General features: G+C 44.4%; 1 protein-coding gene across 3 annotated transcripts; it reads left to right on the forward strand.

Moving 5' to 3' along the window:
* Positions 1–8,368: 8,368 nt before the first annotated feature.
* On the forward strand, positions 8,369–95,646 carry MST1R (macrophage stimulating 1 receptor). 3 transcript variants are annotated; one of them, XM_053303152.1, is made up of 21 exons: positions 8,369–8,626; positions 13,425–14,729; positions 38,048–38,236; positions 39,253–39,378; positions 43,431–43,601; positions 54,981–55,156; positions 58,588–58,771; positions 63,186–63,331; positions 64,748–64,909; positions 65,269–65,362; positions 69,453–69,674; positions 72,813–72,959; positions 75,306–75,462; positions 75,731–75,823; positions 76,315–76,515; positions 81,396–81,476; positions 83,601–83,782; positions 88,080–88,189; positions 89,672–89,837; positions 93,681–93,817; positions 94,704–95,646. In XM_053303152.1, the coding sequence occupies exons 2-21, from the start codon at positions 13,524–13,526 to the stop codon at positions 94,936–94,938; spliced, it is 4,185 nt and encodes a 1,394-aa protein (XP_053159127.1). In that variant the 5' UTR covers positions 8,369–8,626; positions 13,425–13,523; the 3' UTR covers positions 94,939–95,646. The 3 variants fall into 3 exon arrangements, 2 of the variants coding, with proteins under 2 accessions (XP_053159127.1, XP_053159128.1); XM_053303153.1 differs by having other exon boundaries at positions 8,369–8,581; XR_008317792.1 differs by lacking the exons at positions 93,681–93,817; positions 94,704–95,646 and having other exon boundaries at positions 83,601–83,832; positions 89,672–89,810.
* Positions 95,647–129,981: the final 34,335 nt, after the last annotated feature.

Consider the following 129,981-nt stretch of genomic DNA (forward strand, 5'->3'; position numbering starts at 1 on the left):
TTTAATTTGTTAATATGCTGTCATTTGATTGTAATTACCTGTCTTTTAGTGTTAACCATCTGCTCATAAATGCAATCATGTTGCATTAATGTTATATATTTAGATACCTAGTGCCACAGAGATTTATACAGAAAAGTGCTAAAATCTCCTGTTTGAAACTTCTAGGTTTTTTTTCTTTCACTACTCTGCCACTTAAATCAGGAGTTCTGGGTAGACATAGATGGAATTGCAGACAGGGCACCTCCAGTGACTGTTGCTGGTGTCTATCTTATTTTTCTTTTTAGATTGTGAGCCCTTTGGGAACAGGGATCCATCTTGTTTATTTATTATTTCTCTGTGTAAACTGCCCTGAGCCATTTTTGGAAGGGCAGTATAGAAATCGAATGAATGAAGGAAGAAAAAGCAGGGCTTTTTGAGTGAAGGAAGGAAAAGCAGGGTTATTTTTCAGGAACACTCACATTTCTGGCCAACCTACTTGTTCTACACACTATCTATTGTTGTTGTTATTATTTTTACATTTATATCCCGCTCTTCCTCCAAGGAGCCCAGAGCAGTGCACTACATACTTGAATTTCTCTTTCACAACAACCCTGTGAAGTAGGTTAGGCTGAGAGAGAAGTGACTGGCACAGAGTCACCCAGCTAGTTTCATGGCTGAATGGGGATTTGAACTCTGATCTCCCCGGTCCTAGTCCAGCACTCTAACCACTACACCATGCTGGTATACAGAAGATCTACGGGGGCTGAAACGGCAAGGTAGGCAACTGGAGCGCAAGTGGAGGAAGACTCGACTCGAATCTGATAGACTGCGACATAGAGCATATCTAAAGATCTATGCTCAGGCAATACGTGCGGAAAAGAGGCAGATCTTTTCTGCCCATATTGCCTCTGTGAATTCATGTCCAGCGGAGTTGTTCAGGGTTGTGAGGGGGTTAGTATCTGCCCTGCTTCCCTTGAACCACAATTTGGAGTCATCAGTTACCCGCTGTGATGTGTTTAAAGAGTTTTTTGCAGATATAATCTCTCAGATTCGGGCTGCCCTAGATGGAGACTCCACAATTAATTTGATGTCTGAGCTGGAGGTGTCCAGCAACTCCTCTTATGTGATTCGACTGGATCGGTTTCAGTTTGTCACTCCTGAGGATGTGGACAAGCTGCTTGGATCAGTGAGGCCTACCACTTGTTCTCTTGACCCTTGTCCAACATGGCTTGTTCGATCTAGCAGGGAGGCTGTTGTAAACAGCCTGGTGGAAATCATAAATGCTTCTCTGAGGGAGGACAGGATGCCTCCTTGTCTTAAGGAGGCAATCATTAGACCTCTTCTAAATAAGCCTGCATTAGATCCCTCAGAGTTGAGCAATTATAGGCCTGTTTCCAACCTCCCATGGTTGGGCAAGGTAATTGAGAGGGTGGTGGCCTCTCAGCTCCAGGCAGTCTTGGAGGAAACTGATTATCTATTCTAGACCCATTTCAAACTGGTTTTCGGGCGGGCTATGGGGTGGAGACTGCCTTGGTCAGCTTGATGGATGATCTCCAATTGGCAGTTGACAGAGGAAGTGTGACTCTGTTGGTCCTTTTGGATCTCTCAGTGGCTTTCGATACTATCGACCATAGTATCCTTCTGGAACGTCTGAGGATGTTGGGGGTGGGAGGCACTGTTTTACAATGGTTCCGCTCCTACCTCTCGGATAGATTCCAGATGGTGTTGATTGGAGACTGTTGCTCTTCAAAATCTGAGCTTAAGTATAGTGTCCCTCAAGGCTCTGTACTCTCTCCAATGCTTTTTAACATCTACATGAAACTGCTGGGAGGGATCATCAGGGGATTTGGAGCTGGGTGTTACCAGTATGCTGATGACACCCAGATCTGCTTCTCCATGTCAACTTCTTCAGGAGCTGGCATATCCTCCCTAAATGCCTGTCTGGAAGCAGTAATGGGCTGGATGAGGGAGAATAAACTGCAGCTGAATCCAGATAAGACAGAGTTACTTATTGTGCGGGGTCAGAACTCTAGAGACAATTTTGACCTGCCTGTTCTAGATGGGGTCACACTTCCCCAAAAGGAACTGGTTTGCAGTCTGGGAGTACTTCTAGATGCACACCTCTCCCTGGTTTCTCAGGCTGAGGCAATGGCCATGGGTGCTTTCTATCAGCTTTGGCTGATATTCCAGCTGCGCCCGTTTTTTGAAATCAGTGACCTCAAAACTGTGGTACATCTGCTGGTAACCTCCAGACTGGACTTCTGTAATGCGCTCTATGTGGGTCTGCCTTTGTACATAGTCCAGAAACTTCAGTTGGTACAGAACCCGGCAGCCAGGTTGGTCTCTGGGTCATCTCGGAGAGACCATGTTACTCCTTTACTGATGGAGTTACACTGGCTGCCAATAGGTTTCCGGACAAAATACAAAGAGCTAGTTTTAACTTACAAAGCCCTAAACGGCTTAGGCCCTGGGTACCTAAGAGAACGTCTTCTTCGTTATGAGCCCCACCGCCCATTGAGGTCATCTGAGGAGGTCTGTCTCCAGTCACCGCCAACTCGTTTGGTGGCTACACAGAGACGGGCCTTCTCGGTCGCTACCCTGAGATTGTGGAATGTGCTCCCTGCTGAGATACGATCCTTCCCATCTCTGGCAATTTTCAAAAAACACCTGATAACCCTTCTTTTCACCCAAGCTTTCTCAGCTTCCTAAATTGTGGGGGTTTTAATTTCTAGTTTATTTTAAAATTCAAAACCCGATTTTGGAGTTTTTAATCACTGTAATTGTTTAATTGTTGTTTTAAAATGTTTTAAAATTGTTAATTGTTATATTGTTTTTTAATTTGTTTTAGCTCTTTACTGTTTTAGTGGTGTGTTTTAATTATAAACCACCCTGAGCCATTTTGTAAGGGCAGTATACAAATCAATCAATCAATCAATCAATCAATCAAATAAATAAATAAAATATATGCACGCCAAAGGCCAAATTCCTATGTTGGAAGTAGTTTTGTGGTACAGGTGACCCTTGTTATCCAAAGTTTCAGCACTTGCAGTTTCCTGTATCGTGTTGTCAATCCCTGCAGCCTCCTTGCAGTGTCAGCATGCATATGACTGGCACGCACAGCCATGTGTATGCCAGTGCCACATGGAGGCTGCAAGGAACAGCACTGCAGCCCCGACTGGCCGGTTGGAGACTGGGCAGCATACCTGGAAAAGCGATGGGGTGGGGAGGAGCAGGTAAGGAGCTCCTTACCAGCTCCTTAAGGGAATCACTCCCTGCCCCATTGAGCCAGCTCAAACGCTGGCACCCAAGCTGGTTTGGTGCTTCCCAGAGGAGGCGCTGAACCGACTCATGCACATCCCTAGAATTTATCCAAGAGCAGGCATTTAAATCTTTCTATCTTCCCCAGGGGCACACCAAAGTAATTTGGGCTCCTGGACGGCCCAGCTGCAAGGCTCCCCACCCCGACACGAGCCCCTCCCCCTCCTGGGAGGGGCTGCCCACCAAAACTCCTTTAAAAAAAAAAGTCTTATAGTGGCGGGAGGGGGAGCGGAGCAGTCCCTTTCCCTTCTTCCCCCTCCTCTGGCGGTGGTGGTGGGGGGAACAGGAGAGACATTGGCCCCATCCATTTGGGCCAGCGTCTTTAATCAACTTTGAGGTGCACCTGTGCAGTTTGGAGATCATTGCAAGCCTGTGCAGGTTTGCGACTATCACAACTGCGCAGTCGCGCCTCACAGTTGATTAAAGACACTGGCCTGAATGGATGGGGCCAGCGTCTCTCCTGCTCCCACCCCACCACTGCCGGGGGAGGGGGGAAGGGGAAAGGACTGCTCCGCTCCCCCCACCACAGCCAACCCTGGCCGTGGTGAGACTTTTTTTTAAAAAAAAGCGGAGTTTTGGCAGGGTGGGTACAGGGTGGCTTAGCTGCCGGAGGACCCCGGCCGTTTAGAAGCTCCCCCAGACCTTGCAGGACCAGACCGGGTTCCCAAGGTCCAGGCGTTAGTGCACCTTGGATCTTCCCTCATGTTGAAATCACTTTGCACACCTCATCTGGCCCTGCACTGAAATATGAAATGGTGTGTCCATCTGAAAGCACAATTAGGAAGCAAGGATTTATTGAAACTTGATCTTGAATTATATACTCTATGGTAAAGATAATTTTTGTGCATTTGTAAGGGGTACGTAATTGTGATTAATAATGAAAATAATACATGTTTATAACATTTGAAATTAAACTGATATGACAAGGGTTGTGTAACAAACAATATTAGTACAGATTTTGGGTTATTAACACATAAAATATGGTAATAGAAATGCAACCAGTATTCAGATTCCTCACTGAGAGGATTAGTAACAGAAACCAATATTTTATTTTAATTAAAAAACAAAATTGAACAAAACATCCCTTCTGTTATAATTTGCAGCACAAAAGTGCTGTTAGACAACCATTAACATGGGACCCCCAATAGTCTCCTAATGGGATACAATGGCAACACTAATGGCTACTAGTTGTCTCTCCTTGTCAGGCCCTCTCAGAGGTCCAGGGAGGTCCTGAGACACTTCCAGCTTTTGAGGCTCCCACCTATATCCATAATAAAAATTAAAAACGATGATGCATGGAAACAAAATAAGGCACCAAAAAATTAACACATCTAAATCTGAGGTCCCCTTTTTGCTTGAGGCCTAGGCCAAATGCCGCCACTGCCTCCCCCACCACAATTGGCCCTGTTCCTTGCTATTGTTTTCATGTCTGCTGCTGCTAACATTGAGACGCCAGGTAAACTTCAGCACAAATTCAGTTTTGCTGTAATTCCCATCTAGATGTCTGCAGATCAATGACTACAGATGAAAACCCCCTGCTAACTGGGCAAAAAGGCAGCTGCTAAAGTAGTGACTGTCTTATATGTAGCAGGGGGAGAGGAATGGTCCTTTTGTAGACAGCTTAGCATCTCTCCAGCAGCTGTAGGTGGTGTCTCATGTCCATGTCCATGTCTGTCTGTGTAGATTGTGAGCTCTTAGGGGACAGGGAACCATTTTCTCATACTTTCCCTATGTAACCACCTTAAGAGCATTTTTATTGAAAAGCAGAATAATAATTATAATTTATATTAATTAATAATGGTAGTAGGAAAGGATTTAACAGCCTTTATCCACTACCCTACTTCCATTCAGATTCAGGCAGCTTGCTCCAGGTTGCTGATTCCACATAAGGGTCGCATTCGCACCTAATGTGAAACCAGAGGTTGCTAGAACCACAGTTAATCTTTTAAACCATGAATCGCATTGCAGACATTTGTCTAACTACAGTCTGGCAGTCCATGGAGACCAAACCACACTCTTGCCCTGTCGTAGCTTTCCACCAGGGAACTAGCACTTTCATGAGAGGGTTGGTCTACTGAGGAGGACCATAGGCTCGCTGAGACCTTTGGTCTTCTACTGGACTGCACTCATACCAAAGGGCACTCTCTCTGTTTAGTGATAGAACTTTTGCAATGCTACCTCCTCCATACCAGGGAAGCCTTTCACACACCCAAAGGAGATTTTGACACTCTGTGTCTGTGACTGGAGAAATACCGGGACTGGGTACAGATCTTTAGTCTCATTCAAAATTCCTGGGTTCAGACTGGTGTTGTGCCATATGCAGATCTACTACCATGGGGAATTGCAGGAGAGGGGAGCCCCGATTTCCAGTGAGATCAGGAGAGTGGAGCCACCATTCCAGGCAAAAAGAAAGACAGACATGTTCAAGTGTGTGGACAGGCTGGCAGAGGACACATTTTGACAGCTTCTTTGCAGCAGACACCAAGACAGGGAGAGCTGTTCCCGGGGTACCCACCCCCGTAGCCAGCCTGCATACAGCAACCTGGCTGGGTGAAATCTGCCATCTGGCTCCCATGGCCTAACACTCTTGTGGGAGAGCAGTCTATGGGAGAAGGGGATTGTTGTTGCACATTATTCTGCCCCATATCCCTATCCTCACAAACATTTCTTCTCATAAATTGTCAGACTGAGACAGACCATTGGTCCATCCAGCTTGGTATTGCCTACACAGATCGGTAGCGGCTTCTCTTGCAGGCAGGAGTCTCTCTGGGCTGTATCTTGGAAATGCCAGGGAGGGAACTTGGAACCTTCTGCTCTTCCCAGTGCGACCCCATCCCAGGCTGAGCTCCTCTTCCCTAACATCATTATACAAAAAATAGACCTTAGCCATTCAATAATTCCTGGTTGGGGCTGCCTCTTAAGTGGGTATTGCTGCACTGACATATATTTCCGTCCCAATGCTCAAATGGGGTTGCCTTGCCTGTGTTGCCATCTCAAAAGAAGGTGCTTTTGAACATACATCTCTGTCACTTCATTTTCAGAGAACAAAGCACTTTGGGCCTGCTTGCCATCCTGTCCCATTACTCCCCTGATTGCTAGCGGGGGGAGCATGGAGCAGAGTGGGAGGAGACAGGGGTGTTCTGACATAATGCTGCTGCGGAAAAACCTCAGGTCACAGTAGCAAAACTCACTACAAACTATATGTTCAAACTGTAGTTTGGGGAGGCAAACTGCAGGATGCTTTTGCCATGAAACTGTGGTTGCACATATTCAGACATAATGGAATTCTAACCTCTGCTCCATTTACCTCTGGTTTCACGTGATGTTCAAATGCCCAACAAGGTTGTCAGGGGGTCTTTGCTCCACATGCCAACATTGAGAGAGGTCAAATTGTTGTGCACATGGGACCAGAGATGCACCTAAGTAATTTTGCAGCCTGGACCTAAAGGCCTTTTGGGGACCCCCCACCACTAACCCTGATGACATCTGCTAAGGTCTTGTGAACAGCACAGGACCAGCTCTATTTTTCTGTCGAACTCTTTAGCCAACTCAGCCTGTCATATGAAACTACCACCATGACAAATGAGTGGTCTCAATGCAACCATGAAGAATTTACAGACAATTCTACACTATATCCAGAGAGAGCTGGCTTCTCTTTTTTAAGGCCCTCCTTTGCTATCCCCTGCTAACTTGGCAAAGAGGCACCTTTTAACGTGGTGATTCTCTTTATTTAGCTGGGGGAGAGTAACTGGCCCTGTCCATCCCCAGCACAGTACCTCCAGTGTCTATCTTATGTTGCTTTTTAGATTGTGAGCCCTTTGGAGACAGGGTTCCATCTTATTTATTTGTTATTTCTCTGTGTAAACCACCCTGAGCCATTTTTGGAAGGGCGGTATAGAAATCAAATAAATAAATAAAAATAAATAATAAATATTCCCACTGTGCATGCGCTGAAGGCCCAGACAGATGGGCCCACCAGCTGCTGTGCCCACTGTCACTACAGGGGAGGCTGAGGCCTGCTTGGCTCACTCCCACCCCACCCCCGGCCATGCACGTGGTGACTGTGAAAAGGGCAAGGAGCAGAGTGGCGGCCAGAGCAGCGGCAGGCGTGGGTTGTTGGGAGAAGCTTTGGATGAGGCCCCTCCGCGGCCCAGGGGGTGCCTCCGCCAGGCCCTCCTTCCCTTGCCTTGGAAGGCAGGGGGTGGAGAAGTGAGAGGAGCCTGGCTGTGCCTTACCATCAACCCTGGCCTGCAGCAGCTTTCTCCCTCCCCTCTTCTAGAATCTGAATCTGAACATGTGGGCTGCGGCAGCAGGAGGCCCCCCAGGAGGTGTGTTCTAAATTTTTTTTTTATGGAGGGGCCTCATGGCATTAGGGAGGCCAAACCCCTTCAGGTCCAGGGTGCCTAGGTGTGCCCCAGCCCCTGGGGGCTGCCGTGGTCACTCCACTTTCCTGCTTCTGTTTGTCTTTTTAATGGTTGGGTTTTATGATTTTTACTGTTTAACTGATTTTATGGTTTTAAATGTGATTTTTATGGAGAATTATTGTATTAACTTTTGTAACCACCTTGGGATGTTTTATGAAAAGCGGTATAAAAATTGAACAATAAACAAATAAATACATGTGGCCAAGGTGGCATAGTTCAGTCTCATACTCCCAAGGCAAAGTCTGCTTCGTGTACACCACCACTCTCCATGTGAGCATCGTCATGCCAAATAATCAGTAATTTATTTTTATTCCCGATAACAATTAATAGTAGAAGGGAAACGTGTCTACAAACACAGTCAGGGAGCTGTGCTGGGGAAGTTGAGGCCAGTCGCGGCTTTCCAACACAACAACCCGTTTTTACAGAGAGCTGTTCTTTTCTGGCTTTACGAGATGGCTCACGGTGGCCTCGCCTGCCGATGTAAAGAGCAGAGGGCTCCTCCTGCAAGGGGAAAGTGTCTTCGTTCTGCGTTACAGTTTCCTGTTCCACGGACCGACTGAAACGAGGTCCCAGCCTCCGTCCTTAAGAAGCGCAGCCAAGGCACGGACTAGGGACTCACTGCGGCTTCTGGGGTCACAGAGGGCAACTTTTAGGCACGCGCGTGAGGACAGGAGGTGGCAGCGTTTTCCTTCCTTCTTGCAGTGGGCCCTGCCTTATTCCAATTCCGACACTGGGAATTCCAAAAGGCGGAAACAGACTGCTGCGGAGGCGACCTGGCAGCAGGAGGGAAGGCTCTTGATCCCGCCCGCTGGCTCCTGTCCTGCCCCCGCCGTCTCCTTTTCTGGGAGCCTCCCGTGCAGGTGTGTACTTAGCACTCAGTACAGAGAGCACGCGACGGTGAAGGGGTGAGTCCTTTGGGCGATGGGACGGGTACCGGCGGGCGAGGTCGGGGGTCTTCAGCCTCGCGGTGGGTAACACTGGCGGGAGCGGCAGGCGCCGTTGCCTCTTGCCCGGCTCAAGAAGACCGAGTTTAGAAGTAGCTGCTGGGCTGGTTCCCGGTCTGGAGCTGGGCGTTCCTCAGAACTTTTACCTGGGCTGAGCCTGAGCCAAGTTGCCGTCTGAGTTGGTGCCGCCCGCCAAGGGGGCGAATGGAATTTGGCTTTGTAGCGCGTCGCCTCTTGCGCAGGGCGCACGTGGGAAGGCTTAGCTAGAACACGCACCTGCCTGCCTAGCCACAGTCTGGCTGCCATTTTTGCCGAGTGGGGCATTTTTGCGTTCCAGTATAGGTGGGGCGGGGGCGGGGGCGGGGGCGGGGGCGCGGCGGCAACGGAAGAGAGATTGGTTAGGGCACGCTTGTTGCTCGGTGGTGCCACTGAATTATTTGTCCCAGACCTGGGAGCTGAAATCTGCCCTTGGGGACAGGGCGCGCGCTATACAACTATTACCCACACGGGCGTAGCTATAATTGAACGAAAGGGTTCAAAGAACACGGATCCCAGCTCCTGAGGGCCCTCCAGCTCCCTTCCTCCCTATTTTCTTCATTGTCTCCCTCACTGGGGGGGGGGCGCCCGAGAGAGGGATGAACACGGCCCCCTCTCCCCTAGCTACCCCCCTGATTACCCATGGTTAGCTGCTGCCCATCCCATGTGTGCGTGCCGGTTAAACTTTAATGTCTGCAAATGTTACAGAAAGGCTCGTTCAGTGCCGTCCCGCAGACACGTAAAAACTCTTATCTTCCCCGGAAATTCTCCTGATGAATGTGTTTGCTAATGGCTATCGGTTTTCTGATTTAGTTTTGCTTTATTATCGAACTCTGGTTTTGGTGTGGTGTATGTGTATGTGAGTTATTTTGTGTCAGCAACTTTGAATGGCAGATAGAAAGGCAGGGTAGTATTTTTAGTAAGAGTAAATAAAGCACATATTTGCCAGTGTGTGTTATGCAGGTACATTTGAACGCAGATACACTTGCCAGGGAAATGGGATTTGCTGAGAAGTATATGCTTCTGTGGCAAATGTAGATTTGCTGCTATGTACAAATATGCATAGTGCCTAAATCATTTTTATATCCTTTAACTCCCACCAGATTTTCACTTGTGCACTGCACTGAATCATCCAACTGCTTGGATGATTCAGGATACAAACCTTTGTACACTTTCCTGAGAGTCAGCTCCACTGAACACTGAATGGTACTTATTTATGTGAATAAACTTGCATAGAATCAGGTTATAAAAACCCTAGGATTAGTGAATAATAATATATAGAAAGAGTAGGCAATAATCTCGGTGTTCTCATTTTTACCTTTTGGCTGCAAGCAGGAATATTCATTTGCACAGGTGCACCTCATATGTGCATACTTGTATGTATGCTCTTAGTGAGGCTGTTCTCATGTGCAGCCAAGACTGGGCTAAGGCAGCCAAGCATTAGAGTGTAGCCCGATTTATATTCAGGGTAAACAAAAAATCCACATTTTGCATCCTTTGGGGGGGATAGCTTTGAATTCACAGAAAAGCCTCATAGTAAACCTGCAGTAAAGCTGCTGTCTGGGAAAGCTCCAGGTGTTGTAGCTTTGCCTTGTAAGGAAGATGCTTTAGGCCCAGGCTCATCTTGAAGATGAGAAAAGATAACACTGAAAGCAACAGGAGATAGGCATAGAATGGGCAGATCATGGCAAAGATGCAATTGTATATAAATGTCTAAAGGCATTTATGCACTATGTAGTACTATATGTATTTTAAGTACTATATGTATTTGGTATGTATTTAAGTACTGTTTACTCCCAAAATGCTTGCTGATTTTCCTCTCTTACATGCAAATGCTTACATGTAAGTGTACCTTTATTTATTTTATTATTTATTTATTCGATTTCTCTACCGCCCTTCCAAAAATGGCTATGGGTGGTTTACACAGAGAAATAATAAATAAATAAGATGTATGGAGTCACATATACTCACTCACATATAGGAGAGACAGACTATCTTTATATGTATGCATACATAAATATAGTGGGTTTCTCCTATATGTGAGTGTAGCAGCCAGTGTTCATTGGCATGAAGAGATGGAGTCAAAGGGGCCTGCACAGGACTCTCCAGAGAGTGAGGCAACGGGGGCAATTTGCCCCAAGCCCCCACAAAGCAAGGGCCCCCCTGCCTTAGCTTCGGTGGGTCCCATTAACCTCTGCCCTAGCCCTATCACATTATTCAAAAACATGCTTTGTACATTGTTCAAAGTTTTCATTTTATAAAATAAAGTGGGAATGTGGTTTATTAGAGTGTAAAATGACACTGAATTGCAAAATGTAGACCCCAGCCGGACCATGATAAAATAAATATTATACGGTCGTGAGTTTGGGGGATTGATCTGGATCACCACCTGAGTTCTTCCCACTCAGAGATTCTACTGAGGCTGCACAACTTCGGTCCTTCAGCTGTTTTTGGATGACAACTCCCATCATACCCGGCCACAGTGGGCAGTAGTCAGGGACTGTGGGAGTTGTAGTCCAACATCTTCAGGAGGGATGCAGTTGTGCAGCCCTGTTCAAGATTATTAAGATTTCTCTGAATGGATTTTCTATCAGTAGAGATTGCTTGAGGCATGACTGTTTAAGCCTTGTCCACACCCAGCCATATCTTGCTTAGCAAAGTATCCTTAGCAGTCTGTTGCTATAAGAGCTGATGACTGGGGGAAGAAAGGGTTGTTTGTGAAATAGAATCAGATGCTAATTTGTGGTTTAAGTGATTGTTTAAAGCATTGATGTGCATTAAGGTGGGCAGTCCTCAATCTGACAGGTTTTCCTCTGTGCATCTCCACACTGTCCTCTGTTTTAAGGGGTGTCCAGGTCCAAGCCCAGGACTTCTTGCTGCCCCAGAAAGAACAGTGGACCTTTTTTATTTAACTATTTCTAAATTTACATCTATATATATTTAAATCAACATATGTAAATGTTATATAAATTTGTATCCTCTTTTGCCCTCCTTTGCTGATGAGGAATGCACTCTTTTTTGACAATGTGTAAGTGGCCACCCTAATGTGCATACAGTCTGGTAAAGAACAGCTTAAAATAGTTATTTTTGCTCCTTTGGTCAATTGTAACCAGTATGTAAAATGTTTCCTTGGAAAGGATAGTGCCTACATATTTTGTAAACCACCCAGAGAACTTGTGTTTTGGGTGGTATAGAAATGTATTAAATACATACATACATACATTAGCTAGGCCTGTACCCCAGATGTAAGACAGTCTAAACCAGGGATTCTCAACGTTGGGTCCCCAGATGTTATTGGACTTCAACTCCCATGATCCCCAACCAAAGGTCACTGGGGCTAGGGATTATGGGAGTTGAAGTCCAATAACATCTGGGGACCCAACGTTGAGAATCCCTGGTTTAAACCATTCATGGTAGGATAAAATGTTTAAGCCTTGTCCACACCCGAGAACAAATGAGCTTTCTCACAAACTGTTGATGTCATCTTGTATTAGTAATCTGTTAGTGAGATAAACTCTTTCTGCCTAGCCTTCCTTGCCATGGGAATGAGCAGGGAAAGCTCGGGGCAAATGGGCAAGCAGAAGCTGCATGTGATAATTCTCACCTGTGGACCATCCATGCAAGAATTCTCACGAATGAGGCCCTGGTTTTGGACACACATGCTTAAGTCCTTTTAGAGAGTGCCCTATATCACACCAGCCCCAGCCCTCATAAGTCCTCTGGACGGCTCAAGATTGGCAGTTCACAAAAAACCTTGACACTGGCAAGGCTATGGATGTTTTAGTTGCTGTAGAAATGTTGCCTAGGAAAGACCAAGGAGAAGGGTATTATGATAAACGTCTTTATTTCTTTATTTAATTTAACAATTTTTTATTTAACATATTTAAAGCCTATTGAGCTGGAGATAAATTTATAGATGATCACTCTGGACTACTCTCTCAGTTTGCTGGGTGAGGTAATCCTAAAGTGGTCTATCCAGTTTCTGTCTTTTTGCATACTCAAACTAGAGGTGTGTGGGAGATAAAGGTGATCTCAAATCTTCAAAAACTTTTGGCTGCAGTTTTTTTTCTGGTCAGAACATAAGCCAAGCTGCTCAACCTGAAGTCCTTTTTTCTTTTTTAAAAAGAGCCATGAGGCATGTCTTGTAGCCTCGTCCTGCATATGGCCTAAATTACCCACATTTTACGTGTCATCCAGCATATTCATTGCTCCCAGTGGTAGGCTAAAAAGCCTGTTGAAAGGAGCCTGAACAGTTAATTAATTACTCAAACCAAACCCTGCTTCCTTCATCCAAATATATGTAAGAAACCTGCACATTTTTTGTTCTAATCCTTTGCTAGGATAGCCATAATGCAACTTTATCCATGATGGTGTTTCTTTGTTTGGACTGTGTAGGGATGCTGTTACTGCCAATGTGTTCATGACAACATCTGTACACAACTAATTATACACCACACCTGCCATATAGGCAATAGTGAGTTCTGCATGAATTGTGTGCAATTCTTGTCCATCCTGCAAGTTTGAAATCTTGGGGGGTGGGGGCGCGGTCGGTAGAAAAGCTTTTGGAGTGGGTTACTTTACATGAGCAGATCTGATCCCCTTTATTGCCTAATTGGAGGTGGCTAAAATGTCTTTCTCTCCTGCTCAGTAACATTAAAATGCAAGTGTCCTCTTTCTATTGCTGTTATATGACTCATTGATGTTCTTCCTCCCCTTTTTTCAGTTGTAATGCAACAGTAGAACTTCTACATGTCTACACAGAACTGAAGACTGAGGTAGTCTCTGATACCTGGGACTCTCCATTGTTGTTACCTTCCCTAGTATGGGTATATCACTTCTGTTTTGCCTCACACTAGGGTTATTGCCTGTAAGAAACTTTGGGAAGAGTTGGCAATGCCCGCATATTCCCTTTAATTTGACAAGAGACTACACAGTAAAATATAACCTCCCTGCATTCCCGGCTGAGAGTGACATCCAGAACATTGTTGCCTATGAGCCTGCTGATGTTCTATTTGTTGCAGTTAGGAACAAGATCTACATGTTGAACTCAAAGCTGGCAATTCTGTCTACCATAGTGACTGGTCCTTGGGGTAGTCCTGAGTGTGAAATCTGTGCCAAGTGCCAAGTGAAAGGACCAATGGATTATGAAGACACAGATAACAAAGTTTTGGTGATGGATCCTTCTGAAGATTGGCTTTACAGTTGTGGAGCTTCTCAGCATGGAATCTGTTTCAAGCATGAGATTGAGACACGGGGTCCTGTTCCTTTTATTACAAACTTAACAGAATGCTTGTATTCAGCTCAGTCCAACAGGCCTTCAGAGTGTCCAGATTGTGTGGCCAGTCCCTTGGGCACTAGAACAGTAGTTGTGGATATAGCTCGTTCTTTGTTCTTCTACATTGCATCTACCATTAACAGAACCATAAGTGAGATATATAGCCCCAAATCTGTGTCGATACGGAGACTGAAGAGTTCCTTGAATGGGTTTGACAATTTTTTCCAGTCCTTAACTGTGCTGCCTGAGTATCAAGACACATACCCCATTGACTATGTGTATTCCTTTAATGACCAGCACTTTGTATATTTCCTGACAGTCCAAAGAGAAAATCCCAGCTCCAAATTGTACCACACTAGGATAGTGCGGCTCAGCACTGATGAGAGGGAAGTTCGCATGTACAGAGAGCTGAACCTGGACTGTCGCTTTGAATCCAAGCGAAAGAGGAGTCTTGGAGTCTCGACGAATGTGGTTTTTAATGTCCTGCAGGCAGCTCATGCTACCAAGCCTGGCTCAAAGCTGGCCCAAGAGATTGATGCAAATGAAACAGAACTGGTTCTCTTTGGTGTGTTTGCTGAAAGCCAGGTGGAGAGCAGGGAGCCACGGAATTACTCGGCAGTTTGTGCTTTCCCTGTGCGCAAGATCAACCAGGCTATAGAAGAAGGGATGGATAAATGCTGCAGTTCAACTAACCATGATAAGATGCTTCGAGGACTGCAGTTTTATCAAGCTACTGAGTACTGCCCACACAATGTGAGTCCCCAGCAAGCATTGCCTTATGACCAGGGGTGTGGCTGTGTGCAGCTTCAGAGGTATCACTTAGGACTGGTTGAGGTGGTAATTATTAACCACTTACAGTGGCTGACATCCTGATTAACAAGGTGTACTTTGAAGCCCCTGCAGACACAGAGCACTAGTCCCTGCACAACTCCCCAGGTCCACTAGCATGCGTGCTGTGGCAGAAGAGGGGCTAAGAGTCCAGAGGGTTGGTTCCCTGGGCTCTGGAGCTGCTCTGTAAGATGGGAAACAAGTTAGTGACCCTCAGCTCTGTGTTTCTGAGCTTACAGAGCAGCTCCAAAGCGTGGAGAGCACTCTGAACTCTTGGCCCTCTTCTGCAACAGCACGCAGGCTAGTGGACCTGGGGAGCAGCACGGGGGCTAACACTGCCTGCCTGCAAGGGCTCAAAGCACATGCACTATATTAGTCAGGAAGTGAGCGGCTGTGGTTTAACATATGAAATGTTAAACATATACATCGCAATAAGTATATTGTCCTAAGTATAAATCCCACATGTTAGCCGCTAGACTGCACTAGGCAGCTGAGGCAAACTAAGGATGCTAAGGGCACCTTAGTCCACTGCAGCCCATCATTTATTTATTTATTTATTTATTTATTTATTTTCCATTTATATCCCGCTCTTCCTCCAAGGAGCCCAGAGCGGTGTACATGGTTATGTTTACCTTCACAACAACCCTGTGAGGTAGGTCCTTTGGCTTTTGAAATGTCAGTCTCTTCTGTTTATCACATATTCAGGTCTTTAGGCCAGAACTACACATTACATGTGACATGGGGATGCTGTTGAGTTCTCTTCCCCTCTTCTATAGCATGTTGGAACCTTGTGCCATGACATCATCATATTGTGCATTCTCTCACCTGCCCAGTGGCAGCCAGTGATACATCATAACAGATAGCGAAATGTATCATGTGATGACATCACAGCATGAAATAAAAGTTGCTATATATTACAGGGGAGTGAAGGAGAACTGGACTCCTTCCATTTACCTTCCCAACATTGGTTGCCATTTACCTTCCCAACAACTACTTTAAAACATGTATGCCCTGAGGGGATGGTAGAAGAAGAGAATCCTAGGCCAAAGAAGCTCATGTCGACTCCTGGTGGTCATCTATGGGTTTTTTTGCTTTTTTAATGTGTTGTAACATTCTTACGTTTTTATATTTCAAATTGTAAACCACTTTGGATGCCTTGACTAAAAGGTGGTATTCAAATTCAAAAGATACATACATACATACTTTTATTTACAGCAGCATCTCGAAGCTGCATGTAAGTGCAACTCTATCCTCCTTGACTTAGGAAAAGCTAACTCAACCTCTGTATGCTTTGTTTATATGAGTCAGTATATCAGATCTCTCTAAAATACTCAGAATGGATTAATAAGAATATTTATTACTAGCTTGACCCACACAGAGCATCTGTACGCTAGTTCTTGAAGTTGGGCGGTGGCAGCTGAGGGGGGAAGAGGAGGCAGAAGGGGAAGATGACATCTCTCTGGGCCCAGCGAGTTGTCATCTTCCCCCTCCACCTGCTCCTCTGCTGAGGGACCGGGAGGGCAAGCAAGCAGGCAGACAAGCAAGCAAGATGGCCCAGCCCCACCCGGAGAGCTGCATGAGTAAGCAGTCTCCATTATGGTCCGTACGGCTCCCTGCCTCCATTGTCCACTCAGCCCCTCCAAGGCAGAGCTAGGAAGGCAAGCAAGCAGGCCGGAGGGGGGGTGTTTGCGAGGTGGCTTGGCCCCACCTGGAGAGGCACACACGTGACTGGCCTCCGTTCTGGCCCACATGGCTTTCCCATCCCTCCTTCCCTCCCTCCTTCACTCCCTCTGTCGTCCACTCAGCCCCTTCTGGGCCAAAGCCTAGCAGGCAGGCGAGCAAACGCAGACTGGGCCCGTGGCCTTGAAGGCGGTGGGGGCAGGTGGGAGGGGGGCGGCCTGTATCCTCCACCGCCCCCAACATGAATACAGCCACAGCAGCTGCAGGCGGTGAGCAACACCACGGAGTTCCTTCAGGGCTCTCCCTCCTTCTCCTGCACGCATGCGCTCCAGGAACCTCCAGAAATCTCACAAGAGGTGACTTCAAACTCTCGCGAGATGTGCCTCATACCACATACCACCTAAGCCTTTTATATATATAGATGCTGGTTTTTCTATAAAATCCTCCAAGCAATATACAGTTCTGCTTTGTTAATCAAATATACAGGTCATTATTTATCTGAATACCAAAGGGGACATTCATATATTTGGGTACATAGAGAATGGGGTGCTGCCCACTCAATAACAAGCTGAGTGAGGGGGCATATTGAATTGTAGACAGCTAGGGTTTTGAGATACATTTTGGAGAATTTTTGTTCTGATGTGTAAGTCTCTCTGTGGGAGGGTTTTTTCCATAATTAATCATAGTGTCCTTATATTCAGCCTTTGAATTCCCTCCACTCTCCAATATCTCAGTTCCTCCCTCCACATCCCGTGCCTTTGAAGTTATTATTAGTATAAATCTCATTATATATTAATTTTATTACCAACTTTTAGCCTACAGTAATATGTGCTAAGTGCTTCTGTTTCTTTAAAAGGAACTGTATGAGTGGCTGTCCATGCTTAGTGAATGCCTGATAAACATTAGTGGCTGACATAATGAGGAAAATTACTCAGAGTTGTCCCGTTGAAATTAAAAAGACAGGTTAGGAAATGCCCAACTTCTTTTAATTTCTATAGGACTACTTTGAGTTATTTTCCTCCTATCAGGTACTTTCTTTCCATTTTTATACAGAGAAGTAAGATTTGGTATATGATTCATCTAATGAATATATAAGTCAGGGGCGAAACTGGTATGCAGTAGTGGTGGCTGGGATCCAGGAGTCCCACACCCATTCTGAGGCATAGGCAGTTGAAAAATCAAGTACTCCTCCTCTGAAATCTTTCTCCTTATCTTTCTGCTTTGATAATCCCTGGTTTGTGAATGTTATTCTGGTCTGGGCTCTTCGGGAACAAAAAAAGCAACACTACCATACTCTGTGACTGATGTTGCTATTCCCCAGATGTTGCTATTCCCCAGAAGAGTGTACTTATAGTACACTCATGGTGTACTTATGGTACATGAAAAAGGCTGATTCCATGCTAGGAATCATTAGGAAGGGGATAGGAATCATTAGGAAGGGGATTGAAAATAAAAATGCTAATATTCTAATGCCCTTATACAAAACTGTGGTGCAGCCACATCTGGAGTACTGCGTACAGCTTTGGTCACCGTATCTTAAGAAGGATATTGTAGAACTGAAAACTGTGCAGAAGAGGGCAACCAAAATGATCAGGGACCTGGAGCACATTCCTTATGAGGCTAGGCTACAGCATCTGGGGCTCTTTACCTTTGAAAAGAGGCAACTAAGAGGAGACATGATCAGAGTGTATAAAATTATGCATGGAGTGGAGAGGTTGGACAGAGAGGATCTTTCTCCCTCTCTCACAACACTAGAACCAGGGGTCACCCCATGAAACGGAAGGTCAAGAAATTTAGAAATTTAGCAAGAGGAAGTACTTTTTCACACAGCACATAATTAATCTATGGAATTCTTTGCCGTGGGATGTGGTGATGGCCACCAGCTTTAAAAGGGGCTTAGACAAATTCATGGTGGACAGGTCTATCAATGGCTACTAGTCTGGTGTCTGTGGGCCACCTCCAGCCTCAGAGGCATGATGCCTCCCTATACCAGTTGCATGGGAGCAACAGCAGGAGAGAGGGCATGCACATACCTCTTGCCTGTGAGCTCCCCAGAGGCATCTGGTGGGCCACTGTGTGAAACAGGATCTGGACTAGATGAGCCTTGTGCGTGATCCAGCAGGGCTGTTCTTATGTTCTTATGAACTCTGAAAACATAGGTAGAAGTAGCAATCCTAATGTGTGTGAGAGCTGGTTCCAATACTACTTTTGAACCCATTTCTTTAGTCATAGGAGTGGTCTGCTTGTGCAAATAGTGCAGTGTGTGAACTAGACATTGGGATGTCAGTCAAATTTCCTTAATCTCTAAAATCTGCCTTGAAAATTGTGAGAAAAGGTGCTGAAATCTAAGAGATCCTGGCTCACATGGTGCAATGCTTATATGGTTTGATCTTCCTCACGAATGACAAAAACAGTCAAAAGTAATACTTGAACTTGCCTAGAGACAAAAGCTGGAGCTTCATATTTTTTCCTTCCTTCCTTCCTTCTGTGTGGGGTATTGTATTCTGCCAGAAGTGTTTTTAAGTTAGAAAGTACGGTAGTTAAAACAATTGAAGAAAGAAAGACACATATGTAATTCACACTCTGCTCATATTAAGGAGAGGGAAAATGAACTATTCAGCCCAGTGAGGGCTGGAATTCGGAATTACATCTATTTAAGATCTTTTTTTTTTTTAAAGTAGCAGGCAAGAGAAACTTAGATATTACTTTTAGTAGTAGAAAACAGCTGGAAAGCATGTGACGGGATTTAGCCAGCTGATCTCAGCTTCCTAACTTTCTGGACTTTTGATCTTTGAGAATGCACTTAATATATGCAACATTTATTATTATTATTTTTGCTTTGAGTAGTGTTAGTAATATTCTGTCCTATTTGTACCTTTGTTAAGATCTAGTACTAATCGCTTTGGTACATCATGTGCTCCCAGGTGACACATAAATGGGGAACAGATTCAAACACTGAGGGGAAAAAAGCACACAATATAGTCCTCTTGGAACAGTATGTATTCAGAATACATTATTACTTGGAGTATATCAGGTCTGAAAATGCTATTTTGCAACCGTTGAGAAAGGGTGCTGAAACTGAGCCCTGATTTGAATGTCTTAATCTCTTAATTAACATGGCAGCCACTGTTTGTACTAAAATATCTGTACAGCACAGAAGAAAAGGTAGAATTTGGAAGAAGAAATCTATCAGTAAATGAAGCAAGCAGAAGAGACATAACATAATCCGGGCCTGGGGGCAGTGGAGAGGAAGGATAGAGCAGATCAGACAAATATTAAAGACAAGGGTGGTTGTATATAAAGAAGATGGGGCAAAGGAATGTAAATGTCACTTAATAACTGGCAGCGCAATCTATAATATGCATGTTTACTCAGAAGCTGGTCTCACTGTATTCTATAGGGCTTATTCCCTACCAAATGGCCAGCATCCTCACTAACTATGCGGCTATGCAGGGGAAGAAGTGTCAATTCTGTGGAGAGCTTCCAGAGCTCACCAGCAGCTGTTGCGCAAGGCAGGAGTGATTTTCACTATTCTCTCTTCCCCCTGAAAATGCCCTGTAACACCCAAAAATAAGTCCCTGAGGGCTGTGCAACCCCCTTGCATATGATAAGCACTGTGGAAGATCTCAACAGTGGGGACGCTTCTTCCCCCTGTGTAGCCACATGGTTTGTGAGGATGTTGGCCAGTGTGTTTAGAACTGCAGCCTAAGATGTATTTCAGGAGGAGCAAATACAAGATTGTGGTATTTCCCCTTCACTTTGCCCTATTCATAACAAATTGCCATGATTTTTGCTGTTTTACCCTCTCTCAAGATGTACAGTTTACATGGTGGCTAGTTGCTCATACCTATTGACATGTTTGGGTTCTTTAGATGCCGCTGGTAATGCAGCCATCTTAACATTTTGATAAACAAAAACTACCTCTCATTGTTAGAAGGAAAGACCATCTTTAATGTTTTCTTTTTCAAACTCTATTGCAGTTGACACATGCCACCAAAATAATCTCAACACAGAAATAAGGGTATCCTTAATTCTCAGCTTTACCAGCAGGGTTGTCCTTAGGGCAGGGCAATCAGGACAACTGTCCAGGGCCTTGCTCTTTGAAGGGGCCCCACACACTTGATGCCATTACAATTAGCTGGAAGGCATACACACACACTCACACTCACACTCACACTGATTTGCCCCAGGCTATTCATTGCTCCAGTTCAAAAGGAGAGAGATTTGCAGCTTAATACTTTGAACCTTAAAAAGACCTTGAGACACATTAAGATGCTGTACAACTAGGACTAAAAGTATGCAGCATTTTCATGTGGAATCTGGGCTGGTTGAGACCTGACTGCTGTACAGGACTCCTCCTATCTCATTGTGTATCATTCTACACAAGCAAAACAAACAACTTGGCAGGATGAATGGATGTCACTGGCTCTGCAAATCTGTGGCCACAGTCTATGAATTATGCAATAAACCTTAGTTAGTCACTCCCTTTTCCTGTTTCTTCTATATCCTTATATGGGTGTCTGGCTGAAAGGAAGAGGTTCAAGGAATGGGGTAAAAGTCCCCAAGGGGTCTATACAGAAAGCAAGCCCTAACATGTACAAAGCCTTTGTATCATATGTAGGTATTTTGAAAACAGGTTATTCCTATATATTCCTTGTTTTCAACAGTGAGCTAGAGATGGCAGAACTCCCCCACACACTCATGTTGGCTTGATTTGGAATAAACCAAGCTGTTTCCAAAAACACAGAAATGGCCTGGCTTATTTTTACAAGCCAATCTGAGTTTGCAACCCCAACCATCCATGAAGCTCCCCCAATTACCTCAAACCCCTCCTCCTTTCCTTTAACTTTCTGGGCCATGGCAGCAGCAATCTGATTGTGAACAGACAGGAGGGAAGGAAGGAGATCTTGCTTCTCTGGCTTGGATTTTAATTTTTAAAAACTCAAGGGCTTGGGATGCTTACTGCTTTGTTATGCTTACCTCTTAGTCTCTTTGAAGCTCTCATTATGAGCTCCTCAAATTTGTTCCTAGGCAGAAGCTTGGTGAGCCACACTGCCATCTCTACAAGCTAACCCTTCACATGTGCAGCATTCACAGTCCACAAACCTCAAGTTTGCATTACTCCTACTGTTTTGTTGCATGGTTGTACCATAGCTGTTTTTTGTTTTTGGTTTTTTAGTGTATTTTTAATGAATTCGTAATGATTGTTTTATCTGCTTTTTGCCACCCAGGGGTCCTAGACGTATAGATTTAAAATAAATAAATACTGCTACATTTGCCTGGAACACAAAACCATAATATTGGTTCCTGGAGGAAATACCATTCTTCTCCTAGACAGAGCAATGAATGTTGTTAGGACTATTTTGTGGAGTGCAGTTCTCACAAATCTCACAGGCACCTGTTGACAGTGAATGATGATGGGCGATGAGGTGGGCACATGCAGAGAAGTGCTGTTGCTACTGCTCCTAGCTTAGCTGGCTAAAAGCTCGTCCTGGGAAACAGGAGTGTAGAAGGTAGAGAGAAGCAGGAGGGAAACGTTGCCTTCTTCACTTTCATCAGGCAGAAAGTCCAGGGAAGCGGCAAGACTTGCAATAGAGGCTTAACTTGCTTTTGAGTTAACCTCCCTTCTTGCACTGATATAGAACGGAAAGTAGAAGTGATGCATTTGTAATGTTAACGTGTATTCTGTGATGTTGATTTTAATTGGCATTACAAATAGAGTTACAGAAAAATTGCTTTAAGCCACACTTGTGACATTTCCAAAAGCTTTCTCATTCCTCAGACTCCCCAGTTCTCACCCCCTACATGAGTTTATTCTTTATTAGATTCAAGATGGGGAACTCAAACTGAAGAGTTTGGGAAAGGTGACAGGAAGTAGCAGCAGCAGCACACAGTGAAAAATCTTCTGCTTTTTAGTTAAGTGTGGTCTTTGCCTCTTTTTCTTGTATGTGTGTGTTTATTTGTAATGCCTCAGTGTATTTGTAATGACTTTAAATTCCTCACTTTATTTGTAATGCAATAATCCTTTGGCATAGAAGTGAAATTTGGTACGCACATTCAGAACACCATTCAAACCACATGGTTTGAATACCAGCTTGAACTCTCACAACCTGTTTGTTGGAAGGAAATGGCAAGGAACTTTACATGATATAAAGTGTAATTCACATGACCTAATCAGTTGGGGCTGTTGAGGACTGGGGGGAACCACAAACAAAAACAAGTCCCCTGTGTCAGACAAAAGAGTATATGTCTGAGGAATGCTGACTAAATCTATGCATCTATGGGATACAAATTTGTACACATATAACCCAATGTTGGGAAATAGGTTGCCCCTGAAAATACCATGCACCATATAGTATGGACAAAGACATAGGAACATAGGAAACTGCCATATACTGAGTCAGACCATTGGTCTATCTAGTTCAGTATTGTCTTCACAGACTGGCAGTGGCTTCTCCAAGGTTGCAGGCAGGAGTGTCTCTCAGCCCTATCTTGGAGAAGCCAGGGAGGGAACTTGAAACCTAGATGCTCTTCCCAGAGCAGCTCCATCCCCTAAGGGGAATATCTTGCAGTGCTCACTCATCAAGTCTCCCATTCAGATGCAACCAGGGCAGACCCTGCTTAGCTATGGGGACAAGTCATGCTTGCTACCACAAGACCAGCTCTCCTCTCCTAGACCAGCTCAACACTGTAAAGGATAATAGTAAATTATATATGAACACCAAATAAGAATCCTAATAGTAACCAATTAAAAAATGAACAATATCCATATATACACATATCAGAAAAAATGTGTTTTTGAATAATAACAAAATGATACCAAAGGCTGATGTCCATGATTGTCCATACTAACTAATCATCATCATCAAAGAAGTGCTGGGAAGATGAACGCGTGCTGAATGAATAACATCTTCAAACAAATCACGCTGTACTGTATCCTGATATCTCCTCCACCGATGTGGATGTGTTGAGATATCAAATGGCAATCGATGGAAACGCCAACCAATGCCTCAAATGCTGGCAGATGGCAATTGATGAAAATGCCAAAATTAGTGCCCGACAGGCACCCGGGTTCTATGCCCGTTTCGAGGTCACCCTCTTCCTCATGGGCAATCATTCATATGTCTCTTTTTAGTGTAGATAATTTCCCACAGAAGAAATCGTTCATCATGTGTCTCTTAGTAGCACAAGTAAATTTTCACAGAAAATTTTTTTGGGGTGGGGCGGCTGTTATCTCTTTCCTGCCTGCTGTGCTTTTCTTGCCCTGTGTGGTCCCTTATCTTGACAGAGGACTGGGGGGAAGGCAGAAGCAATCCCCCCACATCCCCCCACATACTGAGCAGGCTGGAAAGAGATAACAGCCGCCGGAAAAAAATGTTTTTTCTGTGAAAATTTACTCATATGTGTACAATTTTGTATCCCATAGATGTATAGATTTAGTCAGCATTCCTCAGACATATACTCTTTTGTCTGACACAGGGGACTTGTTTTTGTTTGTGGCTTCTTGCCCTGTGTGGTCACTTATCTTGACAGAGGACTGGGGGTGAAGGCAGGAGGCAATCCCCCCCCCATGATCCAAGCCCACAGAGGGCTCTGCTGCTCATGTGTCCTGATGAGCAGAATGTCAGTGACCAGCGCAGCAAGTGGGAGGTGGGGGGAAGGCAGCCAGGCCACCAGATATCCCACAATGCACCACTTGAGCTGCGTGGTGCATTGGGATATATCTTCCAGGACACAGCTTCCCCTGGCCTCTACGGTAAGTATGGTTGTCAGCAGCCCGAAAGGAGCTGCCAGCACCTTGCTCACACACACAATTGGGCAGGGAGGCAGGAGGCATGTACATGTCCTCCTACCTCACTTCTAGCCTGGGTTTCAAGCCCAGGCTACCCAAAGGTGGAATGCTGGGATCAGGAGCAATCCCAGTGCTTCTCATGGCCAACCCTACCCAGGCTAGCACAGTCCTATCTGCATAGGGCTGATTGTGAAAACGACCTCGCTGTGTGCAGTGAAAATGTATAGAGTGGGCAGAAGGTTTGTGTCCACTGACGTACAACCACACCCACACATACACACCTATGAACATTTGGCATAACTTGCAAAAAGGTCTACAAGCACACAAACTCGTATGCTTGTAGATTCTGCATGGCTGTCGAGGATCTTGGTTTTGGCAGGGTACCCAACTGAATGGGCAGAACTTAAGCACATAGAGTTATATGTACATAGGCTGTTCCACAGATTACAGGTGTAGGGAAAGGGCCAACAGGCACAGTCCCACTCACCGCTCTATGCACATTCACTGGAATCCTCTTCAGACATTAGGAGCCCCAGGCATGCATGGTTACAGCAGGCAAAAGCGGGGAGGAAGTCCCGCCACTGAACTGTCAATCACCCCCTTTCGCCCAGCAAACACACATGGTGCCGTTCGTCTGAAGCGGGTGGCACCATTAGCATGATTGTGGCAAATCCGCGAGCTGCAACTAGGTTGGACCCATGTTGCAGCTCATGGCTTCACTGCAATCACACCTACGGCACCACTCCCTTCAGATGAATGGTGCTATAAGTGTGTTTGGTGAGTGACAGCTGTGTGGTAGGACTTCCTCCCCATTTCCCCCCACTGTAAGTTTGAGTGCTGCTCATGCTGTAATGTCTGAAGAGGGCTTGCTACTCACTTGTAATGTGTGTAGTTACCGTGGAGGTCAGTGTGTAGTGTGTAGTTATTGTAACAATACAATAAAATCCCATAAAATCACATTAAAATATTGAAATCAATTAAAACCATAACCAGCCCTAAAAACAAAACAGAGCAGCCGGAGAGCAGGACCAGCAACGCCTAAGGGGTAAAAGCTTGAAACAATAAAGCATTTTCCATTTGTTTGTTTTTAAAAGCATCCACAGACACCAGAGAACATTGGACACCAATCGGGAGATTATTCCAGAGCCTGGGGGCAACCATTAATCACTATATGCTGGCCACCTTCATGTTTTCCAATCGGATAAGAAGGCAATCCCTCCTGGTTTAACTGGGAAACGTGATACAGACAGCTTGATTCTTAAGATCTATATTTAACACCAGGTTCATCTAGTAAGGTGCAGGAGCTTTATGTAAATAATAATAGGAAGATTTAGCAGGATGCACTATTAGTCCATATGTACATATTAGTCCACATGGCTGTCACAACCTGCGATCTGAGCGGATTGCATTTCTGTGTTGACAAAAGTAGCTTGAGGTTCTCATATCTGCCTGTGTCTTAATACTTCCGGTTGAAACAAGTAGTTCTGGCATAATACAAGTACCCTGAGCCTAGTGTGTAGGCTAGAAAGTGAGAGGAGTTTACTAAAAGGCTTAGTGGTCAGAATATGTCAATCCCTGCAGAACACAAAGTACACACCATTTACAGAAATTCTAGGATTAGATGCTGTTTTCTTTTAGATTCATTATCTAAACTCTTTCTAGATACACAAAAGAATTCAAACAAATAAATTCACCTGTACCTCCTGTATGTTGGGCATATTCTTAATCTCAGTTTCTATTCCTTGCATCTGTGTTATGAGGTCCTGCATTATGCACTTTCAGATGTTAATAGTTTTGCATGTTTAGAAATAGGAGTGTTCATTGAAAACCTATTATTGAATACAGTCTTATGTTCCCTTTGCTGTTTCAAATGAAAAACTGCTTGGTGAAAGCCCCACTTATTATATCCCACATTTCCTTTCAGAAATTCAAGTGCTTATTAAAGGAAGATAGAGATTTAATAAGCAAACAAGTAGTTTAATGGAACATCAAAGTCACATTAAGGTTTAGAATGGAATCCATTTTGATAGCCTTTCTTAGAAATCAGGCTCACTTGTTCACTACTGTTTTTTCAATTTAGTTTTAAAGGGGAGGCACATATAATGTGTATCACTTCCAAGATGATGGATTGTAATGAAAATAGTCTCATCAGGATACCCTAGGTGCGGCAAAAGACTAATAATCTAAGAAAAATGTTATCTTGTCATAAGTCTATTTGCTTTAGAAATACTGTACCTTTAACTGAAAATACATGATTTCTTTAAAAGAAATCAGAGAAGCTAATGTAGAAAAAACACAAGAGGAATTACACACTTCAGCATTACCAAATTGAAAAAGCAATTGAAGGGAGCCCCTGGGCCCCTTGCCGGGAAATAGCCTGCTCTTTGCTTCTCCCACTAAGGCTCTCCATACGAGCAGTGTGGAGCACCTAAGAGGCTTCTGCAGGGAGAGCGGGCTTGACTTGCTCGCCCTGCAGATGAGCAGGCAGCTCGCCCTGCCAGTTCCGGTCACAGAACCGGTTGGGGCGGCTGGGATTGGGGGCCGCCCAGCCCCCAGAAGTACCAGAATGGCCTGTGTGAGTGCGCGGGGCATTCTGGAGAGCCCCCCGATGCCAGGAGACTCGTTGTAGCCTCCCAGTTGGGGAGCTACTCATGAGTTGCCACAGCGCGGAGCCACACTGCAGCGACACACGATCAAACAAACGGTGTTGGTAGAGCGTGCGCTCCACTAACCTTGTTTTTTGGGGGGCAATTAAGCAGGCTTGCTGCTGGGAGCTACATGGCTCCTGCCGGTTAATACGCATAGTGGAAACCGGGCTGGGCTCTCTTAGCCCGGTTTTCACTGCAATAGCCTCACTGACTCAGTGAATTTACCAGTGAATAAATGACAAAAATAAGCTGAATCATGCACTTTGGGCTACAAAGCATGCAATTTGGCAGAAATGTTGTCACATATGTGTGGTTTTGGAAAATATAGGTGGCCTCCCCCAGAGTCCAATATGGCGGCTAAAAACCCAAAATCCAATATGGCGTTGCAATATGTTTACGTTCACCAGAATCATTCAAAAATTGATAAAGGCCTGAGATTTAGCAGACATTTTGTCAGATATGTGTGGTTTTAGAAAGTAAAGGTGGGAACCCCAAAAATTCAATATAGTGGCTACAAAACCAATATGGTGTCACAATATTGAATGTTTAAGCTCACCAGAATCAATCAAATTATAAAGGGCTGAGGTTTGGCAGACATGTTGTTGTTCTTCTTGTTGTTGTTATTTTACATTTTGTATCCTGCTCTTCCTCCAAGGACCCCAGAGCAGTGTACTACATACTTAGGCTTCTCCTCACAACAACTCTGTGAAGTAGGTTAGGCTGAGAGAGAAGTGCCTGGCCCAGAGTCACCCAGCAAGTATCATGGCTGAATAGGGATTTGAACTCGGGTCTCCCCAGTCCTAGTCCAGCACTCTAACCACTACACCACGCTGGCTCTTATTTTGTCAGATATGTCTGATTTCCTGAAATTCTGCTAGTTCTCTTATTACTCTCCAGAACGCCCCCCCCCATTGTATAGGAAACCCCATGTCCCGGCTTTGTGTGAGTGAATGCTCCCTGAGTTCTATATTCTTAATATTTGTTTTTTAAATAGACCCTCAGTAAAGAATTGCACAGAAGTGATGTGGGCGGGGGGCATAGGTGGCCATGGAGAACGTTTATGTATAGTAAAATAGAAAAAAATATGTGGAATTGATGGAATCTTTCGGTCACTGGCTCTTGGTTTTAGCTTGCTGCTAATGTACAAAAATTAAGAAGAAAGCAAACGGAGTCCGGATTGTGCCAGCCTTGCTAAAAGTATGATTCAGCCTGCAACTAATCCCTCCTGCTTTGCTTGTGCTGATTAACAAACAGTTCTCTCTCTGGGTCAATGTAAGAGTCACATAGGTGGCTGCTGTTGTCACATCCATTCAGATATTTACTCAGGTGTTTGTGGTATTCATAGTCTATTTATTGGCAATGGTGGGAGCCTTGCATTTCTTCTGTATATCAGTGTGCAAATGTTCTTTTCCATGGCTTTGAGGCTTGTATACAGTATTCAGGTACATGTAAACCAAAACAGAGCTTTTTCAGAGGCTGCCTGAATTCCCTTGTATGTACTATTTGTACTGTCTCATTCCAGCCCAAGCCACTTTAATTCTCGGCATCGTTTAATCCTTGTCATACTAAAATGAGAAATACTTTTTGCTTTTTTGTGAAAGCAAACCTCAAAGGATGAGGCTCATGAACTTCTAATTGAAATTGCGGTTCACTGGATTTCATGGTTTCCCTACTTTTCATTGCACTGCTGAACATCTGCTAAAACACAACCAGACCCAAGACTTTGTAGTCCTTGGGCAAAATTACCACTTCAGTATATCTCAATAAGAACAACCACTATAGCACATCAAAGAATTGGTAACATGATTTGCATTATTTCTGCCTATTTTACATAGGCACTGTAGCTACCTTATATTGAGTCAGATCATTGGTCCATCTAGTTCTGTATTGTCTACAGTGACTAGTAGTGGCTCTCCAAAGTCACTCAAGCTTTCCTTCCACTCTGTCCATTTACTTACATTTAGGAATCTACTAGTATTTTTCTTCAGGAAGAATCTACTCTTTAAAATAAGAACCAGCAATAGATTACTGCTCCTATAAACTAATATTTCTGTCTCCTCTAACCTTGCAATATATCCAAAGTTTCTGTTCTGATTTCATGCCTCTTGGATTTTAGCTTCTCTGTTTGCTCAAGTATAGAAGGTCAGTTATTATTATGTTAATGAACTCTGTTAGCCGGCTGAATATATTGGGTGGAATTCAGCTATGGATATGGTGTATGTCCTTGGCAGTGCTAAATAAAGTGTGAAGAGCTAAGAAATCTTGTGAGGGTTTGCAGCAATGCTGATAATGGCTTGTCATCCTAGATAACAAAACGCTTGTGCTTCTTGGGGCTGAGAAGCTGTGATAGGACCCTTCATGCATCCATCTCCCTCTGTCCCTCTGTGTGAGTATGGCTGTACAAGAGCCTTGGACTTGGAGTGCTCCCTGCACTCCAGAAGGGCTCTGCAAGAGGGGGTATGTGTCACAGAGGGTCAGCAACATGTTTTACATTTTTCAGAGCCCTTCCAGAGTGCTTCAGAGTCTAAATGCTCTCACACAACTGCATTTGCACACTGAGGGACCGGGGGAATCATGTGAGGGCTCCTTTGGGGCCCCTGTAGCCTCTAGAAGAGTAAGCAAATCAGTCCGGATGTCAACCAGTGTCTTCATTCAGTGAGTAAAACAAGGAAAACCTTAGATAAGTGTCTACATTTTAATGGCTTTTGTACTGGACCTTATTATTTATTGCTATCTCTTCTATATTTTGAAGAATTTGTGCTAAATAAAGTTCTACTTCCTGATGGCCTACAGGTACCAAATTTTGGATGAAAAATCCTGCCACTTAAATTAGTTGGATGCACAACCTTTTTACAACAGAATATGCATGGATGAACACTGAAATAATTTTTGTGAAGAAATTATGAATATCATACTTCCTAATGACCTACAGATACAGTACCAGGTTTTGCATGAACTTTAAGTTTTGCATGTCTCTTAAATTAGCTGAATGCACCACTTTTTATACAGGAATCCTTGGGGACACATTTAAATAATTTTTGGGGGTATTTTTTTTAGCAGAAATGCTTAATTAATAATCATATTTTAACTGTTATGATTCTCAGCAGATTTTTAACACTCTGTAATCAGATCAATAATTCCAAAACAACATAATGCCCAAGAAAAGCAGATCTTTTTCAGATACAATTCATTATACAATAAAATTGATAATATTTGAAGTTGAAATCCTACAAATTTCAAAATTTTTACTTACCTTCTTTTACTTCCCTTTTGCAAGCATGTTAATTAAAAAAATAATCTACTAAATATATTTAAATTCTTGAACTTTCCTAGAAGTGTAATCTATGCAAAATGACTTTGCCAGATCAACAACAGCCCTCACCTACTAGTTAAACATATTTGTACATCACTTTTCAACAACAACAAGAACAACACGTTCTCAAAGCAGTTTATGTAGTACAAGGAATGAGAAAATGGTGCCCTGTCCCCAGATGGCTGTAAAGAGTGCTTTGTTGGGTTTGGATAGGGACAGTTGCTCTCTCCTGCTAAATATAAGAGAGTCACAACTTTCTTTGCCCTGTTGGCAGGGGTTGACATGTACAGTAAGAGAAAAATCTGAGTGTCTCACTGATGTCAGTTCACTAATCTGTGCTCCAGTTTCTCATGAGCAACAGTTAACTTCTAATATATCTGTAGGTACTCTAAGTCGTATACTTCTGTGCACTGGCATCTCTGAATAGGGTCCTCCCTGTCAAGGAAAGTAGTTGCCCACTCAGTTTCCTTTGCAGAGTTCCAGGACTCTGCTTAGAACATGCCTGGTATTTCTTCACTCACTCTGCCCTTTCCCCAGCCACAATCTTGCAAAACTGCCTGCCACACAGTTTCATTGTTGGATCAGACTGAGTGATCAGATTGTTGAGAAATGAGAATGAAGATTACCCCACTATTCACAACCTTGTTTTCAGAAGGAAGGAAGCACTTGGTGAAGGGTGCAAGTTTTTAAATTACTTCTGTCATCTTCCTCTTGTTGGGCTAGCTTGTTAAAACTTTCCATTGCTGCTGTTCTTTATCTGCAGGTGTCTGCTTAGTGGTTGGTTGACTAATTTGGCAATTGTGTAAAACACTGAGCCATTGCAGTCTTCAGGTTGGGTGTGTCAAAGCACCCTGGAACTGGAGCTTGAGCCTTGCAGCCGCCAAGAATCAACATCTGAGCCCTATGTAGATGACTAATACCTTTGCACAATAAATGTGTGGAGGGGAGGGGTATCTAGCTCATAGTAAACTACCATGATCTAGATCCCTCCTTTATCTGTTAATTGTACACCAATAGTCATTCTCTGGGATGTTCATTGGATTCACATACACATTCAGTATGTGGTAGTCTTCAATATCTTCTATAAATAGGATATGTTCTCTTGTCATACCGACTAACTAGGGAAGGGGAGGCTCTTTATGCCCCTCATGCAAGAGAACCTACCAGTCAGCTGGTGGCTGTGCAGCAAGAAATCACCGATGCTAGATGCCCACTGCTTGCTATAACGGGCATCCAATTTCAGCAGTTTCTCTCATTGCACCAGCTGGCTGGAGGCAGCGGGGGCTCTTAAGCACTCCAGCCAGCGTGGTGAGAGAACTACCCAGTTCACTCATGTGACAAGAGAACCGCCAGCAGCTGTGCAGTGAGATGCTGGTTGCCAACTGCTTGCTGGATGCCTGCACAAGTGAGAGAGACAGATTGCCAATCAGTTGATTGCAGGACAATAGAGCATGTTGCACTCTGCCTGTTGAGTAACTGTGCATGCAATGACATCATCTCTCTATAATTAGCCAAAGTAGCATGAGCGAGTAATGCTGCTGTGATGTGACAACAACACATTAGGAGAACCAATAGTCTCCAGAAGAGTTATTAAAATTAAAACTATATGTAATTTTTAGCAGGTTTTTTTTAAGTGTCACTGGGAGGTTTACCCCATACAGCATAATTATTTTAGGATTAATTATTTTTTATTTTAAAAAATCAGTAAAATATGTCATTATTGTTACATTGCTTGTTTCAAATGCCAAGTAAATGCATGTAAAAGTCTTCAGTTTAGACTCCTCATTTTCCTCTGTATTGAAAAGAAATACAGAGGGGCATAAAAATTATACTTTGCCTAGAGTGACAAAAACCTTTGAGCCTTGCATATATTATTTGCTGCTTGTACCTTTAAATTGATAGAAGTGAAAGACTGACCCTTTCCCGGTTATCTCTTTGGTGTCTTTAAAGAAGCAAAGATGCATGCGTCTGGGTTTTGCAACTTATGTTGCACATGTATATTTTGGTGCCTGTTTCCAGATACAAATTGTTGCACAAGAAGCCACCCTAAGTGAGGCAAGGGAAGGGGTAGACCAAGAAACTGTGTGTGTGTGTGTGTGTGTGTGTGTGTGTGTGAGAGAGAGAGAGAGAGAGAGAGAGAGAGAGATCTTCTCCTGCCTCAAACTTGTAACATATTTTCCAAAGCAACTTCAAACAGGGAACAAATCTAAACCTATGACCACTAGGGGCAGAGGTGCTCTTACCCCTGGACTTTGAGGCTTCCACACACCATGCCCCCCCCCCCCCGAATCCTCTTTAGTCTGTCTTGGGTGTTGTGGTCGCCGTGCCGCACCACCAGCCTATGCTGCACTGGATGGCCAAATGTGATTGTGACCTGTGCTGGGTGCTTTAGAGACAGAGCGGGGAGTGGGGAAAGAAATATGTGGGATGGGAATATGTCAAGTTGTGTGTTGAAATGTTTCTGCTAATGCATATTTGCATGAATATAGCTATTGTATATTCTTGCACTCTTGTGAGTTCAACTGTTGTTTGTGCCCTAAGAACCCACGTGTTAAAAATACTGTGGGGGTGGGGGTGGAGGGATGATGCTTAACTTGCAGTGGGGAGGAGGAAGCCTCCAAAGGCCTTTAGATCCCGGCTCAAAAATTACTTAGGTGCACCTAACATAAGAACAGCCTTGCTGGATCAGGCCCAAGGCCCATCTAGTCCAGCATCTTGTTCCGCACAGTGGCCCACCAGATGCCGCTGGAAGCCACAGATAGGAGTTGAGGGCGTGTCCTCTCTCCTGCCATTACTCCCCTCTGACTAGGGGCTTTAGGAGCATAGATAGGGAGTGCAGGACTCCTCCCCTTTTTGTTCTCCCAGTCTTAGTCTCTCAGTAGTCTCTCCCAGAGATAGTTGTTTCTCCCTCTCTCTCTCTCTCTCTCTCTCTCTCTTCCCAAGTAAGCTAGAATAGGCTGCAGGGTTTCCTCTTTTGTTTCTTATTTCTAAATAAATCCATGTTTCTTCAAACTTAAACAACTGTCTCCAAAAAACCTGCTTGGCTGAGTTTTCACTATACTGGTTTTATTCTGCTAATAGGGGTTGAACTGCCATCCTCCCCTACACCCAGTGAGTTTTATCTTAGTGACTTAAAGCAAGGAGAGGTGGAAAGGTCTGCAAGATGGATGTGAAGCATGAGAAGGAATTTCCCACAGTGAGTGCATTCCAGAACTTGGAAAGGAAGGTGAGACCATGAGCCAGCAGAGTACTGCAGCCAACTAAAAGCATTTCTGTTTGACAAACTATAACTGAATTAAATATTACAGTTTTCCTACAAGAACTTTGGGAGCTGAAATGGTGTGTGTGTGAGAGTGATCTCTAACTAAGAATACTTAATACTTGGAGAGACTCACTTACTCAAACAGAGGTTTCCACAAAGCATTTCATCCCATAATTATTCCCCAAGGCTACCTTGTTAGAATGCTGCATTATTCACTCAGTTTGAAATGGTGTTGACACACTTGCCTCAGGGTGGCTCAGTTCGTTAATCTAGATGTAGTGAGAGGTCACTATATTGGTTAAGGAGCATTTTGAGAATTTCCTTCTGAAATTGCCTGTTTCATCATATGAATACCTTGGCATAGTTTGCCATGTAATTATTTGTATGTGAACAATCCCTTAAAGATGTATGGGGGTGGGGTGGGGTTTGCTTTTGCAAACACACACACTGCAGCTGGATTTTGAGTGTAAAAATAAACAAATCCAGATGTGCATGGAGAAAGCATGCTGTTATTTGATCCCCCTGCAAATTGGTAGTTCGTCTAGATTAAAGGCCTTTCTGCACAGTTAAAGAAAACATGCCTGTCTGCATATTGTGTGATATTTCTACAAATTGTTTTTCAGTAACAGCAGCACAATACATTTGGGGTATACTTGCCCTCTTTTCTTTTAAAACTTGGATAAATATGTGTTTCAGTAGGCTGTTCTTCTCCACTCCCATGAATGGCTTTTTCTGTCATTGTCATTGAGTTGCTCATATTGTGCTTTGTTTTGGTCCCTCTTCTGTGCCTCATTAATCTGATCATGAGCAAATTTAAACTCCAGTTGTGTTTTCCATTTCGCAAGAGTGCCTTGCATAATTTTTTATATCCTTGAGACTTGCTGTGTTTACAGTAAGTGACCCATTCGTCTGTAGCAACGGTTGTTACTACTTAGAGCTTTACAAGCCCTAACTGTGTCTGCTCCAGAAACATTTCGTTGCTTATGTTAGGAATGGCAAGTATTAATTCAGGGACAAATAAGACTAGCATGTGTGTGAGATGACATTCAAATATTGGAAGAAAAAGACCCTTGGTTACCACCAGTGGCACTTCTCTTGACCCTTCCAAATATAGCAAACAGCAATACACATAGCCAGGAAGCTGCCATGATAGGCCTGTTTTATCACTAGAAATATTTCATATGTGGCTGGTTATTGTGACCTTAAGTTGTTACCACAAATAATGCAAATTCTAATTGGTTCAGTTATTGAGTTTTGGATATATAATAAACATCTGCTGTTGCAGGTTTATAGAATATGATAGTATTAGATGGGTGAATCAATATGGGAGGGAAGATGAATCTGTTGGATGCTGGGTAACTATAGAAAGCAGATAGACTTTGTTATGTCCACAGTTGCCATGAGTTCTTTTCCTACAGGGCCCCCATAGAAGGCAAAGGTTAAATAAAGGGGGGAAAGGAAATATTTTGCCATCAAGTCGATGTTGATGCCTGGTGACCACAGAGCCCTGTGGTTCTCTTGGTAGAATACAGGAGTGGTTTACCATTGCCTTCCTCCCGTGCAGTATGAGATGATGCCTTTCCCATTGTCACTTAAGTGAGCTTCCCCCTCCAGCACGTTCCTATATAGCAGCTGCCCAATATTTATTATTATTTATTTACTTCTAGCTCACCCTATACCCAAAGGTCTCAGAGTGGGTTACAATAAAACCAATATAAAACATAATTAAAATTCAGCATCATAAAATAAAAAATGCAGTAAAAAATACAGTGCCTGAGAGAAGAACCACTACATCTCTAGTCAAAGGCTAGGGTAAAGAGGTGCATCTTCACCATTCTCCTGAATATACACAATGTCGGAGCTTGGCACACATCAGAGGGGAGGGCATTCCATAGCCTAGGGACCACCACAGAGAAAGCCCTCTCAGGTGCCCCTACTTCTTTAACTACTGACAATGGTGGCACTACCAAGAGGGCCTCTCCTACATATCTTAACTGATGGGCAGGTCCATATGGGAGAAGCCGTTCTTTCAGGTATTTGGGGCCCAGGTTGTTCAGTGCTTTTTTCCTTTTAGGGCCCGGCCAAAAATGGCCACCTGGTAAGGAGGACCTGCATTTTTGGATGCAGGAAAAAGCGTCACCGGCTTGGGGCGGCTGGTGGGGAAGCAGGAGACAGTACAATCGGTGGGGGTGGGGGTGGGAAGGAAAGTGGCAAATGCGGTTCTGTGTTGGCAAGTGTAAAGTGATGCACATTGGGATGAAAAACCCCAACTTCAAGTATACGCTGATGGGATCTGAGCTGTCGGTGACTGACCAGGAGAGAAATCTTGGGGTTGAGGTGGACAGCTCATTGAAAGTGTCAACAGAATGTGTGGCAGCTGTGAAAAAGGCAAGTTCCATGCTAGAGATCATTAGGAAGGGGATTGAAAATAAAATGACTAATATTATAATGCCCTTATACAAAACTATGGTGCGACCACACTTGGAGTACTGCGTACAATTCTGGTCACCACATCTGAAAAAGGACATTGTAGAACTGGAAAAGGTGCAGAAGAGGGCAACCAAGATGATCAGGGGCCTAGAGCACCTTTCTTATGAGGCAAGACTACAACACCTGGGGCTATTTAGTTTAGAAAAAAGACGACTGTGGGGAGACATGATAGAGGTCTATAAAATCATGCATGGTGTGGAGAAAGTAGATAGAGAGAAATTCTTCTCCCTCTCCCATAACATTAGAACCAGGGGTCATCCCATGGTATCTGGTGGGCCACTGTGTGAAACAGGATGCTGGACTAGATGGGCCTTGGGCCTGATCCAGCAAGGCTGTTCTTATGTTCTTATAAGTCACGTCAGTGTTAAAACCTTGAATCGGGCTCAGTGGCAAATTGGCAACCAGTGTAGTTCTTAAAGACCAGTGTGATGTGCATCTGGCCAGAAGTACCCATCAGCAGTCTTGCTGCTGCATTCTGCACTAGCTGCAGCCTCCGAACCATCTTTCTACCTTGCCAAGGAAGGGTATATTAGCAACCGGGTGATAATTATTCAATACTTCCAAGTCTAGGGAGGATCTCTTAAGGAGGGGCCACACCACTGCCTCTTGAAGGGCTGGCAGAACAACCCACTCCTGCAACAAGGCATTAACCACTCCCATGACCCACCCGACTATAGCCCTGCGACTAGCTCTTATCAGCCATGACAGGCAAGGATCTAGTTGACACGTGGTTGGCCAGACCCCTACAAGCAGCCTGTCCACATCTTCAGACCGCAGCAATTGAAACAATCTATATATTTAATTCTCTTATGGCCGACTAAGTAGAGAACTTCGTGGGGATGCATCAGGATGCCTGGTGGAACTCATGTGAGGTCCCGCGAGAGTTCCAACTATTGCCTTGGGAAGGAACAGCAGCGAGGGAGGCAGGTGGAGAGTGAAAGTTTCACCGTTGGCAAAACCCCAGCACCCGTTGCAGCCTGGGGAGGGAGGGGAATGGGCAGCGGGTCGAAGCCCCAGCGCCCGTTGGAGGCCAGGTTGGGAAGGGAACAGGCGGCGAGGCAAAGCCCCGGCACCTGTTGCAGCTTGGGGCAGGAGGGGAATGGGCGACGGGCCTTCCGGAGCTGCACCGGCAGTGGCTGTGGGAGGCCGGGACGACAGGGAAATGGGTGGTGGGGCTTCCCTGTTCACTGCCCGGGAGGAGGGTGGCGGGGCCCTTCTTGGCCGCCAGGTGAGGAGGGCCTGGCCTAAAATGGCCACCTGGTAAGGAGGACCTGCATTTTCGGACGCAGGAAAAGGCAACACCGGCTTGGGCGGCTTGGGGTGGCTGGCGGGGAAGCGAGAGACAGTACAATTGGTGGGGGGGGAAGCGGTAGGAGTGGAGTACAAGAACAAGAAGAGAGACTGGGGCAGCAGGCGGGGAGAGGGAGGGCAAGAAGAGAGACTGGGGCAGGAGGTGGTGGGAGGGAAGGCAGGAAGAGAGACTGCGGCAGATAGTGGGGTGGGAAGTGTATTCCAAATGCACCCAAACTCCTAGCGCACAGATGATCTGTGCAGGTTCAGCTAGTTGAAACAATTTAAAGAAAAGATTGTGCTTTCGAGTCAGTGTTGACTCCTGGAGACCATGTGGCTTTCTTGGTAGAATACAGGAGTGGTTTACCTTTGCCTTTCTCCCGCGTAGTATGAGATGATGTCACTGAAATTAGCATCCGCCTCCAGCACCTTCCCATATTGCTTCTGCCCGATATAGGTGACTACCAATATATATTTACTAGGCACAGTCTGGGAAGCACTAACAGTTGGTGGGGATTCAAACTAACAGCCTCTTGCTCCCTAGGCAAGCTGCTTCTCTGCTGCACCATCACAGCTGATAAGAGTGAAATACTGCCTGTATATTAGGAATCTGTCTTGCACTTCTTGGGCTTAGCAGATTGAGAGAGGGGGCGTGGGGGGAAAGAGTGTGTGTGTTTTTAAATCAGATGATTGGCATTCAACCAAGCTAATCTCTGTTAGCTACATGATAACTCAGTGGCTAAAACAACTTCTGTTCCCCTTTTTCAGGTAAATCTCTCAGGCCCAGTGGTGGATACCAGTTGCAAAAAGAAGCCCACCTTTATAAATACAAACAATTACAGAGTGGACCTCTTCAATGGACGTATGGCTGGAATTCTGTTGACCTCCATCTTTGTAACTACAATAGGTGAGGTGACTGTGGCTCACCTGGGCACATCTGAAGGACGTATTTTGCAGGTTGGTTAGACTCAGAGTTGCACTTTTGTGCTATATGTATTGTGTGATGTGTTTCACGAGCTGAAATGATGATTTCTCTTGGTGCTATAAACTACCATGAAGGGCATATTTACTTATGATGTTCAAATGTCTGTAACATTTTTCAGGTGGTGTTTATGACATGTTTAAATTACAAATGTGAACTGCTTTGTTTAACCTCTTTTCTTATGAGAAACCTGATAATTCTATCCTTTGAGGAAGCCAGGGATCTCAAATAGGAAATTCTCAGCATCCTCACAAAACTCCAGTTCCTAGGGTTCTTTGTAGGAAGTCATAACCATTAAAGCAGTTAAAAAAAAAAGATTTAGGTTGGAAGTGTATAGCAAGCCTTATGCTTTGCAAGGAATGCATTCTGTTGGAGCTGTTACTGGGATTTATACTTGTTGATGACTGAACCAGTTAGTGATGGCCTTGGAACCCTGATGCTCAGATCAAAGATGGTGTGTTTCCATTTCAGCTTCTCATGGCACTGGCAGTGCCCAGGGATGATCATGGGTCATTACTCTCCTACTAGTAATAATGAAGTTGTGTCGTCAAGTCGGTGTCAACTCCTGGCGACCACAGGCATGTGGTTTTCTTTGGTAGAATACAGGAGCTGTTACCATTGCCATCTCCCGTGCAGTATGAGATGATGCCTTTTAGCATCTTCCTATATATCATTGCTGCCCAATATAGGTGTTTCCCATAGTCTGGGAAACATACCAATGGGGATTCGAACCAGCAACCTCTTGCTCCCTAGGCAAGTTACTTCCCCGCTGCGCAGGAGTATTATATCCCTACAGAACAATGGCTGGCATCCAGACTAAGTTACTACTCAGGAATTACTCTAAAGAACTACTTAATTTCAATGAGACTCTTCAGGGGTAGTTTATGGATGCCAGTCTGTATGTTTGCCAGACAAGCAAGGAATTTCTCTTAAGTTCCCTTGATCCACTGAAAACAGCTGTTGAAGGGGCTTGTTTTTTCTTTCTTTCTAGGTGGTTATTCAGAGATCTAAAGTCTACATGGTCACATTGGCCAACTTCTCCTTGGGGGAGAGTTTGCCTGTGCTGCAAGAGGTCAGCAAGCTAAGCAACACTTTGTTCTTTGCCACAGGAAAAAAGGTGAGGGCTATGGAACACTTAAACCTGGCTGTGTTTGAGACCTCCAAAGAAGGTTTAAACGTACTTTTATTTCTGGGATGTGGGAGTGGTTTTTCTAAAAGTGCCTTTATTCTGCATCAGAGCATAATGTTGGAGCTGCTCCAATCTATGATTCAACACCTCAGAGTCAGTCTTTAGCAAAATCTAATAGAGGAAAACTTCTGGAACAGAAGCAGTTCAGAATGCAAGTTGGGGGATTTGAATGCTGACCCACATAAAAAGTCCTTGCACACAGAAAACCTATTTCCCACCAGCACCACTGCAACCACCCCCCGCCCCCTGCAAAAAACAAAACAAAACCCTGGCTAGAATCCTTCTCTCTAACTTGTTAACTTTCCATAAAATCAGGGCATTTGAAAAGTGGAAGAACATTCAAATCTGCAATCCCCCACCTTCATGGTCCTCCCAGGACTGTACTATGCATTTTTTCTGATCAGCATTTAGTAGTATTCTTTGTGGAAAGCACTGTCTTCTTCATTATGTCACGACAGCAGTTGTCTCCCATTTTAGGATCACAAGGGCTCATTTGAGCTGTTTATCACCATATCCACTCATGTGCATCAGTATGGCTGTTCCAGCCCTATAAATTTGTATTTCTACAGGAATCTTTTGAACCTACTGATCTCTATTCAGTATGATGTTTAAAAATTGTTGCTTTTAACTGAACAGTTCACAGTGTCTCTTTTGAAACTTTCTTCTCCTGAAACATCTATGGCTGCCTTCCTAACGCTTACTCTGGGGTTCAGTGGCCAAGAATCAGGTCCTGCAGACATATCTGTGGCATTTTCTGCTGATGGCTCATTCATCCAGGTGTGGAGAAAGGCTTCCCTTTAGATCCTGGCTTTAAAACTCCATTTCCCTGAAGGCTCACAACAAACATAGACATTCTATACCTTTCACACCTGGCCTGGTTCCTGTGAGACATTAGGATTCATTGATGCAAATAAAAGAGCTCTCTCTGGCCTTTGTCTTCCTGCTACTTTAATGATTGAGAATGGCTGAAGTCATATCACCATGATCAGGAGACTTCACAGAGCTCAGGAGATCGTAGAATTCTGCTGTATTTGCTAAGACTACCTTGATTTTCCTATGTCTGGGAGGAGTGTGAGGCAACAGATAAGTCAAATCACCTGTATACAAAGTGTCCCCCTACCTTCTTTAAGTAATGGGATACTCAATGTAGCTCTTACCTACCAGGGAGCTTTTTTTTCCTGCAAGAAAGGGGCTTGTGGGGCCTTGGCATGTTCTTTTTTTCCCAGCTGTGAAAAAAAGCCACAGCCATGTTTGCTTGTTTGTTTGTTTGTTTGTTGTCGTATTTATATACCATGCTATATAAAATCTCAGGGTGGTTTACAATCTAACCAAACAGAACTAAAACCTAAATATCATATTAAACAAATTAAAATCATCATAAATAAAACTTTAAAACATCATAAACTAAAAGCCTGATAAAACAGGTCCATTTTCAAAAGTTGTGTTTAGGTCTATGTTCTGAACCTTTAAGAAAATGTCCTCTTGAGCCAATGACACCTTTATCAGGAAGTAAATAGGAGTGCCCTTTCCTGACTTTTATTTGCCTTTCTGTTCCTTGCTGTTTTAATAAAACAAGCCTTTTACCTTTGTACTATAATGTTGGACTGTGCTGGGTTTTATACTACATTTGCCCTACCTGCATACCACTGGTAACACACTATGTGAAGTATCTGGGAGATTTCCCTCAGGCTCCAAGGGTGCTTGACTAAAACATCCCTTTACTGGCTTTTGCTCAAGGTGACCAGCATGCCTGGAAATGGCGGCTGGTGGTGGCAAAAACTCCAGTGAAACAATCAAGATGTGTGAAAGTTTCAACAAATAGAATCCTGCACCTCTACTTCTCCACACTGGCTGTACTAGTTTTATTGGGGGCGGAGGGTACATTCTGGCCAGTAAAATAGGATTTAGGACTTGATTAAAACTCCTTAATGAAATTAGGAACCCTTCCAGATGGGAATTTATTCCATCATGAACACTGACTGATCTGAGGGATCTGCAGAGGGCCTAGACTGCGTTCTTCACATCCCATGTTGTATATGTCCTCCTCCCATGAAAACCTGTTTCTTCTTGTTGCTCAGTTATTCTGAGTTGATCATGCTAGCAAAATAACCTGCACAATTTCAAAAGGCATAGATGGGCCATAACACAATTTGTCTGGGTTCAAGGAATAATGATTTTCTGCATAAATGATTTTGTATCAAAGACCCATCTCCCAATGGCACACTGTCCTTTGTACACCTTTGCTACTTTGCCATTTTACTTCTTGTCATTGCCCTTTAAAGTTATTTTTTAAAAACAAACCAACCAAGGCCATATCACAATAACAATCTCCCCCTCCATTTTTATATTTTTGGGCAGTGACCTTCACTATTTTTCCAGAGGTTCTCACTTTGGCAAAAAAAAATAAAAATGCAAGAACCATTTCCCACCACACTGACCTCCATTCTGTCCTGTGCTTTCCCCGTAGTTGCTAGTGCACAGTAGGAATGGTCACCTTTACATGGTGGCATGGGGTTGTGTGGAATTTTCAGTTTCAGCCAAAACTTTGCACAGGCTTAATAAACAATTGGTCAGAGAGTTGCACTCAGAGTTGATGGGGTCCTGCACTGGCTCCTGGGCCTTGAAGTGAAGAACAGTGTTCTTGGGAATAAACCCCACTGAACATAATGGGGCTTACTTCCGTGTAACAAATGCTGAATAAAAATGCTGTTGTCCACCTACTTTCTCCTTTTTAAAAATCTACATTAAATTGCCACTTTTGTGCTCTTTCTCAGGTATTGGGTGAGGGAGAATAAGTAATATAACATGCATTATTTTTGCTTCAGCCACAGAAGTATATTCAATTCTATTATCACTATATTTGTTAGAGCAATAATATAATCTTCTGCCTCCTCCATTTTTATATTTAAAAATAAATGCCCACTCCCATTCATATTTACTCAGTTGTAAGTCTCAGTGCTGTTAAAGTGTCTTTCTCCCAAGAAGGAGTGGGAAGAGGACAATTGCTGGTTTAGGAGTAGAGCTGTGCAATGATTTTGATCACTAACTGGAGGTTGTTGTTGTTTTTCTGACAAGAAATAAAGAAGTTATGAGCATTTTAGTGACTTCTCATTATAGCTTATGACTGAAGCAAAAATAATTGGTGTCATGTTGCTTATTCTTCTCCCACCGTCCTATAATTGAAAGAGCACAAAAACAGTGATTCAACATAATTTTTATGTGATTCAACATGATTTTTAAAAGGAGGAAATGAGTGGTCTCAATAGCAAAATCTATCCATATTTACTCAGAAGTAAGTTGTGATTTGTTCAGTGTGGCATTCTCACAGAAAAGTGTGCATAGGATTGCAGCCAAATCTTTAAAGTGGAAAGTTACATGGGAGGAAATTGTTACAGGAAGTGGTTGCTGCTGATTGTTAATTAATGTCAGAGAGCAGGAAACACTTGAAAGCACACCAAACATTTTTCTTTTGTTTGTTCCCTCCTCTACAAGATTCACAGGAGTCTCTACAAAAGGGAAGGAGGATGCTGCAGGAGTTCAATAAACCTGAAGTGTGCAACATCAGAATTTAAATGTTTTTAAAAGTCAGACTTGGTAGAAAGGTGGGGGCAAGGGGAGGGACAGGTACAACCAACTGGCAATGTGCTGATAAAAAATAGTGTCATCGGTACGAAAAAGAAATCTGCAAGAACTGCTGCATATGGACACTCTTCCACATGCCGTTTAATGTGGAAACAAATGGAAATAAGTGCAGAACGCCCACCATCTGGAAGAGCCTAGGAATATTATGGGCCCACATGTGTTGCTTTCCTTGATAAAAATTAAAAGCAAGGAGCATGGCAGGTGGAGAGCTAAGGTGATCTTATTGATGAAAGTTTTTATGATGGCAAATTGATGACTGGGGCTCTGTCAGTGTTGTTGGAAAGATTGTCAGCCCCTTTGGCAACTGGCTTAAAGTTTTCTGTCTGTCTGTTACGAAGCTCTTCCAGGTGAACCAGACTGGTCCAGGCTGTCGCCATTTCCGGACTTGCCTCCGTTGTCTGAAGGCAGAGCGTTTTATGAAATGTGGCTGGTGTGGGAATGTATGTACCTATCAAGAAGAATGCAAGGCAACATGGAACCAGGAGATATGCCCCCCAGTCCTCACTGATGTACGCAAGTATCTCCCTGCACATGAGATCAACTGATAGGAAATTGACATGATGGCTAGTGCTCTCTGCAGCCATGCTTACCACTTGGAGCCTTGGGACTACCTTAATCCTATTTTACTTGTTAAAATTTCTGTTTTAATACTTCTTTTTGTCAAATGTGTACCATGAAACCTAACGCACATGGCATCTTGGGACCCATAATGCCTGTATTTTTCTATATTTTCTGAACTTCACAACTTGAATGTTGCATTAGTAATTTTTTCCCCCATATTGTTAATTTCCTCCTCCCCCCCCCTTAACTTATTGCTTAAAATGCACTCCTCATATGAAAACATAAATTGCCATAACAAGGGGGATGTCTCATTGCATGGAAAAATGCTTGCTCTTTCCTTTGTTTTTTGAAGGTTTTCCTTTGTTCTTTGAAAGGGAAAACCAGGAGAGTCACTTCACTCCAGAATGCGTGGAGTTTATATAAAAGCACAATAATAGAAGTCCAGTTAGAGTGTACAGGAGAACCTCTGTATTTGTGGGGGTTCCATTCTCCACTCCTACTGCAGAAACAGAAACCATGAATACGGAGGCATTGGGGCAATGGGATCGTGGGGGGTAGCTTTCCGGAGGTTGGGGAAATGTTCAAAAAAGAGGGGGAAATGGCTCTTAAAATGGGGTGGGGAGTGGCCTACCATGATCTACGGATCTCTGGCAGCACAGCAATTCCCCCCAACAGCAGAAAATTGGCTGAAAATTGCAGTGTTTCCCCGGGGGGGGTGTTGTTAAAAGGAGCCGCTTTGAGGCTCCAAATCTCAAAAGGGCAGCTGGAAATGACCTCTAAGGTCATTTCCAGCCACCCTGGACCTGTGGATACGTGAAAATGAACCCCTTAGTTGTCTTTCCCCCACATGTATACCAAGGTTAGGTGTCAGTTCTCTGACCGCAGATATGTAAAACCACAGATATGGAGTCCATGATTAATAAGGTTCTCCTGCATACCAATAAGGAGGAAAGATACCACCAAGTCCAGAAGGATGCCAGCATGACAAACAAGTAAAATGAAGGAAGCTATAAAGAGGAAGAATACTTTCTTCAGAAACTGGAAGGCCCGCCCAAAGAAGAGAACAAAAAGATAAATAAATTCTTGCAAAAGAAATGCAAGGAGACAATAAGGGAGGCAAAAAGAGAGTTTGAGGAACATTTAGCTAAAAGCATCAAGGGGAATAACAAAAAAATCTTTAAATACATTAGAAGCAGGAAATCTGCCAGTTAGGCAGATGGTCCATTAGATGATGAGAGAGTGATGGTGGATGGTCCATTAGATGATGAGGGAGTGATGAGGGAATAATAAAGAGGATATTTATTATTTTATTTACTTTCTTATTCAATAAATTTGTATACCGCCAACTTCCGAAGTCTCTAGGTGGTTTACAGCATAAAACAAACCAAGAATAAAACAAACCAAGGATTTGTTAAAACATATAAAAATCAGATTAAAATGTAGATAAAAAACACCAGCTAACTAAAAAGCTTGGCTGAAAAGATGTGTCTTTAGTTGTTTCCTATAAGCCAACAAGGATGGAACAGCTTTAATCTCAGCTTTAATCTCAGCAGGACGTTCATTCCACAATCCTGGGGCAATTACAGAGAAAGCACGCCTTTGAGTCACCACCAGATGAGCTTTCCGCACTCTCAGAGGAATCTCCCCTGAAGCGCTTAATATGTGGTGGGGTTCATAATGAAGAGGGCGTTCTCTTAAATACTGTGGGCCAAAGCCATTAAGAGCTTTATAGGTAATAACCAGCACTTTGTATTTTGCCCGGAAACCTATTGGTAGCCAGTGTAGATATTTTAGAACTGGAGTAATATGGTCTCTATAGAACGTCCTGGAGACCAATCTGGCAGCAGCATTCTGCACCATTTGCATGTTCCGGACTACATACAAAGGCAGTCTCATGTAGAGTGTATTGCAGTAGTCAAGCCTGGAAGTTACCAGCATGTGCACTACTGTCCTAAGGTCACTCAGTTCCAGGAAAGGGCACAGTTAGTGAACCAGTCAAAGCTGATAAAAAGCACTCCTGACCACCACCTCCACCTGAGGTATCAGGGAGAGGGTTGGGTCCAGAATTAGGGATGTGCACGGAACTGCGGAGCTGTGGTCCAGCACTGGGGTGGGGGTTCCTTTAAGGGCGGGGGGAGGGTGTGCTTACCCCTCCCGCCGCTTTTCCCCCGCCGGAGCACGTTTTTTGGAAAGCATTTGGGGTGGCAGGGTACCAGGTCCCCTGATAATCTCTCCTAGCTGTTTTGTGTAGATGTTAAAAAGCATTGGAGACAAAATGGAGCCCTGAGGGACACCATACAAAGGCTCATGCTTTGTAGAGCAGCAGTCTCCAAGTAACACCTCCTGAAATCTGCCTGAGAGGTATGAGCAGAACCACTGCAAAAGAGTGCCCTCGACTGTCAGTATCTAGCCACCTTGGCAGGGTAGTTCACCATCAAACGGAGCTGCAGAAACGAGATACGGCTTGGACACAGTTCTTTGTTATCAGGCTTGGCTGCAAGCTATCGACATGGAAGTTGACAAACGTTGCTTTCCAGCAGTGAATAGAAAGCTGGTGACGTAATTTATAGTACAAGCCAAGAGCTCCCAGCTGGCAGGAATTCAAGGCTTATCAGCCCTCTGCAAGAGGCGTTTACTCCTCCTGACAGTTTCAAGCTGAGTTCTCCGCCTTGTGATCCGCCTCTGTTGTGGAGTCAGTGGAGGTTGCTTGCATAGCTCCTCTTCTGATTGGTCCGTCACGGTTTCTGCTGTCTCAGGTTGTTGTGCCTGCTCTGAATCATCTGCCTCAGCCATTTCTTGGAAACTGACAGCTGGGCTCTGCCCCTCAGACACCCCGGCATCGGCTGAAAAGTTGACAGCTTCCTCTTCCTCCTCGCTGTCTGAGATCGAGGGCGTGACACCAACACCCAGTCCCTGCAGGCGATACTATGGTTAATGGTATCAAATGCCGCTGAGGGCTCTGTCAATTCCCCCTTGGAGATCACCCATCAGGCTGACCAAAGCAGTCTCCACCCCATAACCTGCCTGAAATCCAGTTTGAAATGGATCTCAATAATCTGTTTCATCCAGGACTGTCCGGAGAGGCCACCATTTTCTCAATCACCTTGGCCAACCACAGGAGATTGGAGGCACGCCTATAATTGCCCAACTGAGGAATCCAGTGTAGGCTTCTTTAAAAGAGGTCTAATAATTGCCTCCTTTAAACAAAGAGGCATCTTACCTTCCCCCAGAGAAGCATTTATGATCTCAACCAGGCCCTCTCCAACAATCTCCCTGTTTGATAATACAAGCCATGTTAGATAAGGGTCAGGAGAACAGGTGGTAGGACACACAGTTCCAATCAGCTTGTTCATGTCCTCAGGAGTCACAAACTCAAACTGATCCAATATAACCGCACAAGAGGAGTTACTGAATTCCCCAGCTAAAGATTCTGCACCAACAGTGGAATCCAGGTCAGCTCAAATACAAGAGATTTTGTCCACAAAAAATCATAAAAAGCTTCACAGCAGCTAACTGATGGTTCCAAAGCCGGAGTGGAAGGGGCCTGTATAAGTTCCCTTACTACCCTCACCGGTTCTGCTGGACATGAACCTGCAGATGAAGATTGCAGAGAAGTTAAATGAGTTATTTGCATCTGTCTTCATGGCAGAAAATACTGAGCATATACCTGTGCCTGAACCAGGTTTTTCGGGGACAGAGGCTAATGAACTGATAGAGGAGAGGTGATGTTCTAAACTGTCTGGAAAAATAAATATTAACAAATTGACAGGGCCAGATGGCATCCACCTGAGAGTCCTTAAAGAATTGAAATATGAATTGCCAGCTGACTTTGCAAAAATTTGTAACTTATCCCTACAATCAGGCTACAATCCTTAAAATCAGTACCAGAGGAACAGAAAGTAACCAATGTAACACCAGTTTTCAAAAAGGGAACATCCAGGGGTAATCCAGGAAATTTACTGGCTGGTTAGCTGTTCCCGGCAAAGTTGGCTGTCACCACATCTTGTGGCAGAGAATTCCATAGGTTGATTAAGAACATAAGAAAAGCCCTGCTGGATCAGAACCAAGGCCCATTTAGTCCAGCATCCTGCTTCACACAGTGACCCACCAGATGTCTCTGGGAAGCCTACAGGCAAGAGCTCTCTCTCCTACTGCTATTCCCCTGCAATTGGTATTTAGAGGCATCTTGCCTCTGAGGCTGGCCTATAGCTCTCAGACCAGTAGCCATTGATAGACCTGTCTTCCATGAATTCATCTAAACCCCTCCTAAAGCCATCCAGGCTGTTTGCTGCCACCAAATCTTGTGACAGAGAATTCCATAGATTGATTATACAATGTATGAAAAAGTACTTTTGTCAGTCCTAAATTGCTTGGCAGTTTCATGGGATGACCCCTGGTTCTAGTGTTATGTGAGAAGAAGAAAAAATTATCTCTATCAACTTTCTCCACACCATACATAATTTTATAGACCTCCACCATGTCTCCCTTCAGTCATCTTTTTTTCTAAACTAAAAAGCCCCAGGTGTTGTAGCCTTGCCTCATGTGCTCTAGGCCCCTGATCATTTTAGTTCCCCTCTTCTATTCCTTTCCCAGTTCTACAATGTCCTTCTTAAGATATGGTGACCAGCACTGCACATAGTACTCCAACTGTGGCCACACCATAGTTTTGTATAAAGGTATTATAATATTAGCAGTTTTGTTTTCAAACCCCTTTCTGTTGATCCCAAGCATGGAATTGGCCTTTTCCACAGCTGCCACAAATTGATTCGACACTTTCACCAAGCTGTCCATCATGACCCCAAGATCCCTCTCCTGGTCAGTCACTGACAGCTCAGGTCACTGACAGCTCAGACCCCCATCAGCGTAAATGTGAAGTTGGGGTTTTTTGTCCCAATGTGCATCACTTTACACTTGTTAACACTGAACCGCATTTGCCATCTTGTTGCCCACTCACCTAGTTTGGAGAGATCCTTTTGGAGCTCCTCACAATCTGTTGTGGATTTCACTACCCTAAATTGTTTGGTGTTGTCTTCAAATTTGGCCACCTAACTGATTACCCAAACTTCTAGATCATTTATGAACAAGTTAAAGAGCACTGGTCCCAGTACTGATTCCTGGGGGACCCCGCCTTTTACTTCCCTCTATTTAGAGAACTATACATTGTGAGAAGGCAAATTGATGGAAAAGATGAAACAAAAATTAGACTAATACAACAGTGAAAGAATTAGACTAAACTAAGATAGGGGGAAAGAGTGCTTGAGGACCTTTTAAAAGCAAAAGGAGACAAACAGCTAAAAGTCATTCTCTCTTATGTATGTATATATGTATGTATGTATGTATTTAGAGAAACATGGGATTGAGCTCAAAAGGTTGGGAAAAAAGTATCTTTAGGCAATGTGTGTTGTTGCACTGCTTCATTCCTAGTTTATTTCCTTTTTCTTTGTATATTGTAATAATTGAACTTAAACTGAATATGTAAATTGAAAGGGGGGTAGGAGCAAGAAAAGATATATCCCTTTGTGGCTTGAGATGATGAGAGTTGTAGTCAGACAACATCTGGGGACCCAAGTTTGACAACCACTGAACTCAGGTGATCTGTGAAGCCTATCAGGGCATCAGAATACAGAGTGGCAGTATGGGCATCCACAGACATTTTTCCAGGGGTGGTGGGCAGCAAAGTATATACATGCAAATAAAAGCATAAAATATATAAACATAAATCTAATCCAGCCACAAACTGGGGGTAACTGCCCCCTTGCCCTCCTCTGCAGACACCCATGAGTGGCAGTGTAAAGAAGAGGGACAGTTCTGCCCCTCTAGTAGTACAGCATAATAAGGAATTATTTGTCCATAAATTTAAAAAAGGGAAAGGGAAATTATATACTATAGAGGACTATTAAATCTCTTTTTACTTTAAAACATTGGGGAGGGAGATGGAAATCTTCTGGGGAATAGTAGTAATTGTGAATTTATTTTTTATTCATAAGTAGTTTGCAGATCTGGAAGTGATCCATTGTCATCATGAGAAATGGGTTACTGCGCCTGCGCAGGGACCTTACGGATGAATTAATTAGCTCCTCTCTGGTGCTCCCCGCTGCCGTGCACGTGCTCTGTGCCTTTCTTTTCCTGGCAGTCGGGCACCATTTTGTTTCCGCTTCTTTTCAACTGCTGATGCGTTGAGACCTGTGGTTTAGTGCTCCTCAGTTTGTAGAAAAGAAAACATTACTTTGGACAGATATTGTAATGTTTTGGACTTTGGACTGTAAGTTGACTATACTTAAGATTTTGGACGTTGGACTTGGTTGTTACAATTCCATGGCTTTGCCATTGGAGAAGACATGGCTGAGAGAAAAAAGACTACATTTAAATGTTGCTCTCAGTGTAGAGTTAAGCTGCTCTCGACTGATGAACATGATCTCTGTTCGCTTTGCTTGGGTGAACAACATATACCAGTGTCTTATAGGGTTTGTAGATCCTTTATAATGCAGACTTTAAAGAATCGCTCATTGCGCCTCAGGGCGGTGCTGTATGGAGATGTGCTACATCCACCAACACTGAGGCCGCAGTTGACACCAATCTCGGGATCGACACCAAGGTTGACATCAACCTTCACAGTGCCCGACCCAGGGTCTGTGCATGCACAGTCTCAAACCCTGAGGGATAATCTTGAGGAAATTGTCTTCAAAAAGCCCAAGTCTACCAACACTGGGCATGAGAAGCGTAAGCAACATTGTGCTACATTGGATAGTGAATCACCGCCTCTACAAAAACACAAGTTGAAGTCACCCCACCCGTAGAGGTCGAGGATGCCTTTGCCGTTGATGGTTCAGTATCGACCACCTTTACCATCGATGGACCCTTCAATACCATCCCCCACTGTAAGTGGAGACTCCCAAATGCCCACTGAGCCTTTCGTCCCCCCCAACGGCATCGACGCATACGGTGACATCGACACTTCTGTCGGTACCGACAGTATGCTTTACATTGGCATCAGTGTCAATGTCGAACTTTTTTGTGCCATCGATCTCGGTCACGCTCCCAACATCCTCAGTGTCGTACGTTGATAGCGAGTTTGGCACCCTTCACCATGCTCTACCAAACTCTCCACAGGCTACTGTTGTTCTGCAAACATGCAAACCATTGGCTCTCTCTCCAGCTAGAACGCCACTGAAATCTCTGTTTCTGTTCTATACCAATGACTATGCCCTCTTGGATCAGGAGTCTGCGAAATCCCTGCTGAACATATTGGATTCCTCCATGAGTACCCCTTCTTCCACTTTTCAAGATTTCCTAACTGGAGGTTTGGATGTGGAGGTTGATTTGCCTCCTAGGACCCCAACAATGCCCCCTTTCAGAACAGCAGCCAGATCTTCATCTTTCCAAGTGGTGTTGGTAATCCCACGAACTACTACTAATACCTCGACATGGAAACCAATGTCTATGTTTGTTCGCCCTCAACAGAATGTACTTCAAAAGGACCCCATTCATGCCTGTGATTTTCATCATAACTTCTCACCAGCTGCAAAATTAGATTGCAACCAAAGAAAACGGGGATCACAAACCAATATAAAACTACCCCCCCCCAAAAAAAAACCGTGATCAAAAAGGACCAATCTCAATTGGAACTAAACTAAACAATCATAATGAATGGAGGTGGAACCAATATGAAAGATGTGTATTGTAAATCTCCTAGCATCTCTGTAGAATCCTGCTGAAAATCCTTTTATAAATCTTATACAACTGATGGATAATATACATAGGCTCAAAAATTATGTTGCAATATATATCCTTTATTTATTTATTTATTATTAAAATTTTTATACTGTCCTTCCAAAAGGATCAGGGCGGTTTACATTAAAACACCATTAAAATCAATTAACAATAAAACAAAAATTATAAACTGCATAAAATAATAATTAACAATTTAAACATCATAAAACATAAAACATCATAAAACATATATAGACATTAAACTGCAATGACTGGACAATTTCCAACATGAGTTCTTATTCCAATTCTCCCAAATAATACTATTATATATTAAACATAAAGAACATAATAAACCCAAAATTGATACTGATCTCTAGAACAAAAAATAAGGGGAGGGTCAATAAAACTAAAATCCATTGAGGAAGAATTGGTCTCACTGTATCATAGTCTCAGGCAGTCTGTGCTGGAACTGAATAATCAAGGATAGAAGTTGAACAGGAACAGTAACGATCGTTTCAGTATAACTTTCTTCAGACCGTTCCCTTCAACAGTTCAAAATAGATGTGTGATGTAAATCAATGCTCCTCATTAGGAAACTTCTATCCTTGATTATGTATACTGTGACTTCATGAATGTAGACTGCTGACCCCATTTTATTGATATCACACTGATGTTGTGAATACATTCTTCGTGGGCCCTGACACATATCTCAAGACTTCATGTTGCTAGACTTCTGCATCTATACACTTCGGCTGTCTTGGACTCAATTTCAGCTTCTATTCCAGCACAGACTGCCTGAGACTATGATACAGTGAGTTTTTTTGGTAGCAAAATTAGATTGGGCAGAGTTCCAGTTGTGGAAGATGCAACGCATGCTTCAAGGCCTTATCCCATGTCAGCATTTTAAGGAATGAGACTGACATACCTATTTGGTCACTGGATCGAACAAGGTGTGGATCGTCTACAGTCAGATGGATCTGCAAGAAACTGAAACAAAATGGTGCCCAACTGCCAGGAAAAGAAAGGCACGGAGCACATGCACCGCAGGGAGGGGCGCCAGAGAGGAGCTAATTAATCCATCCGGAAGGTCCCTGAGTAGGCGCAGTAACCCATTTCTCATGACTGACAACGGATCACCTCCAGATCATAAGTTACAGGAAAGCAACCTGTTCTATTTTCACGCATTTGTTTGTATCCCACCCTTCCTTGATGGAGCTCAGGGTAGTATTTGGAAGTTGGGTATGCAGATCACTGAGAGAGTGAGTGTTGCTGTAGAGGAGAAAGGAAATTTGGACCAGAGTTTTGAACTAAGCTCAGCCTAATTAGGCAAGCCCTTTATACCTTTACAGTTATTTATTTGTTTGCTTATTTTTTAGCTATATATTCTTGAATCACCCTGCTTAAATACATTTAATTCTTCACTTAATAAATAATACTTGGGTGTTCACTCAGTAGCATTTAATCGCTCTGTGTATGGTATCACACCTATGTCAAAACACCACGTACTACAAGGGAAGAAATTCATCATCAGGTTGATTAGGTATCTGAAAAGTGCTCATACTTGTGATGGTAGTTTGTCTCACTGACTGATGGACACTATAGAGAAAACGGTGAAGTTAACTGGTTTAAACAATTCTCCCCTCTTGCAAATGCCTAAGGAAACAAAAGTAGAGATAAAAGGTCATGCTCCTGAAACAGTCTTGAAGGTTGCAGAAATTGCAGACCAATTAATTCCAAATCAAAATAATCTTCCTTATAAGAGTTTCGGATGTGAGAGTAGCTAGAAAATTTTTCATTTAGGGCATAGACTTTGGTCCTAAAAAAGAAAACAAGTTTCTCAATACTTCACAACAAGGTGGTATAGAAAACAAGTTTCTTTTTAAAGAAAAGGCCAGTTATTCAAAGCCTTTTGAAGTTAAGAAGGAGCACATGGTTGAGTGCTACAGCTGTGAGCACGGGGCAGGGGGGAGGACATTACAGAAGAGAAAGTCCTAGTCAAAAATATGACCCTGGTCAGAAACCTGCGGAACAAGTAAGTATAGCACACCCATTGGAGTTAAAGACACATGTGGCCTTGTTACTGTGAAGATATGAATGGGAAGTCCAGGGAACTGATTACAATATGAAACCAAACTGTCTTAGGTATGTTGTTCACTGGTACAATGCTATCAGGCTTGGTTTCAGAAAAAAATACTGTTCCAGGGAAATATGTCATTGTACTTGACCTAGATCATAAGGAGCCCTTTTGAGATACCTTTGGCCCAACTCTCTATTGATTTACATGGGTCTTGAGAATTATATGAGGCAGGAGTAACTGAGGACCAGTTTGTTCTTTTTATTTTTAGAAAGAGACATCTTAGGTTCTGATACATTTATTGGCATACTTATCAGAGTTGAAAAGGGTAAAACTACTCCACTTGAGACACTTTTTTTAGAGGAAACAGAGCTCCCTAATTCTTCCAGTTTTGAAGAGATTATACCCTTTGTCATAGACAGGCAACAGGAACAATGAACTAAGCTATAAAGATCCAAAGCAAATGGTGAACATAGTTGGCAATACACAAAGAATTTTCAGTCAGAGGAGTTTTAACTTGATATACTAAATTACCACACTCTGAAAGAATTAAGGGATTTGACACCACAGGGAGTGAAGTATTGAGAAACAAAGGAACAAATTTAACATCTTTTAAATTATTTGTTTTCTTATTTTTCAATTATATAATATAGAATCACCCTGTCTAAATAAATTTAATTATTAACTCAAATAATAGTGGTGACATCAGTAGTATCTGATCTCTTTGTGTATGGATCACGCCTGGACCAAAACACCGCCTTTTACAAGGGAGGAAATTCATCAGGTTGATTAGGTATCTGAGGGATACTCAAATCAGTGGCAGCAGGGAGGTTATAATCAGTTCCACTGGATATTGGTGGCATGAGTCTTTACAAGTGAGAATTTACTGATTTGACATTGTGTTTTCTGCTTCGGCTAGCCATAGGGGGCAAGAAGTTGTATACAAGGCACTGAAGCCTCACTCTCTGACTGACTCTGCTCTCCCTGAGTTTCATCCAGATGTTGCTCACATTTTCAAAACAATCTCTGCTATGGAGAGGAGAAACTAGCTGCCAAAAAATGAAATCTAGAATTCTTGGATCAAGTCTCTTAGGTTAAGACTACAGACACGACTGTAGTCCAGTTACGCACTATAAAGCAACTGGTGTTTTCAATATTTCTCTGTATCTATGCTGATGAGCAATTAAGATTTGTGTGCTCGTGTGTGTGTTTGTATTTTGATCCCACTCATTAGTTAAAAATCTACACTTTGCCAGTTATTGCTAAGGCACCTGTCTAGTCCTGGCTGCACCTCTGCAGTTGTCCACAGTTGGCTCCACCTCTCACTACCTGTGGTTCCACCCTTCACCTGCTCTACCTAGTCCCCCCGCCCCAGTCTGAGGAACCACCAGCCACCTCTGTCCTGGTACTATGAACCATTGGCAGCAGCCAGCTGGACCTCAAGGCTATTAGATCCTTGCTGGTGAACTGATATGTAAAGTGTTGTACATATCGTGTTGTATATCTTTTGCAGAGATAATTTGTAATGTTTTCCCCCACACAGTTCCATCCCCGAAATGCACCATTACATGGCAGAACTAAGTTGACTCTCTGTGGCATGGGGTTTCAGTCACGTCCATATTTCTCCGGTGTTGACTCGCGTATAAACCTTGGTGACTATTCAGTTAAAGTGGGGCAGAAGAACTGCACAGTGCTGCTTGAAGAGAGCCTGGCAAACAGGTAACAAAGTTAAAGAATATGTGGTGTACAACCAAATAACACTCTTGTCTTTTTTCCTTCTCTCTAGTTTCCTTCTCTCACTTTATCACTCCCCCATCCTACATCTATTTTTGCATGCATGCATGTGTGCACACACAGAATTGTTTTCTGTAAATTTTGCCCCTTGCACACATGCATACTCTGAAAATTATGTAGGGAGGAATTCTTGATGGTGGTTCCCCAGTTTATTGAATTTGGAGATCCACTAAAGTTCATACCTTGAAGTAAAACAGGGAATGAGCCTGATCCAAGTAGTAACAGATAATATATTAGATCAGGAGTAACTGTAATATAATAACAGATTAATGATATATATACATTAAAAATAAAAATAAAAATGGATATTTTAATAATAAAAGTTAATAGTACTTAATAGAGATACTTAGAAGTTAGTAAGTACTTTTTGTTGAAAGGTGGTAGTCTATAAAAAGTCCTCAGACATGCTGGTTAGTTCATAAATTCTTGTATCAAGAAAAAAGTGCTCAACATTTGCTGGCTGAATCATATAATCTTGTAGTTCCTGGTGAGTTCAAGTCTTTGTAATTATTTTTACGGTCAGATGCATTTTGACCTTTGGTCTTTCTCAGTGACTTTCCCCCCAATATTTTCACAAGGATGCAAGCATGAATTGTCCCTTTGCTAAGCAGGGTCTGCTCTGGTTGTATTTGAGTGGGAGACTACATATGAGCACTGTAAGATATTCCCCTATGGCGATGGATCCACTATTCCCCCTTCCCACACCATTTCCCTATGGGGATGAGAAGACCTGCATGCAGAAGGTTCCAAGTTCCCTCCCTGGCATCTCCAAGATAGGACTCCTGCCTGCAACTTTGGAGAAGCCACTGCTAGTCTGTGCAGACAATACTGAGCTAGATGGACCAATGGTCTGACTCGGTATATGGCAGCTTCCTATGTTCCTCCTTCTAGACTAAAGAAGTTTGCCCTACAGATCTTTGTCCTACAGATCATTTCCCTACAGACCTTTTGCAAGAAGCTTGAATTTTATACTTCTGATGGATAAGCTTATTATATACTGTATGGACTAGTGGCTCTATAATGTTTTAAGGTTCACAATAAGAGCTTAATATCTTATAGAAGAAGGATGAACCTGAAAAAATGGTGAAAACTTCTTTGGACTAGAAGGAGGTTGGAGGCACTTTGTCCTCATGAGAATATTGGGGGAAAGTCACTGAGGAAGACTGAAGGTCGAAACGTGTCTGACTGTATAAAGAATTACAAAGACTTGAACTCACCAAGAATTACAAGTTTATATGATTCAGCCAGCATATGTCTGAGGACTTTTTTTGATACAAGAATTTATGAACTAACCAGCATACAGTATGTTTGAGGATGTTTTATAGACTACCACCTTTTAACAAAAAGTACTTGTTAACTTGAAAGTATTTTATTACTATTAATTTTTATTATTAAAATATCCATTTATAATTATATTTTTATCTTTTGTGTATACATATCATTAATCTAGTATTATATTACAGTTACTCCTGATCTCCACTCAAGTTCATACCTGAGCATATTTTAGAAGTATGTAAATCATCCTATTTGTTTGGGCTAGCTTTCAGCTGTTTAGTAAGTTAAGCAGAAAGGTAGAAACTTTAATAATATTATAATTATATCAAACTTTATTCTGGGCTTTAGTGAGAGTCAGATAAACTGTGTGCTGGCAACCGGTCGAAGGATATTCCCTCCTCTTTCCTCAGATGGTGCTGTCACAGCCTGCTGTATTCCACTAAAGAATGGGAAACTCTCTTAAGCCTCTGGTTTCTCTGTTAAGGCACTGACAGTTCTGTGAGGGCTTAGGTTCAGTGACTGGAGAATAGGTCCTTTCACTTATCACAGTGTTCTCCTTATCGCCCCAAGTCTGTATCTTTTCCAACAAACCTTTACCCTTTAAAAACCCTTACACACACTCTCTCTCTTCCTCCCTCCCCCTCCAAATTTTGGGGTGTGGGTGTATGTATGCACACACATGTGTGACACGCACACACCCCTACCCCTGCAACTTGTACAGCATGCATTAAAATGTATTCAATTTGGTTGATGTATCCATAATAAAGAATTTGTGGTTTATGGCTAGAATTTGAGATTTTCAAGAGTTCCTGTTGATAGTTGTTTCTGCCTGAGATAATGTCATAAGCATTATGTTGCAATGTAGGAGCAGCCTCATACTCATCATGTTGAAATCAGGAGATATTTCTATGTGTCACAGTTTACACATTGGCAGTTTTCCCAGAGCGGAAATGAAGCAGCGGTTTCTACTGTTCCAAATGGCACAGACAGTTGCTTGAGTTTTGCCTCTATGACCTGTGCCAGACAGTCATCCTACTGACCTTTGATTTGTTGAAAACCAAAACAAAACAGAAACCCTCAACTAGATATGATTGACAGCCTTTTCTTTGAAAAGGACTGGAATATGGGTAGGAAGTGTATCATGCCAGGAGAAAAGAACACCTTAAAAAACCATATGTGGGAAAGACCAGAGGTTATGAGGAGGAATAACAGGGCTCATGCTTATCATGCCTTGCTGTAGCTTCCTCCCATCTAACACTGGTGCAAATCTGGACCAGTGAATGGTGTAAAGGCTAGGGGTGGGGAAACTCTTTTGTTCCAGACCAGAATTAATCCAATAGGCCTGAGCTGTTTACAAGCCAGGGATCTTTGGGTTGAACTAGGCCCACCACCACCACAGCTTCCACAGAGAAGGAGAGGATGATGATACTGATGCGTGTGATAGCAGCCGCAATGGCAACACACTGGAAGCCAAGCCTCCCCAAGAATATGTGTTCCCAGAAGCCCCTCTAAGTGGTCACTGCAGTCTGTAGGTGGAGTGCATCCAAGAACCTCTTGCCAGAATCAAGGTTTGGCAATACTATAAATGCCTAATGTCACTAAAGAGGGATGGGGCCTAGGCCTGGCCAGGAGTTGTTTGGGAGTCTACCTGGGACCCCCCTGAATACCCTTCTTTGTTCCTTGGAAGCTGGGGCACAATTGAAATAGAACAAGTAACACTTAATGTCAGTAATTTCCCTGCTGTCAAAACATGTTTAATCCTATCAGGTAGGTAGCCCTTTAGAACTTTAATAACCTCCTTTGGTGAAGATGCTGCTTTATGCATTCATTGAGCCTTATGCTCTTGCGGGCAGCTGGGAACAGATGGAGAGGGGCCTTTTAATCATATATCCCTGCTGATTACAAAACATTACTCCAAGATTAAGGTTGTACAAGCAAAATAGTTAGAATGAATTTTCTTTTCTTGGTACTGATGAGCCGTTAGAGTCTGTTGAGGCAGACTCTAAGTGCATATGTTCTTGGCTTTGGGAACATGTATCTTTCTGCCACCCTTTCTCTACTCTTCCCTGTCTTCCTTTCAGGTACAATGAAGTGCCAGACTGGAAAGATTTTGTTGAAGTGATTGTCTGCACTTTGGAGCCACAGGGAGAAGTGAAGGTGCTCGAGCCACAAAAGGTTGAGCTCACCATTAAAGAGATCTCAATAATGCACCAAAACACCCCCTATATTGCTGGCTCCTCAGTCCTCAATGGCTTTATATTTATGGTAGGTTTTATTTCTTTCCACCACTTCTTTTACTAATTTGTGATTAAAAACTGAGAAAAGAAAGGAATTTTAGATGGTACAAACCAAAGACATTTAGGTTAGTTTCTGAAAACTTATCAACATTCATATAATGTATTGTAATTGTAATCATTGTCCATGGCTTGCACAGCCGGAATTTATTGAGAATTTTGAATTTAGCAACTCCAACTTTGGGTTGAGAAGCTTTTAGCAGTCTGAATGGAAAAGCATCTATAAGTCTGTCAACATCATTCATTGGCTCTTAGGTGTGGAATGAAGGAGTAATTCAATAAGACAATAAGCTCCAGGCTGACATTTCCAAGATCTTCTCTTCCTTCAACAGCTTTGGAATTGGAGTCTAGGAACTATACTTTTTGAAAAGGTTACCGGAACAATTACTATGATCCCATTTCATATTTGAAAAGGAATTGTTCTCAATTGTATATGATGCATTTATATTGTCCAACACGGGGTCTGGTTTCCTTCACAGAATTTAGAGATTAGAAGGAGCTTCCAGAGCTGTGAAGTCTAAATTCCAGCCCTTGTTTTTGTAGTCAGCGAGCTGGTACTACCCCACTGGTACTAGGGATGTGCACAAAACCGGTCTTCCCGGTTCGGTTTGAATTCGAACCAAGTTCGAACCAGGAGGGGGTGGTTCAGTTTTGGTTTTGCTCGAACCTCCCCCTGGTTCGGTTTGAATTTGAACCGTTTTGAACTGGTTTGAACCAGTTCAGACATCCAAAAATGGGTAGGGTGGTAGCTGGCACCCGGGGTACCTGCCACCCAAACCCCAAAGCAATTGGACACTCGTACATTTTTAAATGAATTTTTGAAATTTATTTTTATTTTTTTCTCATAGGGTATAATGGGACTCGAACCAGCCCATTATTTGCTATTGTGGAGCATCCATGGGTGCCAACAACCATGCAAACCCAAAAGCAATCAGACACCCCTATGATTTTTTATGAATATTTGAAATATTTTAATTATTTTTCTCATAGAGTATAATGGGACCCGAACCAGCCCATATCCCCTATTGTGGAGCACCTAGGGGCACAAAAGTGGGGTGGGTGGTACACACCCAGGGGTGCCTACCACCCACAAAGTTCCAAGGCAATTGGACACTCCTCTGATTATTGGTGAATATTAAAATTATTTTGGAATTCCTCATAGAGAATAATGAGGATTGCAGAAAATGTATAGCTTCACGTTGGGGAGAAAGGGGAGTCCTAGAGTGGAGTGTGGTGGGTGGTAGTTCCCAAGGTGGGCAAGGAAGCTATCAGAATTATTTGAAAGGAATTGGGCAAAAGGCTGATTTTTAAGTGATTTTTGAACTTTATGCGACTTTAAGGTTTTTCTCCATAAAGAAGCATGAAGGTGTCAGCAAATGTATAGCTTCACATTGGGGGGAAAGGGGTGTCCAAGAGCAGAGTGTGGTGGGTGGTAGTGCCCATGGGGGTAGTTGGCACCCTTGCTCTGGGCCACCCCAGCACCCCCCAAGTGCAGTTATGGGGCTGCTGAAACCTCCATTCTTCCCTATGGAGAAAAACCTTAAAGCCACTAGTGGGGTGCTGGGGTGGCCAAGAGTGAGTGGTGGCCTAGTGCAAAGAGGGTGCCAACCACCCCCATGGGTTGCTAACCCATGGGGTACTGGGTTTTGTTGTTTCTGAAGTGTTCTGAGTGTAGATTCTTTGGTAGCATATTAGATTTTCAATGACAAACCATGAATCCACTCTCATCTGCTAACCTTAAAGACACATAAACTTCAAAAATACCTAAAAATCAGCCCTTTGCTCAATTCCTTTCAAATAATTCTGATAGCTTCCTTGCCCCACTTGGGCACTACCACCCACCACACTCTGCTCTAGGCCACCCCTTTGCCCCCGACGTGAAGCTATACATTTGCTGACACCTCCATGCTTCTTTATGGAGAAAAACCTTAAAGACGCATAAACTTGAAAAATCACTTAAAAATCAGTAGGGATGTGCAAAATATTTTGGGCACAGATCGATCTGTGCCTGAAATGAGCAATTTCAGGTGATTCGGGGCCGAACCTAATCACCACCGATGTCCCCCGATATTTTTCGGGGCCAAGCCGAATCACCCCTGATTCGTGCCCGAAAAATTCGGGTGATTCGGGATGACGTCTCTTTGAATTTCCCGCCTTTTTGCCTCCATTGATTTGAATGCAAAAAGGTCTGATGTGACGTCAGCTCGAATTTCGGGTCCCAGGGGCAAAATAGTGGGGTGGGGTGGTAGTGCCTAATGGATGGAGGCTACCACCCAAATTTCAGGGGAATTGGGCAAAGGGCTGATTTTTGGGGAATATTCGAAGTTTTAGTGTCTTTGGGGCAGTTCGGGGGCATAGCGTGGGATCTGGGTAAAAAGAGTGGCGTGGGGTGGTAGTGGTAGCTACCACCCCAATTTCAGAGTGATTGGGCAGAGGGCTGATTTTTGGGGAATTGTTGAAGTTTACGCATCATAGAAGTGGATTCTATGATAGCAAATTAGAGTGGATTCATGGTGTTTCATTGAAAATCTCATTAGCTATCATAGAATCCACACTCAGAATACCTCTGAAACAGCAGAACCCTGTACCCCATGGTTTAGAAACCCATGGGGGTGGTTGGCACCCTATGTGCACTACACTACCACTCACTCCGGGCCACCCCAGCACCCCCCAAGTGCAGTTATGGGGCTGCTGAAAGCTCCATGTATGCCCTATGAGGAAAAACCTTAAAGACGTGTAAACTTTAACAATTCCCCCAAAATCAGCCCTCTGCCCAAATCCTTTGAAAAATTTCAGGTAGCTTCCTTGACCCTACCTGGCACTACCACCAACCCCACACTGCTCTAGGCCACCCCTTTGCCCCCCGCGTGAAGCTATACATTTGCTGACACCTCAATGCTTCTCTATGGGGAAAAACCTTAAAGACGCGTAAACTTCAACAACTCCCCAAAAATCAACCCTCTGCCCAATCTGAAATTGGGGTGGTAGCCTCCACACATTAGGAACTACCACCCCACCCCACTCTTTTTGCCCAGATCCCACGCTATGCCCCCGATCTGCCCCAAAGACACTAAAACTTCAGAAATTCCCCCAAAATCAGCCCTTTGCCCAATTCCCCTGAAATTTGGGTGGTAGCCTCCAACCATTGGGCACTACCACCCCACCCCACTATTTTGCCCCTGGGACCCGTTTTTCTTACCCGAATCGATTTGGATTTGGATTTAATCCGAATCCGAACCGAATCAGGGGTGATTTGGGTAGCCCAGATTCGGGCACAGAACAGAATGGGGGTGATTCGGTTCGGGTCCCAAACCGAATCACCGAAAACCCAAATTGCACACCCCTAAAAATCAGCCCTTTGCCCAGTTCCTTTCAAATAATTCTGATAGCTTCCTTGCCCACCTTGGGAACTACCACCCACCACACTCCACTCTAGGACACCCCTTTCCCCCCCTACGTGAAGCTATACATTTGCTGCAATCCTGATTATTTCCCTATGAGGAATTCAAAAATACTTTAAAAGTTCACCAATAATCAGAGGAGTGTCCAATTGCCATGGGGTTTTGTGGGTGGTAGGCACCCCTGTCTGTCTACCACCTACCCCACTTTTGTGCCCCTCGGTGCTCCACAATAGGGGATATGGGCTGGTTCGGGTCCCATTATACTCTATGAGAAAAATAATTAAAATATTTCAAATATTCATAAAAAATGTAGGAGTGTCTGATTGCTTCAGGGTTTGGGTGGTTGTTGCCACCCATGGGTGCTCCACAATAAGGAATAATGGGCTGGTTCGAGTCCTATTATACCCTATGAGAAAAAAATAAAAATAAATTTCAAAAATTCATTAAAAAAATCATACGAGTGTCCGATTGCTTTGGGATTTGGGTGGTAGATAGCCATGGGTGCCAGCTACCACCCCACCCCCTTTTGGAGGTCCGAACCAGTTTGAACCAGTTCGAATTGAACCACCCCCTGGTTCAGTTTGAATTCGAACCTGCAGCTTGAACCTGATGGCTGGTTCGGTTTGAATTCAAACCTTCAAACCACCCTGGTTCGAATTCAAACTGGTTCGAATTTGAATCGGTTCACACATCCCTAACTGGCACTATCTTGGGCAGCAGCAATATAGGAAGATGCTGAAAGGCATCATCTCATACTGTGTGGGAGGAGGCAATGGTAAACCCTTCCTGTATTTTACCAAAGAAAACCACAGGGCTCTGTGGGCTCCAGGAGTTGAAATCGACTTGATGGCACAGTTTACCTTTTTCCTTTATCTTCTCCAACAACAGGTACCAAACACCTGATAAAATTGGTGTTAAGGCAGGTACTTTTTTCAGAGAACTCTACACAGTGAATTAAACATTTGTTATCTTCTCCAACAACAGGTGCCAAATGTAACGTCTATCCACCCTGCATATGGCCCACAGGATGGAGGCACAGAGATCTTTATACAGGGACAAAACCTCCTAGTTGGAGGCACAAGAAAAGTGATGGTTAATGGCCTGGATTGTTCTTTGATCCAAAAAGAAAGGTATGGCAAATACAGACAATTGTGGAATTGGGTTGTAGGGCTGGAAGATGAGCTTTTTATAAAGATGGAAACTGTAATTTTGAATCAAGATGAATTTAGAAAGTTGATTTATTCATGTCTGAAAGCTTTCCAAGTGACCTAAATTACAGGTGTGGGGAAGTTGATTTATTAATGTTGGAAAGCTTTCCAAGTGACCTAAATTACAGGTGTGGGGTCCCCATCATTTCCTAACAGTCTTATCAATGAGAAGTAAATGAAGCCCATCACAGACATTAGCTTGACTGATTTATGGCAGTCATATCAGAAATGAGCAAGATCCTTTTCTCTCTGACTCTGATGGTAATATATCTAGAAAAAGGAAGTAAGCTATATTATAGAGTTGCATTTACCCAGTAGATAAACACAGACATCCACTCAAGTGTCAAAAACATCTTTCTGGCATCTGATGATACAATGTGCAATATGGACTTTTATGTGCAAAACAGTGGCTGGCTGCTCTCATTTCTCATACTTTCCTCCTGAGTTGCAGTCTCTGTGAGATCTGCCATTAGATATGCTCTGTGAAAACTGGTGCACTGAGTATTGTTTTTTCAGGGAACAATAATGAATACCTACCTGCCCAATGTGATCACCTTTTAATCTGAACGACTCAATACTTCTAGGATGATACTCTTGGCAGAGGTAACTGGAGAAGGGCACAACAGGTATTTCTCCACCAACTGGCCTCTGACCATACTATATAAAAGGGCTCATCAGTTTTTTTCCAGTTCCTCAAAAGGAAAGATGTTTGCCTAGGGTCCTGCTACCAGCTAGGAGCATAGGAAGCTGGCTTATACTGAGTCAGACCATTGAGCCATCTAGCCCAGTACTGTCTACATTGCTTTCCAAGGTTTCAGGCAGGAGTATCTCCCAGCCCTACTTGGTGATGCCAAAGAGTGAAGCTGGAACCTTCTACATGCAAGCATGCAGATGTTCTTCCACTGAGCTATGGCCCCATCCTCTAAGGGTGATTCTTACAGCACTCGCATGTAATCTCGCATCCAAATGCAAACCAAGGCAGAATGCAGACTGAGGCAAACCCTGCTTAGCAAAAGAGACAATTCATGCTCACTGCCACAAGACCAGCTCTCCTCCCCAGCTTACCTGCTAGACAAGAACATGATTTCACCATTCTGTCTTGTAGAATGCTTTGTAGACTACATAGTGTCAAAAGGATAAAGACCATTTCATTAGCATATGCAGGGGGTATAAGAGAGACAGAGAGCAGTTCTGGTGCACATCCTTAACCACAAAAGTGGTGCTGTCACTATGCCATGTCACATCCATCTTGTCAGAATCTCCATCCTGTGTGGGGAAGGGGCTAGATGGTAGATGACTGAGGAGAGTGTTATTGTGCTGTTTGTTGTCTTTTCCCAGCCAGAAAGAGGAAGCCGTAATTTGTACCACCCCTGCTGCAAGCAACCTGTCCAATGCTTCTGTGACCGTGGTAATAGATGGGGAGCATTTTTCCTCTCCACAGCACTTCTGGTATCGAGAAAATCCCCAGATACATCAAATTTCCCCCAACTGTACCTATGAGTGAGTCTGCCTTTTCAGCCACACACCAGTTTCTGTGGGAATGCTCTGTTTGTATTCCCTGTCCTAGTCTTGTTGTGTTGGGTATCATGCAACAAGTTATCAGTTAAGTAAAGTTGCTTCAGTCCTGAAGTATCCTATTTAATCAGATAAAGATGATTTACAGCCATAAAGTACATGACTTTACACAATCATAAAGGCCTGGGTGACTGTGGCATTAGGATCTGAGAGTTGGATACACCGTTACCAATTTCTTTAGTTTTGTTGTACAAATCCACACACCCCATTGGAATATACCTGCAAAACCTCTTGCTATATACATTTTTGTCTGTCCTTATTTCAGAACCTCTCATTTTTTTCAGGGGTTCAAATATCTCCATCTATGGCACCAATCTGGATTCAACATATTACATGAAAGTACAATTTGAGTCTGCCAGAAAACAGACACCAACTAAAGTGAGTATTCCAGCTGGAGAGGAAGAAATCCTTGATTGTATTAACTAAGGCTGAAATCTTAAGCACGCTGACTAGAGAGTACATCTCACTGGACTCAGTGGGACTTACTGCTGTCTTTAAAAGTGTCAGGTTTTATTTATTTAAAAACAATATCATGCTTTTCAATATTTAATTCTAATACATTCTCAATATATAATTCTCAGGGTGGCTTATTTTAAAACTTCTTACTATAAGTTCATGGTCCTGGACTGTTCAGTGCGTTCAGTGTTAAAATCAGCACTTTGAATTGTGCCCAATAACAAACTGGTAGACAGTGAAAATCTTCCAATACTAGTGAAACACAGTCTGTTCCAATTAACATCCTTATAGCTTTAATCCAAACAAGTATTTCCCTGCTCATATACGGTATTGTGCCAGCTTGAAATTATTCATACCCTCTTAACACCCATTGCCAAAAGACAGCCCAAATGAGGAAGACTTTCAGTGCTTCAGGAAAATTCTGTCAGTCTTTGTTATTTTTCTTGGGGAAGGACATTCCACATGTGTGAAGCAGCCATTTAGAAGACCTCCCTGTGTATCCTTGTTCTAGGGACTTGGCCCACAGAGGGACTCGTGAAGATGTTGTCTATTAAATCTGACAAGTCTTAATGGTACAAAGGGAAAGAGGCAATCTCTAAGATTTGCAGGATAAAAACAGAAGCAATTAAAACACTTTGCATCACATATTTGAAAACCTGGGAGAAAAGAAAGGGATTTGCCTGGCATCGAAGGACATCAAAATAGGCACCTGGAAAGACATTCGGCTCTATAAAAGGATGGCTGCATTCACACATTATGGGAAACCAGAGATGAAAGTTGCCTGAGGCTGAATTTCTTAAATGTCTGAATTTGTGCAGCTGTGGTTCCATCAGAAAAGTGACCTGAGGTTTCCCTTCTCAAACTCCAGTTTGAACCTTCAGGTTGTAATGAATTTTGCTGCTCAGGAGGTTTGCATTCGGCAGCTTACGTCCAAAGGCAGAATTGGAGTTATGTAAAGCTGTAACCAGAGATGAAGAAGGAAGCTCCTTTCTCGCTCTAGCTATGATTGGCTGCTGGGGCTGACATTCATAGAAGGAAGCCCACAAAGCCAGGTCTCTCACCCGTGCAGCAAGTTCCCCCTCCTTTCTCCAGTCTCTGAGACAGCAGTTTTGAATGTCTGTGAAACATATGGGGGCGGGGCGGGGACCGCAGATCCATTGGACTCGTGGTTTCCTGTTACATGTGAATGCGGCCGATGTGTTGCACACAAAGTTTCTGCAGGGAGGTATCGCCCTGCTAATTTTTGTCAGTGTTTATGTATGAAAGGACAAGAGTGAGATGCTTATCCTTGAATAGTCCATATTGGACTATATTTTCATAAAACCATGAACTTGAAGGGGCATCTAGTGACCTAGCTGTGGCTGAAAGCAAGTACATCATACATAGGGCATATTTGGCTTTATCCCTAATACTAACATTTCTTTTAAGGGCTGTATGCTTTTGCCTGCAATATTTTTCTTAAGGGTTTTACACCTTTCTCTTCTCTATTTCAAATGCCTGTTTTGTTGCTCTGTTGTTCTTATTTTCATTCTTCCTAGCAATTGTTTCTATTGTTTGCTTTTTGCCTTAGGTGAGCTTGCTTTTGATTCTGTTAATTGTAAAAATGTGGTCCTATCCAGCATAATCAACATTTTGAGAATTGTTGGTTCTTGCTGTGAACAAATCTGTTCAATTATTAACGTCACTCAGAATGTGAAGAATGTATGCCCTAGAATGTTTTTTGCCATGCCTTCCTGTGGTAAATCGAAAGTCCTTTTGGTTGGTAACAGGGGAAGAGAGATGAAGCACTATGGAAGAGTCCAAGAACTGTGGGAAAGCAGAGTACTGTGCAGGATATAGACATCTGAGATTAGAAGTCCAGCCCATGATTTAGCTTTTAAAACCTTCTTTGGCAACAGTCCTCATGTTCAGACTTTTCTCAGCAATCATGAAGGCTGGAAATATCCCTTCTTTTAAAAAAAAAAATGCCTTGCAGTTTTCAGAAAGTCAAATGTTTGTGTCAATGTCCTGATTTCAACTTTTGCAGAGCATAATTGTTTCTTTGTTTTTAAATGTGTGTTTTGCTTTTCAATATAAAACATTTGCAGGATGGTTACAACAATCTCTAAAAACAAAATAAGAAATAATAAAATAGACAACAAATAAGAAATAATAAAAATAAACAAAAATTAAGAAATAATAAAAATTAAAAGGAGGATAAAACCAGCAGCAATCAAGCATCTTCCAAATTTTATTCCCTGTAAGGCTAAGAAAGAGTGAGTGGGCCAAGATTATTCAGTGAGTTGCATGACTGTATACATATTTGAACTTGGGTCTCTCCAGTCCTAGTTCAACATGATAACCACTTATTATATGGATTCTCCTTCAGCGAAGATGAATAATGCATACAATGAAATATACTTCACAGGAGGACCTTGGTATTCGCAGGGGTTCCATTCTGAGCTAGTGCCGCGGATACTGAAACTACAAATACCAAGACATTAAGTCAATGGGATCGCGGGAGTTAGGTTCCGAAGGACACGGAAAAATCCAAATAAAGTGTCCTACCATGCTTCACGGGTCCCCAGTATTCCAGCAATACCAACCCAAAAATCTCCATTACGCCATTTTTTGGCAGGAAATCACAATTTTTAAAGCAGTTTTTTCTTTGAAAATGAGCCACAAATTGGCTCTGGTGCTCAAAATGGCAGCCAGAAATGACCAGCAGCCCCAAATTTCCAGCCACTATTTCTGGCCACCTCGATATGTGGATTAAACCCTTTTAAAAGAGTTTTTTCCTTGCGTATACTGAGGTCGGGTGCCATTCACCCAACTGCAGATACATGAAACCGTGAATATCGAATCAGCGAATAATGAGGTCCTACTGGTCACCTTAAGTGGTGCAGCAGGGAAATGCTTGACTAACAAGCAGAAGGTTGCCAGTTCAAATTCCCACTAGTACTATATTGGGCAGCAGCGATATAGGAAGATTCTGAAAGGCATCATCTCAGACTGCACGGGAGGAGGCAATGGTAAACCCCTCCTGTATTCTACCAAAGAAAACCACAGGGCTCTGTGGGTGCCAGAAGTCGAAATCGACTTGACAGCACACTTTACCTTACTGTATAGAGAACCTGCATTGCCTTGTAAACTGTCTCCTGTTGCTTATGAACTTGCCTTTGCACTCCATCTAACATGCCCATCTTCCAGCAGCTGCAAAAACATGGAGCTAGGTAACATTCAGGTAATGACAAATGTACATTCAGGTAAATGTACATTCAGGTAATGACAAAGTGTCAGAATTTGTAGATACAATGAATGATTGTTCCATAGATCAACTAGTCTCAGAGCTGGTAAGAGATGAGGAGATTTAATATGGAGAAGTGTCTGGTTAAAAATGTGAGTTTTGTCAAACCATGACCACATCACTATCAAATTCATCACATGTGTGAATGGAAAATCCACCCCCCTAAATCCAATACATTTAATTTCAGAAATGAGAATTTATTTTTTTTTTAAGTTGAAAAGGAGAGTCAGGAAGGAAGACGACTCCCAGAAACGGAAGTTTGAGGCGGTCTACAAATTTGATAACTAAATAAGTAAAATAAATAAATAATCCCTTTGGTAAGACTGGAGGTTATTTAAAACCAGTATAATGGAAGCTCAGATAAAATGCAAACTACAAATTAGAAAGGGTACAGACAAATCTAAGAGAATGCCAGTGTGGTTAAACAGCAGGGTCCAGGAAGCCAATAAAATGGACCTTCAAGTTCTAAATAGGGGGTAGAAAGCAAGTACTACTTCGCACCATGCATAATTTACTTGTGGGATTTATGTGGTGGTGTGTTTCATGTGAAGCCCCTGAATTTCATTCTTGTAGGCTCTCCAATTTAGTTTATACTTGTTTCAGTAATGTGGATCCCTGAATTGAACACTGTATTCAAGTAGTGAAGTGACTGATTAAAATCAAGTCAAATGAAACTGAAATGCAACTCTTATTCAAATGCCTCTGTTTCTAATTTGATGCCTTCAGATATGTGAGAGGCCTCTGTCTGCCAAAAGGATAGTGTGCCAGAGTCCTGTCTACCCATTTGGAAGCAAGGTGGAGAGTATTCATGGAAACCTGAACATCTTGATGGATGGATGGCACAAGACATTTCCCATCCACTACTACTCCAAGCCAGAGATCTACCCTTTTGAGCAGGAAAACAAATTGTATGAACTTGATCAAGGAGATGATGAGATTGAGATTCATGTATGTAATAGAGTTGCCTTACCATAGCTTCTAGGTTACTTTGTGGGAATGGATTATAGCTTGGAGAATGAGAAATATTGGCTCACGTGAGTGATTTACTCACATCAGTAGCATCATGTCATCAAAACTTAATCACAGAAGACACAGTAGCAATGTTATAAACAAGTGGGGTATGCTGAGGTTGTGGAAATCCTTACTCACCTCTCCTGCTCCTGCATCCTCTGTGACAAAGCCTTCTAGTTTCATTGCTCATATACATACTCTCTTTCCATGAGCTGTTATACACACACTTCCAGGACTGGCTTTAAGAGATGCGACTGAACAGGGCACCACACTTTGGGAGGCACTGCAAAAGGGTAACACATGGGGCACTGTGTATCCTAATGCTCCATGAGGACCATGTAAAAAGCAACCACTCTTGTGATGCTGACAGTAGTTTTAGGTCAAGAATGTGGGACTTGGTTAATCTCCCATTTTCCCCACATGGGGGGAGAATGATGCAGCCTCCTGGGCATTCTTCACACAGCAGGCTTTACCGCGAGTTTACTGTGAGGCTTTACTGCGAACTCAGAGTTGTCCCCAAAAAGACACAAAAAATGGATTTATTTATTTTTACTCTGGATATAAATTGGGCTACACCCTCACACTCAGTGAAAATCCCGAATTTTGTGTGAAGTGTTCCCCAATATCTCACAGGGACTTTGGGGCAAATCTGCTCAATATGTGAACACACACCCTCCATTCTGGTGGAGATGCGAGCTCAAGGGCTTTAAAAGCCCTGTGTGAAAAGCACTCTGGGTGCCCCTTTGCAATAAACAGGAAGGGCGTGGAAGGCGGTTGGGCTGGCTGCCTTTGCCTGGTGGCTCATCTTTGCTGGAGCTCATAGGTCCTGAGAGTAATGTGTCTGCCATTTTATTGCAGAAAATAATGAATATGTACAAAATATACATAATATAGAATGTACAGTGAGGGAAATAAGTATTTGATCCCCTGCTGATTTTGTCCGTTTGTCCTCTGACACAGAAATGACCAGGCTATAATTGGAATGGTAGGTTTATTGTAGCTGTGAGAGACAGAATAACAACAAACAAATCCTCAAAAGCCCAGTGCCCAAAAGTCAGCGATGGATTTGCATTGTAGTGAGGGAAATAAGTATTCGATCCCTTCACAAAAGATGTCTTAGGTCTTGGTGGCAAAACCCTTGTTGGCAATCACAGAGGTCAGACGTTTCTTGTAGTTGGCCACCAGGTTTGCACACAACCCAGGAGGGATGTTGTCCCACTCCTCTTTGCAGATCCTCTCCAAGTCAGAAAGGTTTTGAGGCTGATGTTTGGCAACCCGAACCTTCAGCTCCCTCCACAGATTTTCTATGGGATTAAGGTCTGGAGACTGGGTGGGCCACTCCAGGACCTTCATGTGCTTCTTCTTGAGCCACTCCTTTGTTGCCTTGGCTGTGTGTTTTGGGTCATTGTCATGCTGGATACCCATCCACGACCCATTCTCAATGCCCTGGCTGAGGGAAGGAGGTGCTCACCCAAGATCTGACAGTACATGGTCCCGTCCATCGTCCCTTTGATGCGGTGAAGGTGTCCTGTCCCCTTAGCAGAAAAACACCCCCAAAGCATAATGTGTCCACCTCCATGTTTGATGGTGGGGATGGTGTTCTTGGGCTCATAGGCTGCATTCCTCCTCCTCCACACACGGCGAATTGAGTTGATGCCAAAGAGCTCGATTTTGGTCTCATCTGACCACAACACTTTCACCCAGTTCTCCTCTGGATCATTCAGATGTGCATTGGCAAACTGCAGATGGGCCTGTACATGTGCTGCCTTGAGCAGGGGGACCTTGCGGGCACTGCAAGATTTCAGTCCTTCACGGCGTAGTGTCTTACCAATTGTTTTCTTGGTGACTATGGTTCCAGCTGCTCTGAGATCATTGACAAGTCCCCCCCATGTAGTTCTGGGCTGCTTTGTCACCGTTCTCATGATCATTGCAACTCCACGAGGTGAGATCTTGCATGGAGCCCCAGACCGAGGGAGATTGACAGTTATTTTGTGTTTCTTCCATTTGCGAGTTATCGTGCCAACTGTAGTCACCTTCTCACCAAGCTGCTTGGCGATAGTCTTGTAGCCCAGTCCAGCCTTGTGCAGGTCTACAACCTTGTCCCTGACATCCTTCGACAGCTCTTTGGTCTTGGGCATGGTGGTGAGTTTGGAAGCTGAGTGATTGCTTGCTTCTATGGACAGGTGTCTTTTATACAGGTACTGTAACAAGCTGGGATTAGGAGCACTCCCTTACAGAGGGTGTTCCTCATCTCAGCTCGTTACCTGCATATAGTGAAAAGACACCTGGGAGCCTGAAATCTTTCTGGTTGATAGGGGATCGAATACTTATTTCCCTCACTACAATGCAAATCCATCGCTGACTTTTGGGCACTGGGCTTTTGAGGATTTGTTTGTTGTTATTCTGTCTCTCACAGCTACAATAAACCTACCATTCCAATTATAGCCTGGTCATTTCTGTGTCAGAGGGCAAACGGACAAAATCAGCAGGGGATCAAATACTTATTTCCCTCACTGTACACATTTCATGTTTTGTTCAATTCAGTAAAAGACTGAAGCAAAATATCCCATTTCTTTTTTTTTAACCCAATAATATTTGTGTTTTGCACTGAGAGAGCAATTTTAGCTTTTGCACAGGGTACTAGTTAGCCCAGAGTCAGCCTTGCACACATCAGAGCCAATGTATGAAACACAGCATTAAGGAAGGAAGCAATATATAGAAGATAGGGGCCCATTATATAAAATTGCTGGCCGTGGTGGTGGAGGGAGCATTGTAAAAGAAGACAGTTTATAGGAGGGTATGTTTTAGAAGATACTAATGAGAAGGGATTATGATGCGAGAGCTGTGGACTCCTAGGACAAGTAGCTGGGCTTTAAGGGTGTGGATGCTAAGAACCATCAAAATTTGGCTGGCAGAGAGTCACCTCTGGATAGATGAATCATAAGTGGGCTTAGAGCTAGGTTAGGTAGGGCACATGGTGGGGCTGGGTTGTAAGCTGAGCAGTCTGTTGTGGGGTGGAGATGATGATCTATACTCTTGATCAGGTAACATATGTATGTTTGTGTGTTTGTACAGCATAGAGGGCTGGATGCTCTGGCAGGTTGCATGAAAATCTCGATGACAGTGGCTGGCAGGGACTGCCACCCCAATGTGCTGAAGAACGAGGTGACCTGTCGAATCCCCAAGGACTTGAACATCCCTCCGCAGGGTTTGCCAGCACAGGTAGAGCTCTGCAGCCAATACTGATACCATGTCATGGTTTCCTCCCTCCTCCACTCCAGCCCACATTTCTCTTTATAGCTTGTTTTCTTTCTCAGCTTGTCCCTCCTATCCTGTGTATTCTGTTCTGTTCTCGCTCTCGCTCTCTGGGGTGGATTTTTCGCTAGTGGCTGCAAAGATCATGGAGAGCCAGATGTGCCTGGAATGCCCCATTCACTAGAAGGTATTTCCATCAGTTCGTATTCTAGTTAGCTTCTCCTACTCATTCCTACTTGTCTTCTGTTTCAGATAATAGAGACTATTCCATAGTGCACGTTCAAGAAGGATTAAAGAGAAGGGTTCAGCATGGTGTGGCCCCCTGGAAAAAATCACCTAAGTCAGTTCATGTGGAGGTCTCTCCTACGTCATTTTGATGAGCATCAGGAAGTCTGACCTTTATAGCAACTTGTGAGCTTAGAAGAGAGTTAATTCTGACCTTTAAGGAAGGTTTTTGTATGCTTGCTAAGTACAAACCAAAGAAGCCAAAGATACATTTTTACAGCAGAACATTAAGCAATGTTCCTGGCTTCCTTTGGCAAGGATATTTAGACCCGTTTATCATTATGAAAGTGTTTCTCCAGTTTAGAATTCACTAGAGGGCTCTTAATGGTCCTTTCCTGACTTCTATCTGTGTATCCATGGAACAACCAGCTATGGGGGTGGGCAGGAAACACTGTACATCTCCTGTGGGGCTAAAACATGCATTTGAAGGTGGATCATGTGATCCCCTCAGTTCTGGCACTCTGGTGTTTTTGCACTAATAGCAGTGGCTGAAAAGTGGCTCTGATGCCAGTGTGTGCGTCACCCTACTGCCCACATCCCAGATGACGTAATTTGCAAGGCCACACCTAGTCTTGAGTCCACTTGCTTTCCCTGAATCAGCCTCTGCCCATGAGGTGCTTCCTGCTTTCAGAGTTGCTGGTACTGGCCAGCTCTGGAATGCATGTGCACAGCTCATTCCTTGGTGTTAGTTTTTGTCCGACTGCCAAAGTTTAGAATTCCAACATTAGAATTATGTTTTATTGTTTGCTTGCTTGTTTTAGTGTGCACCAGCCCTGCCTAAAGAAGACTCTTTAGTACTCTTGTTCTCTTAACTACTGGCTAAGAGTCTGTCATTTCTCCTTCAGTAGATATTGTGGGCCCAGCTGCACTTTACATGTAAATCTGTGATTGTTTCCCCCTTCCCCTCAACTTCTTTTCATCATATAAAGTAGTTGAGAGAAGGACCAGCTGCTGAGGGGTGGGGAGGAGGAAGAGGGGCTATTTAATCTTTTTCAGCCGTTTTCCCACTCAAGATTGCCTACCTCCAAGGCTCTTACCCACTCCCCCAATGATTAAAGATATAATGTTCTTACTATGTAGCCTGCTGTCAGCTTGCTACTCCACACACACACACACACACACACACTCCCCAATTCCCAGGAAATCTGCCTCCAATGTGCCTGGCTTCATCCTCCATGAGCATCACAGCCTAGGGTCAGCTACCCCTTTGTCTCTGCCTCCAGGAATCCAGTGCCCTATGCTGCCCCTTTCCTATTATATCTTTTCTTCCCGTTCCATTGATCCTTTCCTCTGCTGTCCTTTTTTCCCCTGCTGGCAGGAAATGGACTAATTAGGAAGACACTCTTCATTCCATAGTATTCAGAAGGTCCATGCTTTGTATGCAGAAGTTCCCGAGTACAATCCCTGGCAGCTCCATTTAGGAATGGGAAATACCCCTGCCTGAAACCCTGAAAAGATGCTGCAGTCACTGTACCAGGGCTGCTCAACTTCAGCCCTCCTGCAGACGTTGGCCTACAACTCCCATAATCCCTGATTATTGGCTACTGTGGTTGGGGATTATGGGAGTTGTAGTCCAAAAACAGCTGGAGGGTCGAAGTTGAGCAGTATAGACAGTAGTGAGCTGGATGGACCAATGGTCAGTATCAGGCAGCCGCATATGACCATATGTTTAAACAGATGACTCCAGTATCACCACAGCATATATGGAATATCTCCAGCTGTATGCTTGCATGGAGTCCATGCCTAGATAGATGGAAACTTTGGGACTAATACTACATGGTGGCCCGCCAAGTCTCTAGTCCAGACAATCTTGGACTGAGTTTCATCTTTCCTACTCAGTATTCCAATGGCACGAGGAAGAGAAGTTTACTGATGTATGATAGCTTAGTAGGCAGACAAGATAATCCTGTGATCCAAAGTCTGCAGCTGGGTTGTTAATTCTTGCTCCCTCTCATTCCTGGCCATTGGATGTCACTGCTTTGGCATGGTTGATAACCTGCTTCCAACATATTCCTTCCTTCCTTTTAGATTTGTGTGAATGGAAACTGCACAGACCTAGGGTTTGTGGTCATGACCTCCTCAGTCTCCCCTATTGCTGTTATCTTGAGTACCTTTGTCGCCATCTTGATCTCCTGCCTCATGGCATTTCTGCTGATAAAATATATGCGGCGGAAGAAGAAAAGAGGTAATTGCAAGGCTCTCATAACACTTTCCTATCAGAGAAGGACTTTCAGCAGTGGTGTTTGTTCAACCGCATTTCTCCACTGACTTAATAATAGTGCACATTTGCACTAACTGCAAAGCTCCTGGCCAGAAAACAAAATAGTCATGTTTGCAATCTGACTTAGTAACCGGTCTAGCAAGGTGTGTGTGGCAGAGGGAGTAGTGAACAGACCACCTAGGGTGGAGACTAGCTGAGTGCTGCTAATTGGTTTGCTCTTTGGTTTCTGCAGGGACTGAGAATTTGGAAAGACTTTCAAGCTTCAACAGGGGTATGCCAAGCATCCCTCTTCTTCCCCAGAGTTTTGTTTACACGAATTCTACTGGTAAGGATGCATGAAGAAGCTCTAATAATATTTGGGAGCAGATGTGGAACAAACTTGTGAGCCTAAGGACACAATAGTGCCACCAATCTGCCTGGGTCTTCTGATTTTATAGCATGGGATTTTCTTCACATGAGTGGTATACTTAGTCACATGGTATCTTTAGCTGTGCATCAGCAGTGATATCTCAAGTTAGTGACAAAATTCCCATCACCATCTCCACACCTGAAGCAATTCACTCTAAATGTTTCTCAAAACAAAAACAAAAACCCTCCTACACCTAACCTTTTCATGGTCCCTAGCCCCTTCATTCCTTTGATTGCCTTAGTTGGAAGGAACCTGTGGCATTGCAGTTACAGTAAGGGGAGTTAATCTTGCCTGGGGCTTAAACTACAAAGTGGCAAGATGAACTGTGAAGAGAGAAGTAGATTTTGCTTGCATCTGTCTCATGTTCATTTCTTCTCAACCATTTCTTGTTGACATTGCTCTGGCAGGGAACTCACAGAGTGACTTTTCTGGAGCACGTTTTGGAAGCGTCTCATACACAGGTAGCAGCAATGGTTCTTCCATGCCCTTCATTCGGGTGCCATCTTGCTCCATTAAAAATCTTCGGCCACAGCTGTTGGAAGAGGTGAAGGATGTCCTGATCCCAGAAGAGCAGCTGATTATGCGCAGGGACCAGATAATTGGCAAAGGTGAACACCATTGAGATTACACTGCTACTTCTGTCAGCCACATTGTGCAAAGCTTTGTTACTTTGTTTTTACAGTCTGTGTTTTGAATAGTTCCACTCATTATCTGCTAGGTGCAAATCCCTTTGATTTGGACCTTTTCCTGTTGTTCCTTCTGCGGGTGCAATTCCCATCTCCACCAGCCAAGTTTCTTCCTGTCACTCAGGTGTTAAACACAGAGCTCTAGGCATGGTGGAAGCATGGTAATTGTTAGAGTTGAAGCATTGCTTGCTTTCCCCATGGCCAGTGCTCTGTGTCTTAACAGCCGAGGCAAAAACTCGGCTGGTGCCATTTCTGTCAGAATTTGAAGATGGTGACTGCACCCATTGATGTTTTGGCCATCAAGCAGCTAGAAGTACAGGCAGAATATCAACAGGTGCAGTTTGCACTCTCATATTGCATCTGCTGAACCTCTGCCTGCCATGCAGCTGTTAAAAGTTCTGGGTCCTCTGGCCCTTACAAGGAACCCGGTAGCCCTTGCCCTTTGTGTGGTACAAGGTTGGAGGGTGGTAAAAGCTAAGTAGGAGCACCAAGGCCTAACGAAGGAAGAGGCCACTGTCACATAGAAACAGCCCCACTACCACTGCTAAGCAGCTGAGGCCTATGTAATAGAAGAACAAGCCCAGTCCCAGAAACATGAGTTAAACCATGCAAGTGTGATGGGTGCCCTTTATTTTCAATAAATGCCTTCTTTCCTAGATGGGGTGGAGATTGAGCCAGATTAACCAGCCCTAACAGAGACCCTTCTCAGCTGTCGGCAGACTGCTGCGGGCGTGTGTGGATAGGGTTTTTCCATGGAACCTAATGAGAGCCATTTTCTTAATTTGTAGAATTTTAAATATTTATTTTGACAAATCCATGAAAGGCCCTTATATGGTAGACTATCAAAAGAGACCTTTCGTGAAGAAATTGAGTCAGTTTGGGCTTCGCTATTAATTATCAAAACCTCCCATTGTAAATATAGAGATGGGAGGTGAGTGGGTAGAGACCTAACCATGGTGTTATGATTTCATGTTTCAACTTTTGCTCCTCATAACTTAGCCATTTCTCCAGAGATGTATTTTAAAAACTGACACAATTATCCAGGATGAAATTCAGAAATTCAGAATGCCTGATCTAGCATTAATACTGCAAAGGGAAAGCTTTCAGAAACCACAAAAGATTGCAGGGGTCAAGTAAAAGAACACGATATAATACTGTTTTACCTTTTCCACCCATAATAAACAGGCACTCCCATGCCTGTATAATACAATACCCTCTCAAAAGATAATATAGTTCATCCCCCAGTACTTAAGCACAACCAATATCCATTTGTCTGTCAATTTTTAAAAGCTTCTAATGATGGATAGCAAAAAAATTGGTGATTCATTTAATGACTACAAGATTAAATGCCAGGGAAAAAGGTTTCAGTCACAGATCTTTTCTCCTTCACTTTTAGCTATTGAATTCTTTCTGAATGGAAGCAGCAGAGATTGCTTACCATCCTAGTTTATAGCAGCCTGTTATATAATTCAGAAATATTACTAACCTCAGTCAGCTGGTTTTTGTAAGCTAAACCAGCCCCCAGTTCTTTCAACATTTCCTTATTTTGTATGCATTCCAGCCCTTCTGTAATTTTCACTGCAGTCTTCCAAATCTTGTGACAACTCATGCTAAAGGTATTCATAATAATTAAGAGGACTAGAAATTGGAGTGATTTGTTTAATTTGTTTGCTTTCTGGATTCAGAAAGTTGATATGCTCTGCAACCAAATGATTCTTTGAAAATAATAATAAATTTTAGATGGCAGAAAATAACATACAAAGGTCATTTACACAACTGTTTGGGGGAGGGTGGCAGGAAGAATGCAGGACACAACTTCCATTCCCCCCACATGCTCCTCGTCAATCTGGGATTGCTCCCACCACACACCCACACAACTGGTGCACAAGCAATTCACGAACAGCAAGGGGAAAGCAGGCTGCAGCCTCCTGCATCCCACAATGCACTGTGCGAGGAGCAGGGTGCACTGGAAGATTTCCCTCCTGCTAGACAGACATTCATTCCACCTAGCTCTATGGACACTCAGGCTGTGAGCGTCCATATGAGTGGGAGGAGCGCAGTAGAAGGGCACTCACCTCACTTTTAGCCCGGGGTTTTTACCCAGTTGTCTACCTGGTTGCAGAGCACCGGGATCAGGACCAATCCCGGCCCTCCACACAATCAGCCCTACCTGTGTTAGGGCTGTGCAAGCCTGAGTAGGGCTGGTTGTATGAATGACCTTATGCAATAGCATTAAAATAACAAATAACCATAGCATTATACTAGTTCTGGTAATAAACAGAGCAAGACTGGTTACCTCCCATCATGTAAAACACACAACCTTTTCCCTTCACCATCCCTGCTATATCCCATATTCCTATATCATTTGAATCACACTGGGACCTCCCTCCTCTTCCAGTAATAGCCAACTGACCTTCCTGCTGCCATGATCATGTCAGAAAGTAATTCTTGATCTGATGGTTTGGACACTTTCTTCTGCACTTTCTGTACACGTTCTTCTGCATAAGCTAATAAAATTTTGGAATTACGTCAGATCTCAGTAAATCTGTCACTCACCTGAGGGAGATTGCTCTATACCTTGTACACAGGATTTCACAAACTCCTGATTAAAAACTACTCTTCTGGTCTTGCCGTAAAGGGGGATTGCTGCCACCCTCTACAGCCTGTTTCTCTTTCCTGTGGTAGAGGGCATCCTTTTGTGGAAGATGGCTCAGCTTTGTCCTTTTGCTGTTACCTGGAATGTGATCGCATGAGTAGCTGAGGGTCAGTTTAATAAACAGCTAATGTATCAAATGGAATCCAAAAGGAGCTTCTTTATCACACCCACCTCAGGATCATAATATTCAGTCTGTTGGCTTATCTGATTTGGAATTATTGAAACCATAGGAACTGTCATACCATATATTGTTTGATTATCTCTTTTTATGTCATTATACTGAGAAACACCTAATTCTCCCCATATTTTATAGCTTCTTATTCCCTGTTCACTTGTCACAATAGAATAGTGCAGTTAGTTATGATATTCTGGGTTGTTTTTAATTTAAACTTGTACCAAGTTTTAGCATATCCTTCTAAATAAGGATTGAATCTTATACAATCTATCATATTCTTTCTTTCTCTCGTACATAAAGTGCATATATCTATGTTATATTGTTCCAAATCTGAAACTATATTTCACTCCCTCCCAAGAATCAGTTTCTTATTGCAATAGTTTTGGTGGCTTGATTATATTTAATTATATTTGATATTGAAATGTCTTCATTATTGATTTGATTTTGTGATATTTTCAGACCTCTTCTTGGTTCTTATGCACCAATATAAACCTAAATAGTAGCAGCCCATATTAACAACCTGGAGGGCAGAAATCAAGCCCAGCTGCTTGGGTACCAGTTTCTGGCCCCACCCCAGCTATGGTTGAGCCATGCGGGCTGGTCATTCATCTGGTGGGGAAGGGAATTCTCAACACTCATTATTCACCCTCCCTACAAGACAAATGACCAGCCCACACAGTTCAATTACAGCTAGGGTGAGGCCCAAAGGCAGTGAGAGAGTGGCTGCCAGTACCTAAGCAGCTGGGGCTTTTCTCCACTCCTCCAGCTTGTTAATATGGGCTGTGGCTGCTAACAACTATTCCTTGCCATTCTTGTAGTACTACAATTCCTTTTTTCATATCTGCAATATCAATTTACATATTTAAAAATATGACATTGATTTTTATTGCTGACATTCTTCTTCCCCAAAGATATTTATAATGTGTTGATCCAGCTAAATCCTTCAGTAATCTAGCAATTTATACTGGCACTAATTACACGATACAGGATTCCTTGCTTGGGAAGAAAAAGCATTGAATATTTGCATCCTGAATCCATGTCAGGACTGAATTTTAGCATGCAAATTTTAGTGTCCGAGCTGGTCTTTTGGCAGCAAGCATGACTTATCTCCTTAGCTAAGCAGGGTCTGCCCTGGTTACATATGAATGGGAAACTTGATGTGTGAGCACTGTAAGATATTCCCCTTAGGGAATCGAGATGCTCTGGGAAGAGCATCTAGGTTCCAAGTTCCCTCCCTGGCATCTCTAAGATAGGGCTGAGAGAGATTCCTGCCTGCAACCTAAGAAAAGCTGCTGCCAGTCAGACAATACTGAGCTAGATGGACCAATGTTCTGACTCAGTATATGGCAGCTTCCTATGTTCCTATTGTCTGCCTTTGATCGGTAGTATTATGGTTGGACTATACCACTTCAGACTTCAGGTAGGATAAAATGTTTGAATGTTCCCTCATGTATGAGGGAAGAAACTCTCTCTATACTTTCAAAACTAGTGTTCTGGGGAGAAAGCTAAACTACAAACCTTCTCCATGCTAGCTTTGTATGTGAAGGGAGGGTTTTTTTAAATTAGGGGCCATCAAAGACTTCTATTCCCCACCTACAGTCTAAAGTGGTACAGACTGTCAACAAATACAGTATGTAGTTTGATCATGACTCTAAGGAACCATGATGTTTCTACAAAACTGCAACAGAAACAAATAGCAGAACAAGATGGTACCTTTACTGGACAACTAAACTTTGAAGTGCTGAAAGTGAAAGCATTTAGGGTTACATAAAACACTTCTTCAGGCCTATGTCTTTGAGACAAACCTGTTAGTTTTTAAAAAAAAAACCCAAACCTGTTAGTTTGTTAAAATTGCCTTAGGTTTTGTTGCCTTTGCAGTGTGACCTTTTCATGTCCAGGGACCTCAAACACAAAAACAGGCTGTGACATTAAAGGGCTTGTTCCAATGCTGCTCTTCCTTTTCCTGTACAGGACATTTTGGGAGTGTTTACCATGGAACATACATCGATCCCTCCCAGAAACAGATACCCTGTGCTGTTAAATCCCTGAACCGTAAGTAATCCTCATTCTTCTATTAGTGATGGCAACTGCATTTGCTTGCCTAGAGAAGGAAGCCCAAGAGATCAGGGGCCCATTCCCTATCATGCCCCCCCCCAGTTGCGATCGAATAAAGCCCTAGTGTACTGTGAACCTATTTATTTATTTATTTATTTATTAATGTAGGGACATGAACCCTGACCCTTCCCCAACACTGGTCATGAATGGTCATCTTTTGATTGTTGTCAAAGAAATGTTGAATAGGCTATTACCCCAGAGCAATGGGCTGTCCCCAGGGTATTGCGCTGCTGCAGGTGAACTGGAGCCTGTGCAAATATAGTACTAATGAGAAAGACCTGGAAATGTAATAATCAAATAAAGTCCTTGAGTAACCTCAGGAGGCAGGGAAAAATTGATTTTAGGAAGATCTGCCCCACTTTGACGTCTCCTGCTACTTGCTCAGTGACATGGTACAAGGAGGCAACATTAGTGGGCCATTTTTCTTTAGCAAAGTCTCAGTATCTTTTTGTAAAGCCATTCTACTCTAGGTGGAGATAGCTGTGTGGAGCGGTTTGCAGGTAGCACTGGCACCACTCATCTTTAAATTGTCAATGTGTATTGTTAAGATCTGCTTTTAGGGAAGCCCTTCAGCATAATAACAGGCCTGCTGGATCAGGCCCAAGGCCCATCTAGTCCAGCATCCTGTTTCACACAGCGGCCCACCAGATGCCACTGGAAGCCACAGGCAGGAGTTGAGGGCGTGCCCTGTTACTCCCCTGCAACAGGTATTCAGAGGCATCCTGCCTTTGAGGCTGGAGGTGGCCTATAGCCCTCCGACTAGTAGCCATTGATAGACCTCTCCTCCATGAAGTTATTGAAACCCCTCTTAAAGCCATCCAGGTTGTTGGCTGTCACCATATCTTGTTGGCTGTCACCACCTCTTGGCAGAGAATTCCACAAGTTGATTATGAGTTGTGTGAAACAGTACCTCCTTTTGTTGGTCCTAAATTTCCTAGCAATCAGTTTCATGGGATGACCCCTAGTTCTAGTGTTAAGTGAGAGGGAGAAGAATTTCTCTCTATCCACTTTCTCCACTCCATGCATCATTTTATAGACCTCTATCATGTCTCCCCGCAGTCGTCTTTTTTCTAAATTAGATAGCCCCAGGTGTTGTAGTCTTGCCTCATAAGAAAGGTGCTCTAGGTCCCTGATCATCTTCTTTGCCCTCTTCTGCACCTTTTCCAGTTCTACAATGTCCTTTTTAGATGTGGTGACCAGAATTGTATGCAGTACTCCAGGTGTGGCCGCACCATTGTTTAGTATAAGGGCATTATAATATGAGCAGTTTTATTTTCAATCCCCTTCCTAATGATCCCTAGCATGGAATTGGCCTTTTTCACCACTGCTGCACATTGAGTCGACATTTTCAATGAGCTGTCCACCATGACCCCAGGATCCATCTCCTGGTCAGTCACTGACAGCTCAGATCCCATATACATATTCTTGAAGGGGTTTTTCATCCCAATGTGCATTACTTTACACTTGCCAACATTGAAGCACATTTGCCATTTTGTCGCCCACTCACCCAGTTTGGAGAGATCCTTTTGGAGCTGCTCACAATCTGTTTTGGATTTCACTACCCAAAAGAGTTTGGTATCATCTTCTAATTCGGCCATGTCATAGCAAGCAATCCTGGAAGGGGGCTGGTAAGGTAGGGATGTGCTTGAACCCCATTTCTGTGATGTTACCCAAGCCTCTTAAATATGACACTGGGTTCCAGAGGATACCTGTGTTGACTGACAAGCCTTCTCCATATAAATAGTGTCTCCTGGGGCCAGCAGAGATGCTTATGAGCCAGCCAGGTTCAGCTTGCACAGTTTTATTTCTGACATTTCTTGTAGCATTGGCATCAAACGTTAGGGTTAGCTTGCTAGGATGTCCCTCCATGCATACCAATACGTTATTTCTCTTCCCAAAAATTGCTATCAGTACTGGTGTGCTTGAGAGACCCCCTCCTACATTTTAGTAACCTATTTCCCAGTTGTTTTATGGTTGTTTGCTTTGGGGGAGTGGCAAGCAGATGTGGAGCCACAGTGCCTTCACCCAGCCTCTTCCTCTTTTTTGTTTTTGTGTTTTCAGGAATCACTGATTTGGAGGAGGTAGAAGAGTTCTTGAAAGAGGGGATTCTGATGAAGACCTTTCATCACTCCCATGTCCTGTCTCTCATTGGGATTACACTCCCTAAAGAAGGGCTCCCTCTGGTGGTGTTACCATACATGAAGCATGGAGATCTACGACACTTTATCCGTTCCAAGGAGAGGGTGTGTCCTGTTTCCCATATTGGGTCTACTCCAGCAAGCCAGCTCTTCAGGTCCTTGCACTTCACCCCATAGGGTGGAACACAAGCATCTTTATGCCCTCATGTTGATTTTCTCATTCAAGAGCCACTCTTAGGCTAAGGTGGTGCAGCCCCACTGTGTGCGATAGTTTCCTCTCTATAGCTCATTCTTTAACAATGATTCCATCAGCCCATCCTTTCCCTCACTGTCCACCATTGTCTGTTTTGGTTTGGCCGTGTGGTACTCCCAGAGCCTTCCCATCACCACACACATACCATAGCATGTCTTTCTGTTTGACCAACATGAGCTTTGCACACTCCATATCTCAGGAGGTAAGCAATTTGCAGTGGAGCTGGTTTCTGGCTGTGGAGGACAGAAAGTGGTGAAACCCATCCTAAAGAATGTTGTTAGCTAAAACATTCTTGCCAGGATTCTGCAAAAAGCATTTCATATGTACAAACTATCTGTTTTGCAGTAGCTCCTGCTGCTGCAGCAAAATGTGGAATCTGCAGGGTCTCAGGAAGGTTGTTGTTGCTGTTGTTTTTGTTTTTGCTGCAAGTCTTTTTGGGCAGGAGGAATGTGAGCTGGGAGTTATTCACACATGCCTTCATACCCCAGGGTATCTGAAGAGTGAATCTGCTTCACAGCAGATTTGCAAGATGTTTAATTTGGGGATTAAATGGGGCAGTCCACATGGGGTCAGCTCCTCTCCACAGTCCCTGCGATCTTTTTCCTGTGTGTGTTCCTACAGCTTGCTCCAGGTTTTTTCTCCAACCAATCACAGGCGAGAGACGTTGTTGTTGTTGTTAGTTTGACAGAGGGAGCAAGAGGGAGCATGTGCGGTGTGCAATTGGAAACAGATGTCTTTGGAGAGGTGTGTGTCCCTTTGAGTGTGGGGAATGGGAGGCGATGTGACACTTAGCTAGACACCTGTTCGTTGCTGCTAGTGCTGCTGATTATGATGTTTCTGAGCTGCCCCCCTCCCTGTGGGAATGAACCACAGCAAACTTCATGCCGGAAGAGCGGACACCGGAGGGTTAAGAAGCAGTCATCCCAGGCGGCTTGTCATGGAGAGAAGGGGCTGCTGAAATTCACTGAAGCCTTGTGCAGCTTTCTCTCTTTCTGCCTCTCTCTACCTGTGCTACTGCAAGGGAAGCAGAATGAGGCTGGGGAGAGGAGGAGGAGGAGGAGGAGGAGAAAGAAGCTTCATGAAGGAACTTTCTGCTTGTGAGCTGAGAAACCGGCATAGGCTTGCATCCCGGCTGGACAAAGATCTATTGTTTAGAGCTCAAAGACTTTAGTGGGAAGAAGCAGCTGCCCCACTGAATCTTTTGCAGAAAACTTGCGTTTTCTCCAACTCAGCCTGCCTCCCCGCTCCTGCCTAGTGATGCTGCTAGACTACCTGCCTAGTGATGCACACACTGCCTAGTGATGCAGAACCAGCATCTTGCATGCTCCTCCCCTCTTCCTCTTGCTCCACAATGGCTCGGCGGTGGCAGCAGCTTATCCTTGCGGGGGGGGGTTCCCCCCTTTCCAGCCCCCTCACTGGCTTTCAGTTGGATTCAGATGGTGTTTTGCTCAGTGCCTGGGAGATGGGAAATAATGATAGTTGGCACCTGAACTAAACTCTGTGTCCCCACCACCCTGCCCCCAGCGCTCACAATTGCAAATCACTCAGAGCGGACAACACAGCTGTCAAACTCCCCTTCATTGTGTTTTGAAAAAAGCTGAGTTACTGCCAATGGCCATTCCACACATCTCAGGAGAAGCGGCAGGGACTACCAGAAAGCTCGGCTCCCCCCCCCCCCCACAAAAGCTGCTGCAAATAGAGGATTTTTTAATCACTGACATAATTCGGGCCAAGCAAGAATGTGCAGTAATTCTTAACAGTAATTTGGGAAAAGCAGAGTCGGATGTGTCCTCGTCCCTGATAGCCCGCAGGGACGTCAGGGTAAACAAAACTAATAGGTGGACTGGAACACTCCAATCTGGAGTGGATTAAAAACCCTGTCTGTAAAGGCTCCTAGTGGCAGATATGCATCTGCTACAAGAGAATTATGTCTCCCTCCCATCCTGGGCAGTGTGGAACTGGCTACTTTCTGTTGTGAGCTACTTCAATACTACCCTCATCCTTTCACATCAGGGAGACAAATGTAGATCCAGAGCGACTGAGATTCCCACTTTAGGCAGACTTCTATTCTCCCCTGTGGCCAGGGCTTATTTGCAATTATCAAATGAGTGGTGCACTGGTGATTAATGCAGGGTGGGAGGAGGAGTATTAAGACATCTGCTGAAGTGCTGAAAGAGGTTCTCCTGGCTCTCTCACAGCAGTTTCCTAGCCCCTTGCTTTCACTAACACAAAGCCCTACCAATTCCCCATAATCATCAAAAGTTGCCTCTGGCTATTCCACCTCCATGGCTTTTCCTTATTCACACTTTTTCTGGTTATTTTCAACTGCAGTGTGCATCCTGTGATACCCAGCAGGACTTCTTCTTACTAGTAGCTTGCTTCCGTGTTTGGGTGTCTTTCAAGGGTGTCTTACACACATCAATGTGTGTAATAAAATCTCTGACAGCTACTGCTTATAGGAAAAATTAGCTTAAGCAGGGCTTATGGGGTGCAGAAAAGTGTCATGGGTGCTTATCCCTTCCCCTGCTCACCTATTTTTCTGCCCAACTCCCCAGAGCAACTGGGAGAGGAAGTTGCAGAGAGGGGAAAAATAGGTTGGAGAGAGTTAATCTCTCCCCCTGCTCCTTCTCTGCTTCAAATTGATCCTTCCCAAAGCTGCTTCATTTAGAAAAAGTTACTATTTGTGTTTTATTACACATATTCACCCAAAGAATGCTGTAGTGATAGTCAAGCTTGAGAGAGGACTAGACCCCAGTTAGAGTCCAGGAATTAATTTTTGTTTAAGTGCATAGCATTCAGTCACTTGGTGACTCAATGCCCACAAGAGATTTTAGTACATGCCCATGAGAAATGCAAGGACAACCCTCTCAGGCTGCAGCCATTGTGCTGCAGCCAAGACTAGAGTCTGAGCAGCCTCTGGCAGCCCTCACGATATCCTGTCTACAAGAGCTTGGGAGCAGACCCAACAGCAGTGTCCCCTTCTAACCTAGTGACTATAAATCACCCAGATTGGAATCTTTATGGGTATGGGTATCTAAGCCAAGGTGTTTTGTTCCTTCCAACTAACTGTCAGTTGCAGGACTTCTGGGAGCCTGACTTTACAAAAACATTTTTTTTAAGGTTGTACTCCATAATCTGTATGCATTCCCTCAAGTTAACTGCATTTTGGGGGAGCACATTTTAAGAGTAGCTGCGCCGGGGGCAGGGGAGGAATGCTACTACTTTTGTACATTGCAAAAAGGGGGGATACTTCACTACCCCCAGCCACACATTCACTGCTCTTGTAAACATATGGTGAAGTGTTGTCGCATAAGTCTCATGAGCAAGTGCTGGGTGCTGTTTGCAATGTAATTAGTGATAAGCCAAACAACCCTTTCCCCTTTCTCAGCCATATAACATTAGCTTTTAAAAGTTATCATGCCAAGTCTGGAACTTTAAAAACAAACAAACACAAAACACTTGTTTGTGGAGATTATCTATCCCCCCCATCACATAGGAGTTCATAGCTTTTTTTTTTTTAAAGTGAGTACCTCCCTTGCATTAATATATGCAGACAGAATGATCACACTAATTTAGCTAAAAACATCCCTTGTGGGGGAAGTAGGTGGAGTACCAGGTACCCTGTACCTTTGGAATGAGCACATGAAAAGGCAATGAGAGCCTCTCCCCACTAGGGGGCCATACAGGCACACACATGTTATGTATGGTAATAAAGTCTAAAGGAAACATCACACAACAAGACTGAATGCCTACATAGATATCATGTGGGTATGAGAAATTATGTGCACCTTATGTTGACTTCATCAGGTGACAAGTGCAGTGTCCCTTTTGCCATGTGCACGCACAACAGGAAACCCTCATTTGGCAGAACATTCTTGCAACATATTTAACTATATTTAGACATGTGTACTCATCACACATAATAGTAAACATGCAGGATGCACACAATTTCTTGTCCAAAAGTGATATCTAAGTTAAAAAAAGATCTCTTGGGCAAAGCAGCCCTGAAATTAACTTCACCTGTGCTGGCTGGAGGGCGCTACAAGCAAGCCACTCAGATCTCCAGAGGGGCATAAATTCCACAGCCAGATGGAGAACTCATTTCAAGTTTCCTTAATAAGAATTCTCTCCCCCTCCCTACTGTCTTAGAACCCTACTGTGAAGGACTTAATAAGCTTTGGGCTGCAAGTGGCTCAAGGGATGGAGTATTTGACCCAGATGAAGTTTGTACACAGAGACCTTGCTGCTAGAAACTGTATGTAAGTATTGAAATGGGTGTGTTAAGTGTGTGTGGGGGGGGCGGTTCCTGCAATGGGTGTGTGTGAGAGATGAGGATCTGTATATTTATGGCAGGCCTTTGAGTCCATAGATCAGACTTTCAGACTTTTTATTCTTTTAATGAAATTATTTCCAGTGTTTTGACTGGAACTTCACTTCCTTGGTATTGGTTGATATTTCCTGCTGATGGCTTCTTCTTCTTCTTCTTCTTCTTCTTCTTCTTCTTCTTCTTCTTCTTCTTCTTATTCTTATTCTTATTCTTATTCTTATTATTATTATTATTATTATTATTATTATTATTAAATTCAATTTCTATACCACCCTTCCAAAAATGGCTCAGGGCGCTTTACACAGAGAAATAATAAATAAATAAGATGGCTCCCTGTCCCCAAAGGGCTCACATTCTAAAAAAAAACCCCACAAGATAGATACCAGCAACAGTCACTGGAGGTACTGTGCTGGGGGTGGATAGGGCCAGTTACTCTCCCCCTGCTAAATAAAGAGAATCACCACGTTAAAAGGTGCCTCTTTGCCAGGTTAGCAGGTGCAAGCTTTCTCCTGCACTTGTGTCAAGAACTATTGGTCTGTCTGCTGGGCTCATTCATTTACTTTGTTCAAACCCAACACTGATATTAGCAAATATCCTACATATGGCCCTGACACCGTGGCTTTTCAAATAGAACAGTTCTTGGAGGGGCAAGAGATAGTAGCCTCACATGTAATGAACAAGAATTGCAGTAGCTGGTATGAATATCCTATTCAAAGGTCTCTGCCAAAGCAGGGTTCCCAGAGTGTACCAAACCTTGGACAGCTCCAAGGGTCAGAGTCAGGACTTTACCAGCACAGAGCTGGTACTGCCACAGATGAGAATGTTGCTCCAGCAACTTTCCACAGCAGATGGCCAGTTCTTATAGCCACTGCCTAGGCAATGGGATCTGGTCTTGCCTCTTCTCTAGGAAAGGCTCTGTTCCTTAAAGGGACCTCACCCAATTTCCCAATCACTACCTCTAATGCTGATGTGGGGTGGGTTTTGCTAAATTTGGGAGGCTCTCAGAGGACCCCAAGTCAGAAGACAAAGGCAGAACTGTGTGTGCAGGTCATGGTGGGGGTTCTGGTTTGGGTTCCCTTGGTGTGGGACATTCCACCAGCATGGGAGCACCCATGGTGTGGATCCTAGATTGTTCCCACCTTGACTCATTCCCTGAAGGTTCTGCCTCATCCTCAAATTAGGGGATCCAGTGTCATGACACTGAAAGATTATCCAAGTATTTGCAGATCTTAAATAAGTGTGAGGACTAGGTTGAAATGGCTAAATTTTCTCAGGATTGGGTTAAAATGGCTAAAATGCCAGAACAGGAACCTTGGATCTGAGATGATGCCTCCACAACCGAAGGGTTGTAGTTCATGTTTCTCCTGACTGCCATGTTTCTCCTGACCTTTCCCTCCAACTCTTTGTTTCCCAGGCTAGATGAGACCTTCACAGTGAAGGTGGCAGACTTTGGGCTGGCCAGAGATGTCTTTGATAAAGAGTATTACAGTATCCAGCGACACCGCAGAGCAAAGCTCCCTGTCAAATGGATGGCTCTTGAAAGCCTGCGGACCCAAAAATTTACCACCAAATCTGATGTGGTAAGTGCAAACAAAGGCAGCAGGTATTATCAAGCTATGGGATCCAGGGTGCCAGGAATTTGTCTTCCAGGTTTTCTTGTCTAGTTACATTGTCTCTGTAATAAGGGAGGATGAAGATATGAAAGGTTGTTCAGCAGATCCAGCACCTGCTAGGTCTGTTTGATCTTGCTTGGTACCCATTATCCTGGATATGAGACTCAGGTGGACTCTGCCCTCTACGTATGAGCCTAAAAAATTATTCCACTTTAGTGACATCATGTTATGTGTTTGCATGGATGATACTGCCTGAAAATATCAGCTTCAAAGCAAAAAAAACAAAAAACAAAATCAAAACAAAAGGCTAGTCTAATGCTTACCATCATAGGAAGGGATAGGCCTTCCCTCTCTTCCTCCTTGCTAAGTTGGTACACTAAAGCAATGAAATGAGGTCAGACTTGCCAGCAAAGAGACTCAAGGAAAGAGCCTGCTTAATGTGAATGTGCTATAGTCAGTATTGTGCCAAGCTGTTTGGACAACCAGATATAAAGGATTTGATGCAAACTTTAGACACTGGGCACCCAGTGTTGTGCCTAGTGGGCCTAGGGCCAAGTGAGAAATACAGGTGAGGTGGAGGAACTTTTTCACATCCAGGACCAAGACTTACTGATGGAGGGGAAGTCAGAGCTAGGGACTCTAGTAGAGGGCTGCCTGCTAGATCTTTAAGAATATGTTGCAGTGGCTATAGAGGTGTCTCCCTCAAGCCTTAGAGACTCAGGGCTAGGAAGGATGAGTAACAAAGGGCCATGAGTCCCAAGAACTCCATTGTGTGTAGGTGGTGGGGGAAGGTAATTTTCCATTTAGTGTACCGAAGTGTCCAGTGCTAAGTCTAGCTCATGTATGCATACTGACTGCCCAGTTCAAAGACAGGGCTCTCAGCTGTGCAAGCAAGCCTGGGCAGACCCCTCTAATATATTATTTCTATGCCCCTTTGTGTATGTGTGAGACTGTAGCTTAACATTGTGAAAATGATTTGACATTTATTGAATGGAAAGTGGTGGGGGACAGTAGTGGCTCTTAGGGTGGGGGCTTACTTTTTACAGACCGTCGAACCGGTTCAGAAGGTCCGGCGTTCAGCTGAACCGGCGGAGGGCGGGGGAGTTACCTTTTAAGCAGGAGGGGGAGGGTCTCTTATCTTCCCCCTGCACCGTGTTTCCCCTGCCAGCTCTGTGACCAAAATCACTGGCGTGGGGCATCAGGTGCCCTCTTGCCATCCTGGTCGGCATCAGATCAGAAGTCACGTGTGCCAGCCGCTTCCGGTCTGACAGTAACCGGGGCAGCAAGAGGGTATGCTGCCGCCCTGTGCCAGTGATTTTGGTCACAGCGCCAACAGGGTAACCGTGGCGGAGCGGGGAGTAAGAGCACCCTCCCTCCTGCTTAAAGGTAACACACTCACCCCCGTGCTGAACTGGCATTCAGCCAGACCATGCACATCCATAGTGGCTCTTACCTGAGGGCAGAGTGAGCAGCACCCACTTGAAAATACCTGAAAATATTTGTCAGCCATTTTCCTCCTCTATCTGTCTTCTGTAGCCATTTCTGTCTGCCTCACTGCCTTTCTGTCTATGCCTCTTCCCTGTCTGCAGCCTGGACTCAGTGTGTACATAGGGTGGGCAACAGTATCAGAATTTTGTACACACCAATAAGAACATACAGAGTTGTTCAAATTTGAATATTAATGAGGCAGGAGCCAATTACAAGGCTTGTCTTTATTTTCACAAGGTGGATATAGTTTAAAACACCCTGAGCTCCAATCAGATGGCATCATGCTGATTGACCCCTCAGGCAGCCAATCAGAGTGCCCAGAGGGTGGGGAAGTCTTTTTCTTTGAGCTACTTGTATTCTATTTAGTAATCTTTTGCAATTTGTTTGGACATTTGTCCCAAAGGGGATTTTATACAGAGTGTGGGAGAGGAGTCAAGAGGAAAAGCAAGAAAATGGAAGTTGTTGCTGAATAAACCTTTAGTTAAATCTACTTAGGATTTCCTTGTGTGTATGAGGGAATCAGCTATAAAACACTACTCAGAAGAATCCAATCACCATTTTGGTTAGAGCACAAGTAGACTGGCTGTCTGTCTGTTGGTAACTCTTTGCTTGCCTCTTTGTGTTTGTTTGGAGGGGAGGAATGTAACCTCTGCTTTCTCTCCCTTACTCTGTGATCTGATAAGAACATAAGAATGACCCTGCTGGATCAGGCCCAAGGCCCATCTAGTCCAGCATCCTGTTTCACACAGTGACCCACCAGATGCTGCTGGAAGCCCACAGGCAGGATCTGTATGATCTGATCTGTATGCAAAGCATTATAACACGTTCCTAAAATGACATGCCATAAAGCATTGGAAGGAACAGCAAACTGTAAGACTGGTCTAATTAGATTAGAAACTGGCATAAGAAGCCAAAAAGTTCTTTTAGGGCATATGCATGGATTTCTGAGTCCAAACTGATTTTCAAATAATTGCAGAAGTGACTTTCCATTTGGGTGTGGTGTAGATAAGGAATGGATTCTGTTGGAAGGAAAATAATTTTTTAAATGCATTTGCTATGAGGAGAGCTTACCAAGCTTGGATTGTGGACATTATCTGTAACATTAATATGTCCACTGGGGGTTATGGTTCATTGGGCAAGGATTAAGGAAGTGATCTCTATGAAAAGCATTTGTTGCTTGCTAGGTGGACACCCAGGCTAAGTGGTGGGCACCCAAGGCAGGCAGAGAGTGACACCCAACTGTTCAGCGGGCATGAAGTAGGGAGAGGATGTTCCCGTGGACATCTTTTGCTTCCTATGGTGTCCTCTGAATTACAGGTGATGGTTCCTAATTGCAGCAAGCATCATTGAAAAACCTGTGGTTTTTCTATTATTTATATATGCATTTTTTGAAAGAGGCAGGCAAAGCTGCCCTTGTAATTTCAGAATGCATTTTTTCTCCACTTTTGTAGCTGGTCTCTGCTTTACCTGTGGCACTTATAGATGTATTTACATTTACATGTATAGCCTGTGCTTCCTCCAAGAAGCCCAAACTCATAGTTACATTTATCCACCCAACAGCCCTATGAGGAAGATTATGCTGAGAGATGTGACTGTCCCAGATTCACCCAGTGAGTTTCATGGCTGAATGGGGATTTGAACTTGGATTTCCCCAGTCTAGTCCAGCATACTAACCACTGTACCACTCTGGCTCAGTTCTTTCTTGTTGTTTATTATTAATAGTATTCATTTTTGAAATAATCAGGCAGACAGAGCTGCCCTGGTGACTTTGGAATGCATTTACTCTTCACAGAAGCAGCTTTTTGTAGCTAATCTGTGCTTTACTTATGGCTTGTAAAGTTCTTTTCCTGTGTGTTCATGCTTGTGTTTTGATCCTGCCGTATTAAATACAAACCCACACACTACTGTAGTCCTGTTAAACACTTATAAAGCAACTGGTGTTTTCCATATTTCTCTGTATCTCTGCTGATGAGTGACTGAGATTTGTGTGCTTCTGTGTGTTTGTATTTTGATCCCACTCATTAGTTACAAATCTGCACTTTGCCAGTTATTACTAAGGCACCCACCTATTCTTGGTTCTACCCATCTCCTGCCCTGCCTAGCGCGCGCGCGCACACACACACACACACACACACACACCCATTCCAGGAATCACCAGCCACCACTGGTGGGGGATGCTGGGTAATCCCAGCCTCTCCTACATGGTGCTTTTTCCTGCCCTGCTGACTGTTTCAACTCCTATGTGGACCTCAGATCTAGGTTGCTATCTGTATTCTTCTCAGTGTGTTTATCCATCTGTGGACTTTGCTCTTTTCTCCCCAGTGGTCCTTTGGGGTTCTCATGTGGGAGCTGATGACACGAGGGGCTCCTCCATATCCTGAAGTGGATCCATACGATATGACCCACTACTTGTTGCAAGGAAGAAGGTTGCCGCAGCCTGAATATTGCCCAGATTCTCTGTGAGTATATGAACTTCTAACAGGACCCTTCAAATGCTGGCCTAGGGAGGGGAGGGCTCCTGAGTTCCTGAAGTTGTGTGATAGAAGCACTGAGTCCAGCTGTTTTCTTTCTAGAGGCAATTAAGGACTTCAGAAGAGAACTAGACTAAATCAGAATAGCTGAGGAGCAGAGCAGGCAGTCCACTGTGGCCATAATTGGAGCAGGGCTCTAGAATGTTATGCTTAAACGTGAAAATCGGTTAATTTGGATATCTTGAGTAATTTTAAATGGGAGCAGGGGTGTAATATGTACTTGGATGCATTTGGAAAAGAATAACATGATGGAGGGGGAGGTAAAACAGGATATATGGGACAGTGAATGAGATCATGTGGTCTGAGACGTGTCTGGAGATAGAAAGTGTGGGAGCTACTGAAAGAGACAAACCACTCTTTGGTTTCTGAGCTTTTAAAAGACATTTGCCACGTTCCCTCAAGTTTCTCCACAACCATGACTGCTAGAATTGCATGAGCTTCTAAATGAACAATGAAGTTCTAAGAGCTGATATGGTTTAGATGCCCCATATTCCCACTGTGCCTTCCCCCAGTCATCACTTGCCAAATCTACATGGAGCTTGATCTTGTGTAGGAGCCAACTGCCTGCTTTGGCTTCTGGCCGATACATTTTGGGAACCCTGTTTGGAGAATGAGAACCCAACCTGAGGAGATGAGGATAGGAGTGACTCACTGCATAGCAGCTGGGAAGAGGCACTGTGTTGTTGGCTACCCTGGGAACATCCAGGATGTGGCGCATGGCTCAGGCTGGACACTGCCATGATACTGTGATGACGCTATAGTGCTTGGCCTGGTAGTCTCTCTGCTCTAATATGGGTGTGTTTATTTGGAGCAGGTATACAGTGATGCTGAACTGCTGGAACCCAAGTCCTGAGGCACGACCAACTTTCTCCACACTGATCCAGGAAGTGGAGCATATTGTAGCCAGCCTGAAGGGAGAGCATTATATCAACCTCCACGTTACCTATGTCAACCTTGAACGAGGCCAGCCCTTCCCGCCTTCAATCAGTAGTGAGGATGAACTGGACTCTAGTGGACTGAGCGAGGGAGAAGCTACTACTGTGCACTAGAGGACACTCTGTCAAGGAGCACATCTGAGTAGAGGCACACACTCTGCCAGCATCCACTGCAGACCTTTGTGGGGCTTCATTCCACAAGCTGAAGAGGTTTCCTGACTCCTGCTCTATTGGGGCCTTGGTTTACAGCAGCCCAGATTCTCCAGCTGTCCTGGAAGTTCCCTTCAGATGCTGTCTACTTTGGGGTTTTGCCGGGGTGGTGGTGGTGGTTGCATTTTATATCCCGCTCTTCCTCCAAGGAGCCCAGAGCTGTGTACTACATACTTAAGAAGTTTCTCCTCACAACAACCCCGTGAAGTAGGTTAGGCTGAGGGAGAAGTGACTGGCCCAGAGTCACTCTGCAAGTCTCATGGCTGTATGGGGATTTGAACCCGGTTCTTCCTGGTCCTAGTCCAGCACTCCAGCCACTACACCACGCTGGCTTTGGTGGTTCAGGAATCCTTTTTCAGAGACCTTCTGTCACGAGTTCTCAGCTATTCACTTCAGATGGGATGGAGTGGCGACTCAGAAAAATGCAGGGATAAGCTCATGCCTCCCATAAGGAGAGAAGGGGCAGGTCCCCTTAAGCTCTAGAAAAGAGATGTGTTCAGAATACTTGGGAGATTCTATGCTGAGCTATGTTTATTAAGGGTGACAAAGTAATGTCTCAGCCTGTGGCTGAATCTGTGTATAAAAGAAATATATGAGCCATAAGTGCTATTCCTTATCCAGTGTTGTTTTGCGAAGTGGGCCTTTCTGCGTGCGTTCTCTCTCATGAGATGCATATGTACAATGTTCATGTGTCTGAGAGTCTTTGTTGCTAAGGTGATATCCACTGGCACCTCGTAGCAGAGGACACATTGCAAATTTAAATCATGCATTTTTCTGCCAGTCCCCTGAGAAGTTTGGTAGTCCCACCCTAATGCAGGGAGGTGCACAACAGGGGTGAAGACAGAACTGGAAAACATGATGGCCCTATGCCCTGTTGACTCCTCCTTTAGGCAGCAGATGCCTCTGTTTCTATGGATCTCTCATCCTGAGCCCTTTTCCTGAGAATGCTCCCAAAGCTGTCTGCTGTATAGCTTGTGAGGTAGAGGGCCTGATATTAAGATTATTAATAGAATAAAAAGGGCAAAAAGACCAAGGCCATGTGAGGGGACATCAAGAGCTACCTGGACCAAAGTAACCTAATTCATTTACCAGGGCCTGGATTGGACCAGCCCATTCTCACCTAGGCCAGGCTCCCCCAAACCAAGCGGGAACTTGCAAACTCCTAGGTTCATTTATCATTTAAGGTGGCATAAAGCTTTTTGTGTTGTTTCTGAAAGAGATCCTTGGCTGAGATACAAAGCTAAGTGATGCATTCTCAGAAGAGGCAGCAGAGGATTTCAAAGCAGCACCCCCCGAGATAACAGATGGAAGAGACCCCACAGCAAAAAAAAGAAAGAGAACTCTGTCTACTGTGAATTCTGAAGTCATTCTAATGATATTTTATTGTGGAGGCGGCCAGAGCTTACCTGCTCTCAGCCCTAGAACTTCTTTTTTGATACTGTGACTCAGCCCAGAAAAATGTGAAGAGATAACAGAGAAAGTGTCCCTACAGTGTATGTGGAAAGTACCTTCTCTCTGCTATGACTAACCATAACTAGCCCCTTCCCATGGAAAAGGATATCCAAGGCAGAGAGCATGACTTCTGGGTAAGCTTGAGCCCCAGGTCCCTCTCTTTCTTGGAAACAAAGAACTGTGAGCTAAGAGGAAGAGGAAGGAAGCCTAATAAGATGTGATGTTAGAGAGGGGCAGGAAAAAAAGGATGAAAGGGGGGAAATACAAAGAGGCAGGAATAGGGGGTATCCAGGGAAGATCATGCCACTTATTCCCTTGCTACCCATATATTTAACCTTTTGATGTAAAGTGACCTCCATACGTTTTTTATTTTGGCAAGATGCTCAGTTCATCTTCCAAAATCTCTCCTTTATTGGTAATTAAAAATATAAGAAGTATTCTACAGTATAAAGAAAGGTGCTAATTGCTTGAGGTGTATTCAGTGGGAACTAGGTGGAAGTACTAGGTATCCTCTAACTATGTGGTGAAAATATGCTGCCAGTGAGTCCTGAATCCCCCCTTTTGCCTGCTTAGCAACTCCTCTTTTTGAAATCATTGACAGGTAGGCTACCTGGTGTGATGACTTTTGCCATCTCCCCTTCCTCAAGGATCCTTCCCATCATTCCCTGACCTTCCAAACCTTTCTGTTTTGACAACTAAATAAAGGGCAGGTTTAGACGTCGAGTGAAATTTTGGTAGTGGCCAAGCTTCACACAACCTCCTTCAGCCCTGGGAGCACATACTCCCCCCACTCCCATTTCTGCATGAATTCCTACTTCCTTTCTTGGTTAGGATCTGAAAAGATTGGTCACAACATGCATCCAGTCTCAGCACATTCTAACCAACTTGCTTCAGAAAACCCAGCTCTGAAATTCACTTGCTCTGAATTCACTCTGAAATTTACTTACTAAAGGTATGGGAGTGGAGATGTGAAGGAGACTATAAAATCCAGTCTCATGTGGGGGAAAGCATCCTTGTTGCTTTTTCTTGTGTTCTTTCTAAGACCCAGGACCTCATGTCGTCAGCTTCTCCTCTAATTGGTGCAAATGAGTCTAATTGATTCCTCTATCAAGCAAGAACACAGTCTGAGCTCTTAGAGAAGTTTATGATTCATTGAATATGAGCAGTCAAAGTACATAGGAAGCTTCCTTCTACTGAGTCCACTTAGCCCAGTACTGTCAGTGTCTACTCCAACTGGAGTAACTCTCCCACGTCTCAAGCGTTCTTCCCCAGCCTTGATGCCTGAGATGTTTTTAAGGGGAGATGCTGGGGATCAAACCTGAGACCTTCTGTGTGCAAGGCAGGTGCTCAACACGGCTTTCAGCCCCTCCCCAATCTTGTGCCCATTCATTTATTCAGTGCAATTTGACAACCAGCACTTTCAGTATATAAAGTTCAATCTACATCAAAACAAGTATAATGAAGATGCAACTGATACGGAATTCACAGAAAGGAGAGATGGGGACCATAGGTCAGTGAGAGAGCAACTGCTTTGCATTTAGGAAGTCCCAGGTTCAATACCTGGCATCTCCAAGTAGAGCAGCAAAAGACTCCTGCCTGAATCCACTGCTAGTCAGTGTAGAGTTACTGAGCTAGATGGGCCAATAGTCTGACTCGGCTTCCTATGTTCCTAAAAGGATTGCACAGAGTAAGTTTCTGGTTCTACATTTATATTCCTAATTCTGAGCCTAAGTACTAACCAAGTGATATAAATACTAAGTACTATATCCATAGGAGAGTTTGTCTTGGGATCTTTGCACAATCTAGTGCAGGCCTGCTCAACTGTGGCCCCCCAGCTGTGTTTGGACTACAGCTTCCATAATCCCTGACCACAGTGGTACTAGCCAGGGATTATGGGAGTTGTAGGCCGACATCTGAAGGAAGGCCATGGCAACTATTCTGAAAGAACCTTAGAACAACAACAAAAAATATTTATATGTAACTTTTCAACAAAAGTTTCCAAAGCGGTTTACATAGAGAAATAATAAACTAGCTGAATCCACACAGATCATCTGTTTGCTATTGCTAGGATTTTCTTGCTCTCCTTGCCCCCTGCCACAGCCCAATTTATTGCTCAGTGTCAGCCACCCACTCTCATTCACCCCCTCCCCACTGCTTGCTCACTCACTCCCTACTCTCCGACCACCCGCTCGCCTACTTACCCCCTTCCCACTGCTCACTCACCCACTCCCTGCTGCTTGTTCACCCGCTCCCTGCCACTCACTTGTCCACTTGCCACTACCCCACAGCTTGCTCTCTCACTCCCTGTTCACTCTCACTCGCCCCCTCCCTGCCGCTCGCTCACTCACCCCCTCCCTCTTGCTTGATCACACGCTTGCCCCTCCCTGCTCACTCACTCACCCCCGACCCGCTCCTCTTCCCTATCTGCATATAGAATCCCCACTGCCCAATCACCACGGTGCTTCTGTTCTGTTACCTCCAATTGGTAAAGCACTGTGTGGGTGGGGCTTGCCATGTACTACCTTAGTATATTATACAGGGGCATAGCTAGGGGAGAGGGGGCCCGTGTTTGCTCCTCCCCTCACTGGCCCCTCGCAGTGAGGGAAATAATAAAGAAAATAGGGAGGAGTGGAGCTGGGGTGCCCTCAGGAGCTGGGGGGCCTTTGAACAGTTGGAAGGCTACTCTGGGAAGAGCAGACACAGCTGAGAAGGTGAGCAAGCCTTTCTAAGCATCTAGCCTTTTCTCCCTCAGACAAACTAACAAGAAGAGGAGAGTTTTGCAGGGGCAGTTTCTCTTTAAGGGGTAGGTCTTAGTCTCTCTATCTTTGTGAGTGTTACTTGTTAGGGTTCCTTGCTAGGGTTAAGATATCAGAGGGCTAGGAGTTCTTAGGGTTCCCTAAAGGCACTGTTTGCTGATTGGTGGGGGTGGAGTCAGCTAGGTCTGGGCGGGGCCCCACATTTCCTTTCCTTTGGCTCTCATCCTGTGTGACAGTTAGAAGGCTACTCTACATATGAGGTGAAGGCCCGAGAGCATAGCGAACAGGGATAGCAAACAGGATGTAGGAGTTTTGCAGGAGTTTAGCGGGAAGTGTGTGGGGGAGCCTGGAACGAGCCCCTGAAATCGCAATCGCGATCACAAGGAGCCCGGTGGAGAAGATAACGTAAGTACATATCCCTCCCTCATATCCCTCATATTCTTGGGAAAGGCAGTTTGGACAGTTAAATAGCTGACCATTACAGCTGAGACCTTTCCTAACAAAATATCTAATAAACGGACAATAAGCTCCCTAAATACTGTAAAGAGCTAACTAAAACAGTATGAAGATAGAAGGTCAGCAGGGGAAGGGGCACTTCCCAGTGTATTGCACAGAGTGCCACATGTACGACTATTTGCCCCATGGGCAGAAGTCGTGGGTGTGTGCTCGGTGCAAGGAGCTCCTGGCTCTCAGGGAACAAATCCGTTCCCTCGAGACCAAGGTGGCAGATCTGGAGAAGCTCAGAGAGACAGAGAGGCATGTGGACGAGACCTTCAGGGATGTGATAGAGGCATCCCACTCCAGGGCCGGTAGCTCCTCTGCTGTCAGGGAAAATGAAGGTCTTGGGCAAGGAGGACATCGGTCTGAGGAAGAGGGAGATGCTCCTTTAGAAGGGACCTCTTCCGTGGATGATGAGCCCATATCCTCTCGCACAGGGGATACTCCTCTGGGGGGTGGGGGCCTCCTTGTAGTTGGTGATTCGATCATTAGGGGGATAGAGAGATGGGTTTGTGACCCGCGTGTTGCCCGCACGGTGACTTGCCTGCCTGGTGCGAAGGTTGCGGACATTACGCAGCGTCTAGACAGGCTCCTAGGCAGTGCTGGGGAGGAGACAGCTGTCGTGGTGCACGTCGGCACCAACGATGTGGGGAAATGCAGTCGGGAGGTCCTGGAAGCCAAATTTAGGCTGATAGGTAGCATTTTGAAGTCCAGGACCCCCAAGGTAGCATTCTCAGAAATGCTACCTGTTCCACGCGCAAGTACAGTGAGACAGGCAGAGCTGAGGGGTTTCAATGCGTGGGTGAGATGGTGGTGCCAGGAGGAGGGGTTTAGATTTGTTAGGCACTGGGACACATTTTGGGGCAAGCAAGGCCTGTACAAAAGGGACGGGCTGCACTTGAACCAAGATGGAACCAGACTGCTGGCGCTTAAAATCAAAAAGGTTGCAGAGCAGCTTTTAAAATGACACTTGGGGAACAGCCGATGGGAGCTGGGCAGTATCCTGTTTGGCAAAAGCCATCCTTTAAAGTGTGAGGCTGCAAAGAATGCAAATAAAACAGAAGGGGATGGAGCAAAACCGCATAAAGAGCAGATGGGAGCCTGTGCCAGCAGGTCAAAGAGTCAAAAGAGTAGCATACATCAGGGGAGAGATTCAGCATATAGCGGCTTGTATGCCAATGCCAGAAGCCTCCGAACCAAGATGGGTGAGCTGGAGTGCTTGGTTGCTAACGCAGAAATAGACATAGTGGGCATAACAGAAACATGGTGGAACAGTGAGAACCGGTGGGACACTGTTATCCCTGGGTATAAACTCTACAGAAAGGACAGGGAGGGGCGCCTTGGAGGAGGGGTAGCACTGTATGTTAAAGAAGGGATAGAATCTAATAAGCTAGAAAACCTAAGTGGACTGGAGTCCTCCACAGAAACCCTGTGGGTGACTATACAAGGTCGGAAAGGAAACGTGCTACTGGGGACGTGCTATCGCCCTCCGGATCAAAATGATGACAGTGACTGGGAGTTGCAGGAGGAAATCAGGGAGGCGTCAAGGAGAGGCAGGGCTGTAATAATGGGTGATTTCAACTACCCACACATAGACTGGGTAAATTCACATTCAAGTCAGGACAAAGAGGTCAAATTTCTAGATACGCTAAATGACTGTGCCCTAGAACAGTTGGTCATGGAACCAACCAGAGAGAAGGCGACCTTAGATCTAATTCTGAGTGACACCCAGGACCTGGTGCGTGATGTCAGTGTCATCGACCCTTTAGGGAACAGTGACCATAGTGCCATCAAATTCAGCATACATGCGGGGAGAGAATCACCAAGGATGTCTAACACAGACATTTTGAATTTCAGAAGAGGAAACTTCTCCAAAATGAGGAGTATGGTGAAAAAAAAGCTGAGGGGGAAAATCAGGAGAGTCACTTCGCTCCAGAGTGCATGGAGTTTACTCAAAACCATAATACTAGAAGCCCAGTTAGATTGTATACCCAAAAGGAGGAAAGGTACCACTAAGTCCAGGAGGATGCCAGCATGGCTAACGGGTACCGTCAAGGAAGCCATAAAAGGGAAGAAGACTTCCTTCCGAAATTGGAAGGCCTGTCCAAACGAAGAGAACAAAAAGGAACACAAACTCTGGCAAAAGAAATGCAAGGTGACAATAAGGGAGGCAAAAAGAGAGTTTGAGGAACATTTAGCCAAAAGTATCAAGGGGAATAACAAAAACTTCTTTAAGTACATCAGAAGCAGGAAACCTGCCAGGGAGGTGGTTGGGCCATTAGACAATGAGGGAGTGAAAGGGATTATTAAGGAGGATATGGAGGTTGCAGAGAAACTGAATGAGTTCTTTGCATCTGTCTTCACGGCAGAGGATACTGAGCATATACCTGTTCCTGAACCAGGCTTTTTAGGGATGGAGGCTAGAGAGCTGAGTCAGATAAAAGTGACAAGGGATGATGTTCTAAACTGTCTGGAAAAACTGAAAGCTAACAAATCACCAGGGCCGGATGGCATCCATCCAAGAGTCCTCAAAGAACTCAAATGTGAAATTGCCGACCTTCTTGCTAAAATATTTAACTTATCCCTGAAATCGGGCTCTGTACCAGAGGACTGGAGAGTGGCAAATGTAACACCGATTTTCAAAAAGGGATCCAGGGGAGATCCGGGAAATTACAGGCCAGTTAGCCTAACGTCCGTTCCAGGCAAATTGATGGAAAGCATCCTCAAGGATAAAATTGTAAAGCACCTAGAAGAACAGGCCCTGCTCGGAGTGAGCCAGCATGGCTTCCGCAAAGGTAAATCTTGCCTCACCAACCTTTTGGACTTCTTTGAGAGTGTCAACAAGTGTGTGGATCAAGGTGATCCAGTTGACATAGTCTACCTGGACTTCCAAAAAGCTTTTGACAAAGTTCCTAATCAAAGGCTCCTGAGGAAACTTAGCTGTCATGGGATAAAGGGACAAGTAAATGTGTGGATTGCTAACTGGTTGAAAGGCAGGAAACAGAGGGTAGGCATAAATGGAGAGTTTTCACAATGGAGGGAAGTAAGAAGTGGGGTCCCCCAGGGATCTGTACTGGGACCGGTGCTTTTTAATGTATTCATAAATGATCTAGAAGCAGGGGTAAGCAGCGACGTGGCCAAATTTGCAGATGATACCAAACTCTTCCAGGTAGTGAAATCTCAAACGGATTGTGAGCAGCTCCAAAAGGATCTCTCCAACCTGGGGGAGTGGGCGACAAAATGGCAAATGCAGTTCAATGTTAGCAAGTGTAAAGTGATGCACATTGGGACGAAAAACCCCAACTTCAAGTATATGCTGATGGGATCCGAGCTGTCGGTGATGGACCAGGAGAGGGATCTTGGGGTTGTGGTTGACAGCTCGTTTATTCCATGCTAGGGATCATTAGGAAGGGGATTGAAAATAAAACGGCTAACATTATAATGCCCTTATACAAAACTATGGTGCGACCACACTTGGAGTACTGCGTACAATTCTGGTCACCACATCTTAAAAAGGACATTGTTGAACTGGAGAAGGTACAGAAAAGGGCAACCAGGATGACCATGGGACTAGAGCACCTTTCCTATGAGGCAAGACTACAACACCTGGGGCTTTTTAGTTTAGAAAAAAGACGACTGCGGGGAGACATGATAGAGGTCTATAAAATCATGCATGGTGTGGAGAAAGTGGAGAGAAAGAGATTCTTTTCCCTCTCACAAAACACTAGAACCAGGGGTCACTCCATGAAATTGATTGCCAGGAGGTCTAGGACCAACAAACGGAAGTACTTTTTCACACAACGCGTGATCCACTTGTGGAACTCTCTGCCACAGGATGTGGTGACAGCCAACAACCTGGATGGCTTTAAGAGCGGTTTGGATGACTTCATGGAGCAGAGGTCTATCAATGGCTACTAGTCGGAGGGATGTAGGCCACCTCCTGCCTCAAGGGCAGGGTGCCCCTGAGTACCAGTTGCAGGGGAGTAGTGGCAGGTGAGAGGGCATGCCCTCAACTCCTGACTGTAGGCTCCCAATGGCATCTGGTGGGCCACTGTGCGAAACAGGATGCTGGACTAGATGGGCCTTGGGCCTGATCCAGCAGGGCTGTTCTTATGTTCTTATGAACCCATCCACTCAATTATAGCTACACCCCCGGTGTGTGTGTGTGTATATAATGGATCCCTGCCCCCCAAAGGCTCACAATCTAAAAATAAACATAAGATAGACACCAGCAACAGCCCCTGGAGGTACTGTGCTGCGGGTGGAAAGGGCTAGTTACTTTCTCCCTGCTAAATAAAGAGAATCACCACTTTAAAAAGGTGCTTCTTTGCCCAGTTAGCAGGAACAAGGCAAATTATCCCCCATTTTCCCTCAGAAGTTTTCCAAATGGCATTTTACTCTTGCTTCACTATGATTAGAGTTGGGGACAGTCCAGAGGAGAGGGGATTTACAACAAATTTAATTGTTGTAACAGGAAGGTGCTGTTCATACAGCCAGCGGCATTGTTCAGCTTTTTTTCATGACAATTGATTAATGCATAATCTACATGTGTTAAAGTTGTACTTTGGGGGCTGTTGAAAACACTTGTGAGTGACACTCTGGCATTTTTGTGGAGCCATATGGAGAAACCCCTGAGATAAAGTGTGAGACAAAGGTGTGGCTACCTGTCTGGGAGTGACTTTGGGGAGCGTTGGTTCTTCTTGCTACCCCTCTCAATTCCACTCCTGAGCAAACCTGCTCCCTGCACCCTGCAGTCTACTTCCAGTCCAAAGCTCCATCTAATACTGAATAATTATCTATCTATCTATCTATCTACCCACCCAGTGTCCTAGCGCTCTAAGATCAGTGCACTAGAACAATGGAAAAGTCCAGCTACTGCAAAATCCAAAAGCAGAGTTTGTGGGCGGGGAGTCTGGTGGGGGGTTAGGAAACTCTTGTACCCTTCCACTTGGTTATACTTTTTAAAAATATACCTCCACAGTGTTCTTGTGCAAGAACACCAATACATCAGAGCAACCTAACAATGTTTCCTTTTATAAACAGAGAAAGGAGTAACAACAGTTCCATGGTGTCTGGGGAGGCAGGGCTGCATGGTACCCTGCTGTCCCATTAGATATCCTTTTTAATGAGCTAGTGATGCAGTAGAACTTCCAGTTGCTCTAGTGTACTGGTGTAATTGCACAAGGAGATCATCAGAAAATTATTTTTCAAAACCCTCCAGGCCACTGTAAGAATGGAAAGTACTTCCAGGGGAAAACATCCTGCCCCCGGCCATACCACCAGTGAGACTGCAAAACATGGTATGGAGTGAGTGCTCCATTACAGTACCTGGAGCTTCCCATTGATCTAGCATGCAGTTATTGTCGAGGAACAGTGGGGAAAAGAAGAAGAAGAAGCCAGAAGAGTACATTGGGGCTGGGATCTGCTCGCGTGCACACACGTACTCCCCCAATTCTCTTTACTGTCTGGGCATAGGTAAGTGCACCAATAGGAAGCAGGTGGTGGCGGCCTCCTCTACAATCCTATTAGACAGAAATGAGCAGGATGGGTCAGAGGGGCCAGCTATGTGAACAAATCAACATTTGAAAAACTAACGAGACATGATAAACCACAATAAAAAGCAGCAATGTGAACAGCCCTGATTTACTCTGATTTATACATGGTTGTACATGCTTTCTATGCTCTAGTCCTAACTTACACCACTTCCTCCCACAGTAAAGTCCCCGTCTGGGAAACTTTATGGGAAGCCCTCTCTCTTTTCCTTTCTTATGCTCACAGAACATTTCCAAGATAAGCTCCCCTAAATAAGTGAGGCAGCCTTTATGCTTGTATGTGAGAGAAAACCAGCATCTTCAAGTACATTTCCTGAAAATTTACCTCCGGATGTTAGAGAAGCCCCTTGCAGTGAAGCAAAACCCAAAGCCTACACAGGGCTGTCTTTAGAGAGCCCTAGCAGGGTATGGGGCCCAGGGCAAACCAGCCAGTGTGTGGGGGCTTCCAGAAAATTCTAATGGGGGTAAAAAGAGTGGGACTCTGCTTGCCATGCCCTAAGGACTGCCCTGACCCTACAGCCCTATTTGGGAGCTCCACAGTGACATTCCTCCATGTGACTGGGAAGAGTCCCTCATAAAGCAAGGTCAATGTCCCTAAAGTAGGTCCCATCAGGCCTGCATCAGGAGGAGCCCACCCTTCTCCTCTCCCTGAGGCTGTTTTTAAACTTAGTGACACTTTCTGTCTCTTTGGGAATGGGGCTTGACTGCTCACAGTTGGCTGCTGTCCTACTTTGCAGAAAGGCGACAGATGCTTCTCTGAGCATTAACACCCTATTTAAAAGCTTTCTAATAGCAGCAAATTGTCCTTTAAATTCCTGCTTCCTCAGCTTGACTAACTCAAGAGTATTGGTAAGAAAATTAAACACTGCCTCTTCCCTGCTCTGCATTTAAATGCAAGGACTCAAAAGCTGAGGGGGTCACAGCAAGGGAAGAGGTAGGTTCATCCCTGTCTCCCGCCCCCCACACCCCCACCCTCTTAAGGTCATCATGTGTACAACCTTATTATGTAAACCAAAATAAAACAGAATGTTGTAGTACTTCAAAGCCTAACAAGTTTCTACAGCAACAGGACTCTTTCTTATTGTGTCCGCTTTGTATTGGGACAGCAGGCTTCCCTTGCAAAGGTACTGCATAGACAAGGGTTTTGCTCAGGTGATTATGTAGACAGTGTTTAGGATCTGCATATATATTTTCCATTCATTTACGTGTGTAGCCTGCCCTGTACAAAGAACTCAGTATGAGTAGTATGAGTAGCAAGTACTCAGTATGAGTAGTAGCAAGTCCCTAGACTCAGATAAAACTTAACTCTCTAATGAGGAGAATCCCAGTTTAAATTGAAGTAATCTCGCATCTATATATATATTTCTCCTGGGTGTGCCCAGGAGAAATGCGTCCCGGCAGCCCAGCTGATTGGCTGGGCTGCTGGGGCGCCTGATTGGTCCTGGCACACCCAGGAGAACGGCGGTGGCGGCGGCCATGGCGGCACTCAGAACGGCGGTGGCGGCGGAGAACGGCGGTGGCGGCGGCACTCCTGGGCCCGGCCACGGCGATGGGCCCGGCGGCGGCAGCAGCACCCTCGGGGCCGGCGGCCGCGGCGGCGTCACCCTCGGGCCCGGCGGCCGCGGCAAGGCGGCGGGCCCGGCCGAAGCGCAGGCGGCGGTGGGCCCGGCCGCACTAGAGGCACAGATGCTCTGAGCCCGGGCCCACTAGTTTGTCATAATTTCTGTAAAATGGGTAGACAAGCATTTGCATTCTTGCCTTCTGTGCTGTGTGTTTCCTCACTGTTCCACTGATTTTTATAGCAGCAATGTACCCAGCCAATGCTTTTTCCTACCACAGCTCCATAGGAAGCTTGAAGATTAATTCTGTGGTTGCATGTGCTGGGGCATCTCACCACTGAGCCTCACTAGAGTCTTTAGGGCAACCTTAATGGGCCATGGTTTTTAGCATTCTTATTTTAGGGATCTTCCAGTCTGAAGGAATGACAGTAACTTCCCTCCTTGAAGGATCAGTTGCAGAGTAAGTCTTTGACGCAGCGGAGAAAGCTCTAACATTAGACTGACTAGTACCATGGGTTCAGGCTGCTGAACCAATATGTTTTTCATATTCACGGCCAGCCATGGAATGACATGTTGAGAGAACAAGTTTCATGGTCCAACCAAATTTCATGGTCAGGGGCTAGATTATAATGGGAGCAATTGCCCCAGGACCCTTATTGGGGTGCCGGGAGTTCTGATTGCCGATTGACCTTCCTCACAGATTGCTAGATGTTAGAAGCAACTCTGCAGTAGCAACAGCCTGCCTTCAGGGGGCCATTTCACACACATACAAATGCAAAGCTTTGGCTCAAGTTCTAGGTAAGGCAAACTGCTTGTCAGATGTATGTGTTTGAGAGCAGCACTGGGAAGGACTGGCCATGAAAAAGAGCAGGAAGAAACCATCATGATTCTGAGCTGCTGCTGCTGAAATACTTCCTTGGGCATTTTGCACTACAAACACTTTGTGCATATTTAAACTGCCTTTTGCTTGGGAAACTACCCCTAAATATTTAAAATGGTCAACTTCAACTTCTTAAGTGACTTTGGAAACATCGTTTTGGTTTTTTGGTAGTTTAACATGCCAGGAATCTTCCCTTCAGGAGCATGCAAGAGTCCGCAATGCTCTTTTGAACTGAACAGGGGACAGGGATAAAATTATGGCATCATCTGCATAAAGGAGCACAGCTATGTGCTTGGATGCTAATTTTGTAGGGTGGTGACCTAAATTACCTAGCCTCTCCTCCAAGGGATTTATATAAAGATTGAACAAATTGGGGCTAAAATGCAACCCTGCCTTACACCTTTCTGGGTAAGAATATCTTCTGAATGCTGTCCATGTGCATTGCATCTAACTCGCAAGTGGGTGTCCTCATACAATTTGTAAATAAGAAGAAGCAATCTCTGATCAGCTGAGGAGGCTTTTTCTCCATAGTCCCCCGCCCCGCAAAATTTAACCAAAAGGAAACTTAAAACCCACAAAAGTGACACATAAGGCCTAATGAGAACTTGCGGTATATTTTTCAACCAAATTACCAAGGGCCAAGCCCTGCTGTAAGGGTGAATGACCAGACTGGGATGTGTGTTAGGGTTAAGATATGGCAACTTCGAATCCCCATTGTTTCCTATGGCAGAAATGTTCAAAATTAGTTCAAACTAAAATAAATTCATTAAAAATCAACCAAGTGTCTCACTGCCTTGAAATTTGGGTAATAGGTGGCATCCATGGGGACCTACCCACCCTCCAAATTTAGTGCCCCTAGGACCTTGTTAAGTGGTCAGAATCCACTTAACAGTCAGAATCCAAATCAAATTTAAGCAAATACAAATCAAATCTGGGGTGATTTGGGGTGGTGTAGATTTGGACACAAAACACAAATTTGATTTGGGTGCAAATCAAATTTTAAAAAATCAATTTGTGCACATCCCTATTAGTCACCAAGTAAGCGTGGGTGGGCACCAACAGCACTGAAATGAATATACAAAGCGAACTTCAAATGGACTGAAATTAGATCAAAGATACATTTATTGTTTCAGAGTTCTTGTTTTTAAATCAGCATTCAGATGATTCATACATTCAAGAATTTGTTTCTGCTTGCCCATAAGCTTTACTAGCCTCTAGGGGAAGTTGCCATGTTCCCTTTGAGTCATGATTTGGTTAATCCAACCACAAGATGAAAGGATATTATTCAAAGCAACAAGGAAACATAGTATTGAAACTGAAAAATGATACATGAAGATGCACATTTTGATTAACTTTACAATGGTCATCAAACAGAATTTGGATATACCCTGAAGTATCCAAATATCCACATTATATTTGAGAATGCAACATTTTATCTTTAGCTGTGATGCTACTAGGCAAGATCTTGGGATTTAAGAGGTATTTCCAGGGTATTTCCTTAGTCACAAACCCTCCTGCCTATTAAGATCATCTGGGGAGGTCTGGTTACAGCTATCACCAACTCAGGACCGGGCCTCCTCTGTGGCTGCCCCAGGGCTCTGGAATGCACTCCAGCAGGGCTTTTCTTACATTTTTATGGCATGAACTGTGTTTGAAAACATGGGTCTGCCACCATCATTGCACTAATCTCAAGCAAAGTGGCAAATGCATCCTTTTCTGTAACGAGCAATTTATGAGATATTCATTGTTACCCATTGGGATTCTGTTTCTTAGAAAATAATATGGACCACTTCCATCTATGATGATTCTCTATTTGTCCTGGACAAGCTGGCAAAACATGCACCATCTATACACATTAGGAGGAGGAGGCAACCTAAAACCCAGCAGGGTGGATCAGGAGCCCTGCCATCCCAGCTAGAAAGCAATTGCAGCATGGAGCAGTTCTGACCTTCAGGCTCCCTCCATGGAGCAAACGCTTCCCTTCAGACTTCTCCAGATGACTCAGTTTTCTGTAATAACCTCTACTTAGTGGCAGGAAGGAGCAGCAGAATAATTGCAGCTCAGCTTCCCTTTCACAGGGCTGCACTGCCAGTGCCACCACCTTTTATTTTGCATTTGCTTCAGGGTAATGAACACAGTGGCTGTTGCTTGTTCTGATTTCCTTGGTAGCAGCACCAGCAGCTCCACAGAACAAATCCAGTTAGCCCAGTCACAAGGGCTTGGGGTTTTTTGCTCCTGCTCTGGGTTCACTTGTTGCAAGCTTCACAGCCATCCTTCAAATGTGCAATCAACAACTCCTTTCACGCTCTCTTTTAATGAGATTATTAAAGCAATCTGCTAGGAATGAATGGCACCTGCTTCTCTTCAGCCCAGACAAGCATCACAGCCTTCTGTGCAATTGAAAACTCTTTTAATCACCAAATTCCAGCCCAAAGTCAGTTCCTTTTCCAGGCAGTCTTCCCTTTGCAGTACCTCTGTCCCTGCTTCTCTGTTCATTGACCACCTTCTTTTATAGGGTTGCCAACTGTCCCTCAGTACGGAGAACATCCCTCATTTTAGGGATGAAATGGTGGTGGTTGATAAGTGGTATAACTTGAACATGTTCTAAGCAATAACAATGCTGGCATTGTTCAATTGCATATAATTCAATTGCATATACTTCAGTAATGCTCAGGCTCTTGATTACCACTGCATACACCCCCCAGCCCCCCCCCCCCCAGCCAGCCCTCCCACAACTTGTGTCCCTCATTCTGGCAATGAAAGGTTGGCAACCCTAACCTTCAAGCTCTTTGCAAGCCACTCCAAGCTGGAAACTAACTTTCTTTATATCGACTCAACTTTTTGTTATTAGCCCTCTGATGGAGAAAGAAAAGAGAATTCTTGTTCTGTTTCGCTTGGGGTTGCAAAAGTGCCCCACCCCCCGGCCACTTTTTCTTTTTGCTTTGCTTGGTTCCTAGGGAATGAGCAGCTTTTACTGTACACACATTTAAATGATTTAACATATGCCTATTAGCAACAGCCGAGTTCTCTCCACCCCAGGAATATAGCTATGATTGAACAAGGGGGAAACAAATGTCCCTAGGCCCCGAAGGGAGTGGTGTGTGTGGGGGGGTACCAGCTGGCTGCGTGACAGCCCACTCTTTTGCACTCTCCCCCTCCTGACTCCCCAACTCACTGGCACGGTATTGGCTCCTGATTGAAGGAATCATCTCAGCTTCAAAAAAGATGAGTCTTCTCAAGGAGATATACATGTAGGTAGTAGGTATACATTAAAAAAAAAAATTCTGAGCCAGGGGGATTCACATGTGGAAGTGTCTGCAATGCCTGCATGTGAGGATTATGTGATATTATTTGTGCAGGAGTGAGACGAGGAAGGGTGTGCTGAGAATGATTTGCTTTTACCATGTCCTTACATTCTTCTGCTAACTGAGCAAAGGGGCACCTTTTTAAAGTGGTGGTTTTCTTTATTGAGGAGGGCGAGGAAGCAACTGGCCCTCCCCGTCCCCAGTGCAGTATCCCTCCAGGGGCTGTTGCTGGTGTCTGACTTATGCTTCCTTTTTAAATTGTGAGTCCTTTGGGGACAAGGAGCCATTTAATTGATTGGTTGATATCTATGTATATAGATATTTGGGAACGTTTGTTGACAGGTGGTATATTATTCAGTAAATATTCATCATATTCTGCAGCAAAGGCACGAGTGAGGCGGAGGGGGGGGAGAAGGGGGAGGGGCAGGGGCCTATTCTCATTTTTGCCCCAGGGGTTCCTTCACCCTTGTTTGCCCCCCCAGGGTCCCTTCATTCTGCCCCACCCACTTCAACAGAGGGGGCATATGTTGGCTTGGAAAGAGTTCACATCAGCCTGTGGTGCCTCTTTTAATTTCTTCTGCTGGTGGCAAAGAATGCTTTCCCCCCCAAAGTGTTGAAGAAGGTACAATGAGGGAGGCGGTGCCGATGCCAGTTGCAGGGGGCTCTAGGGCAATGCCTCACACAGGGCCCCCAAAGGTGCACTGGGCCTCCATAGTCCTCCATGCTTTTTGGCAGGTTGGGAGCCCCTCCCATCTCCCCATTGGCAAATGGCGGGGGCAGGGCAGAAGTGATAGCAGCTTCTCTGGCTCAGATGAAAGAAGAGCCACCACTGTGTCCTGCCCCTTTAAACAACAGGGACAAAGGGTCAGAAGATGAGGAACTGTTGCCCCTCTCAAGTTCCGCAGCAACAGAAACAGCTCCTCCTTCTCCTGCCCTCCCCAGTATCTAATGGGCTTTCTCACAAACATCCCCGGGGCTGATGCATAGACCTTTAGGAGAAAGATCTTTGCTTGATGAGAAGGGCAAGAGAAGGAAAAGCTGCCATACACGTTTATTGTGCCACAGTTCTCCTATCCTCCCCACTGGCCAATGGGAGAATGTGCTAGAGCAGGGGATGGATGGCATTAGTACCATACTAATAGAAGCATGGTTTGCCATGGGGGGACATGTGGTGCCTGTGCAGGTGGCATGTGCCCAGGCCGTCAGCACCCCTCCCCACTTGGTACCCTAGGCAACTGCCACATAACTGAAGGCCCATCTCTTCGGCCAAGCTATTTAGCTATCTGGTAGTTTTCGTGGGTATTTTAATTTGATATTTTTATATGTTTTAACTTTTAAAATTTCTTGGTTTGTTTTATTGCTTTATTGTTTTATTGCTTTAAACCACCTAGAGATTTTGGTATCTCAGTATACAAATATGTTAAATAAATAAATACAGTTGTGGAGAAGCTGGCCCTGCCTCTCCCGCCAATAAAGAAATAGGTATAAGTTAAGTTAAGGTGAAACAAAAGTTCATATGGAGAGCTTCAGCATAAGCAGAGTAATGACATACTCAGAGGAGATTCTCACAATCAGCAAAAAGTGGGCTAAGGGAGCTTAGCCTGCTTTTTGCGGATTGTCTGCTGCCATGGGAGCTGTGCGGTTCCTGGCAGCAAACTGTCCTAATTCTCCTTCCTCTTAGCCAAGGTTAGCGGAGCGAGTGCTCCGCTAACCCCCTCTTTTTGATCGTGTGTTGCCGCGGTGCATGAGGAGATCCCCACCGGGAGGCTGAAACAAGCCTCCCGACCCTGGGGGTCTCTCCAGAATTCCCTGCACGCTCATGCGGGGCATCCTGGAACTTCTGGGGGCCGTGCGGCCCCAGATCCCTGCAGCCCCCACCAGCTCCATGACGATCCGAACGCCCAGGGCTTCCCTTCCAATAGTCTGCGGGGAGAGCAGACTAAGCCCGCTCTCCCCGCAAACCCCCTAAAGGGGTTTAATAACAGATTAATTTTACTAATCAATATTAGCTTGCAAACAAACAAATCTAGAAAACCAGACCATATACTTACGAATTTGACCACCTGTCCCGTTTTTCCCCCTTCAAAAGTCACTTTATCCATGACTGCTAAGGCTACTCAATCCTAATGACCAGTCTTCAATGTCTGGGGCTGTTATTTCTCTCCAGTGCTGAATCATGAATCATTTCACTATAAAGAAAGTTCTACGCACCCACCACCTTTTAGCCTACTTTCTCACAGCCTAATACACAGCAGTGCATAAACTAACATACAATGGCAAAGAACAGGAACAACTAAATATATTCTCTTCAGAACTTTTGCCCAAAAGGGTTGGATGACTTTGCTAGACCACATTTTTAGCAGATTCATCAGAATTTGAATACATGATACAGGAGGAAGGGTTGAAGGAACTTGGCACTTTAAACTGGGGGTGGCCAGTGGAGTGGGGGGGAGTGAGGGATGATATGATAGCAAGCACCAAAAGCAGACCCTATCAGGAGCAGGACAAAACTTGTTCCTGAGGGAAGCAATGTGTTGGAATATATATGCTGCATGAAGCTCTCCTCAGCATCAAGGCTAGACTGCTGAAGTGTCTAGAAAATTGCTGAGGTAGGATATCTAGACAACTGTAAAATTGTTTATAGCTGCCGCTGTGGAATTAGTTGGCCTTGGGGTCATCAATCTATGATGGGAAATGGGATTTCCCAATTGTTACTGTATCTCTTAAGGAAACCTTTCCCTCCTCTGAGTGTTGGTAGAAATCTGGGTGCATGGTTTGTCATTGGTTTGTGTGATCCCAGTTGTTTATTTCACCAATAAAACTCAAGTTGTGTGTTCAAAATAAATTATGCATATACCTATTCCATCCACATGCTCCATTAGAAATCTAATAACTGAAGTTTTGCAGAACGTGGCATTATTTTACAGGGGGTGGTGTGGAGGCAGGAAGAGAGTCACAGTGACTCAAAAGATATTTTTGTTCTCTAAAACAAGTACATTGCAACAACAGACAAATCCATGAGTTGCTCGATATCTGGGTTTGTTCCAATGCTTTTAGGGCAACACTGCATCAGCAGAGGAATCCTGTAACTTGGAGTGTTCCCAATATAACAAGATTGCTCCCACGTGTCATCTTCCCACCTGTCTGCCACATTATCTTCCTCTCAGAAAATGATATTGATGACTCCTCCCAAGGGAATAGGTGGTGATGTGTTCTAAACCTCAAGTAAAGAGATCCCAGGGAATAGATTAGGGTTGTCTGGACCAGTGTTCCCTCTAACAGGGATTCCCAGCTGTTGTTGACTACAACTCCCATAATTCCCAAGCAAAAGCCATTGCAGCTGGAGATTCTGGGAGTTGTAGTCAACAATGGTTGGGAATCTCTGTTAGAGGGAACACTGATCTGGACTTGTCCCACATTTTGTCAGATTCAGCATACAACCAGCACCACCCAACCACCCTGGGAATTAGGAACAAATTATATATCACCTTAGCAGGTTTGCTTTGTAGTGACTGATCCATGCTTGAAAGAGCACTTAGCTTATGTGTCCTTATGCATGTGTCCAATTCAGTACTGACAGAACTGACTCCAGGAAGCAATTAACAACCTGCAATTTATGATTAAAGGTATTATGCTATTCCTGCATAATGTCATTTTGGCACACTTTTGGCACTGAATCATATTGATCAGACGTGAGCTTTAAAATTTCCAGAGGGATGGCCATGTTAGTCTGTTGCAGGTGTGGGGGTGGGGGACCTGTCTTGTGGCACCTTAAAGATTAACACTTCTTGGATATATGAAACTGGCAGGGATTGAACCTGGGACTTGCTGTATGCAAAGCAGATGCTCTCTAGTACTGAGCTATGACCCAACGGTCTAACCCCAGGTTTAGTGTAGCTCTGCCCCTTCAATGTCAGTGATCTCAATCTCACTGTGTGATTATTATTTTTTTAATTGTAATGTATCACTTCTAAAAACATCCTTAAAAACTGGTCATTCCAACACTGCCTCACTAAAGCAGGAGAGTACTCCTTTAGCATGCATTTCATTTCGCAGGAAGCAGGAGAGTATTTTCAACTCTCCTCTCAAGACACTGAATATAGGAAGGCAAATCCTCTTGTGCATTTCCCATAGGAACGCACTGCCATTTTGTGGCTCCCATGTGGGTTTTGTGATTGTGCTCTGTTGCCTTGCTACCCCTCTCCTGGAGCAAAATGACACATGCATTAAATGATGACAGGAAATATTTTAAGTGGTGGTACCAAACAAAGGAATGGGGAAGACAAAGATGGAGCAAGTGCACTCATTGGGTGAGTCTGTAACTGTGTGTTACATTTCCAAAAGAGAAATAGGGTGCATATCATTAATACTGTACTTGTTTGCCAAGTTTTCCTTTGTCATGCTATATTTGACACTCACTCATAGAGGATGCTAGTGTGCAATGCAAGCTTCTTATGATGAGGAGACTCTTGCTTTTCCTGAAAGCACAATACTAGCAGAACAGACTGGACCAGACTCCCATGTTCTCTGCAGCAAGGTTTTGGCAAATGGCAAGATATTTTTCTTTCTCTGACAACCATGACTGGAGTGAGCATCTAGGCACTGGCAGAAATTATGCAGCAATTCCCGCCCCTGCCCCCAACCATCAAAGGACTGGATCACAAAACGAATCCAACTCCTGTATCCTTCAAGACCAAAGAACGGCTTGTACAATCTCAGAGAAGCATTCTGACAATACCTCCTATGCAATACCTCCTCACACAACCACAGGATATACTGTCTTGTTTCTGCCATGCATGTGCACTCTTCTGACCACAAAAGGAACCAAAGGACGGGGAAGGTGCACATACCCTGCTCTTGGATGAGTGGGATGCTGCACTGTATGCAAGCCAGAGACCTTTAACAGCCCAAATATCTCCCAGCAGAGGGCTGACCTGAGTGTTCATTTGTAAAAATGCCTATAGATCTGTATTCTTCTATTCACTGCTGGGTTCTCTTTCCTCTCAATCTTTTCCCACTGCATGGGAGAAAAAACATTCTTTATCATTTTTTAAGTTTTTTAGTTCAAGTGGCTGACTCAGATTTTACAAAGCTACCCACTGCTGTTCACTCATATTGCAGAATGGCTAAAGGTGAAAATGGTAAACCTTAAGTTTCCATTTTTGGTAACTTACTTGTAAAGAGGGAAAGTGATGGTTTAGTCCATTGTTCCCCAGTGTGGCATTTATTCCTTTGAGTGCTTGCTGTGATTGATGGGGACAGGGCTCTAAGTGAATAGATCAGAGATTTAAACCAAACATGGTGAAGGTGGGCTAACCAGTGTAACCATAATGACTACAAAAGGTATGGAGGAATCTTTCGTACACAGTCTCAGGCACGTGAGCCAAAACTGAGAGACACCTAGTGTGGGATCGCAGACAGGACGGCTGTTCTCACGATTCTAGTTAGGGGAGGCGAGGTGACCCACCTGAGTTCAGGAGCTCTGTGCAATCCTGTTTTCTGATTATCTGTGAGTAAAAAGCAAGACAGGAGGGGAATGCAGTGATCGTATGCTAAGCAGCAGCTGGGCTGGAGAGTTTTCTGTCCTAGAGGCTGGGCACAGTAGTTGGGTCCCTGCAACACCTACTTGCAAGGTGGAGGCCAAGACCAGGGTTCTGAGGTGTGTGTGTGTAGAGAGAGAGAAACTGTTTAAAGATGAGAAAGAAATAGAGCCAGAAAAAGTCCAAGAGATTACCTTTTGCAACTGTTTAAACAAAGGAGCCCTGGCAGTCTCCAAGTTGATATTGTTCATTGCTTTACAAACCAGCACCATATGTCTGGGTGTTTACCTGCTCAAATTATATATTTGTAAATAAATAGAGATCACAAATATCCAATGCTTTGTCTTCACAAAGAAGCAGACCCTGCAGCAGCTGCTCTTGGAAGTTCCTCCTGTTCTGGGAAGTGGGGAAACCACATGCACTAAATACTATGAGGCTGTTCTAGGGAAGCCCAGCCTGGGTTTGGCTGCATGTGAGAACCACTGGGATCAGGCCCTATCCTGCCAGGGTAGCACCGCTTAGCCCCACTTCTTAGCCTGGCTTTTTGCTGTGGTTATGGGAGTGAGTACTCCTTTAACTCCGGCTTCCTTAACACCCATCTCCTAGGGGAATCCTGCAATGCTTCGCACATGTGGGATCTCCAGAGGCTGGGATGTGTTGTCCCAGCCTCCAGAGCTCCATGCTGCACCCATGCAGCATGGATCATCTGGGAACGATCTGCACTCCTAGCAATCTCAAGTGCCCATCTGGGGGAAGGTGAGTTAAACAAGCGTTCCCCACACTTGCCTGGTCATGTGAACGACCTGTATACTTTCACAGCATGAGCCCAGAATAATCCACACCCAGGAGGCCTTTGCATTTTATGCTCCTGAGTATAGATTATTCTGGGCTCATGTGAAAGTATATAGGAAAGAGCGAAAGATCACATTGCAGAATTCATTACTGACTGATATGCATTCTGTTAGTCCCCCTTGTGGTGTATTTTTGGGAGAGCTCAAAAGCAACCCCATCAGGGTCTTTCCCAGACAGCAGGCTTTACTGTGGAATTAAGAGGGGTGAGATACTGCGAGTTATGGGGCATATCGGATATTCTGAATATGTTCAAAAACCTGATGCAAAGAGTGGAATTTTCTTACCCTGGACATAAATTGAGCTAAGTTCCAATGCGCAATGAAAAACCCAAATTGTTCATGTATGGCATGCTCCTCATCCTCGACAGCTCGCAAGGACTTCGACGTCAATCTGAATGATAAGTGAACACGCACCTGCCCTTCCAAAGAAAATCGCCATCTGGCAGGGCTCCATCTTCATTCAACTAATTGGCTACTTGAACCGTACCCTCCTTTGATCTCAGCTGCCAAAGTATGCAAACTTCATACTGAGTATTATCAGCCCCACTTTTAAAAATAGCACCTCCTCAAGCGGATGCCCAAACGAGGGTATGGGATGTGCTCTGTTGCAGCTCTGTAGCACCAGCAGCTGCTTTCAGATCACAGCAAAGGGTGAGGGTCACCCACCAAGACAATGCGGCAGCTGGGGAACTCGCCCTTCCAAATAGCACTACAACACATCAGAACAAGTGGGGGGAAACTACTCCCTGCCCAGCAAAGTAGGGAGCAGAAAATTTTGCACTGATGCAGCTGATAGTGCATGTCAGCCCCAAATGAGAGATGGATTTTAATTTTTAGTCCTTAGAGAAATCATCTCATTGCTGTAATTACAGAACGCAGCCGCCACATGCCGTTCTCCACCTGCCTGTACACACCCCATAACTTTAAAACAGAAGCCTCCCAGCCTTAATTGCAGAAATAAATCTTTGAAGGCAGTGTTCATAACTGGCTATTCCACTGTCTGATCCAGTTCCCTAATGTTTTAGAAGATGTTGTTGCTCATATCAGTAGCACTTCCACATATTCCACTCATGAGTTTGCTCAGAGAAATCTGAGGAAAGGAGGTGACTTTTGATGGACCAGCTCCTCTTGTCTGCAATGCTTGCCCCATCAGTACAGTAGTAGCTGGGCTTAGACCTCCTGCCATCTTACATCTTTGCATGCTCCTGAGTGCCAGCAAACAGGACAGCACCTGTACTAAGCTATATCACTTTTTGCACATAGTTTTTTTGTTTCCCTCTGAAAGCAGGAAAGGCCCCATCCCACCCTAGTGCCTATCCTGCAATCAAAGATATTTGTGGAGTTGGACAAGATTCTGCAGTCTGAGGTAGAGTTGTCATGTAATAGAGATTCTCAAATGGAATGATCAGAAATACTGCACCCCTGCTAACTGGGCAAAGAGGCATCGTTTTAATGTGGTGATTCTCTTTATTTAGCAGGGGGAGAGTAACTGGCTCTATCCAGCACCAGCACCGTACCTCCAGTGACTGTTGCTGGTGTCTATCTTGTGTTTCTTTTTTAGATTGTGAGCCCTTTGGGGACAGGGATCGATCTTATTTATTTATTATTTCTCTGTGTAAACCACCATGAGCCATTTTTGGAAGGACGGTATAGAAATCGAATGAATGAATGAATAAATAAATAAATGTTTTCAGCAGCATCTAAACCCAGAGTGAAAAGGCCTGTTCTCTCAATGCATACCACAGTTATTTCAAAACCATGCTGTTCTCAACATGCACTCTGTAAAGCCAATGTTTCTGGTGCAAGGGTTACCATTCAGCAATGGGTGAAAAGTCTGGCTTTAACCCTTTTCTGGGAGCTTAGCTACTAGCTCCCACTGTACATGCAATGCCAGCATAAGAGTTTTCCAGTAAATACTTGTGTTGAAATGAGTAGGAAAGGCACACTCACACATGAGACACTCAGACCAAGAAGCATGTGAAACTATGGTTGTTGCCCATGAGACACTCACTAGGGTTGCCGACTCCCCAGGACTGGCCTGGAATCAGCATTGAGTTCCAGGTGACTACTGAAAGCAATCCTGGAGACTATATTGGTGTATGTGTATGGAGGGGGGGGGGATGTTGGGAAATGAATACACCATCAGGGGCCTGACAATAATCCCCACCACGGCACTTTCTAGATTACATGCTGTTCAGCAGTAAAATGCTTCAGCTTGGCAGGATCATTTTGAAAATGTAAATAGCTTGTGCAACCCTCCTACAATGGGGAAAAACCAGCTTTTTGTGTGTGATGCACATGCATGTAGGACTAAAACACAAGGATCAAATCCAAAAGAAGGCATCGGAAATGTGAACGGCACCTTGCTGACAGTGCAGGGTTTGCGATGTCAAAACACAGGCAGAACGGAAGCACACTTAACGGACACGTAGTGACACGATTGCAGCATGTAATCTGGAAAGCGTCCAGGCTCTTGCTGGTGCCAAGTGAGGAATGTGGGGGGAGGACTGCCTACAGTGCTCAATGTGTTCAGCAAAGGGTATAAAAATATTATATCCTAATACAAGAAGCATAAAAATATTATATTGTAAACTCATGGAAAGCAGGGAGAAATACTGTGTAAATGACATAAAAACAGAGAGGGGGGAAATCCGCAAGTGACCAGAAAAGCATTTTTAAAGGTATCCACATAATAAACAAATGGAAGATGGGGACATAAATCAAAAGCAGTCATAGGGATTTTAAAAAGTGTTCGTTTGAAATTTGATCTCCAAGCCAACCCAAAAGATAATTACATAAAGGCATATGTAAAAAAGAAATCTGCAGGCAGGGAAATTCAAGGTAGTTTATTAAAAGGGAACAGGTGTTGCGGGAGAAAGAGGGAACCTGCTGCTGCAGCAACTGGGCCAGTGGCCCCTAACCCTGATCCACACTTTTAATGCATGAGTAATGTGTTATGTGCAGGGGCATAGGGGCCATAGAGCAAGGGGGCCCGATTGTCCCCCAGCCACCAGGGTATGGAGCAGCTGCTAAGGCTCCCACTCGCCCTCAGCCAGGGTGCCCCCTTCCCCCTCCTGCACCCAACCAGCAAATGAAGCACTTACCAGTTAGGAGCACAAGGTATGCCCCTATAAACAGTTGTGAACAAAGCCCGTGTGAAAGTGTGGAAGTAGTTTCCCCCCACAAACATATATAGACCCTCCAAAAAAGGTTACTTGCATAGCAAGGACCCAATCTCACAACATTCTTTGCAGACTCTATTATCCAGAGTGACAGGGGTGGGAGTGGGCTTGTGGTAATGTTGCTGAAGTATTTAAGTTGCCAAGATGTGGAGAGGTGACATATTGGTACTGGATGGTGGCTGAGCTTTTCAGAAGCTAACTGCAGGTCCATCCTACTACAGGCCATCCATCAAAACAACTGGGCTTTCTGGTGGAAAATTATAGATGTGGTCTCTAGACATCTGCAGGGTGAGGAGTCTGAAGGCAGGAGAACATCCCGAGGATTGACTTTAATTAGCCAGGCACCCTGTTGGATCATGATTTTAAGAGCGGTATGGCAATTTCAGTATTCATATGGCACTTTCAGTTTAAGGCATGCTGCTGACAAAGACCATGATGCCACTAAGAAATGCTGTAATATGATGCCTAATGCTCTAGTAGGAGAAATGTCAAGTGATTGGAGAGATGTGCCTCTAATCTGTGGATCAGGTTTCCTCCCTACTTTGTAAATTGTCATCCTCCCATCCTATAAAATGGGTCTGTCAGTTCCTCTCGTATCCCAGGGGGGTGAATGCTGGTGAATTCATCTCTGCACATTCTCTTCTACTGATGTCTCCATAAACAATGACAGAAAGGTTGACCTGTATACTTCGGTCTGTCAACTGGGGCTAATGAGACCTTCCAGGGGACTAAAGCATGTATGCATTTAAAGGGCTCAGAGGATACATGCAGGAAGACTTGGGCAGGGCTCAGGAGAGCTGAAGTTTGACTGGAAGATCTCCTTGTGCCCTAAGCTTCTCAGTGAACCACCTGGTTCCATGCTCTCAGCTTCTAGGTTCATGCTCTCAGCCAGAGAGATTGCATCAGTTCTTCTCAGCATGTATCTGCCACTGCTGTGGGTGCTACCGTAGCTCCAGGAGCTCTCCTTCTGAGTCCACCAGAGACATCAGACTAGAGGTTGATGTCCTGAGACAAGGATGGCCTTTCCTGCACAGCTGCTATGCAAATGCCAGACAGAGCAAGTGCAGCATCTTCAGTGAGGCAGAGACTGAGCATGACACAGCAGCCCTGGGGCTACAGGATTCCTGGGCGGTTGCACACTTGGGGCCACAGCCAAAGCATGTGAGAAGGGGAAGCGGCTCAGATGCTCTTAAATCTCTCCTGCAGGGGCCATCATTGTCAGGATAATCACTGAGCTGGCATGGAGAGAGGACGCTGCTGGCTCTGAAATGGCTGGTGACCTATGGAAGCATCAGCAGCAGAGATGGCAATCCAGGGTGGCAGAGAAGCACTTTGATTCTGTCTCCAAGCAGTTCTGTCATCTAATTCTGCTTGAGAGGCATAGGGAAGTGGCGTTCGTACTGCATTCACACAGAGGCAAGGGCGCTCTCTGCTGATACGGAGCCTATGCAGCTTTGTCGGGATGCAAACAGCAGGCTTCATGCTTTCTGAAGCTCTTTGAAACGGATCCCATGGCACTGCTTGGAGAGAATGTGATGAGGGTGGCCAACATTCTGCACAGTGGAATGTTGGTGTGAGGGACCCACTGGGGCTGCTACCCAACCTGAAAGGCAACCCCAATGAGATTGCATGACAGGACAGCTGCAGAATGACTTAATACAGCTTCTGGGCAGTTGCAAAGCACAATTTCCATTGGAAACCATGGAACTGAGACTGGTGGGTCTTGGGGGTCCCAGAGTGCCTACCGTTTTGTGGACTCTCAATCACACCCGCACCTCAATGCTAGTGTACAATTCATTTGAAATCTGCATGCATTTTTTTTAAAAAACAGACAAAAACCTTCATTGCTTGAGGTTAAAAAAATGTGCATCCTGATTTGGTAGGACTGCAAGCCTGTCCCCCACCAGTCGGCCTTGTTGGATTAACTTGCTTGCATCTCGTTTTTCTGGGCATGTATCCAAAACAAACCTCTGTTATTTTCAAACATAGAAATATTAGATTCCAAAATCTTGGGGTCTCAGCAAAGGAGGGAAATTGGAGGCTCAACAGATTGAAGACTTCAGTGTAACTGATGCCAACATGGAAAACAAAAAAGAAAAGAAGTGGGGGAGAAATGGGAAATGGGTGCTTAATGCAGAGTACTGGGAGGATAGGGAGAATGAGGCCAGCACAAAGGGACTGAAAGCTGTGTGAAGAGAAGGCACCTGCAGTGAGGATGGAGAAGGATGGTGCAAAGGAAGTCAAGCTAACAAGACCTGGGAGGCTGAGTGAAGGGAAAACTGGAGGAGGCCAGGTTGAGATAGAGGCAAAAAGTGACCCTGTATGCATGGGAGTGTGGCAGAGCAGGTGGGAGAAATCAGCAACAAATGTGGCATAGGCAATTGGAAGGAATAGCAATGACATGGTAATGGATGCAGCACACTGAGAAAGGCAGGAAGCCAGAAAGATGTGCTTCAGCACAAAACAACTTCAGATTCAGAATGACTCCTGCCAGAGTAAGCAGAAGGCAGCTCTCTGATATGTAACTGGTTGGGTGGGAGGGTTTGTGGGGAGGGCTGGAAGGGAGGCGGGGAAGAAGGGAAAGAAATGAATCCTTTGCACTATAGTTTAAACCTTTCAGGTATTGATGGGACACACCTGGAAGTTTTTCACAGCTGGCTTTTAGCCCATATCTCCTCCAGAATGGAGTGGGCACATTCACATATTGGGTTGATTTACCCCAAAGTCCCTGTGAGCTATCAGACAGCACTTCACACACTATTCAGGTTTTTCACTGCTTGTTAGAGTGCAGCCTGATTTGTATCCAGGTTAAAAAAACCCCACTTTTTGCATCAGGTTTTTGGGATAGCATTGAGTTTGCAGTAAAACCTTGCAGAAAACTCATGGTAAAGCCTGCTGTGTGGAGAACTCCCTGGTTCTTCATACCTGCCCCAATGACCCACCTAAGGCTGCAGATGTTGGTGGTGGGGTGTGCACAAAACCGGCTTGGCCTGTTTGGTTTGAATTCGAACCCAATTTGAACCAAGGTGGGTAGGTTCAGTTTTGGTTTTGCTCAACCCTCCCCTTGGTTCAGTTCAGATTCGAGCCCAACTCGAACTGGTTCTAAAAGGTTCTACATAGGGCATAATAAGGATTCGAATGACCCATTGGTGCCTACCACCCACCAAACCCAAAAGCAATATGACATTCCTGCGATGTTAAATGAATGTTTGAAGGGTTTTTGTTCTTTTTAAACATGTTTTGCATTTTTCCCATAGGGAAAAATGAGAATTTGAGGATGCCCCATCTGCCCCCCTGGGAGGTGCCTGGGCACCAAAGTGGGTTTGGGAGCAAGGCACATTGTGCCATAACTCCCCCCTGAAGCCCCAAGCTGGTGGGGTTCATATACTTTTAAAAAATAAAATAAAAGATTTTATCCTGTCAGTGCAATGAATATGAATCCCTCTCCCCATTCAGAAAAAGAAGAGTGTGTGACCTTAATTGCTGTGAACTCTCGTCCACATGATACATTATGGGCCTATAATGTGGTAATAATGTTGCAGGAAAGTAGCTGTATTTTTCCGTGGTAGGGAGGCTTGCAATGAAGTTTATGCATTGCAGCATGTTGGAGTATGGACAGTTATCCCCCATCCCCGTGCTTGCTTCCTCCGCCCCCTCACTGCAGGGAGAGAAACAGGCAGGGAGAAATCTTGGCTTTCCCCTCCTTTCCTCCCCACAGATCCCAAACCCCATACCTCCCTCCTCCTCCACTTGCTTCCACTATAACTTGAGCTTGTCAACACAGAAGGGGAGGGGAGACAGAGTAGGGGAGATGGAGGGGTTTTATTTTATTTTTTTCTCACCGGGGTTCATTTGTGCAGTCCCATTTTAATTTGCTACTTTGACTCATACTAGTGCTGCTGAGCAGATTTCTGAATCCAACCCTTTCTCATGCACTTTTACTGAAGAGGAAGCCCATTGAACTAAATCATTTACTTCTGTGAAATCCCACTTGCTTACTACAGGGCAAAGGGCAGGGAGAGAGAACAGTCACTTACTTAAAAGGAAGCCCATTGAACTGAATCATGATTCCTTTACTTCTGTGCAATCCCACAGCCCTCTCCAGAGGAGCACTCGTCTCCCCTCCACCTCCTCCCTCTACTTATTTATTTATTTCTCTGGAGGTGAGGTGCACCAGTTCCTGTCTTTCCCTCTTCCTGGCTCACCACAGGATAAACAGTTCCCATGTTTTGTCACTCCAAAGGAACTCCTCACACACACACACCCCACTCCTCCCCCCCCCCCTCCGTGGTTGTTGCTTGTGAAAAACTGGAATGATGCAAGACAAAGTTAGATTTTTGTTTTGGAACTGCGCTTCCCCCTGCTGGTGGATTTGCACAAGGCAGCCAAGAAGTTACAAAAAAAAATTTCACACACACCCTCCCTGCAACTCCATTGGCCCAAAGGAAGCAGGAGGAGGGGCAGATAAATGCATTTCAAGGAGAATATGGACAGTCCTGCCTTGAAAACACATTGCAATGGATGGAAAATATGAATGGCCACCAGCTTACAACAAAACATTGAATAATGCTTTACTCTTGGTTTTAAACCGCTGTACTATTCCGTCACACTTTGCAATGCTTTACGTGTTGCAAATCTCATAGTCTGGAAAATGCCCCGGTGGCTGTTCTGCTAACCGCCCTGAGCCATTTTGGAGGGGCGGTATAAATAAATAAATAAATAAATAAATAGGCTCATTTGTAAAGAGCATCACAGAATTGCCATCCCACATGGATTTGGGGGTGGATTCTCATGAATTTAGAATTGTCAAACTCTTGAAAAATAATTGTTCACATTGCATGTGCAAACACCTTAATTTTAAATAATGGCAGCTTCAGATGAAGTAGGTTGGTGTTTTAATGTTTAATGCTTTTTAATTAGGCCGTGTAAAATGATTATAAATGAGACGCTCATGTTTATTTTTTTCCTGATTGTTCATCCATGATACCTAAAAATATTTTCGACAGCACATTGACAAGGGAAAATAACAAGGCCCTTTTCCAGTTCATAAACTCAATCTCCTGTTTAAAGTTCTGCAGACTTTGTAAAAACCTTCACAAATTTCATTCCAAACCCAGTGAGTATAAAGCAACACCTCTCTCCTGGCAGTCACATTCCCATAACAGAAAGTGATTAACACCCCCAATCTCTGTAGGGAAACAGAGGATGGGAGCACTGTTCCCTCTAACAGGGATTCCCAGATATTGTTGACTACAACTCCCAGCACCCCCAACTTCAATGGGCTTTGGCTGGGGATTATGGGAGTTGTAGTCAACAACATCTGGGAATGCCTGTTAGAAGGAACACTGGATGGGAGCTGGACAATATAACTTTCCCAACCTAAAGCCAAAGCCATTACCATAGGGGAGGCCAAATGCATGTCCACCCAAGGGCCCACATGGGATCCAGTAAGATTCCTTTGTGTTTATGGAGAAGGGATGTGCGAATCGATTTGGTAACAAAATGATTTGTACCCAGATCTCCCTGTTTTGAGCTATTTGTGGACAAAACAAATTGCCCCTGTGCTAGCTGGCCTGATTCGGGTCCAAAGCAAATCACCCAGATTTCAATCAGACCTGAAAAATTTGTAGTTTCAGACCTCCATTTTGTGTCAGGAAAAGTTTTTTAAAATCCCTCCCTCCCAAGCTTCAGATTGGTGACTCACAGTGTGCTGGCGATTCCCTCCTGGTTCCGGATTGGCTCGTTTCCATTCAAATCTTGTGTTGCCAGGGGTGACTAACCCCACATTGTCTAGGGGAAGGATCAAAGAAGAGACAAGGGTGGGGGAGTTTGAAGGAGGGATTTTCAAATGTACTTAAGGAGGCAGCCAGCTGCCATTCTGCCTTTCTACCTCATGGGAGGAGAAAGAGAGAGAGAGAGAGAGAGAGAGAGAGAGAGAGGAGCTTAGCCTTGTCTTGCCTGCCTGCTTCCTGGAGTGGATTCTCTGCTTTTTGTTTCTGCTTTCCTGATTGAGGAAAAGAGAAGATACTTTTTCCCCACCCCCTTCCTGCTGCTGAATCACTGCCTGCGCCTGCTGTCTGTGTGAATCGATTTGGGTACAAAATGATTTGTACCCGAATCTACCTGTTTCGAGAGATTTGTGGACAAAACAAATCACCCCTGTGCTAGCTGGCCAGATTCAGACCCAAAACAAATCGGGGGTGATTCGATTAGGGTACAAATAGAATTTTAAAAATCGCTTCGTGCACATCACTATTGTGGAGGTGCTGCAGCTGCAGCGTGAGTCACATATTAAGATCTTTTTTTAAAAAACAACACACATATATAGAGATATGAAAACACCGGCTCACTACATGACTCTTTATTGCCTTAGCTGTATACAGTATACGCAACTCACAGAGCATCTCCTCCTTATTCCGACCTCACCAGCCAATAAACCTTCTCCTATGACTCTGCTATAAAAAAGGGACTTTGGGGAGTAAATTCATGGCCACCAAACCAATGCGCTATAGGAGGACACCTGCAGGCCATTGCTGGTTCCCAGGGCCCAGCCAACTGCTGGCCTTGCACAGAGCACTATTTACAATGAAGATATCTATCCAGGTCCAAACTCCAAGACTTTGGGGCTGATGTACATATTATTGGGATAATGAGATACATAGGACTCCTCTGTCCACTAGTTTTGTTTATTTTAAGCAATAAGCATTATTTATTTATTTATTTTTATTTGCGCTGCTTTTCAGCTAGTGAAACTAAGGGGAGGCTTCATCTCCTTCCTTCCTTCCTTCCTTCCTCCCTCCTCCTGCTCACAGGGCCACTGGCTGGTTGGTCCACTGGCCTCTGTGAGAGGAAGAGAGACCCATTTCCAACTTGAGAAGTGACAAGAGGCAACTTCACCGGTGTAAAACTAGCACTCTGCCTGCCCACACTGCCCTGGCCAGTGGTTCTACTATATATTTGCAAATAAGCAGATATAAAAATGCCACTGAGGTCCTTTGGAGCCCCCCCGCTGCCGCCTTTACCATGGCATCCCATGGGTTGCTGGTAAACAACATTAGCCTAGTTGGGGAGGCGGTGGTGTTGATGACTTCATGTTAACCACTGGAACTAAAGCCATCCTGTGAAGGGCATCAGTTAGTGAACGAGCATATATATCAGGTAAGAGAGCAAAAGGAACTCTTAATTATACAAAGGAATAGTTACTTTGGTTTAGAGATCTGTCTGGGTTACTGAGCTATAACTGCCAGTTTCCAATATCTAAGCACCCGACTCCTCTAAAAGGTTATGGTGCTCTTCTCTTTTTAGTAATTTGGTTGAAAGAATCCAGGTATTAATGCAGGGCAAAATAAGCCGATTTCTTTTTTAAAAACCCACAAAAAAACCCAGATCAAAACACATACACTTACTTAACCATGATATTAGGTTTATAATTTAATGTACATAATGGACATAAAATTGCAATCAGAGAAATGAAAAGCAAAACAATAAGGCTACTCACTTGGGTGGATGGGTGGGTGGTGGAGAGGATTGTGTCGAACATACCTCCCCCCCCACCAGACGATCCGGTGTCGTTGGTGGGATGCACAGATCATGCTCCCACCTGAACATCCCTGGAGGTTGGGACATTGCATCCCGGCCTTAGATATCCCACAATGTACCATGCGACGAGCACGGTGCATGGGGAGAATCCCCCAGGAAATGGGAAGACTCTAGGTGCCTGACCCTGTGTGTGCTGCCCGGGCTGCTGCAGCTTGAGCATACCCATGACCCTGGTGCCAGGGTTAAGGACACGCTCATGCTCTTAACCCTGGCTAAAGGCTAAAGTTGGGCTCCCCGCAAGGGCAATGCCAGGACTGGGCTCAATCCTGGCAGTGTATATGGGCAGCCAAACCCAGGCTGTGCTGTCCTAGCCTGGGTTTGGCTGTCATGTGCATATCCTTTTTGTTTCACAGCTTAATGCTTTTCCTAGATGGGTTGTGCTAGCATGTCCTGTTTACATAATTACTGGAGATCTGTAGCAAGAAGCAGTTAGAGAAATCAAAGTCGTTCTCTACCCACTTGGCAAACGATGCAGTGTGGAATTCAGGGAGCACCAGCTCCCAAACTGAAGCCTCACTGTAACAATCGTGGCTATAGTCTTCTTAGAGGAAAATTTGCCTTGGAATTAGCCTGAGGATACAAAGTGATGAAGGAAGATAAAACAGTGGCTGGGTGGATGAGACAATGCATTTATTCAAGGCTCTCACATAAGAGCTACTAAAACAAAGATGAGGAGGAAATAGCTCACCCCAAAGCACAACAGTTTCCAGAGTTAGCTTCTTGAATGTAGAATATAGGGCTTAAGTAAATAGATACATGGGATGTTCTGCCAGTGTTGCGTATTGGAGACCAGCAGTGTAGCGGTGGCTTGTGAAATACTTTGCTTGAGGCTACCGATACCTAATGCTGAAGACCAGTGCATAAGGAAGGCATACCCAGAACCTGTAGTGGAGGGTGTGGCAAGGCAGAGCTAGGTATAGGGGCATTAACTCAGCACTGTGCAGGTGGGTTCAGGGCTGGAGGCATTGTTGCTAGTCTGTGTGGACAATACTATGTTCCTGTATTCCTATGAAATGCACCATGCTATCCCCTTCTTCCCCATGCAGTGGCACTCAGTGGTAAATGTCAGCAACCTACCTCAGGAGCCAACACTACAGCAGTTAGGAGTAGATATTAGTTGCATACCACCTGACCGGTCCCTTAATAATCAGGGCCAGCCCTACCATGAAGCACGGTGCAGTGGGTTGCTTCAGGAAGCAGATTATGGACCGGTTTGCAGAGGCATGGATGGCATGCAGAGGGAAGAAAACAAAAAGAAAATTGAATGGCACCACATAGTTTTTCCTCTTCCCTTCCTAACAGAAGGGAAGGGGAAGAGACTTGAAAGAAGGAAGGAAGGGGTGATTTTAAGAGTGGAGGGGGGAGAAATGGGGGGGAGGGAGGTGGCTTGAGCAGCGTGGCATCATGGGTCTGCATGATTAGTAATGGAAGCACTCTGTCCCATCCAAAAACAAATGTAACAAATGTAAGAGGGGATTTAAAACACACACACACTTCCTATGCTACGTTATAGCTACAGATCTCTCCAGAATTGTCTCATAAGGACACCAAGCTCTGGAATTAGAAGCTACCTCTGGAATTAGGGTTGCCAACATTTCATTGCCAGAATGAGGGATACAAGTTTGTGGGGGCTGGCTGGGGTGGGGGAGGCTATATGTATGTAGTGGTAACCAAGAGCCTGAGTATGACTGATGTATATGTGATTGAATTATATACTATTGAATAAATGAGGGACAAATGCTCTCCCTATAGGGACCAACATTTCATCCCTGA

Source organism: Hemicordylus capensis, chromosome 2 (genome assembly GCF_027244095.1).
Source record: "Hemicordylus capensis ecotype Gifberg chromosome 2, rHemCap1.1.pri, whole genome shotgun sequence".
NCBI classification, from domain to species: Eukaryota; Metazoa; Chordata; class Lepidosauria; order Squamata; family Cordylidae; genus Hemicordylus; species Hemicordylus capensis.

Coding starts and splice junctions, on each gene's coding strand:
- MST1R (XM_053303152.1), top strand. CDS start 13,524: ATGGGTATATCACTTCTGTTTTGCCTCACACTAGGGTTATTGCCTGTA. Junction 69,675..72,812: donor ATGATGAGATTGAGATTCAT/GTATGTAATAGA, acceptor GTGTTTGTACAG/CATAGAGGGCTGGATGCTCT. Junction 83,783..88,079: donor TTATCCGTTCCAAGGAGAGG/GTGTGTCCTGTT, acceptor CTACTGTCTTAG/AACCCTACTGTGAAGGACTT.